General features: G+C 44.8%; 6 protein-coding genes and 1 long non-coding RNA gene across 11 annotated transcripts; 5 read left to right on the forward strand and 2 right to left on the reverse strand.

Annotated features, from left to right (window-relative positions):
• Positions 1-3,825: 3,825 nt before the first annotated feature.
• FAM83C (family with sequence similarity 83 member C) lies at positions 3,826-10,755 on the forward strand. 2 transcript variants are annotated; one of them, XM_072736030.1, is made up of 5 exons: positions 3,847-4,578; positions 6,940-7,107; positions 7,324-7,448; positions 7,995-8,125; positions 8,288-10,755. In XM_072736030.1, exons 1-5 carry the CDS (start codon positions 4,066-4,068, stop codon positions 9,433-9,435), a joined length of 2,085 nt encoding a protein of 694 aa, XP_072592131.1. In that variant the 5' UTR covers positions 3,847-4,065; the 3' UTR covers positions 9,436-10,755. The 2 variants fall into 2 exon arrangements, with proteins under 2 accessions (XP_025865611.2, XP_072592131.1); XM_026009826.2 differs by having other exon boundaries at positions 3,826-4,578; positions 7,995-10,755.
• A 1,033-nt stretch (positions 10,756-11,788) lies between these two features.
• EIF6 (eukaryotic translation initiation factor 6) lies at positions 11,789-18,405 on the forward strand. Its single transcript, XM_026009827.2, has 7 exons — positions 11,789-11,981; positions 12,155-12,274; positions 12,410-12,495; positions 14,638-14,813; positions 15,365-15,541; positions 15,741-15,922; positions 18,124-18,405. The coding sequence occupies exons 2-7, from the start codon at positions 12,168-12,170 to the stop codon at positions 18,131-18,133; spliced, it is 738 nt and encodes a 245-aa protein (XP_025865612.1). The 5' UTR covers positions 11,789-11,981; positions 12,155-12,167; the 3' UTR covers positions 18,134-18,405.
• A 482-nt stretch (positions 18,406-18,887) lies between these two features.
• Positions 18,888-20,010, forward strand: MMP24OS (MMP24 opposite strand). The gene is made up of 2 exons (XM_072736037.1): positions 18,888-18,995; positions 19,073-20,010. The coding sequence occupies exon 2, from the start codon at positions 19,076-19,078 to the stop codon at positions 19,265-19,267; it is 192 nt and encodes a 63-aa protein (XP_072592138.1). The 5' UTR covers positions 18,888-18,995; positions 19,073-19,075; the 3' UTR covers positions 19,268-20,010.
• On the reverse strand, positions 19,941-62,980 carry MMP24 (matrix metallopeptidase 24). The gene is made up of 9 exons (XM_072736036.1): positions 62,780-62,980; positions 44,547-44,695; positions 40,469-40,585; positions 38,045-38,349; positions 30,400-30,561; positions 28,459-28,673; positions 26,261-26,399; positions 24,581-24,847; positions 19,941-22,635 (listed from the first exon to the last, which is right to left on the reverse strand). Exons 1-9 carry the CDS (start codon positions 62,978-62,980, stop codon positions 22,298-22,300), a joined length of 1,893 nt encoding a protein of 630 aa, XP_072592137.1. The 3' UTR covers positions 19,941-22,297.
• On the forward strand, positions 34,031-36,769 carry LOC140595369 (uncharacterized). The gene is made up of 2 exons (XR_011996937.1): positions 34,031-34,142; positions 35,514-36,769. It is a non-coding gene; the product is annotated as an uncharacterized lncRNA (long non-coding RNA).
• A 27,250-nt stretch (positions 62,981-90,230) lies between the features above and the next one.
• PROCR (protein C receptor) lies at positions 90,231-94,569 on the reverse strand. Of its 2 annotated transcripts, none has more exons than XM_072736038.1 (5): positions 94,537-94,569; positions 94,187-94,335; positions 91,838-92,089; positions 91,137-91,415; positions 90,231-90,888 (listed from the first exon to the last, which is right to left on the reverse strand). In XM_072736038.1, exons 2-5 carry the CDS (start codon positions 94,263-94,265, stop codon positions 90,773-90,775), a joined length of 726 nt encoding a protein of 241 aa, XP_072592139.1. In that variant the 5' UTR covers positions 94,266-94,335; positions 94,537-94,569; the 3' UTR covers positions 90,231-90,772. The 2 variants fall into 2 exon arrangements, with proteins under 2 accessions (XP_072592139.1, XP_025865615.1); XM_026009830.2 differs by lacking the exon at positions 94,537-94,569 and adding an exon at positions 94,456-94,524.
• Positions 94,570-109,147: 14,578 nt separating this feature from the next.
• Positions 109,148-140,294, forward strand: EDEM2 (ER degradation enhancing alpha-mannosidase like protein 2). 3 transcript variants are annotated; one of them, XM_026009831.2, is made up of 11 exons: positions 109,148-109,394; positions 109,590-109,700; positions 111,523-111,562; positions 115,350-115,455; positions 121,561-121,686; positions 124,200-124,411; positions 126,376-126,517; positions 127,808-127,932; positions 132,302-132,446; positions 135,443-135,564; positions 137,419-137,980. In XM_026009831.2, exons 1-11 carry the CDS (start codon positions 109,288-109,290, stop codon positions 137,917-137,919), a joined length of 1,737 nt encoding a protein of 578 aa, XP_025865616.1. In that variant the 5' UTR covers positions 109,148-109,287; the 3' UTR covers positions 137,920-137,980. The 3 variants fall into 3 exon arrangements, with proteins under 3 accessions (XP_025865616.1, XP_025865617.1, XP_072592142.1); XM_026009832.2 differs by lacking the exons at positions 135,443-135,564; positions 137,419-137,980 and adding an exon at positions 138,083-140,294; XM_072736041.1 differs by lacking the exon at positions 121,561-121,686 and having other exon boundaries at positions 109,198-109,394.
• The last annotated feature ends 675 nt before the right edge of the window (positions 140,295-140,969 follow it).

Genomic DNA, 140,969 nt, shown 5'->3' on the forward strand with positions numbered 1-140,969 from the left:
CATCCTTTGATCGCCAGCCCTGGGAACATTCACTGCTTCTTCCAGTGTCTCTAGCTCATATGTCACTTCACCTTGATTTAAAGGATTGGGTATACCCTGGCTCTCCTACTACCCCTGGCTGCTCCTCCCAGGAGTATTGTCTCCCCTGACCCAGAAGTGCCACATAAAAGGTGCGTGGCAGTGTTGGCATCAGAGCAGCCTGCAACTGAAGGGCTGCAGCTCAACCTTTGCTCCTACTGTCCCCACATGACAGTCACCTGCCCAGGTACCACTTGGCTTATAAGAGACAACAGACAGGGCTAAGTGCCCCCCAGGATGGCAGAATGATGCCCAGCAGGCGCTGACACATCTCCTGAACATGACATCTTTCTTCCTTTTAATAACAGTTATTAAGGGGCCTGTGCCAACACACTGCAGTGAGGGGCTGGGCTTTGCTATCTGTACGGCTCGGCTCGTATCGCATTGGGTCTCCACCCCTAGGCCCAGCCCCAAGGCCAGGATACATCGGTTGTTTGTATTGGCCTTGCATTGCCCTTTACCCGTTCAGCCCATAGAAGCGCAGCCAGTCTTGCAACCTGGGGAATTTGATTTGATTTACACACTTTCGTGATCAGGACATCAGGGATACCTTAGAGCCTTTTCCACTTCAGTTCAGTCTGCCCATCCCTGCTTCCTCAGTTGATCTCCTTGTATACACACCCAGTACTGCACTCCAGAGTTAAGGTCAGAGACTTCCGAGGCTGCCCAGACACTCATGCACACAAATAGATCTGTACCCAGACATGCACACAAGTACACCTAGACACATGCATACTTTGGTAAGCATACACTGATACATGATTATTTAGACAGCCAGGCAGACATACAAACATCACACATAGTATGTTCATGTACATACATGCACAGGTAGTTCTGCATGGGCATGTGTAGGTACATTGAGTTGAGCCATATGAAATTAACTAGTATTCAGTGTTGTTTTCTTCCAAAAATAGAATCTAGAAGTGCCTGGCTAACTCAATTGGTAGAGCATGTGATTCCTGATCTCAGGGTTGTGAGTTCAAGTCCCACACTGGTGTAGAACTTATTTAAAAAAGGGGGCACCTGGGTAGCTCAGTTGGTTAAGTGTCTGCCCTCAGCTCAGGTCATGATCCTGGGGTCCTAGGATCAAGCCCTGCATCAGGCTCTCTGCTCAGTGAGGCGTCTGCTTGTCCCTCTCTCTCTGTCCTTTCCCCCTATGTGTGCTCTCTCTCAAATAAAATCTTAGAGAATCTGGGCAGCCCCAGTGGTACAGCAGTTTAGCACCACCTGCAGCCCAGGGTGTGATCCTGGAGACCGACCCGGGATCGAGTCCCACATCAGGCTCCTGGCATGGAGCCTGCTTCTCCCTCTGCCTGTGTCTCTGCCTCTCTCTCTCTCTGTGTGTGGTTCTCATGAATAAATAAATAAATAAATAAATCTTTAAAAAAAATCTTAGAGAATCTAATACAAAGTGGGCATGGAGAGAAATATAAAAAAAATCTAGAGCCAAATTTGTACACTCCTGTTTAAGCAGCATTATTCACAATAGCCAAAAAGTGGAAACCACCCAAGTGTCCATCAGTGGAAGAATGGATAAGCAATGGGGTATATACACACAATAGAATATTCAGCCTTAAAAAGGAAGGAAATTCTGACTCATGCTCCCACATGGATGAACCTGGAGGACACTGTGCTAAGTAAAATATGCTAGTCATTAAAAGACGAATACTGTTTGATTCCACTTACATGAGATGCTTAGAGTGGTCATATTTATAGAGTCAGAAAGTAGAGTGGTGGTTACAAGAGGCTGGGGGAGAGCTGTTGTTTAATTAAGGGTACAGAGTTTCGACTGAGGAAGATAAAAAAGTTCTGGAGATGGATGGTGGTGATTGTTGCACAACAATATGAATGTACTTAATTATACTGAACTGTATACTTAAAAATGGTTAAGATGATAAACTTTATATGTATTTTGCCACAATTAAAAATGATTTTTAAAAAGATAGCCAAAAATATGTATCATCAGTTAGATGTGTAAATACTGAGGGATAAACAGGAACACAACAACACAGGAAACATGCTGCCTCCCCTCCCAGGAGCACATCTCCAACCCAGATAAGGCCCTGGTTCTCCCGCTAAACAAATCTGGAGATAAGGCCCTAATGAAGGCCCTGCCTCCTTGGATATCCCCACAGCTCATTACCCTCCCACAGTCTGGCTCTGCTTATTCAACCTCCTGCCCCTCATGCAGCCTCCCCTCCCCTAGGGAAGGGCCTCTTTAGAGTACCCAGTGTTCTAATTTCTGCCCCTGCCCCTGGAATGCAATAGAATGGCCCAGCATTTCACCTTTTGGCCTTACCCTGACCCCTGGACTCCTCATTTCTAGGCTCCTCAAAGACAAAGCACCAGCCCATTCATCTTTGGTCCCAGGACCCAGCTCAACATGGGAACCCCTAAATCCCTCTGCCCCCTGCCATGAATGTGTTAGGCCCTGTGTGAAGCTCTGTGGACATAGGACCTGTGTTTGGTCTGAACATGATCACAGACCGGATAAAGCAAGTGCAATCAGTATGATACAAGGTTGTGAGACATGGTCTTTGGTCTCCTGCTCTCCAGGCCATCCTCATCAGAGCTCGTTTCTCCTTAGAAGGGGGACATCTTGAGCTGGCACTGTGCACCATTGTGACCACTTCCACCTGGCCTGCCTCCCTAACTAACTGCCATCCGCTGACCTCTCTTCTCCAGAACAAATGCTTTTACTTATGCTACTGAGTACTCTGCAACTGTGGCCTTTCTTGGGGGCAAAGAACAGAAACCTGCCTGCTCTTTTTGCCTTCTGACCTTGCAGTGTGGCCCCTACATCCTCTGAAACCTTTCTTACTAACATTTAATACTCAGCCCCTGAGTTGGGGAAGAAGGCTGCGGTGTGGCCCACACAAGGCCAAGAGCTTCCCTGGAGTTGAAGGTGTTGGAAACATAGCCATCTGGAACAGCATTTCTCCGGGGTGGGCCTTGGCCCACTGCCCCCTGTGCACTGGGGTATGTATAAAAAGCAGGGTCCCGAAACCTACTCAGACTTTCTGGATTTGAATCTCAGATGCGTGGAGCCTGGAGATCTGCATTTTAACTCTTCCCGGCTATTCTCGGGGCCTAGGGTGAAAGCCACTGCTCTAGATCCTTGGAGGATGGGCTCAGAGCCAGGGTGGGGCTTGGGCAGGGAACTGTGTCACAGTTATGGAGGTAGAGAGTGGCAGAGCCACTATGGGAGCAGAGGCCCAGATGGGGTCAGATAGGTGATGATGTCCTTGACAGTTCTGTGTGACACTCTGTTGAGTTCTTACTTAGGGCCTGTGTGCAGGTTGTGCCAAGGTTTGTGATATCCACCATGGTTTGGGGTTATGGTTAGTCTCTGAATTAGCATTTGAATCTGCTTACATGAATTTAATAAAAATGTGTGGTCTGCATATGTCAGCCTATGCTCTATGTCTATATGTCAACTGTCAGTATGTCAGCCTGTCTGCTTGTGTTTTCACATCTTTATCTCCCATGTCTTGAGTCATTTATCCACTCTGGTGTGTATGTGTGTGCATACTTGTGTGTCTGTGTGTGTGTGTGTGCATTTGTGTCCCTGAGCAGGCCTGGGTCCCTCTGGACCATAACCCAACCTCCATGGGGGCTCTGGAAGGTCAGGGTTTGGAGGGAACTTGTTCTAAGCCTGGTGGGGATGGGGCAGGTGATGCTGGGGTGGGGCAGGGTAAGGGGTGGGGGCAAGAGTGTGTGCTAAGGGCCTAGCACCACCATTTCCCTGGGCGGGCGAGTCTCAACAGCAGGCAGACAGGTGAGGCTGACCTGACAAGTTCTAGAGGCCAGGGGCAATGGGGCGGAGCATGGCTCTGACTTAGGGTGGCAACAGGTCGGGGGCCCTGGCACATTCAGGGCCGGTAGGCAGGCAGACGGTGGTTCTACTGGTGTCTCTCCTACTGCAGCCAACCCTAGGGTGCAGGCCATGGAGCCTGCGGGAGGGTGAGGACAGCCAGGTGGGCAGGCATGTTTGGAAGCCTAGGGCCGGGGGACTTGGGAGCCCAGGGCATGGCAGGACCCCTGAGGGGCCGGGTAGAGGAGCTAAAGAGGCCATGGTGGCGGGAGGCCTCACCATTGGTACTCCAGCACAGTGAGGCTGCTAGGCTGGCAGCTGATGCCCTCCTGGAGCGGGGCAAAGCTGCCTACCTGCAGGTCATCTCTGAGGAGCGGGAGCTGCCCTTCCTGAGTGCTCTGGATGTGGACTACATGACCAGCCATGTGCATGGGAGCCCTGAGCTCAATGAGGCCCAGGGATTGGACGCCTCAGGGCCTGACCGCCTCAGCCTGCTCTCTGAAGTCACTTCAGGCACTTACTTTCCCATGGCCTCCGACATAGAGCCCCCAGACCTGGACTTGGGCTGGCCTGAGGTTCCACAGGCCACGGGCTTCAGCCCCACCCAGGCTGTTGTCCACTTCCAGCGGGACAAGGCCAAGAACATCAAGGACCTTCTGCGTTTTCTCTTCAGCCAGGCCCGCACGGTAAGGACTTTATCTCTTCAGGCATTCATTTCACAGATGTGGAAACTGAAGCCCATGGAGGGAAGGGGACCAACCCAAGGCCATACAGCAGTTTAGGGGCAGCATTGGGAGTAGAACCTCTGCCCTGGAGGGTAGGTGTGTGTTTTATTTACCTTGGTAACCCCTTGACACTCAAGAACATTAGTCTACAAACACCACAGAAATGCATGCAAAATTGTGCATATGGCAGGGAAGGATCTTCAGCATCTTTCTTGGGAGAGGGTCCATGGCCTTCATCAGATTCTCAAAAAGGTTTATGATCCCAGACTAAGAACTCCAACCTTGGTGAACATTTGAGTCACTTCCTTGACTTGCAGGGGAGGAAACTGAGGCCAGAGAGAGGCTAGAACTTGCTCAGGTATGTCCAGTCAGTAGGTGAAATAGAGCTCAGGGGGAGAGAAAAGGGGCCCTGACTCAGGGCTGGGTGCATGTTCGGCCCTGCCTCCTGGTGCATGTTCCCAGCCGCACCTCACCCCTTGCCTACTACATCTCCAGCTGGGCCTGAAGCAGGAAAAGGGCACTGGTGCCTGGGCTCAGCATGGCATTTGAGGGCTGGGCTTTTAGTTTTGCACCAAAAGGGAAGGGGAATGGAGGCTTCTGGGCTCAAGGATGGGGAGCAGGGGCTCAGGAGAAAGAGACGCAGGAGAGCTGGTACAGGTGGTCAGTACCTGGGAAGTCTCCAGCCACAGACTAACACAGCTCTGTTCCTGAACCCTGATCTCTGACTCAAGAGGCAGGGTATGGATCAGATGACCCCAGGAAGGATTTGAGGTGAGTTAGACTCAGTGTCTTTGTCTGGAAGAGCAACCCAGAGGGTGCCTGCTGCAGAGATCAGGAGCCAGCATGCTGCGATCTCACGGGTACCTCCAGAGCCTCCCTGGTAAACCTGCCTGTGCCCCAGGCAGGGGAGGGCCAGGCCTGATTGGCACTGGGAATGGGGTTATTAGTGAGGTGGCTGCTGTCATCACTCCTGCCCCTTTGATGTTTCCTGCCTGACCTTGTTCCCCCTGTTCCTGGCCAGGCCTGTGCCAAGGAATAGGGCATCCTCCGCTATACTATACCTGCACTTTGCCTCCTTATTCCCATCTAGACCCCACCCCCACCCCCTGGGCCAGGAGCCATGCTTCCACTCCGGGCTGCCACTGACTCTCAGAGTGACCTTGGGAAGTGCTTCCTTTTCCTGTGAGCCAATATCCTTGTTTGTTAAGCAGGCAGGAGGAAAGGAACATTTATTGAGTGCCTGTCGTGTGTTAAGTGTCCTCATTTAACAGATGAAGAGATTGAGGCCCGAAGAGGTAAAGCCACTCACCCTGGGCCACATCACTAGGAAGTAGCAGAGTGCAGATTCGAACCCCATTCTGTCTGGCTCCAGAACTGGAATGCTTTGCCTTGTACCTCTTGCCTCTCAGCCTGGATAAGGAGAGGCAGTTCTTACAGCACATATATGCAATGGAAAGAAGGAGCAGGGGATCCCTGGGTGGCGCAGCGGTTTGGCGCCTGCCTTTGGCTCAGGGCGCGATCCTGGAGACCTGGGATCGAATCCCACATCGGGCTCCCGGTGCATGGAGCCTGCTTCTCCCTCTGCCTGTGTCTCTGCCTCTCTCTCTCTCTCTCTCTCTCTCTCTCTCTGTGACTCTCGTAAATTAATAATAATAAAAAAAAGAAAGAAAGAAGGAGCAGTTGGGGGCTTGACGGTGGAAGGAGTTTTTCAGGGCTTCTCTGAGGCAGCCCATTATATGAGGAGACCACAAGCCCCAGCCCCACAACTGAGCAGAAAACTGGGTTCCACCTGTCGTGGATGGAAGTGAGGGAGTCTGTGGGTATAAGATACCACACCAGACCTCTGCAGCTTCACAGGGAAACTGAGGCAGGTCTAGCAGAGGGTTTGAGGATCCCAATAACTGGCTTGTAGCTCCAATTCTTGAGGAAGGAACCTCTGACAGAGTAGGACTGGAGCTAGTGGGAGAGTATGAGGGCCTGCGCTGGGAATCGGGGTCTGGCTTCTGCTCTGACTCCCTTCCCACCCTGGGCCTCAGTCTATCCACAGATATCTTTGAGAAGCTCGTGACAGATAAACACTCTGTCCTCAAAAATATGCACACTGAAACTTTCAAACATATTCTGGGTGTTCAAGACAGTGGAATCTCCCTGTGTCTAAATTAAGAACCCCTGAGCTAGGTTATTGCTAAAAGCCCTTCCAGTCCAGATGTTCTCATAGGCTCCAGCCTTCTGATTTTAAGCCCAGGTCTCTTTTCCTGGGACCCCAGCTCCTACCCCTGGGCAATGTCCCGGGCAGGGCTGAGTTTCCCCTACGTCCCCCAGGTGGTAGCTGTGGTGATGGATGTATTCACTGACATGGAGCTTCTGTGTGACCTCATGGAGGCCTCAAGCCGGCGTGGTGTCCCCGTCTACCTGCTTCTGGCTCAGGAGCACCTAAGGCACTTCCTGGAGATGTGCTACAAGATGGACCTCAATGGGGGACATCTGCCGGTTAGTGAGGGACGGGGCAGTAACAAGGGAGTGGGGCGAGGATCAGGGAGGGCAGAAGAGTCAGTTAGGTGCCCAGGAAGCATTGGGGGTCGATGGGAGTGGGCAGCTGAGTTCCCTTAGCTGTTAAACAAAGTTAGAGACTGCATGGGATTTGGACATGGCTTGAGCCCCATTCTCTCAAGGTCACCACCCAACTTCCCTTTCTCCTTGGCCCAGAATATGCGTGTGCGGAGCACGTGTGGGGACACGTACTGCAGCAAGGCAGGCCGCCGCTTCACAGGGCAAGCCCTGGAGAAGTTTGTTGTCATCGACTGCGAGCAGGTGGTGGCAGGCAACTACAGGTGAGCATGTGGTGGCAGGCAACTACAGGTGAGCATGTGGGACAGGGGGCTGCCACCAGCTGGTGAAGGCACCTGGGATCTGGCAGCTTGAACTTGCCTCCATCCACCCATCCCTTCCAACAGGTACTGAGCACCTGCCACGTGCCAGGCACTGTGCAGGGCTCAAGGGATAGTGTGGGAAACAAGACAGCCCCAGGCAGGGCCCTGGAGGAGTTCTGTGGAAGGATTGCTTTAATGCCTTTGGCATAGAAAATGCCTGTGGCACCTGAGAACTTGAGGGACTTTGGGGAATCTTGCCCCCAGTCCACTTTATAGATGGGCAAGTTGAAGCCCTGAGATGGGAAACCATGGACCCAAGTCCTCTGAGCTGAGCTTGGACAAGCACAGACTCTGAAGTCAGGGCTCTCCACTGCCCCCCCGCCCCGCACCCCCCTCACTTGGGTCCTCATGGTGGTGGAGTTGTCTTGGTATGCTCCCGTGGTTGTGACCTCTGAATAGCCCCAGGGTCCTGCACTTTGCCTTCTGACCCTGACCCTCTGCCCCCAGCTTCACCTGGCTTTGCAGCCAGGCCCACACTAGCATGGTGCTGCAGCTAAGAGGCCGCATCGTGGAAGACTTTGACCGGGAGTTCCGCTGTCTATATGCCGAGTCTCGGCCTGTGGAGGGCTTCTGTGGTGGTGAGGATTTTGTATCTCCTAGGGTACTGTGTCCTCCTCCAGTGGCCTTGGGATTTGGGCCCGGTGTGCCAAGCCCCCCCTCATCCTCACCCTCCAGCATCAGCCTCAGCAGCATCAAACGCTCACCTCTAATGGGCCACTCTTCTTATCTCGCTCCACCAGGTGGTAGTGGCCTCAGTGATACGGGTAGGGGGTCCTCATCCCTGAACCCTGCTCGCCTTGAGGCCAGTGGCCAGACCTCTCTGCAACGCCAGCTGTCAGACCCGAAGCATGCCTCCCTACTGGGGCCCTACAGGTCCAATCTAGGCAAGCTGGGGGCATCCCCATGGTCACAGTCCTCTCCTGCCCTCAACCACAATGGTCACAGCCCCTTGACCCTAGCAGTGGGGTCACCTCTGCTTGCTCGCCAACGCCCTTTCCTCCCCTTCCCCCAGGGTGTTGCCACCCTGTCCCGGGTCCCAGAGAATGGGCTCCTGGGAAGCCAGGAGTCTAACCCCCAACGAGGTCGCTGGGTACCTAGCACAACCCTGGAGACAGTGCAGGAGAAGAAGGTGTCTCTGAGTCAGAGCCATAGCCAATTGGATCTCCTTGTCCCCTTCTCCAGAGCCAGAGAAGCTGGAGACCCTGATTCTGGGGTTAACCCCAACTCAGACTCCCTCTGGCCTAGAGAGCAGGCCCCAGAGGACAGGAGGTTGTCCCCAAACCAGAGACACAACCAGCTGGATCTCCTGCCCCAGTCCCAGGGTGCTGGGAGTATCCCTGAGTCAGGTTCCCCCAGACCTGGCAATCAAACTCCAGAGGATAAGAGGCTGTCCTCAAATCACGGTCATGGCCAAATGGACCTCCTGGTACAGTACCCCAAGGCTGGGGGCTCCAGAGCATCCCCTGGAGCCAACTCCTCAGCTAGGGCTGGCAAGCAGGGTCAAGATGAGCAACGACGGACCCTGGGCCACAGCCAGCTGGACCTCATCACAAAGTTTGGCCCATTCCGAGGCGAGGGGCCTGGGCCCAGTGGTCTCCCCATACCAAGTCCTGCTCGAAAGGCTGGAGTAGGCTCTGGGGATGAGAAGTGGCTGACCTTGGGCCACAGCAAGCTGGACCTCATCACCAAGTATCATCAGCTGCAGGGCACTAGGCAAAGACCTGAGCCTGGCCTCCCTGAGGGCCCCACAGGTGGACATCACAATGGCAGTAACAATGGCCCATTTGGGGATGAGAAGCGGCTGACCCTGGGCCACAGCAAACTGGACCTCATCACTAAGTACAACAAATCCAAGTTCAAGCTGCTCCGAAGCCGCTTTGAGTCCTAGTCCTGCTCCCAGCAGGGACATATCCTTCTTCCATCTACTTGGACTCTAGGTTTACCGAGGTTCCAGACTCTAGGGTGTTCAAACAGGGGCTGCATGGGGGAGCATTTAGTGTCTAGAAGCCCATATTAGACATTCATGGGGCTCAGGAGTCTTGCTTATGAACACACCTGCACACACACACACACACACACACACACACACACAGATGGAACCCACAGTATTTGCCATTTGCCACTGTGCTGGGCACTTCACACTGGCTAATTCTCATCCTTCATCCTCACAACATCTTACAAGATAGACCTCTATTAGGTAGACATTTCTAAGGTCACAGGTATTATATTTTCTATTTTATAAATGTGGAAGCTGAGGCCCAGAGAGTTTGATGACTTGCTTGGGATCAAATGCAAGTCAATGGCAGAGCCAGGGCCCAAACCCATGTCTTTGACTCTTAAGATTGTGTTTTTGCACACCATTATCAACAGTTCACATGTCCCCATGTACACAAAATACACCACAGAGATGCCCCAAATGCCTACACAATACACTGACAGGGTTCACACTCAAAGACACACACACTAAGTACACAAAGGTCCATGTGATAAACCCAAACACTCAGAATTCTAGTTATACTCAATAAATGTTATATGACTAAATGAATGGCTACACAACATATATGCATTCAGTGCACACTGTAGACCCCTCAGGATCCACAAACAATAAATATGTATATAACCACACACATACAGAGGCATGCACACACCAACCAGCGTCTTCTTTGATCTTAGCTGTGTACCTGGCCCTGTACTGAGCACACCACAGGACTGATAAGTGAATCAGGCGCAGTCCCTGGGAGACAAGGATTAAAAGCATAAACCATTGGCAGTCAAGATAGAACTGTATCTAAATAGAGGCTAATAGTGACAGGGTGGTAGAGAAGGGCAGAGAGTGGTGGTGGTGGTGGAGTGGTGAGCAGTTTCAAAGTGGTGAGCAGCTTTTGAGGCAGGCCTTGAAGGATGGGGAGGATTGGACAGATGGAGAAGAGGAATTCCTGGCATATGGAAGCAGATGAAGAGAGGCCAGGGAGAGGACTGGAGGAGGGGATCTGAGGTGAACTGGGGATGATGTAGAGGGCATGGATACTCAGACTCTGACACGTGCACATGCATGCGTGCACACGCACACACACTCATCATCATCATTTTGCTGAGTGTCCCTAGAAGCAGAGGCTCTGACAGGTTGTATGTTCTTTTCCTGAGCTCATCACCTGCCTGGGACAATCTACACGGTACAAATCAATAAAGGCAGACATGCTGTGACCTAGCAGCAGCCTGGTGTGTGCTGAAAAAGGTGGAGTTTTGAAGCTGCATGTTGAGGGCGGGGAAAAGGCACCATTTGGTCCAATTATGGAGGGCTCCCTGAGGGAGAGTGGATGGCTGCCGAAGGGCTAGGGGGAGGACAAGGGCTCCAGGACCCCTCTGTCTTCATTGTGACTTTTTAAAAAAGTTTTTTAAAAATTTATTTATTAATGAGAGACACACACACACACAGAGACAGGCAGAGACACAGGCAGAAGGAGAAGCAGGCTCCATGCAGGGACTCCATCCGGGGTCTCTGGGATTACACCCCCGGCTGAAGGCGGCGCTAAACCGCTAAACCACAGGGGCTGCCCCATTGTGACTTTCTAAGAGGCCCTGGGGCATTTTGTGGATACGAATTGTAGAATCAAGTTCATCTCGTCGATGAGAGCAGGTCCCTTGACTGCCACCATTTATCTTGGGGGCAGAACGTGCTGCATGTGATCAAGCACATGCAAGGGGCAACACACCATTGTCCATCTGGCCTCTCCCTAAGACCCGGTTTCATCCGTCCTCCCCTCTCTTCAATACCTTCTTCAGCCTGGTTTCTTCTACTTCACTGGCCACGCCTCCTTCTCCAGCCTTTGTCCTGCTCTCATTTCTCCCCACTAGACACCTCCACGGGTGACCTCATCCACCCCAGGCTCGGCCCCAAATATCAGCCCTTTACTGTCCCCTGGGCTCTAGATCTGGCCTCGTCTGTCTCGCACCTCACACTAGGCACGTCACCGTCCTCACCCCTGCCTTTCCTCTTAGCCTTTACTTCAACAGATACCTCCATCATCCACTCGTCAGGTATCTGCCAGACATCCCTGGCTCCTCCTCTCTTACGCCTCGCATCCAACCAGCCACAGGTCTCGGTCAGTTGTATCTCCGAAAAAGCTCCCGAATGAATGAACGAATGAACCGAGGGAGGGATGAATGAAGAGCGTGCTTGGGGCGGGGCCGAGGTGGGGTCCCGACCCGACCACTCGAGACCTTCGAGTCCTCCTAGGGGGTGGGGCTACGGTGGCCGCCTGCGTGGCCGGGTGCGCCGAGCCCTCCCGGAAGTCTCCCCGGGCGGAGGCGGAAACGGAAGCCTGCTCAGGACCGAGCCGAGGCTGTAGCCGCGTGCGGGGGTAGCGGTCGACTGGCGAGCTGGTGTGGAGGGACGCCGGAAGGGACGGGTCCCGGCTCCCCGCGTCGCGAGTGGTAGGGGCCGGAGGATTCGGGGCTACAGAGCCCAGAAGGGCCCAGTGGGCGGGACCCGAGGTTTGAGGGGCCCAGAGGGGCGTGGTCGCAGCGGGGCCGAAGGGGCCGAGGCCGGGGAACCCGGATCCGGGGCCGGGAGAGGATCCGCGGGCCCTGAACTCCCGGTCCCGCAGCCCCTTAGGCCTCATGGCGGTCCGAGCGTCTTTCGAGAACAACTGTGAGATCGGTTGCTTTGCCAAACTCACCAACACCTACTGCCTAGTGGCCATCGGAGGGTCAGAGAACTTCTACAGGTGCGACGGGAGCGCCGGGACCCGCGGGCCGGCGGGGTGGCTGGATGGGAGGGAGGTTGCTGGGAGTCGGGGGCTCTGGCAGAGAGCGGGCTCACGCCCCCCAGCCCCGTGACCGCTGAGTCCATGTCCCTACAGTGTGTTCGAGGGTGAGCTCGCCGATACCATCCCCGTGGTGCACGCGTCCATTGCCGGCTGCCGCATCATCGGGCGCATGTGTGTGGGTAAGCCGAGTGGAGCCTACGAGAGTCTTTATTGTAGCCTCGGAGGGGACCCGAGTGACCCTTTGATTTCCAGGTTTTCATTCACTATCTCCAGAGACTAGAGAATCCCCCAGACCTGGGCCAGACGCAGTTTAAGTGTTAGCAGATGAGGGACCATCACTGGAGATGGCTTCTGGATCATAGAATAACAACATTAAGTGCTTTCACTCTTACACTTGATTTCTCTCCTTCTTCACGAAGACCCTGGCAGGTAGGCATTATTGCCTAATCTGACTAATGATGAAGCTAAGATTCAAAGAACCCAAATGACTCACCAGGTTCCACACCTAGTTTGAGGGAACACTGAAATGTCATTTCTCCCTTGCCATTGACTCTGGGCAAGTTGCTTCCTCTTTCTGAGGATCCAGTTCTGCAACTACAAAATGACAAGCTAAAATTCTGGGTCATCCTAGAATTTCAGCTATCCATTTAAATCCATTTAAATCTTAAATTCTCATTACCGTTTCTCTGAGTGGCATCCCTATCCTATTCCCCACCGTCTCATCACTGTTGACTCTGGCCATTGGTCCTTTCTTTGAGCTGGATCAGTCTCACTGTCACTCCTTATTTCCTTATTGTCACCTGTCACTCCTTCTGGCTAGTTCTGCTCATTGTGGGGTCATATAAGAGTTTTTATTTTTTATCAAAGCCTGATGACCTTTGCCTCTGAGTAACACTCTGGTCCCTTATCATGACCTTTGGACTTTCTGCTTGGTGGTTTGTTTTTGTTTTTTGTTTTTTTTTAATGATGTGTGTAACTGAGAGTTCAAAAGTTCAGAGTTATGTTCTTGCAGAGGTAGGCAGAGGTTTAGTTATTGTCACAATATAACTGTAGTTCTTTTTTTTTTTAAGATTTTATTTGAGAGAAAGAGCACAGGAGTGCGGAGGGTCAGAAGGAGAAGCAGACTCCTTGCTGAGCCAGGAGCCCAATGTGGGGCTCCATCCCAGGATTCCGAGATCATGACCCAAGCCAAAGGCATTTGCCTAACTTCCTGAGCCACCGAGGCACCCCTGTTGTTCATTCTTCTTCTTCTTCTTGTTCATTCTTCTTCTTCTTGTTCATTCTTCTTCTTCTTCTTCTTTTTTTTTTTTTTTTTAATAAATTCCTGAGAGAGAGAGAGAGAGAGAGGCAGAGACAAAGGCAGAGGGAGAAGCAGGCTCCATGCAGTGAGCCCGACACGGGACTCGATCCCGGGTCTCCAGGATCAGGCCCTGGGCCGAAGGCAGCGCTAAATCGCTGAGCCACCTGGGCTGCCCAGTTTGTTCATTCTTCTTGCACTTTGTAGAAGTATACCACAGTTATTCGTCCATTGTGTTGACAGTTGGCATTTGGGTAGTTTTCAGTTCTATCCTGAATAGTGTTGCCATATCTTTCAGTGACACATGGACATGTTTCCATTGGATATATAATACCTAGGAGAGGAATGGTTTGGTCACAGGGTATGTGAATATTCTGTATGGTAGGTGATATCAGATAATTATCTGAAGTAGTCGACCAATTTATACTCCTGTTGGTTGTTTGTATGGTTTTACCAACACTCAGTATTGGCATTCTTTTTAAAATTTTAGCCATTCTGGGAGGTATGTAGTGTTACTTGAATTTTTTTTTTTTTTTTTTAAGATTTTATTTATTTATTCATGAGAGATACAGAGAGAGAGAGAGGCAGAGACATAGGCAGATGGAGAAGCAGGCTCCCTCCGGGAAGCCTGATACGGACTCAGTCCCGGAACCCTGGGATCACACCCTGAGCTAAAGGCAGACGCTCAACCACTGAGCCACCCAGGTGTCCCTCAGTTTTTAAGTAGCAAAGTATACAACCAATGCCAAGAATTTTTCTTGCTGGTCCTCCTTCCCCCTGGTTGATGATGGCAAAGTGGGTGGGGTATGGTGGGATAGATTCTTGGGGTATCTCTGGCCTGCCCAGTGAAACTCCTGGTCCCCCTGGGTGTTGCATGGATCAATAGGTTGGTGGGCCGGGGTCTGGGCCTAAAGCTCCCGGGAAAGCTAACTGGGCTGGATTGTATCTTCAGCCCCCAGAGTTCAGCAGGCATCATGTGTTTTTGTGTCCATCCTTGCCCCACCCCTAATTCGGATCTCTGTAGGGAATAGACATGGCCTTCTGGTGCCCAACAATACCACCGACCAGGAACTGCAGCACATTCGCAACTGCCTCCCAGACTCAGTGCAGATCCGGCGGGTGGAGGAGCGGCTCTCAGCCCTAGGCAATGTTACCACGTGCAACGACTATGTGGCCTTGGTCCACCCAGACCTGGACAGGGTAAGGTAGCCCGATTTGGCCCAGGATTCAGAGGTCCAGCCTAGTCAATGGTTAGTCACTGTTCTTGCCTATCAGGCAGGACTTAGGGGTGTCTCTTGTGGTTTGTCTTTATACTTGGGTTCTCGCATTTCAGGCACTCATTGGATAGTGATAATAGAGGCCTTCCATGGTGTGGTCAGTGCCAGAAAGAAGCTGAGGAGGGTATTAATCCTTCAGAATCAGGAAGATGGACCCATCCTGTCCTGCAACCAATGCCAGAGAGATAATTGACAGTTGAACTCTTGAGTGTGGGTTGAAGGGAAGAGAGTGATGTAGAGACCAGCCCCTGTGTACTCAAGGCATGCACAGATATTAGGGGGGCTCTGTAGCTGGTCTCTACTCTGCTCCAAGCTATATTCCCTCCTTTTTCTGTGAGAAACTTCCATATGCAGCTACATAGCAGAGGAGTGAGGGGCTTAGGAAGCCAGGCCATGGGTGCTTCTGGGCATGGAGGGCCCTGGTTCCTTGACCTGCAAGTTCCGGGTCCTGAGTACCGTGCCTTTGGCTAACAGGAAACAGAAGAAATCCTGGCTGACGTGCTCAAGGTGGAAGTCTTTAGACAGACCGTGGCTGACCAGGTGCTAGTAGGCAGCTACTCTGTGTTCAGCAATCAGGGAGGGCTGGTACATCCCAAAACTTCAATTGAAGACCAAGATGAGCTGTCCTCTCTTCTTCAGGTTCCCCTTGTGGTAAGCATTCCTTTCTCTGACCTCTGTCTCCTGTTGAGATAGCTCCTTTGCCCAAGTGTTAAGGATCTGAGTAATTACCTGTCACAATTTGCAGTTGGGGCTGCAGGTCAGGGAGCAGGTTTTGGGGAGAGTCCTCATGAGAGAGTGGCAAGACATTGGTTTTTGGTGCCATGATCCACACTGAGCCATCCCTTGGCAGGCAGGCACTGTGAACCGAGGCAGCGAGGTGATTGCCGCTGGGATGGTGGTGAATGACTGGTGTGCCTTCTGTGGCCTGGACACAACCAGCACAGAGCTGTCAGTGGTGGAGAGTGTCTTCAAGCTGAACGAAGCCCAGCCAAGCACCATCGCTACCAGCATGCGGGATTCCCTCATTGACAGGTGCGTGGGCCTCTCTTCTGCCTTTTGAGGGTAGGGAAAGGAGATGCCACCCGGAATGGGAGCCACAGTGCATTCATACTTGTAGGTTTTCCTCCTATGGGAGGGCCCACCCACACACTGCTGAGCAGTCACGGGGTATGGTCAGCAAGCACCGCCAGCAAATCTGGTCATCCCCAGCTTTGAAGATTCAGCTTAATGTCCCCTCTCTGGGCAGAGCTTCCCTTTGGGCCATCTTATTTTCTCACCACATTGTTTTGTAGTTTGTGTCTACTTGTGTGTCTTGTCCCCAGCCGGCAGCCCAGATCCTGTGACAGAAAGGGGCTGTTTACAGAGGGAAGGAGGGGACCCCGAGGGACTTGTTGGGGGTGGGGATTGCATCAAAATCACAATCATCTGGATTTTTGTGGGTTAAAGAAAAGTGGGTTCTTCAGCCCTAACCCTGGAGAGTCAGGTGTGAGGCTCTGGAATCCCTTTCTCCTTTGGAGGAGCAGCAGGTGTGGATATTCACCCTTCCCATTGAAGATTCTATTCTTGTCAAGGCATGCCACACCTGAGGATCAAGGGAGTCTTTATGAGGATAGAAACCCCATAGTAGAGCAAGTACCCAGTAACAGACCCTGTACTTACCACGGGCAAAATTACTGTTCTTCATTCATTTATTTACCTAATGTGCACTGAGCCCTGTTCCCTAAGTGGCTCAGGAAGCTCCAGTGAGACACTCTGGTATCCTGGAAGGTTTTGTGGAGGACAGATCATTTAGTCTGGGCCTTGGGGGAATGAGTAAGTATTTGAATATGCAGAGATGCAGTGGGGAGGCCCTTCAGACAGACCCTGAGATGGGAAAGTCTAGGGAGTTTGAAGGGGAAAGGTTGTACTGTTGTAGTGGCAAAGACCCTGAATGCCCACATCAAGAAGTTTTGACTGTAGGGCTGTGATTTTGACCTTTAGACTATGTTGCAATACTTGTTAATGTAGATTCCTGGCATCTCTCCTCACTTAGTGATTGCCTGGGTCTGGAGTGAGACCCAGCCATGTGTGGTTTATTTTAATAAGTTTCTCTGGGTGATTCTGATGGGGAATCAGAATTGGGAGAGCAGTTGAAAGGGTCTGAATACAAAAGCGGTACCAGTAGTTTTTTCATTTGTTCAGTAACTTTGTTTTGAACATCTATACCAGGCATGATGTTATGATAAGTAAAATATACCCTCCCTGTCCTTGTGGAATATAGCTTGCAATGAAGACAGTTTGTACATAGTCATTTAATTAAATAACAAACAAAAAACCTCTTAGGCTAAGGCTAAGAACAGAAAAATTTCTGCAACATATTTGGTACCTCCTAAAAAACTATAGCAAATGTCATATTTAATGGTGAAGCTTCAGAAACTGCTCTTAAAGTCAGGCAGAACTGCCCACAGTCCCCAGCACAGGTCAGCATTCTGGTGTCCTAGCTCATGCAGTTAGATAAGGTAAAGAACTGCTTACTGGAAAAGAAGAGCCAAAACTCACTGGCCTCCTTTGGTTTTGAACCCATTGATTTGAGAGCTCACAATGACTGGGTCGGATAGGTGATTAGAAATACATACTCTTTTATAATCGTACACATAATTACTGCCTCCAGGAAGAATGTCCTGGTCCCATTCCTGCCACTGGGGGATTTGTGGTCTGGGCATGTCCCTTCTCTTTTGAATCCCCTTACTGCCTTCTCTGATGTTTGTTGGACTTGACCTGAGGTTCTGGTTTATGATCAGTAAGTTTGATTAAATTACTGAATTGAGGGATCCCTGGGTGGCGCAGTGGTTTGGCGCCTGCCTTTGGCCCAGGGCTCGATCCTCGAGACCCAGGATCGAATCCCACGTCAGGCTCCCGGTGCATGGAGCCTGCTTCTCCCTCTGCCTGTGTCTCTGCCTCTCTCTCTCTCTCTCTCTCTGTGTGTGACTATCATAAATAAATAAATAAAAAAAAAAAATTAAAAAAAAAAATTACTGAATTGAGTGGGGAAGGAGTTACTTTTAGTTTTTAAGTACTGAGAGCTCTACACTGGATTGTAACTCAAGGAAGCAGCGTAATCTGGGGCTCTGAGTGTGGCTCTTTGGGGCTGAGCTGGAACAAAGGGGTAAGTGTGGAGGCAAGCATCTTAAGAATAAAGGGTGAGGTGTGCTCTGAGAAGCACCTACTGACAATGTTCCTTCTTCTCTCTCTAGCCTCACCTGAGTCACCTTCCATGCTGTTCTGTGGGCTCCTGGCGCTGGATTTGGAATCCCTCTGTGCCCCACCCAATCTGTTTTGGATGCTGGCAGGGAGTTGGCAGAGAGCTCACTGTGACTGAGTGGCTGGATGCCCAGCTCTTCACCTGTGCCCATCTCCTGAACCTACAGTTACTGTAAAAATCTGCCATATTGTGCTGTCAGGCCTTAAAGGCTCCTGACTGCTCTGTTTCCTGCACTACCCCCATTAAAGGGCAGCTGCCTCTGGCTATTCTTGAATGTGTTGTTTGGTCAACCCTCCTTCCCTAGCATTGTTCTGGGGGAAAGTAGGTAGGATGCACACACACCCTTCAGTTTCAGTCGCCCACCCTCCTTCCCCCATGATCAGGATGGGTGGCTCCCTCCCAGGGCAAGAAGAAGCACTCTCCACTGGAGTTCGCTCATTTTCCACAGAACTTCAACCTCATACTTCTGGGCTTCAAGGGATGGGGATCTGTTCCAGCTCTCCTCCGGGCGGTATGAGGAACTGTAGGGAGTCTGGGGCACCTGGCTACACGGCAGTCTTGTCTTCTTGGGCCGAGATGGACGGAGGTTGCCGGCCTGGCCGCCCGGTGCCCTGGACGTCCTCTGAACAACTTAACTTCAGTAGCTCCAGTGGGTCTGGAGCCGGAAGCGCCCGGATGAGTCATTTGTGTCTCGGGGCGGGGCCCCGGGACGGAGGAGCAGTGTCGCTGGGTTGCTGGTGGGCGGGGCCGGTGCGTGGTGAGGTCACACGTCAGGCGTTCCCGGCGTCGGCGGCGGGTTAGCGCAACACGGACGCCGGGCGCGGCGCTGGGATACCTGGAGACCCGCGGCCCGGGCGACGCGAGGTGAGGGACCGGACGGGGTGGGGCGGGGCGGATGGGTGGTGTGCGGCTGACCTGCGCCTGACGACCTCTCTTTACAGACCATGGGCGCTCGGCTGAGCGGCGGCAAGGGCGCCCCGGAGCCGGTGCAGCCCCAGCCCCAGCCCCAGCCCCAGCCCCAGCCCCAGCCCCAGCCCGGGGCGCCCGAGGCTCCTGAGCGGCCTCAGCCTGAGCCCGGTCCCTGGGGGCCGCTGGACGATGTGCGCTTCCTCATCGCCTGCACCTCCTGGTATTGACGAGCCGCCCTCCGCAATTCCTGCCTGCCGTCAACTGTCGTTCTGTCCGCCTCACCTGGCTCATCTCTGTGTCTCTTTCCACCCCCGGCGCCCAGGAGACCCTCGGAGAGTCGAGGAGGTCACGGAGAACCATAGGCCACTGGCTTGCCTCTAGCTCCCCCCAAATTTGTTCACTTCCCGGCCTGCACCCAAACCTTCGTGTTCACCCCCACTCCACAGCTTCTTCAGCGGTCTGGGTCCTGGGGCAGCCCTCCCTGGCCCTGGCTTCGAGAACCAGGCCAGGACTCCTGGTAAGACCTCAAGACTGCTGACCTGACCTCCTCTGGTCTGTCCCTTATTGCTGAGAATGAAGCTTTTCCTTTTGTCTTTAATTATGGCACTATGTGCCTTGGCTTCAGAGAACACCTAGTTACAGTGACCCTCCCCATACTCCTAGGAGATGTTGCTCTGTCATCCTGGATCCCAGTGAGGCATTATCACGCTGTGTTCCAGGAACCCCAGTAACTCTGGGGTCAGCCTTTTAGAGAGAGGAAATACCTGATCACTGGCCTGGCAGATGAGAAGTGTGGGACAGAGTGTGTCCCAAAGCACCCTGTTCCCCTTTTCCCAGAAGCTTCTTAAGGCCACTCCCAGAACCTGATCCTTGTTTCCACATCCCAGAGAAACAACACACTCTGTATTTTTGTTTTATTTAGAAATGATTTAAAAAACATTATACAAAGGCTGATCAGTTTAAAATGTGACTGACACTGAAATGCTGTGATGTTCCCCAGGCCGAGGGGAAGCTGGACTCTGGGGTCCCCAGTGCTGTGCCCCTCTGTCTGTCTGCCCTGTCCTGGGGTGATGGACAAACAGATGACCACAAGACAGGAGAATCCGAGATTGGAAACCTCCAGGCTGAGCCCTCTCCGGGCCTGGCCCTGCATCCCTCACATCTGCAGCCTGCGCTGCCTGCCTCCATCTCCTGCTCTTTCTCAGCTGGCCTTGGTAGTACCAGGAGCCAGTGGGGAGCCTGGGGAGCCTAGAGCTTTCAAGAAGTGAGAGCACCAACCTGAGGAGTGGAGAGGGACTTAAAAGGGAAGAAGGGAGGCCAGGAAGAGATGGATAAAAGAGACCCTTCTGATCTCATCTTGGACCCTAGAGGCGTCCATAGGTGGGGACCCAAGGCCCAACCAGCCCACCCGATGGCCTGGGCGAGAAATAACCTCTCTGTGCTTTATTTGAGGGCACGGTGAGAGTTACCCTAGGCTTCCCAGGGCCTGCACGAGTTTCATGTGAGTGGACAGGTATGAGCTAATAAAGTGCTTTGCAAAGTATAAAACACTATACAAACCTATGAATCACTAATATCTCTGCAGTTGTTCCCCACCCGCCCCAGGGAGCCCGCCCTTGGCCAAAATGAGAAAAAACAGAAAGATGATGACAGGGAACACAGTGGACCCACAGAGGTGCCTCTGGGACAAGAGAGATTTTGCTCAAGACAGCTCCCAGGGCAACAGTAGTCCCTGTCTGCTACAGGTTAAGCCAACCCAAAACCCAGAGGCCACAGGGTAGGAGCAAGGTCCATGCAGGCTCAGAGGGCCAGGATGGCATCTGAGGCTCCGCCAGCACCCTGAGGATTGATTCCTCCTTTTGGCTTTGGCAGAGGGCCAGTGGGCACCACTGAACCCATTGGTCTTGCCTAGGGCTTTTCAGAGGCAAAAGGGCTGCCTCCACCAGGTTGGAGAGAGGCAAGCTGAGCCCTAGGAATTTCTGCCAGAGACGGTGAAGGGTGGGCCCCAAGCACTGGGACTGCTACCAGTTGGGGTGCCCTTTGCAAAGAGCAGTGCAGGATGGGCCCAGTGAGCTAGGTCAAGCAAGGGCCGAGCTTGTATAAACATTGCTTCCAGGCTGAGATATTGAGTTGGCCTCAGGGTACCTGGGAGTTTGGGCTCTGAACACTTGAGAAGGCTGCCCTGGGCCCATTACCCCAAAGCCATGAGAATGTTGGCCTGGAGCCATTTCTGCCTAACCTACCTAGTCAGGTTGAGCCCCAGGCCATAAGCAACAGAGCTGTGGACTGGGAGAGTGGGGAGAGGGACAGGGGAGTGGAGGATGGTCACAACTCAAATCAGCCTCCAGAAATGGGGTCAGCTCTTGCCCCAGCCCTTCAGCCTCATGAGCAGAATCCAGCTCCTGGGGTGTCTGGGCACTAGAGTGGCCTTAGCAGCACCTTGGTCCTTATCTCCTGGGGGAGGGCCAGCCATGCTGGCCTCATCACCAAGATAGTCACCTCTAATTCACCTAACGCCTCAAGCAGCCTTTGCAGAATGGGACTTTTAAAACAGTAGTGACAGGACATTTAAATATTCACGATGTGACAGCTGGGTCCTTGTCAGACCCAGCTGGGCCACAGCACTGCCTGCAACATGTGACCCTAAATCCTAGGTCTCAGAGGAGACCCTGATGTGTGGAGCAGGTTTCCTGAGGGATCTGCTGAATGCCAGCAGGGGAAACCCAGGCTTGTTGCCCACCATGTTGGCAGCAGGAGTCTTATAGCCTTGGAGGACAGTGGGGTGGGGGTGGGGGGACATCTGACCAGCAGGTGTTGGCAAAAGGGGACCAGGATTGGTGGCATCTCCCAGATGGGGCTGAGAGTGCTAGTGCTGGCTTCCACAGAAGGTGCTGGGTCCAGCCAGGAACGGAGCCGTGGTGCCTCATTGATACACCACAGGATTCAGTGACCACAGGGCCTCCTCCTGGCATGGTCCCTGCCTCCTGATGGGGCCTGGCCTATTCCCTCGGGTAGGGAGCAGTTTACCCAGGACAGAAGGCTGGCAGCTGGGTGCCAGACACCCACCCTGGGGCACAGCCACCATCACTCCCTGCCCCATGCTCAGCCTAGGCCAACGTACCTACCACTTCAGCTGCATGACCCCTGGCCTAGGGCCCTGCTGGCCCAGGTGGGCAGTGGCCAGAGCTGCGCCTCAGACCCTGATGAAGAAGGGTCTGGCTGGCCAGACCGAGTGGACAGAGAGGGCTCTGGGCTGCTCACACCCACTCCTGGACTGGCCGCTTATAGTAGGTGACAGGCTGAGGGCCTGCCTTGTTCTTGAACTGGAAAATGGTGTAGACCAGCACCAGGATGCAGAGGGACAGGATGCAGGGGATGACCACAGCCACGGCATTCACAGAGCCTGGTACGTCGTTGATGGTCACCATGATGTCCACATCGTCCTGGGGCAGCCGCCGCTCCTTCCGCCGCTCCACCTCCTTCTGGTTGCAGCCCATCCAATCACGAAGGATGTTGCGTGGGTAACCAGGCTCCACACTCAGTTTCTGGTTGTCAAACTTCCAGTAGTCCCGGCCCTTGTAGAAGTAGGTGTAATCTGCAGAAACATGGCCAGCATCACCACTCCCAGACACTTCCCTGCACCTGCTCTGACCCATTGTGAGAGGGCTTAGGGTGCTATAGCAGCATGGAAGAAGAGCATCTCTCCTGCCCTGGAGTCACAAGAGGAACTCTGAAGGAAGGTGGCCATATCAAGGGGTGGGAGCAGCATGTTGGAAGGCTTGAAGTTGGGAGGAGGACAGTGCTTGGCACACTCTGCAAAAGTGTGGCAGGGTCACAGAATTGCAGAGAGGTGTGCCCAGGACCTGGAGCAGCCTAGCCTGTCATCTCAAAGGTGCTAAGAGGCCACTGAGGGCTTTATGTAGAATTGATAAGTCCCAATTTGTGCCTCCCTGCCTTAGCTTGGGATCACACTGTGCCTATACCATCCCCCACTGCTGCCCACACATGCAGGGGTGAGAGCAGCTCCCAAACTATGGCTTGGACAGCACTGCCTTCATAGCTCTAGGGCCTCAGTCCAGCTTCTGCTTGAGGCAAGGGAGGCAGGGAGCAAGGTTTCTCCTTTTGCTGACAGCGGACACCACCTTGTCACAGTTATCATGGATTTTCTTTGGTTTGTCACACATTACAACACAGATGCAGGGTGTCTGGGACCCTGCTGGGGAAGGGCCTAGAAAGAAAAGAGGTGGAGAGGCTGGGCAGGCTCCCAGCAACAGCCTTCAGGGCCCAGCCAGTCTACAGATAGCAAAGCAACTCACTCAGACTCTCCTATTGGACAGCTCCCCACCCTGGGACTTTGATTGGCCAAAGTCCTTGATGTCACCTGTCTCTGAGGCTCCCAGAAAGTGAGAACACATGTGTAAAGCATCAGGTACACAGAAGACCCACCAAGTAGCAGCTCTGCCCCTGAGACTTCTGGGTTTCTTACCAGTGACATCTCCTTGGAAAGCCCTTCCCAACAATGCTCTCTAACACGCCCTCTCACCGTCCCGCCCCAACAAGCTCTTCCACTGCACTCCGTTCCCTTAGAGCGTTTGTTGCCACCTTAGTTGTTTTCTGCCTTTAGACTAGGAGCCAGGGATGTAATGCAAGTGTTGTTCTCTGCTCCTTCCCCAGCTCTCCCACACAAGCCTGCTCTCAGTAATTACTGTGCAGTGAGTGAATGATTCCTGTTGTTCTACATAAAATAAAACACACCAACAAGATGATGTCAATGATAATAGCAGCTAAAACTCACGTGGCAGGGACCATGTACTAGGTGTTTGTCTAAGTGCTCTACTTAATTTATCTTATTTAATTCTTATAAATGCTGTCGAGATAGGTACTATTATTACCCCCCATCTGATAGATGAGGATGCTGAGAAAACTTAAGTGGTTTGCCCAAACTCCTAGTGAGTGGTGGAGGCGGGACATGAAACCAGCCAGGCTCCAGAGTCTGTGCTTTTGACCAGATCAGGGAAAATGTATTTAACAAACATTCATGAACTCCCACTCTGCACCTGGCAACACCCAGCCCCTCTTCTGGAGAAGCTTGTAGTCTGGTGGAAGCTCCCAGCCTAGCCTCCAGGAGGAACTTAGGAAATGTCTCATAAATAAAAAAGGCTTCTCTCTCCATCTGCCTTCCCTAAAGCCTTATAAACAAGCACCTTTGAAAGCACCCATATCCATCATTGCTTTTCAGATTTGATAATTCAAGGAACCCCTAGAGTACATCTGAGCACCACTACTTGAGAAACGCTGTCTGAAGGGGTGAAGTCAGTCTGTGAAAACATCTCTCAAATGTGAGTCATCCCTGCAGCTGAGAAGTGTGACTTGGTAGCTGGTAAGAGAATGAATTGACTGTGTGAACCTGGGTAGATATGAGGCAGTTGTCTTTAACATCAGGCACCTTTCTCAAAGATGCCCTGAGAGTATGCCCATGGGCCCTGTTGAGACCCACATAAAATCACACCACCCCCCAACACAGCCAGGTCCTTACGTACATCCTTCCTTGCTGATGAAAGCCCCTTGGGGAGCCTGTGGGATGCCCTTCCAAACAGTGATGGGCTTGGGGTAGCCAGGGTCTGTGGCCCGCCGCTCCTCGCTGTAGCGCCAGTACCGTTCACCTTTGAAAAAGTAGGTCTTCCCCACAGGTTCCCAGCGCAGAGCCGTATCAATGCCTTCTCGGGGCAGACAGCTCCCCAGTTCTCCCAGGCTGTGGGGATACCCCGGCTCCACTGTCACCTCCTTAAACACCCAGTACTTGTCACCTGTAGCCAAGAGAAGCCCAGGATCAGCTTTCCCTGGTCACCTAGCACCAGAGGTTGTGGTTAGTGCCACATGTCCATTTTCTAGGACTGAAATCATTCATAGCCAGAGTGTCGGGGGAAACAACTGAGGCCTGCTCCACAGCCTCCGTCTCCCACAGAGCAAGGAGGCAAGAAGCCAGAAGCCAGCCACCACAGATGCTGGGCAACTGGCCTCCTGCTGCCCAGCCTCCGTGCCCCACCCCACTGCTCGCTCATGTGACTTGTCCTCTCTGGGGTGTCCTCAGCCACTGCGGTGGCTTCACACATATTAGTACTCCCCAACCTTCCATCAGTGACACCCAGCTCTGAGGGCTCACAGACACTTCCACCAGACCTGAGCCCCACACCCAGGAACCCTGATCCCATGCACACCAGCCTCTGAGCATTTCCACATTGGCTTCCTAGAATTCCTCATCACCTCCACAGGGGGCTACTTCCCTCATTACCTTTCTGCCTCCCGGTCCCCAATGAGAAGCCCTGGCCTCACCTTTGACTCTCTCTTTCCTTCTCTTCTCAGTGTTCAGCCTCTCATGAGGTCTTTTGCATCTTAACTGTCCCCACTCTGGCCTCACTGGTCTTCCCCAGTGTGGGCCTTGTCGACTTGCTCCCCTCCTGTGCAGCAGCTGACTCAGAAATGGCCTCCCCACCTCTGCCCTCTGGCTCTCCACTGCTCAGAAACATCTAGTTGGTCAAGACTGCATTCTGGCCTGGAAACCAAGACTCCTCAGGATGCTCCCCAACTTTCCTTTCCAGTCCACTGCTCACCACTCTCCAATATGGGGCTCCATGGCTGGTCAGTGGAACTTCTAAGCTCTTCCAATGTACATGCACATTCCCACACTACTCTGTTACCCAAGCTGTCCCTTCCCCTTGGATTGCTTTCTTCACATCTCAGTATCTGTATCTTACCCTTCTGAGGCTGGGCCCACCTCAAGATAATCAAAATGAAGCAACCTAGCACCAGATGGACATGCCATACAAGCTAGCTCCTCAACCCCCTTCCCTGACCCCTTCAGCCTGTGACCTCCTCCCAACCAACTCTTACATAACTGCGGAGATGGCCTCCGATGGAGTACTGCATGGTCTTTAGGTGCCTGGACCATCCTCTGCTTCATGTGGGTGAGCCTCATTATCCCACCAACTGGGCACACACAGACCCTTAGCAATCACTTTGTGACTCGATTCCCCCCAGACTGTGCTTCACCTGCCTGCACCTTCATCTGTCCTGTCAGAAGCCAGTGTCTCTGTTAGGGCTAAAGGGGTCCTTGGAGAGCATCTGCTTCTGACCCCACCCCTTCCAGTGTACAGATGGGGCATGGAGGTCCCAAAAAAATCAGGGAACTGTCCCAGGTCTCTCAGCACAGGCTGTATTACCTTTGAAGAAGACAAATCTTCCATCAGCCCTTTCATAGGCTGCATCTATCCGAGCAGGCAGGCCCTTCCAGAACTGCTCTATCTGCATCGGGTAGCCTTCTTGTACCCGGTTATTGCGCAGGCGCCAGAACCATCGATCCTGGGGATTAACAGGAGGAGAAAAAGGCATAGCAGGCCCTGCCTCAACCTAGTGATCTCTGCCCTGGGGCTCAGGCCCCAATAACCCCAAAGCTTCTCGTGGGCCCAGCCTTGGAACCCTCTGTGATGTCTGTCCATCTACTACTAGCTTCCAGTCCCCTGAGGAAGACAGGATGCCCATTAACTCTTTTCATATAAGCCTCCTGATGGCTCTGATGCCTGAGGGGCCATGAGACAGACGGCAGGCCTGGTACAGGGATGAGGTGTGGAGGAGCTGGAAGGGATGATGCCCAGGCCTGGAGTGGCCACATGAGGGCAGCAGAGAGTCACTGACATCAGCCAGCCCCTCCCCAGGCTGGCCACTCCTCACCAGCGGGCTCCACCCAGCAGTGCGGGGACCCTGGGAAGCAAGCTGTGGGAATCCCTCAAGACCTGGGTGTGAATTTGGATTCCTCCACTCAGAGCCACATGACCGTGAGCACAGGACTTCAAGCGCCTCACCTTCAAATGGGGGTAATGATGGGGATCAGATGAGAGATTATGGATCAAGTGCCTAGAACAGCACAGGGTACATAGCTGATGTTGAATAAATGGCAGCTCAGTAGGCCGAGAGTCTCATAAAGCCCTCTTCTTGCAACTAGTGTCTTGTGTGTGTGCAGCACAGTAGGCAGTCTGGGAAAGGCCTTTTATCACCTACCAGGACCTCAGTTTTCACGTTTGTAAATAGGGATGATAAAACCCAGACTTGCCTAGGAACAGTTCAGTGCAGGGGATCAGAATGCAGAATAATGAATGTGATTCGTAAAAGCTGGCATAAAACCTAGGAAAGTTTATTTTTTAAGGTGTTTTACAGAGCGTTCACACTGAGTTTTTTAAATCTTAGTTTGACTTTCACAAATCTGCTAGTAGATCTGAAATATACAGCATATTAAGGAAAGCCAAATGACTTTCCTAGAGCTATGCTGTGAAAGGCAGGATTGACGTTGGCCCAGGTTGCTTGATTCTTGCTCATCACTCAAAGCTTGCTTGGAAAACTTGAGAGGAGTGGGGCAGCCCCCCACAGCCACGCAGTGTGATGGAGACACACTGGCCAGAGCCTCTTCAGTGGAGGGTTCATTGTCCTTGTGGCCAGCGTGTGGTCACCAGGCTGTTTTCAATTGCCAGCCTCTCTGGGGATGGCCTCGACCTCACAGAGCTCTCCCAAGGTCATACCCTTTCTCATCCAATGACTGAATGAAACAGGGGGTACCAAGCCTCAGCTATTTGGGGCTGGATGTGGGAAGACTCTGATGGGCCATTCCAGCTCCAGAACTCTCTGTGGGAGCAGCCAACTCTGCAGTGAACCTAGTTGCTGCTTATTTTCTCCTTCTGCCCAATTTGCTTTCTTCCCTCCTTCCCACAAATGTTGATCCCAAAGGTACTTCCTTCTTTTTTTTTTTTTTTCCAAAGGTACTTCCTAATCAAAATCCTGCATTCCAAATACGGTCTCAGAATCTGCAACACACCAACCAAACAGGCTGCCACCTGGTCTGTCCATGACTGAAGTGACAGGAATAGGACAAGTGACAAGACATAGCCTGGTCAGCTTTCTATCAGGTATCCCTCAGTACTGGCCTCTCAGCCCTGCCAGGATCCAGAGACAGACTCAGTCACCCCGTGCCAGCCCCTACACCAAGCTGCTATCTTCACCGTCATGTGCTCCTTCGATCTTCATACATCCTTCATTACAGAAATGACTCCCAGCTTTCAGATGGAGAAACTGAAGTCCCTAAAGGAGGTGACTTGCTGAAAGTCACAAACCAAAAGCAGGTCTCTAGCACTTACTTTCCCCCAGCATTACCCCTGGGAAGGTGTAGGATTATCAGTTGACCTGCCTCCCTCTTAGAAACAAGTCAATTCACCTGGCAGCACCAGAAAGGGACCCCATGTCCTGGCCACTGGGCCAGCTGCCATCCAGGCCCCAAATGGGCCTAATCCCAGAGCGTCCACCTTCTCCTGCTCTGCAAAAGGGGAAGGAGTGGGAGGGGACCATCCAGGTGTTGCCAGTCAACTGGCCTTACCTTAAACACAAACATCTCACCACGGAAGAGTGCCACCGTGTTGAAGTTGCCATCACAGATGTTGGGTTTGGCACCCGGTGTGGATGGCCGGTCCCCCAGGGGCGGCCGAGGGGGCCTGGGCTGGCGCTCATGCTTCCTCTCACTCGGTGAGTGGATCCTGCGGACGGGGAGTGTGGGGAGTGGTCTTGTGGGCTCCAAGGGCTCGGCTGGAGGTCCTGGAGAGAGGGGCTGCATTTTAGACAGAGCTGGCCATTCCCTGCCTCCCCTGTCAGGGCCTTGTCACCACCCAGGCAGCTTTGGGATCTGTCACCCTCCAGCCCCCTGTTCCTTCTCCCATTTTTTTTTACTCTCCCCCAATCTTTGAGAAAATAGATGAAAATCACCATTAAATGGAACTCTCATCTTTCCACCTCTAAATCTCGTGTCTTCTATTATATGAGAGAGCATGTCCTTTCTTAGGTTCTGTGTCCCATACCATCTTCCTCTGCCCTCTTCACACATGCCAGCCTCACTCTCTCTCCCCTTCTTCCTTATGCTGCTCCAAGACACCTTCTGCCCTGTCAAGATCTCCAGTGACCTCCATGTTGCCAGATCCAAGGGTTACTGACTCAAACTCTGATATGCATCTGAATTATTCAGGGATCTTGATAAAATTCAGATTATGACTCAGAGGGTCTGGGGGTGGCTTGCAATTCTGCATTTCTTCAGGCTCTCAGGTGATGCCAGTGTTCCTGGTCTGAGGCCCACACTTGGAGTAGCAAGATCATAGAAGCACTTTTCCAGGAGCCTGTACTGACTTGGGTTTCTTTCTACTTCATGGGCTGTTCCTTCTCTACCTCCTTTGCTGGTAGCCTTTCCTCACCCACCCTACTCTAAAGGTGAGAGTGCTTCTGGGTCCTCTTCTCTCTGTATTTGTCCTAGGTCAATGTTCTCACTTGGGCGGCAAAATAAGATCACCAGGAGAGCTTTTAAAACCCTTGATGCTTAGGAGGCACTCCAGACCAATTAGAACCTGGTCTCTGAGAATGTGGGCACTTTTTACTGAAATTCCAAGGTAATTCCAACAAGTCCCCTAGTTAAGAATCACCACCCTGAGTGATGTCACCTAGGTTCATGGCTCCTCTATGTTGGAGCTGTCCAATGGGACATTCAATGATGGTAGAAATATTCTATATCTGTACAGCCCAATACAGTACCCTCCAGCCATACATGGCTGTTGAGCACTTGCAATGACTAGTTGTTAGTGTGACAGAGGAACTGAATTGTTATTTAATTCTAACTAATATAAATTTAGTTAATATAAGTTTAAACTTCAGTAGTCACATGTGGCTAGTGGTTAAAAATTGGACACCAAAGATTCCAAATCAATATCCCAGCCCAGATCTCTGAGCAACAGACTAGTAAATCCTTTCACCCTCACAATTAGAAAAGCCAGAAATCTTGGTGTTGTCCTTGACCCTTACCCCCATGTTTGATCTATCAGCAAATCCTGTCCAGTCTACTTTCAAAATCCCTCCAGTCCCTACCTCCCCTGTTTGGTCCTCCACTGCTTCACTTAGAAGGTGAAGTGAACCACGGTTCTGTTTGGGGCCATCTGTTCTGTGAGGTTCTCAGGGCCTCCAGAGGGAGCCTGGGGGCTGAGGCGGCTGTGCTAGGCTGCAGTGCATTTGCTCAAGTAAACTGGTCTTCCCATTCAACTGACTTGATAAGAACAAGACCTTCATATACCAGTGTGAACAAAGAGCTAGGAGGGAGGCATAATAGCAGGACTTTCATATCTTATCAAGATACCAGTCTATCTTCTAGTTCTGTCTTGTTTATGACAAAAACTCTTGTGGTGTGCTGATGGATGTCTGTGCCCCCCACACCCCACCCCTCAGGCAGGTCATCACAGTCCATCCCCAAAGAAGGAGCCATGGCCCCCTCTCCCCTGCCACGCACCATAGATCTTCTGGATGCCCTGGAGATCATCCTGAGGCAGTTTGAAGTTGTGTGTCTCCATGTACTGGTAGAAGGGCGCCATGATGGCGCTGGGGTCATTGGAGTGCTCCAGTCCCAGCGCGTGGCCCAGCTCATGCACAGCTACCAGGAAGAGGTCATTCCCTGTGGAGAGGGGGGTGGAGAGGTGCCCAGAGCACCCACTCGTATCAGTCAATCCATTGCTTCAGCAAACACTAAGCAAAAAGGCTTTGTGCCAGGTCTGTGCCAGACACTGGGATCTAACAGAAATCATACACAGTCCTGCCTTTTGGAACTCTCCATATAGGGGGTGGATTTGGAGAGAGAAACAAAATAAGTGCGATTCGTGTTCCAGGTACTTTAATAGTAAGGGTCAAGAGAGGATTCTGAAAAGGGAGGAGTGACTTAAAGATATTCAGGGAAAGCTTCAAAAGGGTGAAGTTTAAGTCGAGTCTTAGAAGGTAAAAAGTTAGTCAGGAGAATGCATTCAGAGTAGGAGAGGGAGGGGTGGGGGTGGCATTCCTGGCAGAGGGAACGCTATAAACAAGATCCAGGGACAAGGAGGCTCATTCCACTTGGCTCTGGAACAAAGCACAAGGGGAGGGCAGAGAGAGATGAGGTCAGCCAGGCTGGCAAGTGAGGCTCTGTGATGCCACGCAAAGGAATTTGGACTGGCTTCTTAGCCAGTGGGGGGTTTAAGCAAGAGTGGGGGTGGCAACATGATGAGTCATTCTGGCTGCTCTGTGGCTGGAGGAGGAATGAGAGGAGAGGGAGACCAGAGGTAGGGCGTCGGTGGGGCTGGTTTGGAAGCTGGTGAAAAGGTCTGGGTGAGAGATGAAGAGAGCCAAGCCAGGGGAGGGAGTAGGACAAGCAGAGGGGAGGTCTGGGGGTGGCAGGCTGACAGTCTGCATCAGGAGGTCCAGGGGCAGGAAGGCCTGAGCGCGGGGCCCTTGGCCCAGTCCAGCAAGACCTCAGTCCTGAAAGAACTGAACCATGGCCAAGATCAAGGCAGGGACTCAAATGTGAGTGAAAACAACAAGATCCAGGTGCTGAAAGTGGGACACGGGATCCTGAGCACAAAGCTGAAGTGGCAACATGGCACAGTGGTAGTGAGCGTGGGCCCCTGAGCCAGATGGACTCCTTCATTCCCAACTCTATCTACCCCCACTAGCTCTGTGAGCTTGGCCAGAAGGTCTACCCTCTGAGCCTCAATGTCTTCATTTGTAAAACGAAGAGATTATACCTACTTCATAGGGTTTTTTGAGGATTGGATAAGATAATATGTATAAAGGGCATGGTGCTGCATAGTAGCTGTTGTTAGCATACATAAGATGGAAGCTTGGTGCCTGGAATAAGCCCATTGACCAGAAAGGAAGCACAAGGCCAGTGGGGTTCCAGCTACCAGATATTTATTCTTAGGCCAACTCCTCGGAGCCTCTGGATCGGGCTTGGGACAGAACAAGTCCTGATATTGGGGAAGGAGATTAAGTAACTCCAACTTTGGGGAAGGAACAAGGAACAGGAAGTTGGGTGGGCTGTTATACCAATAGTCCTGATCCATGTCTGTCTAGTTACAAACTCTTGCTTGCCTTGACCTCTGGTATTTGAGCTCTGACTCTCATTGCCCAGCCCTAAAGCAGGTTGCAGCTCATTCCTGCCACCTTAAAGTCCAGGGGAGGTTGCCAAGAGCCCAGGAGGTGGTCAGGAGTTCTGGTGCCTACTTTGGCTCCAGTGTCACTGGCAAAGTTGCCCAGTCCAGCCCAGTTGAGGGCCCTGTAAGGGTCAGATGGGGCTGGGAATTGTCTCTGGCCTTTCTGGTTAAGGTCTTGGGAAGAGAGAAGGGTTTTATGGGGCAGAACCAGACGTGTGCATGCCTGCCTCTCTGCTGACACCACTAGTGTCTTCAGTGAAGTTGGGATGGGCAAGATCAGTGCAAGGTTGGCCAAGAGCCTGGGGCTGGCCTTCTGCTGGGGAAGGGCAAGCTGGCAGGAGGAGACCAGGCCGCCCCCAGTTCCTTCCTCAGGTCCTGATTCCTCTGGCAGCGGGGAAGGGTGAGCTCATCTCTCAGCTCCATCCCAAACAAAGGCAGCTACTAGAGCCAGCGGAAGGCAGCTCTGCTTCCTGGGGGCTGGTCCTGCCTGGCTCAGCTCCTGGCCTGTTCTTTGACCTGGGACAAGCTGTTCGGGCCTCTTGTCTCCTGACCAGTCTCTTTCTCAGGGGGCATCCACAGGGATCTCCGCTGGGAACCAGGGAGCAGGGCTCTGAGAAATTGGCAAGACTCTAAACCTTTGTCCTCAGCCTGTGTCTATTACTCTGGTAGCCTCTGTGCCTGGGTCTCTGCAGAGAACAGGTGGAAGCCCTTGAAGGGAAGAGGATTGTCGGTTTATTCCAGGGACCAAAAGGCAGAGAGGAGCTGGGGAACTGGCATCCCAGTGTACCTGTTCTGTGGGGGCTACTCTGGGGAGATGGAAAGAAAGGAGAGAGAGGCAGGGAAAAAAAAAACCAAAAAACCCTGGAGCTTGTGAGGGGAAGAGCATAGGGATGGAGAAGATCCCAGTACTTAGTGGGCAGGAGACTGTTAGGGTCTTCGCCCTCCAAGAGGGTGAGAAGCAAAGAAGCAGAGTCATCAGAAGTGCAGTCTGAGGGAGCCAGACTGACGTGAATCCTAGCACCATCGTGTCGCGGCAGTGGGACATTTTAAATCTCTTCCTCTGTGAAATGCAGGGAATATCTGTAGCTTCATCCTAAGAATGGGGGTAAAGTCAGTGAGGCAAGGTGTGTAAAACACTCAGAACTACAGGTCACTATTAACTAGCAGGGTCACATTGAACTGTGTGTAAGGATCACCATCCCCAATAGGGAGTGCTTCTATGGGTTGGAAGCTCAAGTCCTAGGGCCTCCTAGCAAGTACCCAAAACTCCTACTCAGCTACTCAAGCATACCTTGTCTTTGCTTCACTTCCTTTGCTTGGATCTCCATATTTGGTAAGCCCTATCTCATTGACCCCTCCAATGCTGAGGGGCCTCTATTTCCCTTGGCCTCTATTCTTTTGCCAATGCTGTCCCCTCCACCCAGAATAACCTTACTTTTCCTTCAAAGTTCAGCTTATTGCCACATCTTCCGGGAAGACTTCCTTGATCTCCCCCACTGGCAGTGCGTGCATCCTCCTCTACTCTCTCAGTAGTTTATCTGAACCACCTTTATGGCACTGACCCTTTTCCACTGTACGTTACAGCCACTAGCACACACTCTCTTCTGCCCCAGGACTGTGAGCTCCTTGAGGGCAAGTTTTGTGCTTGACAGGGCTAGGTGACAGCAGCCAGATGGAACAGTGCCAAATGGTCAGTAATTTTCCACATGTGGTCCTTGGACCACCTGCAGCAGAATCACATGGGGCAATTATTAAAAATTCAGACTCCTGGGTTCATACCTGGCTCTGCCACTTACTGTGTGAATTTTTATGACCACTTTGAACTTTACTTTCCTCATCTGTTAAAGGGAGATTATGGTCCCTCCCTGGTCTAATTCCGGGTGGGAAGAGTCATAGAGGTCACTGCAGACGGACTCTACTCTGTGAAGGGCTGGTTTCAATGACTCTTCCTATCTTCCTCAGGGCTGGGCTCCCTTTTCACCAGAGCTTAGTGAACTCAGATATCAGTGCTTGACTCAATGAAGCAGATGAGGACTGAAGGTGCCTGGAAGCAGCCCCTGAGATCAGCTAGAAGGTACAGTAGGCCAGACTTTGCCAGACATTGCCCTTCACACAGACTCCAATGACATGGAAAATTAGAATCACCCTTCTACCCTTACAATCCAGTGGTTCTCCAGGAGAGCCTTTTAAACATAGATGGAGGAGCTTCTGATTCAGAAGTTTGGGGTCAGGACTTAGGCAACATTTTTTTTTTTTTTAATAAAGTACCGCAGAGGATCCCTGGGTGGCTCAGCGGTTTAGCTCCTGCCTTTGGCCCAGGGCGCGATCCTGGAGTCCCGGGATCGAGTCCCACGTTGGGCTCCTGGCGTGGAGTCTGCTTCTCCCTCTGCCTGTGTCTCTGCCTCTCTCTCTCTCTCATAAATAAACAAATAAATACATCTTAAAAAAAAAAAAAAGTCCCGCAGGTGAATATTATAGTGATTGGATCAGGCTGACCCATCTGGAGCAGCTGCTCAACCTTAGAGCCTCTAACAGTGGGACAGCCTGCATCATCTGTACCTCCTGATGGCAGTGCAAGAGGGAGGACACGGACCTCTTAGGAAGCTCTTGCCAAAAAGTGAGTCTAGTCAGGCCTGTAGGTCTATTGGCCAATATTCAGGATATAGGAGGAAGGGAGATGTGTTAAAAGTGAATCCGAATCTCATCGAGCCAAATGACTACTCAGGACAAGTGACCTGGTTTCTTCAGCAAATATTGGCAGAGTCGGGGGTGGGGAAGCAAGCTGACTGCTGTAAATGAAAATGGCTTAAGAGACATGTCAACCATGTGTGACATGTGGATATTGTCTGGATCTGCATGCAAGCAATCAGCTTAAGGACATTTTTGAGGTAATTTTTGGAAATAGACCCAAACTGGGAATTGGATTTTAAGAAATTATTGATAATTTTGTTGGGTTTGATAATAGTTTTGTGGTTGTGTTAAAAATAACCCATTAGATGTATATCCTAGAGTATTTACAGGTGAAATGATATTGTGCCACAGATTTTCTTTAAAATATATCAGCCAGGAAATAACAGTGGCCGGGGGAGGGTAAGGTGAGATGGTAGTGACATCATATGGGTAATTGCCAAAGCAAGGCAATCGGTGCCTGGGGGTTCATATTATCATTCTCCCTTCTTTTGTGAGTTTGAAGTTTTCCATATGGAAATTTAGAAGAGAGAAGCAAACCAATAAACACAAAGTTCCCAGGAGGCTCCACTTACTCCCTGGCTGAATTTATGTGGAAATTAAATGAGATAATATTCAGGTGCTCCATAAATCTTGATTCCTTTCATCTCCTTCCAGAAACTGTCCTAGGGCAACCCTCTGCATTCCATTTTACCTGTCAGGGGCCCAATCCTGTGGTCAGGAGCTGCATCTGAACAGTTCATGTTTGGCTTTCCAGGGCATGGAAAAGTCCTGACCCTTGTCCAAAGAAGACATGGGCCATCTTGGATGATCTATCGGAATTGGCAGCTGTCCATCAGGATGTGGTGGGACAGACAAGAGGATGCTGGGATAGCGTCCATCTACAGGTCCCAGCTCCTTTCCACATAGACCACCAGAAGTTCTTAGGATTTTGAGACTGGGCCCAAGGTCTTCAACAGCAAGGAAGCCTTGCAGGCTGTACAAACCTCAGAGCTGGGAAGGGGACAGGGTTGTTAGGAGTGTCTTTCCAGTGCCTTCTCCGGCCAATATCCCTTCAAGAAAGAAGTCATTTGCCTCTATAAGGGATATAACTAAAGTCCTGTCAGCTGATGGTGCCTGGCACATAACAGGACTCAAAAAGGTTAGTTTCTTCTCCTTGCACTTTATCAGCACAGACAGCCATTCATTGACACTGATTCAAGAATCAAAAAGGGGAGAAAGAATAGCTGTTCAGAAAGCCAAGAAGCACACAAGGAAAGAGATAACCAGACCGAGGAAATGGTCCTGGATAGGAAAGAGGACCAGCATTTGAAGAGGACAAGGGACAAAGAGAAATTTAGCAGTTTCATATCTTTGCTGAGGCTGAGCCTTGGTCAAACCACAGATAAGCCAAGAGCTGCCGATCCCTGATCTACACAATGGTCTAAAATGTTCTCAAGGAGGCTGTCCCCATCCACAGACACCAGACTCAGCCTCTGAAGAAATGCGCCTGTAAGTGTCTGCTCTCACCCCGAAGCACAGCCAAGGAAAAAGAACTCCTTGTATTTCCCAAACGTGCCTAAGTTTAAAAATCAGAACGCTCAGGGGAAGGGCCTAGGAATCTGTTTATAACAAGAACCCCAGATGATTCTTATGATCAGGCAAGTTAGAGAGATTCTGGGAACCAAGACAGTGTTGCTCAAGGTGATGGGACACTTATATCAGAAGTCCCTGGGGAATTTATTACACCAAGTGCAAATTCTCCAGCCTGACCCCAGAATCATAGAATCTGAATAGCAAGAGGTTAGGGGCCTGGAACCTGGAATGTGCATTCTTTAAAGTTCTGGGTGATTCTGGTGTGCCCTGCAGTTTGAGAACCATGGAAACTTAGCTTGGTAGCTAAGAGTGTGCTCCAGAGGCGCCTGGCTGGCTTAGTCAGTAGAACATGCAATTCTTGATCTTAGGATCATGAGTTTGAGCCCCACGTTGGGTGTAGAGGTTACTTTTAAAAATAAAATAAATAAAAATTAAGAAGTGCTCTGGAGTCATAATGCCTGGGTTCAAAGCCTTATTTCACCATTCACAGACTATGGGACTATAGGAAGACTATTTAATGTTTCTACATACCTTGGTTTACCTATATGTAAAATGCGGTTGATAATAATAATATATACATATTACATAGTATGTGGAAAGCACTTGACATGGGCCTTAGAATATAACTTGCTAATCGTTATCTCTTTCATCTAAAAGCCAGAATCCTCTATCCCTTTCTCCTCCAGCCTCCCTCTGCATTTTCTTATTTTCTTGTTATCTCTGCCACATCCTTCAGTAGTCCGCTTTGTGACAAAGTTACTTATGTACACATTGTTTCCCCCACTCAACTGTGGACTATCAGAGGGTAGAGATTATGTCTTTTTTATTTAAATGTTTGGATACCCACCTCCACCCGAGCCCCAGGCTGTGTATCATGTTACACTAGTGTTGGAGGGGGTCTTAGAGATCACCTAATCCAATCCCTCACTTTATATACAAGGAGACTGAGAGTGAATCATTTGCCCCTTAGTCACACAGCCAAGTAGTTGAGCTGTGGTATGAGACCTAGTGCTGTCTGCTACCAGCTATGCCATTTCAGTCCCAAGCCCTTTATCTTAAAAATGGGCGTAATCATGTACACTTGCCTCCTTACTGATGTACTAATGATGTACACTTGCCTCCAAGTGCCTTAGGAGGAAATACTGATGAGGAACTCTTTTGCAAGCTGAAGAGTATTATTACTAGTACTGTACAATAGGACTCTGGCTCCATATAACATTCATTGAGTTACAGTGGTGAATAGCAAGTTATTCAAGAATACTAGAGTGATTATGGGGCCCGTTATTCAACCAAGAAGTTGACATAAAGGAGAGAGAGTCATGTCATCTTGTAAGATGGTCTTTGAAGCTGTTACCAGTCAGGCCAGAGCCTACCACTTTGAGACCCTCACTTTCAGCTTTAATGATATTTTTACCTTTTTTCTCCAGCTTCTGATCCATTACTTCTTCTTATTCATGGCCTAACCCCTCCCTCTTAACTCACCCCCCCCCCCCTTTAGATCATTTACTAAGTGATCTGACCCATCTCCATGGATGGATCAGTGTTGAATATTATCAGAGAGTTTAGTTCCCACCCTCTTAGGTTCTTAGTTCTTGAACATGAATCTCCAGAGCAGGAAACTCATCTATGGCATCCCCAGCTCTTCCTCAGGGCTTCCTTCCCTGGCAACTGAATAATCCAGGACTGACCCCCTGTCCCCAGTCATGGCCTTACCATCATGGTTGGCATTTCCTAGTGTCCACGGCTCATCTGAGTCAAAGTGAGTGTCTCCTCCAATCCCTGGGCCAGGAAAGTAAGCATGGGCTAGGAATCCCCCTTCTCCATCAAACGGGGAGCTGTCACCATGGAAACCAGAAGCAAAGAAGATCATGATGTCTGCCTCCTTCCGGTCACTTTTGATCTCATGGTACGGCACTTCTTCAAAGGTCAGCGGGGTCACCTTCTGCCACACATCGAAAGCCTGGCGAATCGCTTTCCGTGTGTCTAGCTCACCCACTTTTGGAGTGTAGTTGTGAATGCTGGTGAGAGAGGGGAGGGTCATTAGGGAGGAACAGTCAGAATCAGAGGCTTGTAGAGTTAAAAGGGACACCAGGGACCATATGGCCTACTCATCTATAAATTTTGAACCCTAGGATTCTGCTGAAGTACCCCTGGGGTTGAAGAAGACGCTGGGTGGGCAAGGCTCTGGGTCTCTACTCCTGCCTCAGTCAGAGCAGCTTCGCTCTAATTGATGTTTTATATGTGATCTCTCACAAAATTTGTGTTAAACACAGAATTCCTTTCCAATGTGCAGAAAAAAGTTAAGTTGGTGGGTAGCGTTTTCTGAATTTTAAGTTTTTCTCCAAATACATAAAATATATTTATAAAACACTTATAAAAGTTATAGAAATATTTAAACCTAGTCCCAGTCTAAAAGTTCTAGAGTTTGAGTGAAACATCCCTTTAAAAAATATTTGGTACCAATTACTTTGCTTGTCTACTGCTTGTATAAGCTACTGTTTGTCTATCTGGGAAGTTGGTATAGGTGGTATCTGATTTAGTTAGTTATAGACTTAGTGATTTAAGTTTACAATAAGTGTATTGAATGGTTCTCCATAACAGAGCATCACTACTGGATGCTCTGCCCCATGAGCACCTGGGTAGGGATTATTCACCCATTCTATAGGTAAGGAAACTGAGGCTCAGAGAGGTCAAGTGATAGAAGCTAAGGTTTGAAGCCAGTTTCTCTCTTAATTCATTCTGTGTCTTCAGGAGAACTTAAGAGTCTATCCAGTTTCATATATATATATATATATATATATATATATATATATATATATATATTTTTTTTTTTTTTTAAATTGGAGTTCGATTTGCCAACATATAGTATAACACCCACTGCTCATCCTGTCAAGTGCCCCGCCTTGGTGCCTGTCACCCAGTCTCCGCAACCCCCCCGCCCACCTCCCCTTTCACTATCCCTTGTTCATTTCCCAGAGTTAGGAGTCTCTCATGGTCTGTCACCCTGTCTGATATTTCCCACTCGTTTTCTCTCCTTTCCCCTTTATTCCCTTTCACTATTTTTTATATTCCCTGAATGAATGAAACCATATAATGTTTGTCCTTCTCCAATTGACTTATGTCACTCAGTATAATACCCTCCAGTTCTATCCACGTTGAGGAAAATGGTGGGTATTTGTGGTTTCTAATGGCTGAGTAATATTCCATTGTATATAAGTCTATCCAGTTTCTAATTCAGATTTTTCTTATGTTTCTTTCTCTTGTCAGATTTCTGAAAAAAACTCCAGTTCTGGTCTCTATAGCTCATCAGCAGAAGAGCCTTTCATCTTCAGCTTTCAGAATTTCTGTCTTAGATCCTACCCCTGAGTCAAGGGCATCTACCTGAGATGGAATCAGAGCCTTAAGATGTGTCAAGAAGAGCCCACCTGAGCCTGCTCTATGCCTGGCCTTTGCCAGGCACACACACATACTGTGGTCACTGAACACTCTAGGAAGGCATTGCAGAGTTCCCAGTCCCAGCCCCACTCTGAATCCTGATGTCTGAATCTGCTGTGTGGGACTCTATCATCCCTGTCCTTGGTCGCTGGTCTGACTTGGAGACTAATCCTCCTCCACCCTTGGTTTCCCCAGATAGTTCAGGAGTTACACTGTTATAATTCAGTTCCCAGTTCTTTATATTCCTTAGGAAACAATGGGAACTCAGCTGGGAAGTTCAGGTGAAGTCCATCAGGCTAAGTGGAGAAGGGATCCAGGTCAAAGGAAGTGAGGTTTGGGAAGCAGTCATCGGGAGAGTAAGTTCAGTCCCGTTTTTTTTTTTTTTTTTTTTTTTTTTTCTTTTTAAATCACAGCTGAAAGTTGCTGAACAATCCCTACCCCACTTTCTAAAAACTGTAGGAAACAAGACACAACTAATAAGCCACCAAAGGACCAAATAAACCTAAGTTGGAGACACAGCATCCTCTGGAAACCACAAGGGTACAAAGTCCTGGGCTCTCAGCCCCTGGTCCTGATGCCCACATACCTGGCTCTCACCCTGATCTCAGACCCACTGACAGTGTGAGCCTCTGAAACTCAGGCGGGACAAAACTGAGTGTGGGTGGGGCCAAAGCCAGAGAGGAGGAGAGGGAGTCTAAGCACCTGTAGGTGATGTGTTTTTGCCTCCACTTCTGTCCAGTCAGGGCATAGCGCTTGTTCCTCCGCCTACGGCTTAAGTGGGGGTGATCAGGGACACCACATCGGGGCTTCTTCATCCACCTGGGCAGAGAGAGGACACACACACACACATACTGTGGTCACTGAACACTCTAGGAAGGCATTGCAGAGTTCCCAGTCCCAGGCTAAATGGTAGTGTGCAGCTGCATCCTGGATTCTGGGGCCCTGGCTCCAATGGGTTCCCCCATGGGAGCACAATCAGCTGATTACTTAATTCATTCACTTACAACTGACTATGAAAGCACAGGGCTGCATTCAAGCCTGGGGTTTGGAGACTTACACTTGATAGTTACAGTCCCACCATTCATCATAGGAACCCAGGCAAAGGAATCCTTGTGAACCTCAGTTTCCCCATCTACAACATGAGAATTCTAGCTCTCACGATTAGGTTGTAGTGAGCCTTAAGGGAGGGAGTATATGTGCAAATACCCTGTAAATGGGATTAGATCACCTGAGTCCCTGGTTTAAAAGTTTCCAATGATTTCCCCGAAACCCTAGAATATTTTATTGCAAGCTCCTCACATTGGCCCCCAGCAATCCACATGATCAAGCTCCTGTCTCTGGGTGGACATCTATATTCCCCCTCCCCCCATACAGTCAGCCCCAGCATTCCTGCTGTGCCTTGCACACGCTAAGATTATTCCCACTTCAGGATCTTTGTTCTCTTTGCTTGCAGTGCTCTTCTTCACATGGTCTGTTCCCTTACTTCTTTAAAGTCTCGCTCTGATGTTACCCCTTCAGAGAGGACTTCCCACCCTACCTGAAATAGCTTCTCCCTCCCATCCTATCACTATCTGTTTATCCTGCTTAATGTTTCCTCATAGCATTGATCATTGCCTGAAATAGTATCACATATTAGCTTTTTTGCTTATTCTTTGTCTCTTTTAAGAGATTCTAAGTTCCATGAAGCTAGGAACCTTGCCTGTACAAGTGCCTCATGCAGATGTTCAATAATGATTTGCTGAATGAATGAGTGAATGAATCAGAACTGCTCAACAGTAGAATGGCATAGCTCATAAGACAGCAAATTCCCTTTCACTAGAGTTGTTCAGAAAGTGACTAAACAACTGTAGGACTTGGAATGGAATTCTCTGTAGCGCTCAGTACTCTGTGTTGTGATTTTAAATCTATTTCGTCTATTGCCTCTAACAAATGGCAAATTCTTTGAGGACTCGGATGGCATCCTATTCATCTTTGCGTCCCCAGAAGCTAGCCCAATGCCTGGAACTAAGTAAATCCTGATAACTGTTTGTTGTCAGGTTAAGTTCACATGAGGGAACGGTAAGCCTGAGACATTACTGGGGATATATAAAAGGGGCAGGGTAGGAGATTTTAAAAGATCATGGCTGATGGGGTCCAGGCCATCCTTGCATTTTATGTTGGGCTGGCCTAATGACCAACTCACTAAACTACCGCTGGAGATTACTGCAAGGGGAAACAGTCTGTCTCTATGCAATTGTTGAAAGCAGTGGCCATTGGCAACATAGACAAAAGGAGACAAACTATTTTAACCAAATATTAAAAGCCCCTTGAGGGACTTAACCAGGTCTTACTCATCTTTGCAGGTTTCATATTGCCTCAAGTGCCTCTACTCAGAAATCAATACTAAAAAACATAATAATAACAATATCATGTATGGTATAAACATTTCTAATTTTTAGTGTTTGGGGTTCTTTTAAAGAAATTTTTTGATCCTCAAAGCAACTCTGTGAGGTGACCAGAAATGATTTATCCTAGTTTTTGCAGGTGAGGGCAAAGATATACAGATAAATGGAGTAACTTGAGGAATATAGCAATGAGGCAGGACTGGGACTTAGTTGAATGAATAAAATAGTAATTAATGCAACTTAAACAAAACAAGCAAACAGAAGCTGGGGCTTTTCTTTTCTCATGCTTAGTCCAAGTTTGGGCTCAAGGATTTGTTGAATGAAGGAATGTGTGGCATTTCCCAAGGTAGGCACTCAAAATGTAGTACTTTAAATAGTTGCTCTGGCTTTCTTTCCTTGGCAGTCCTTGGGAAGAACTAGGAGCCACCCCTGCTACAGCAGCTAGGCCTGGAAGGGCCCCCAGAGAGGAAACAGGCCCAGAGCAAGACAGTGGCTGCCGAAGGTCACAGAGCTGGAACAGAAACGAGTCTCTAAATTCTACCCCCAAACAGCCTCTCCACTCAGGTCTGGGTTTAAGTGTGAGTGACTTCTCCCTTCTCGTGCCTCTGAGACAGCATTCCCTGCCTTCCTACAAAAAAGTGGGAGCAGAACTGCAAGTGGGAAATGCCATCCTCCTCCCTCAGATCATTCCCTCTGCCTCCTCCTCTCTCCGTCCACCTGCTACTCTCTGAACCCTGTCCAACAGGCCTGGGGCTTTCTGGAACAGAGTAAAACCCAAGGCCAGGTGGTGCCTCAGCAGAGACACCAGTGCTCCTGCCCCAGGATGCACTGCCATGAGGCCTGCACAAAGCCCTCAAAATAACCTCTGTTTTGAATATGGCTGGGATCTTTGCAACCAGCTCACTCCTGAGACCACAGAGCCATGGCATCCACTGTCCTCATGCCATCAGAGCAGCAGTCGAACATACTGTCTCAGAAGTTCACAATCTTGCAATCAGAGAATCCAAGGAATAGAAAATGTTCATATACAATTATAAGATCCTAAAACCTCAGACTCAAGTCAATTTTAACAGCTTAGAATAATGGGATCTAGAATTTGAGAGTTGTAATCCAGCACTCCCCTTCATAACTGAACAAGTTAAGGCCCAGAGGGATAATTCTCTCAAGGAGTGACTCACCCACAGGGTGGATCTGTCCTGAATCCACAATCCCCTACTACCTCCCAGCACCCCACCTTGGGGCCCTGCTCCCTGCTTTCACCTGGGCTCAGGACCCCAGCCCTCACTGCCTCCTTGAGACCCTTCCCCAGCTTACTGCCATGCCTTCTGGGCAATGGCAATGGCTTTCCTTGTGTAGCTTTAATGACTTTTATGGCTACTTCACAAACAAAAGTAAAGATGCTTAATTCTCTCCCATCTTCAAACAAGTAAAAATCTATCCACTTCTAGCTACCCTCTATTCCTCCTTCACTGTTAAGCTTCTAGAAAGTGTTGCCTCCACTTGCCATCTCTACTCTTCATCTCCCCTCCTCCCCACTGCAGTCTGACATTGTCTCCACTGTTTCAGAGAGCCTGCAATGGTCCCCTCGCTGCCAAACTTGGCCGACACTTTTCGGTCTCCTAACTGATCACTCTGCAGCAGCTGGCCCATTGGCCATCCCCAACTTCTGTACCATGACACAGAACCCCTGGTTTCCTCCACCACTCTGGCTGCTCCTTTTCAGCCTGCATCCTGGGTTCCATTCCCAGAGCTCATCTCTTCCTCCTCTTTGTACTCTCCCCAAGGAAACCTGACAGCCTCATGGCCTGGCTTCTTTGTTCACCTCCTGAGCATCTCCCTGAAAATTAGTGTTTCCTTCTGAGTTCTAGACTTCTGCAACCAGATGGTTGTATCTTTCACAACATGGTGAGCCTCTGGAGAGCAGAAATCATAGGATCAAGTCCAATGCCCGGCACAAGTAGATATTTGGCAATATTTGATAAATGGAAAAAGTAGAATGAGTTGCCAACTCATTATCATTCAGGAGCTCTTTGTATCAAGTGAGATGTGTACATCTCAGAGAAAGCCAGAGGGGTGACTTGAAGAGCCAAACGCTATTAGAGTCAGAGGAGATTTAAGACCATCTCTAACTAAACCCTCTCATTGTGCTGACAAGGAAACTGAGGTCCAGAAGGATTAAGAGACTTGTTCAAGGTCACACAGCAAATTTAGGGCCGAGTAACCTCTGCAGCTCACCCAGGAAAAGGAGCTTTGGGGTATTCCCTCCCAGGATGATACTGCTGGAGTGAAAGATAGGAGGGCAGGATGGCCATGGTATATCCACGGGGCCGTGACAAATATAAACCCAAATGTAAGTCTGGAAAATTCAAAGGCACAATGCCCTATGCAGTTCTTACTCGATTGTTGTCTGATCCAATACACCGGTGACTGGGATCCCGTAAAACTGCTGCATAGTGGAGACTGCTGACTGTAAGGCCTTCCCTGAGTGCAGCGCGGATGCCCGTGAGTCATAGGGAAGCAGATAGCCATATGACTTTAACCAGTTCTGAAAGACACATGAAAGAGAAGGACGCATTATACTGGGGAAGGCTCTGTTCTACCTGGGCAGAGATTTGCCCTTGAAACTAGGGATCATTTTACTGAGGGGACCTATGGACTCATGCTCTGATTGCTTCCTCCTGCATTCCCTCCTGCACACACTGATAAATTAATCTCCAGAAAACCCAGCTCTTGTTGGCTTTCTCCCTCGCTGTAAAGCTTTCATCGGATCTCTACTGGCTACAGAATAGAGATTAAATTTGCATTCAAGGCTTTCCAGTACCCTGCCTCTTTATTCATTCATTTATTTATTTATTTATTTTTTTCTCTTTACTCATTTATGTAGTAGTTTCCACTGATATGGGACTAGACATGTAAGAAGACAAGAATGCTTCCTTCTCTGAAGCAGAGTGGCCTGTTAAAAATATGTCATCCAAAAAAAAAAAAAAAATGTCATCCAGAAACCATTGTGTCTAAAGTCAGAGTCTGTTGAAGAATCATATTGTAGAATACTTACTGGCATGAGATTATATACAGTCTTTATTGTTAACCCCTCCAAAAGAGCAAAGCATCATAAGTATAAACAAAACAATGCATTATTTAATTTAAATGTAAATACATAAATGTATACATAGAAAAAAGCAGAGAAGGGCATACATAAAAAATAAAAAATAATAATAGCATGGTTATGTAAGAGAATTTCTTGTTTTTAGGAAATATCCACTGAAGTTTTTTGGCTTATAAAATGGTGCACGTCTGCCACTTTTTCTTAAACAGATTCAGAAAAGAGAGGAGGGAGGGAGAGAGAGAGGAAACAAATGTAGTAAAATGTTAAGAATTGGGGAATCCAGGTGAAGGGTGTTCAGGAATTCTTTGTCCTATCCTGGAAACTTTTATGAAAGTCTGAAATGATGTCCAAAAAAAATTTTTTTAATAAAAAAAGAATTCACTATGAACATCCTCTGTTACAGTATCATGGGAGAGCATTTTTGTTTTCTAAGTTTTATGCATGGAGTCATTTCAAAAGGGGAGGAACACTTTAAAAATGCAAGAGCATCTGAAAGTAGCTTGAATGAAGAAGCTCAAACAGACAATGACTCTAAAAGATAGCAGAGTAGAGATAATTATTCCCACTGACATGTGGGGGATGGAAGAAACCAGAGCACCGGGAAATATCTGTGACATCAGTTGGAAAATGAGGCAAGCATCCATGGATCTCCTGAACCCATAAGCACTTACAGGAGTACCCCTCTATGCTGGTCTTGGAGCCAGATAGAAGCTACAGTCCATCCTCAGAGGATTATCCTAAACACCAAGTGATTTAATGAGGGAGAAAGAACTTAGGAAACAGTATTATTCCCTTTGTAATTTTTGCTTCTGGTTCTATATGAAGTCTTCTTGTGGATGTGCCTGTTATTACAAGTCAAAGCAAACCGTTTGGGGGAGGAAGCAGACCAGAAACTATAAATAAGTTATTATTTATTTCATCTAAGGTGACTATAACATCTTTACTGCCTTGTGATAAAATGCACCTGACCAATTAAAAACAAAACAGAATAAAGTCTTAACAACAACAGCAGCACGACAACCTTACCTCTTTCATGCTGATACCTAGAATGGGTTTTTCACTACAAATTATGGGACAGGATATCAATACTTCTTGTACTTTTCCAAACATTGAATCTCTTTGATGCTTTTGTATGTTTTTCTCTGGCCCTGGCATACTGCTTAGTTAGGCAAAAATCTTTCATCATTTTAAGGTTCAGCTCATAAATTACTATCTCCGGAAGACTTCCCTCACTCCCCAAACTAAGTTATTTTCTTCCTCTTTTGTGCTTCTCAAATTCTCTATTATAGATAGTACAGATCTTACAATATTGGGCTCTAATCATTACCTGATGTGTCAGACTCTGAGTGCCTTGAGGGAAGGGTCTGTGTTCTACTCATTTCTTTATATCCAGTGCCCAGAAGTGCCTGACACACAGTGCCGCTCATCATGTCTGCTCAACAAACATTATTGTGCACTTACTACATGCCAGGCACCGTGCAAGGCTCTGGGGATGCAAAGATGCATAGGGAACTCACAGACCAAGAAGTAAACCCACCATGAAAACACAGCCCTCAGAGTCGGTGTGTACAGGGTTCTATGGGAGAACAAAAGAGAGATATCTTCTCCCCATGGGGGTGGGGATGAGGAGAGAAGGGAACTCAGGGGAGACTTCCAGGTGGAGAGCGATGGGGGCAGTATTGAGGGACACTGCATGTGCAGTTGTGGGAGGGGAGTACAGCACATTCTGAGAAGTGTTTCAAATGACAATTGGGAGAGAGGAGTATAGTGATGGGGGGGGCTGGAAGTAGGGAGTGGAAGGAGAGGATATGTAATTATTTATTCACAAAGTAGGCAAATTACACAGAATCACTTGTGACTTGACTATGGCCTAGGATCAGCCAAAAAGCTCAAGTAAATCATTTAGAAATGGACATGACAGGGCAGCTAAGTTACTCATTGTTCATCCAGGTGCTCCAGCTTCTACTCCCAGGTTAAATTATGTCATCAAAGCATTACACCCATGCACCATATCCTCTCAGCCAGAATGGCACATTATGTTCCTTTTTTAAAAAAATATATATTTTATTTATTTATTCATGAGAGACAGAGAGACAGAAAGAGACAGGCAGAGGGAGAAGCAGGCTCCATGCAGGGAGCCCCACATGGGGCTCGATCCTCAGGTCTCCAGGATCACTCCCTAGGCCGAAGGCAGCGCTAAACCACTGAACCACCCAGGCTGCCCTTATGTTCCCTTTTTTAATGAAAAATTTTAATGACGAATTATTGGGTTGAATAAACAGGGCATATAGTGGGAAAGAAGCACCCAGTCCTGAGACCGAATCTTGACTTCACTGCAGCTGGATGATACCGGCTAAACTGAATTGCACTTTCCTTGTCTGTAAAATGTAAACAATAATTTCTCCTCCACAGGATTGTTGTTAAAATAAAATGAACAAATGCACTCGACCTATGATCACTCAAAGGTGTTTGCTATTTCTTGGGATGGCGTCCTTGTTATGTTTTGTAAACTCAAGGTGGAAAACTTGGTCTTTGACTCCTTTGCCTTGAATTCTAGTCATCCCAACCTCCCACATTCTCCCTGGACCAAGGGCCAGTCTTGATGGGTCCCATGGTGGGCAGTATGTGTTATAGTCAAGTCTGCTTGCCACTAGTAGGCCTGTGGCCACGACCATCTCTCATACCACACAGGGAGCACTGCTGTCAGAGAACTGACAGCTGACTTGACTTGTGTACTCTTCACTCTCAACTTTCTTAGGCCCAAACACAATTGCTTTCTGTCAAGTTTTAGCTTGAGGAAAATGTTTTCCCTATAGGAGATTTGGTATGTTTTCTGGATTCAGAAAGTGGACATTGGGTGAGCCAATGTCCAAGGTCCTCTTGGCCTTTTCCCCAAGAATCCATCAGCCAATTGTATGGCTTCAATATGGATTGCAGTGATACTGGGAAGTAACACTTTTTTCATCTTTCCTACCACCAAGTTATGTCTCATCCTTAAAAGTCTTACTTAAAAACTTTGTTTCAACCTATAAGCTATCTCAGACCCTTCCAGAAAGGGGGGTGGTACAAATTTAAACTAAATCGACTTCCTCCTTATCTATGGAGTCTATCCTCTAGAAACGCAATGAAGATGAATTAAGGCATTTGGGAAATGGCTGAGGATCCTTGGACAGATCCCACTGACAAACCAGGCAGCCAACTGAGGAATTTTTTGAGCACCTACTTCTGAACTAGCACAGGAATTAAGAACCTTCTCCACTCTTGCCCTCATTACTGTTTATGGTAAAAGATAAGAAACAGGGAACTCTGAGTATAAACCTACTCCAGCCTTTGAACACTTTGGGGAATTGAAAGTAGATCCTCTTCAGTGAAGGGCAACCTGGTTTACCCAGCTCCTTTTCTGGGATACACAAGCAAGGAGGCACTCAGGGCTGAATAGGATGTGCTCTGAAGGTCACAGAGTCCAGCTCAGCAGCATCAGGAGTTAGGCTCTAAGGATTCAGGTCCTAGGCAGATGTCTGGGTCAGGACTAAACACTAAAATGGATCAGCCTTCTTTAAGCTCTGCTTCCCTCCCAGGTTCACTAGAAACAGTCCTCAGAGCTCAGGGGTAGACCTCTAAGAAGGGAAATGAGGTTGGGAGGGGCTGGTCAAAGGTCCAGGCCAGGGAATAGGGCATTGAGATTGGATCTGTACATGCGTGCATGAGAGGCTAAGAAGCTAGGGACCAGATAATTCCAACTTCTGCTGCTTAAGCCAGTCTCTGCCACTCACTTGCTTCTGCCACTGTGTGACCCAGGCAGTCCCTCTGACTTCTCTGGGCAGAAGCCCCTGGTATTGGTACAAGTCTTATATACTCCAGCCATACCAATTCCAAAATATTCCCTGCCGTTGCATACTTGCAGGCTGTTCCTGCTGCCTACAAAGCCCATTCTCTGTATGCGTGTTAGCAAATTCATCCTTCAAGGTCTAGCTGAAATGTTGCCTCCTTTGGTAAATCTCCCTGAACTCTCCCTAAAGAACTAGTGGGTAACCTCATTACTCCTGCAGTGCTTTGCTTCTCTACCACTCTGAACACAGCTACCACAGTGTATCCAACCTGTTGGATGATATGTTCTCCCCACTAGATTGAGTTCTTGAGAAGCAGACTGTTATGTTTATTTTTGTATCTGCTGCAACACTTAGAACAGTGCCTGGCACAACAAATCATCACTGGATGAACGAATGAATGAACGAACAAACAAACGAACAAACAGTTGGTCCAGGAGGCATTGCCTGGGTACCAAGGAAGGGATTTCATCTTGGGAAGGCTTCCTAAGTAATACATATGAAAACAACAAGCACAGTTCTTAGTATCTGTTAGAGGTTGAAAAAAACATTTGCTGAAATTCAGTCTATTGTGGTTTGAACTTCTTTGTTTGATGAGGCAATAGGCTCCATTGTCCCATCTGAAAAAAAAGATAAAATTCACTAAAGGAAAAAAGCCTCATTCAGTTTTAAACACAATGACCTACCTTCCGTCTTTTTACACCTGGATCCATTAACCTATCACCAGCCATGTCATAAGTCTGACCTTTATAGCTCAGTTAACCAACTCTAAGATGTCTGTCACCCTTTAAGTGCTGAAAAAGGTGTAAACCCAGAGAAGAGTGAGAAAAATCTCAGAGTGTGAGCAGGGACCAAAATAGCTGGGCTGAACCAAAGATTTAGAGATGGCAGACAATACGTGTGATTGATTTGCTGGCCAGAAGGCGGGATTTCAGTTCCTGAGAAGCCAAAGCTGAGATATTCGGTAGTGGCAGGCAAAGGAGAGAGCAGAAAATAACAAGGAGAAAAAACATAGCCCGAAGAGGAAAGAGAGCGGCAGACAGCAGAGGCGGTGGTGACATTAGAAGTGGCATTGGGGGCAGCAAGAAGCAGATCAGCTGGCGGTGCTGCTGTTCACTCTTGGGAAACAGAGAAAGTGGTGGAGGAGGAGAGAAAGATGGATCTATTAAACCAGCATGGCCTCTGGGGGCTATTCAGGAGCAATGCACCTGTATAGGTGTGATGCCAATTCAGACTGCACAGATCTGGAGAAGGAGCAGGAGAATGATTAGGATCAGATGTTTGGTCAGGATCACAGCAGGCTGGAAGGTATTATCAGAAAGGCCAGAGAGGAAGTCCACAAAGAAGGACCAGACAAGAAGCGTTAAATTTGGAAGCATGAGCAAGAATGAGGAAGAAAGAATAAAAGACCCTGATCAAAGAATCTGGGTAGCTGAGGTCATAATCTAAGATGATGACTGAGTAACAGGAACAAGGCATGACCTCAACACTCATAGGAGGTCCAAGTCCCATCCTAGAGGCTGTATATGCAGAAGGACAGTGACAAACAGGAGTGTGACTAAGGGAGAGTGGCTGGGAGAATGAAGGAACCACTCATGTGAACCCTGTCCTAGGAGGGAAGAATGAGGGATGTTAAGGCTGGAGAAGGAGGAACGGCAGGGGACATGCCAGTCTTCGTAAAGCCAACTGACTATGGATGAAGGAGATTTATTCTGGTTGACACAGAGGGCAAACCAGCACAGGAGATTATAGGACATAGATCTTGACTCATGATAGGAAACAACTTTTAAACAAGTGTTATAATTATAGCAGCAATGATTATAGCAGCTATTACCATTGCTGCTATAATTATAATGCCAACTATATACCTGTATTAGAATGCCAACTATATACCTAGCATTGCACTGGAACTCTACAATGTAATGACCCCACAAGATAGGAATCCCCCCAATTTGCAGATGAGGAAACAAGTTCAGGGAAGTAATCATTCAGAGTCACAAAGCTAATAAGTTGCAGGATTCAAACCCAGATGTGTTTGAAACCAGGCATTCCATATTGTCGGACAACTTAGACAGGCACCTCTTTCCCCTCCCAGGACATCCTACACCTCACAGAGTGAGGTCTTATCTCACGTCGTAGTGAGCTCCATACCCTTCTGCCATGACCCAGGTGCCAGAGCACCACCACGTACTCAGTTATCCAACCAGAAGCCTCATATGACCCATGACTCTACCCTTTCCTTCACAGCCCACATCCATCTTTTACCAAAGAACTATTGGTTCTACTTCCTAAACATCAGATGGGCTCCGTTCATTCGTTCATTCATTCATTCATTCATTCATTCAAATATTCAAGGACCTACTACTATGTACACAGTGCCTGGTACACAGTGCTTGTGTGTTGGCTCTGGGATAGAACAGCAAACAAAAACATTCTTGTTAATTTCTAGTTACAGTCTAGTGGAAGAGCCATGGGGCAATAAGTGCTATGAAAAATAAAAGAGGTTGAGGAGCTAAGAAGGATGAGACAACCATTTTATAAAGGATGGTCAGGGAAGGTGGCCCAGTGAATAGAAAGTGTCATTACCCACAAGTCTTCAAGGGCTTTTCATCAAGAGCTTTCCAGGGAGAGGGAACCAGAGGTATAGTGAAAGGGTACAATGTTTCACAAGATTAATAAGTTCTAGAGATCTACTACTATACAGCGTAGTGCCTATAGTTAATGATATACTTTAAAAATTTGCTAAGAGGGCAGATCTTAAGTGTTCTTAGCACAAAATAATAATAACAAATAATGAGGACAGGAGGAAATCTCTGGAGGGGATGGATTTGTTTATGGCATAGATTGTGGTGATGGTTTCATGGGTGTTTATCTTCAAACTTGTTAAGCTGCCTACATTAAATATGTACAGCTTTTTGGGTGTCAATTATACCTCAGTAAAGTGATTTTTAAGAAACAAGAGCCTTAGTGACTTGGTCCCTGACTACTCCTGCCACCTCTTTTACCATTCCCCACCTGGCATTCTGTGTTCCAGTGTGTTCCAATCTTCCAGATACTTCCATACATTGTTCTATCTGAATCACACTCCTCTCCCTGGGGAGGCCTTCTTTGACCCCTTACTTATCACAGTTCTTATCATGCAATGTTGTCATCACATGCTGTTAACTGGTCTCCTTTTATTGACTACACAGTGCCTGAGGGCAGGGCCCATAGTCTGTCTTCACTACAGTACCCCTACACCTAGCACAAGGCCTGGCTTGGATACATATTTATTGAATGAAAATGAGTGGAAGTGTTCAAGGAGAGGGGAAACACTACTATAAAAAGATTTCCATATAGAGCTGCCTTGACTATTCTCTAAGGGTCCGTTCAACGCTATATTTTGTTTTAGACAAAGCACAAGGCACCAGTCAGTATTCTTCCAGGTTGAGGATCAGAGTGAGCTGGTTTCCTCTTCTGGGCAGGTAGACAGAAATGGACTGCTGAGCAGTGAGGAGTAAGGCAGCTCGAGAGGACATGTAGGATCATGGTTAAGAATGTATGCTTTCGGGACAAACTCTACTCGGTTCAAATCCTAATTCTTCCATTTTCTTGTTACATGACCTTAGGCAAATTATTCAACCTCCCTTCTGCTTACTTTTTCCATCTGCATCATATCATTAGCATGTGCCTCATGGAGTGGTAGACAAAATAACAATATGTGGTATTAAGTCCTCCGTAAAAGATAGCAATAATAATTACTATTATCTTCCTAGTAGATGACAAGCAACTCTAAACACCTCACTGTATGTAGCCCCATCACCAAGGCTGTGTCCCTCAGTGTACAGTTCTTGTGTGTCATGGGCTGTCAGCATTGCAGGATTCAGGGAGCTTGTTAAAAGTGCATATTCCTAAAAAAAAAAAAAAAAATAGTGAAAGGGAATAAAGGGGAAAGGAGAAAAAATGAGTGGGAAATATCAGAAAGGGAGACAGAACATGAAAGACTCCTAACTCTGGGAAACGAACTAGGGGTGGTGGAAGTGGAGGTGGGTGGGGGGTGGGGGTGACTGGGTTACGGGCATTGAGGTGGGCACTTGATGGGATGAGCACTGGGTGTTATTCTATATGTTGGCAAATTGAACACCAATAAAAAATAAATTTATAAAAATAAAAAAAAATAAAAGTGCATATTCCCAGCTCCGAATGTAGACCCTACAAAACTAGTGTGAGGCTGGAAACTGGGAATCTGCATTTTTAAAACATGAACACCTAAGGTGACTCAGTTGCCTGCTAAAGTGTAGAACCACTGCAGTAAGGACCCATCATTGTCAGGAGTGATGACCTTGTGCCAGGAAGGAATGGGCGTGCTGTGTGCACTATCATCTCTAATGTACCAAGGCAGGAAGCATGTCACCCATTTATAAAAGCCTTCTATTAAAATTAGCTCAATAGCCAGGACCTGCTCTCTGTGACTTGGCTCTGCCATCATCTCTGGGTTCTTCACCTGACATCTCCAGGCTAATCCTAACTTCAGGGTTCATCAGCACCCCAACATTGAGATTCCATTGTGTTGTTGTATATTGACATCAAGAGTGGTCTAAGATAATCCTTCCCCATCCATTGCTGTTAGTTCAGTCCTCACATCTGGGTTTTTGCCTTGGTTTCCCTGTCTACCAGACAGGGTAGATCCCAAGCTGAGATTGCTAGGACCCTAATCTGTTTCTCAAGGTCTCAGATTCCTTGCCTGGTTCTCAGTCTTCTCCAGAGAGTGAGAATCTAGTACCTGTACACCTGGAAGTTAGGTAGAATCCTATCTGAAAAGATAGGTCACTTGGGGCCAAGATATCACTACATGCCAAGTATTACCTAACTTTGCTCTTTCCAGCTGAGCGTCCTTGACAAATGACCTCACTTCTTTAAGGTTCATTTTCTTCATTTGTTAAACAGAGGATGATAAGAGAAGGCTTGTAAGGAGGATCCAGTGAGATAATGCACTGTGGTAGGTAAAATAATGGCCCTCCAGAGATGGCTACATCCTCATCCCTGGACCCCATGACTATGTAACCTCACATGGCAAAGGAGTCTTTACAGATGTGATGAAGGTAAGGATCTTTAAGTGGGGACAGTATCCTAGATTATCCAAGTGGGCTCGATGTAATCACAAGCTTCCTTGTAAGAGGGAGCTTAGAGGGTCGTGGTCAGAGAAGGAGAGGTGCCGACAGAAGCAAGAGTCAGAGTGGTATCGTGCTGGAAGGGGCCGCCAGCGGAGGAATATGGGCAGCCTCAAAAAGCTGAGAAAGGCCTGGTACAAGTTCCCTCTTGAGCCTCCAGAAGGAAGCCAGCCCTCCAGAGACCTTGCTTTTAGTTCTGGTAAGTCCTGTTTCAGACTTCTCACCTCCAGAAGATGAGAAATCTCTGTTACAAGCCACCAAGTTTGTGGGAATTTGTTTCAGCAGCAATAGGAAATGAAAACACGAATGCGAAGCATTTAGCAAATTCTGGCTGGTAGCAGGCATTCTCATAATATTGTTGTCTGTCTTCTGGCTCCCATACTCTCTGGCCAGAGATGGACCACCATCCTTGGCACTGCTGCTAGCCCAGTCATGGAGTGGTGATGCCTCAGAGATCAGCCCCTACCATCAAGTCAATCCCCCAGCTCCTATCTCACCAGAGCCCTGTTTCCTTCTCCACCCATACAACTGAGGTCCTAGCCTGGCCTCTGAGCTGATCTTGGTTACAACTAATTTTTTAAAATTTCAAACTTGAAGGTTTAACCATTCAGGTATCTAGAAAATGCACTGGTCAACATACTTTGAAACCATCTGATTTAATACACTTGTTTTGCAGAAGAGCAAGATAAAACATGAAGGGAGAAATGACTTTTATCCAAAAACCACAGAGCAAGTTGATGGAGGAAATGGAGCTAGCATCCCTGCCTCCTAGGGAGGGTTCTCTCTGTCATGCTACACCCTCCACGCTGGCTCTGATTTGCCTCCAAGCACTGTCTGTTTTTTGGGTTTTGTTGTTGTTGTTGTTTTTGCACTTACAGCCAGTCTAAAAAGGGCGCTCAGGATCGCCCACAATGCCCAGCTTAGCTTCTTGACAAACACCTTAATGGTGCAGCGTTGCCTCTTGGCTGCCACCAGCTCTTGAGTGGGTGGTAAGTGCACTAGCGGGAACTCCCTGGCGCTCTGCTCCATGTCCTTGGCCCATTCCCAGGAGGCCACCACAAGCCAGACAATCACCATACCCAAGGAGATGGCACATTTGGGGTTTTGGGTCAGCACTGGGTTGTCCAAGTTTTCCAATTCTGAGGAGGCCTCCTCCCAAGGCCAGGAGAGGGGCCCTGCTCTTATTCACTCTCTGAGGAAGGAGGAGGCCTCACCTTCCTCACCCGTTCCAGGGCCTTCCTGACAATCTGCCAGAGTTTTCTGTCCCTTGGGGTTTGACATACTGATGAGTTGAGAAAAGGGAAGAGGGAAAAGAAAGATCATGGTCAGGCCTCAGTTTTTCAACTGTAGCAGGCAGATGCTGAAGTAGATAACCCCTAAATAATTATATGGAGTATAAAATATATAGTAATTTCAGCTTGATTGGATTGACTATGGAGACTGTCTCTGGTTCCTTGCTGTCAGTTTTAAATCCAGGCTCCTTAGCACAGAACTCAACAAGCTTCACAGTCTGACCCAACAACAACAGTATGTACCTTTCTAGCCTTATCTTCTGTCATGTATGCCCTACCCTTTGAGTGCCCACCCTAAAGACTCCCCCTGTAGCTGCTGATGATCTACTTGTGTTGACTACACACATTCTGTGCCTCTTTCTGTCCTTCTCCATAGAATGCCTTTCCCACATGCCCTCTCCAAGATGAACTATTAAATATCCTTCAAAATGCAACTTGCCACTTCATCTGGGAGGACTATCCAGGGCATGTGAGGTCTTCCTCTGGGCTCCCAGTGGCATTCTAGGCACCCCTCACTCACACTGTCTTTCACATTACATTGTAAATACTGTTTTACCTGCCTGGGGGCCCCACTAACTCTGTGACTTACAGCCTGGTGAGGGAGACAGACCCTGAAAGACTCAGTGTTTCACTGAGTGGAATGAAGGAGAAAGAGAAGACATTGTGGGTGCATTTGACAGGAGATCCAGGCTGTGATGTCAGGGACAGCCTCCCTGAGGATGTCACACCTCAGTGGAGAACATGTGTTTGAGCAGAAGAGAACTAGGTGAAGGTAGAAGAACGAGCACCCCAGGAGAAAGAATGTCTTATTGAATTCCTGAGATGGGAAGGAGCCTGCCCATTAGAAAAAGAGGAAGAAGGCCAAGGTGGCCAGACTTGAGTCAGAAGGTGCCATATGTAGAAAGAAGCTAGCAAAATGGGAAGGATTCGGTCATGTAGGCCCTCACGGGCATTTTTAGGCAGCTTGGTGGGTGCCAGATATAAGGGGGTTCATAATACCGTTCATTCTACTTTCATGGGTGTTTGAGATTTCCCATAATAAGAATCAAAAGGAGGAAGTGGTAGTAGAGGAGCAATAGTAGCTAGTCTTCATCCTAAAAGCCATTTTAAGCGAGGTGAGTGTGAGAGTAGCATGATCAGATTTAAAAAAAAATTTTTTTATTATTAAATACTTCCAGCACTCGGAAAGGCATAAAAATAATAAAACATATCTTAGATAATCCACTAGCTTTGTTAAATCTTAGCTCTGGCCACATTTGCTTCGGAGATAACTGACCCCTGGGTGGATTTATTTTTAAAAGGTCACTCTGGCTGCCATTTGAGGAAGGATTAGAGGCAGGCAAGAGAGGCTGAGCAGGTGGGAAATTTCTGAAGTCTAGATGGGATAAAATAGAAGTTCAGACTACGAAGGAGGACGTGGAGGTAGAGAGAAGTGGATGCACAGAAGATCTGTGCAGGAGGAGGGACCGCTGGGGCTTGGTCATTGATTCTGTTGAGGCAGGTGAGATGAGGAAGGGCTGGCAGATGACCCCTATCTCTCTGGCCCAGAGCTTTTGGGGCACAGAGAACAGTGTGCCCATGAGTGTGTATGGTACAGAATTGAGTTTTAAAATTATTATGGCTAACAAAGATTATTAATAACAGTGCCTGTTTTTCTCTATCTACTTTGTTATAACAGCCCATATGATCTTTGAGAAAATGTTGCCTTTTATATATATGGCTTTGCCGTTTTGTATATGTCATTAAAGCGTAGTTCAAAGTTGCCTTTTAAAATGAATGCATGGAATAATGATGAAGGAAAACTAGCAAAGGATGTGGATGGAATCAATCCTGAGGTCCAGAGAAACCAAAAGCTTTGTTCCAAAATCTCTCAGTTGGGGAGGGAGCTGGAGCTGAGGTTTGCAACTTCTATACATACAGACACTATTCCCTAAGACAGGTACGCAGATCTAAGTTATGCTCGGAAAAAGCTAAAGGCATGTGGGCAGGAGCCAGCACCCAGCTGGCTCAGGAACGGGCCTCAGTCCCTCCACCTCTCTACTCGGCTCCGAGCAGGTCACTTTTCTGCTCAGAAACCTTTAATGACTCCCCTCAGCCTCTGGACAAAAGCCAGTTTCACAATCTGCTCTCAGCCTCCCTGTCCAGCCTCTTCTCATACACTCTTACTGGAAATAGCAAGTAACGCGATGCCTCGGGCACATCAAGTTATCTGCTGTTTCCTGAACATGCCCTGCACTTTTGTGCAGCTTTGGTTCGTGGTTTTCCTCCTGTCTGGACTGTTCCCTCACCATTGTCTGTCCTTCTCTTCCCTCAACGGTTCATCTTTAATACCAGCCTTCTTCCTACAACATTCTCTGAGAGCTTCATCTCCTCCTCACATGGTGCTCCCCAGCCCTCATTTACGCCTCTAGCATGCATTCATTTGTTCTTCAAAAAAAGGCACTGACTTTTGTGTATGAAGCATGATTGAGAGAAGCGGGTGGGGGCACAGACAATAAAATCAATTTAAAAATATTTAGAATGTGCCAAGGGCTGTTCCAGATACTGAGGAGATACTGGCTGCAGTCTATTAAGAACCGGTTCCTTTCATTTTGAGTTCAAACTATACATATGATAAGGCTAGGCATGTCCGAAGACCAGTCTCTTTAGTACAGTTATAATTAGTTTTCTTTGCCCTGAAACTACCCCTTTCAAGGACAAGTGGGACAACCCTGAAAGTGGGAAAGATTGGCAACAAAGATATTGCAGTAATCTAGAACAAGCATGCAGACTAAGGACAGAAAATCCAGCTTCTAGTCCTAGCCTCTTTATTAGCTACATGTGGGTCCCTGGGCAAGATGTGGATAGGTCACATAATTTCACTGAGTCTCTATTTGCTCATGTATAAAATGAGGACAATATTTTCCCTATCTTACTCGTGGTGTTGCCAGGATCAAGTGGGGCCACACATATGATAGCATCTGCAAAGTGCAAAGCACCTTTCAGATTCAGTTAGGAGACTGTTAAAGTAATAGGAAAAACCACAATAATAATAAGAGAAATGAATTTAAAAAGCAGCAGATGAGATTCAGGTTAGGTAAAAGGGAGAACTTCCTAAAAGTGAGAATTTTGGTTTTTTTTCCAGACAAGAATGAACCTATCCTGGGAGGCCATGGTCATATTGAAAGAAATGTTTGGTGTAGGAATCTGTTAGTGTTTCTTAATGGACCTGCTCCACTGCTAGACACATCGGGGCTCTAACTTGTCTTGACTATAGGTACAAACCAAAGAATGCTCTCCACCTACAGCAGATCCCTCAAAACTGGTCTAGAGGGTAGGAGTCCATGATGCCTTCGATCCAGGCGTCACACTACAATACTTGTGTGACCCATGCTGATCAGCTTGTCTCTTTCTCTCTGTACTGACCTTCCTCAGAATCGCATTGGAAAAAAGGAGGACCAAAACACTATTTGTGAGATATTCTACTCAGCTAATAATAAGAGAAAGGGATGCTTTAAATAAACCAAACACAGAAAGCCAATTAGAGAATCAGTGGGATCCCCTAATGTGCAAAATACAAAAGAAAGACTCAAGAATGCAAAGGAGAAAACAGACTGAATGAGGTGGGGATTTTTTTTCATTTTGTCTTTTGGTAATGTTAGATCAGAGATATAAAATCAAAAGCCAAAGATAGTGAAAATGCTTTCAACTAAGAAGTCAGGAGACCAGGAAAAGTTTCAAGTTCTGAATCATCTACTATTAGATTTAGAGTCCTTGGGTAACTCATGGTAATTCAAGAAATGTCTATTAAGTACTAGTACGTGCTTATTTGGTGACCTCTAAGATCATGGCCACACTTGGTTCCTCCTTTTAGTATGTCACTACCACTAGATGACAACCTACTGAGCAGGTTTTCAAGGGTGAAATTGTGGGATCACTGCCACCTCTATTTTCCTTTTTTTTTTTTTTTGCCACCTCTATTTCCAATGAAGGAAGGACAGGTGGGCAATGAGTCCTATCCCTAAGAAGCTTTTTAGAAGGGACCTTAAGACCCACCTGTCCATAAGCATCTATTTCAGATTCATGTAACTTTTTGGCACAAGGGATAAAGAGTAGAATCACCAGATGCTCATTGAATAATCGACGATGAGAATTGGGGATTGTGTTATATGTAAAAACATAAGATGTTTTTAGGCCCTGCCTAAGAACTGCAACTTTTCCTCCCAAATAATGTTTACGTATTAAAAAAAAAATTAAATGGCAAACTGGCTGGGGCTGCTTCAAAGTGTTGCCCTAAAGAGAGAGGAATAAATAACTAGAGAAGTCAGGGAGTTTCCTAAAGAAGTGGGATTGGGATGAAACTGTAAGGAAAGGTCACAGATGGATGTGTGGAGGTACAGGTACAAATGGCATGTGGATGTGCAGAGAACCATGGGTAATTTGTCTTAGGATAAAGGAGAGACAAACTTGTCTGGAGTAAGAATGTGTACCTATGAGCAGTGGGAAAGGCAGCCTTCTAGAGAGGAGGTTGTGTGGGTTCAGGCTCCAGAGGATTTAAAAAAAAAACAGCAAGAGGAGTTAAACATTATCTGCTGGCTGAAAAGCAACCATATTTCTGTAAGGTTTCAATCATGTGAGTGAGCCATTAGTATTCAATGAAGGGATAATTAGGTGCAAATTGTTGAGAGAAGCAGTGGATATATTCTTCTATCTTTTAGAAATTTTTGGACAATATATTAGACATTGAAAATGGAGTCATCATGGAATTAAGGGTTGTTTTTTTTTTTTTTTTTTTTTTAAATCAGGTCACTTGGAGATAGGAAACAATAGAAATAAAAGGTCACTTCTCGGAATGAAAGGAAATTAAGAGTTCAGGGGGCCCCAGGAGACCATACTGGGACTTGTCTGATTTAAATTTTTTATAAGTGATCCAGAAGTAGAGCAAAGTGAAAATTTCAAAACTGCAGATCATCTTAAACCTTTTCAGGTAGAGAAATGCTCTGCCAAAGGAGAGAGAATCGAAGGAAGATACTGAGTGGGATGCAAAATGGTAGATAAACATCAATGTGAGGAAATGTAAGGTAATGCACTCTGATAAAAATAATCCACGTACAGGGTGTTGGGTTCCAGGCTATCAGTTTTGACACAGGAAAGGGATCGGAGAGCTACTGCAGATTGTTTCCTAAAGGCAGTGTCCTAACGTGTCCGGGTCAGGAAGGCTGACAAAGATATAGACAGAAGCGGGAATGGACCTCAAAACCAAAGAAGAAATCATCCTTCCTTTGTGCAAGACTACAGAGTCCCACATCTGGGACAGTGGTCAGGTTTACATCTATTGAAAACTAGGGCCCAAGGATATCTAAAAAAAGGCAACTACAATGACCCAGAGGATGAATGTGGCTTTTCTATGGGTGGCTGGTCATAGGGGGGAAGCTCAAGCATGAAAAGACAAAGGCTAAGAGAGGTGGAATAATCAAAGCCTGTAAAGCTGATAAGGATAAGGTGTGGGTCTACATAACCTTTCCTCCACATCCTGACATACTTAAGCAAATAGCCTCCTCTTAATGCTTGAAATATCACAGGAATAAAAGGGTTTCAGAGTTAAGATCAACTAGCCCTATCTCTTTACATCAGAGATGATAGAATTCAAGCCTAGAGAGGGCAAGGAAATGGCCGAAGGTCAAGAAGCCACCAGGGGGCAAGGTCAGATTAAAGCCCAGGCCTCCTAAAGTCCAGGCCTTCCTACCCAGTCTTCCTACCTCACCCGTTGCACTCAGGAAGACTAAGGGAATCTGGCATTTTATAGGGTATAAACTTATGAAACACATTACTTTGAGATATAATAAAGCTGAAAACACAAACAGGCGAGAGAAAGTTTCCACTAAAAGTCAACCAGCAATGATAAGATCTTTGAAAGACAACTACCAACTGGGGCAAAAGAGACTTTTGACACCCCCTAATTTTTTGGGATCATGTACCCGTTTGACAATCTGAAGAAATATAGGTATTCTCTCCTAGAAATATACATATGCATGCATAAACACAATCTTGCACAAAATTTCAGGCCCCCTGAGTCCCATGCCCAGTTAAGAATCCCTGTTCTGGCATATTCTTCTGAACAGACTGCCTGCTTCAACAAATGCACTCCATCTCTCAGGATAACTGAGGCAATCGCTAATTTTCCTCAGCAAAGAACTCTGTCCTAACTTACTACTTATCATGTATTAGAATTGCAGACCTCCAGGTTGGAAGAGACCAAAAAAATGATCTAGTCCTACTGCCCCCCAAGCCCCTCCTCTGTGATATAGAATAGCGTCATGGTTAAATATGTGGTGACTAGAGTAAGCCTGTCTAGGCTAGAATTCCAACTCCATGGCTCCATAGCTGTGTGACCTTGGGCAAGTTACTGAAGTTCTCTGAGTGCGTATCCTCACCTGTAAAGGGGGATCATAGAGTAGTCATGAGGATGAAATGAAATTATTAACATAAATCATAGCACCAGACCTGGCTCATAGTGAGTGCTCTGTAAATGCTAGCTGGCATTGTTGTTGTTATTATGCGTGTAACCATGCAGGTATTATGCATGTATCCATCCAAGCCCCTCCCGGAGGTTTTGCTTGCACATGTCAGTGATGAGCAGCTCACCGCCTCCTAAGCTGGTTGAGCAGCTCTGATGGTTACAAACTTCTAATATTCAGCTGACATTTGTCTTCTTGCAACCCCTACCCCCACCCCCGTTGACCCTAATTCTGCCCTGTGGGGCCACTCGGAGCGAGTCTATCCTTCCTCCACGTGACAGCCCTTCAGATACAAGACGGTGATCGCGGCGATCGAGTCCTTCCCCCGCCCTCCCGGCCCCCACCCCCCGTCCTCTCCTCTCCAGCTTGAACATCCTTGGTTTCTTCTCCCAGCCCACAACATACTGGCTGCGCTTACTATTTACTCCGAGGCGTCGTACGGCTTCCCTCACACATAGTCATGCAGGCCACACACCCCACCGCCACCACAACAATCCCGACCCTCCTGCTCCGCCCCCGCCCGCCGCCCCTGTCCGTGGTGCTGAAGCAGCTCCCGGCCCCGCGGCCCTCCCCGGCCCCTGCCGCGGGCAACCCCCGGCCCGGCCCCCGGCGGGACCCCCGCGCGCCACCTCCGCGCCCCCGGCTGCAGGCGCGGCCCGGCCCGGCCCAGGCCCGGCCCCGGCGCCGCCCCCCGCCCTGCCCGGAGGCCCCGCGCCCGCGCCCGCGCCCGCGCCCCGGCCCGGCGCGCCAGCCCCACCTGCCCGGCGAAGGGCGCCTCCGCCTCGGCCGCCCGCGCCGCCGCCGCCGCCGCCGCCGCCGCCCGCGCGGCGCCCGGGAGGCAGCAGAGCGCGGGCAGCAGCAGCAGCAGCCGCCCGGGGACCCGCCAGCGGCTCCAGCGCGGGGCACGGCCCGGCGGCGGCGGCCCCGGCGCGGCGCGGCCGCCCCGGCTCCTCGGCATCCCCGCGGCGGGGCCCGGCCGCCCGGCTGCGATGGCGGCGGCGGCGGCGGCGGCGGCGGCGGCGGCGGCGGCGGCTCCGGCCGGGTCCTCCCGCTGCAGCCGCTGCGGAGCCGCCGAGTCACGGCGCCGCGGACACGCGCCCGGCCCGCCTGTCTTCGCCGCCGCCGCCGCCTCGGCCGCCAGCGCGCCCCCGCCTCCGCGCGCCCCGCCCCGGCGGGGGGCGGCCAGGGGCACCGGGGCAGCGCCCGGGCCGGACCGCGGGGGCGGCGGCTCCAGGCGGGCCCTGGGGCACCGGCCGGGGAGCGGCGCGGGAGGGGGCTCAGCGGCCAGAAGCGCAGCTCGGGAGGAGGGTCCGAAGGGGTGGGAGCGGCGCGGGGGTCTGGAGGCAGCCCTGCGGGAGGGGGAGGAGGCTGAGAAGCAGTCCCGGGGCGAGAACTACGCGGTGGCTCCGAGGGAGATGCACTGGGTTGGGGGTCCCAGGCCAAAAGACTAGCCCTGGGGGACAGTGAGGGGGGGCCCGGGAGGAGGGGGGTCTGGGAGACAGCCCTGGGGGAGGGGACTGAGGAGACGCCCTGGGTAACCGAGGCGGGGGAGGGCGGTGGCCCCGGAGGAGAGAGTCTGGGAGGGTGGTCTTGAAAGGAGGGCAGGGGTGGGGGGTTGGGATTGAGGAATAGATTTGAGGGGTGTTTGGGGGGAGCAGCCCGGGGAGACATTAGGTGAAATTAAGGAGAAGCTCAATCTCTCACCGCCCCCCTCAGTTGGAGAGAGATCAACTAGTTGGGAAGATCATCTTTCATCCAAAACAACCCATATGTATTGAACACTTTCTATATATACGTAGGGCTCTGGGCTACTTGGGACTTAAAAAAAAAAGGCTGATTTCCTGAAGTGTAGAGGTTTATAGCTTGGTGAGAAAACATAAGTGCAAAGAAACACAAGGGCAGCAAACACCAAGTGTCTAAAAGGATACAAGCAGGTGCTCCAGGGGTCAGGAGACATGTGATGGGGGACAGGGAAGTCAGGACAGGTGTTACCAATGGGGTGGAGGGACTCTAAGAAGGCCTTGAGGAAAGGCTGGATTTAAATAAGTAAAAGGGAATGGTGAGGGCCTGTCATGTCAGGTAGATGACCCTGTTCGGGATGTATCTGGGGCAGTAGATAATTTCCCTGGAGCACAGGGATCCTATAGGAAAGTGCTAGGGAAGTCAAGGAAGTAGAAGACTATAAATTCTAGGATAATAAATTTGGGAAGAGGGATCCCTGGGTGGCGCAGCGGTTTGGCGCCTGCCTTTGGCCCGGGGCGCGATCCTGGAGACCCGGGATCGAATCCCACGTCGGGCTCCCGGTGCATGGAGCCTGCTTCTCCCTCTGCCTGTCTCTGCCTCTCTCTCTCTCTCTGTGTGACTATCATGAATAAATAAATAAAATCTTTAAAAAAATAAATAAATAAATTTGGGAAGAAAAATGGGGCTGGCGGTGGTTGAAGGCTTTTTAAAGCAGGATGGTGGGGATCCCTCCGTGGCTCAGTGGTTTAGCGCCTGCCTTCCACCCAGGGTGTGATCCTGGAGTCTCCGGATCGAGTCCTACATCAGGATCCCTGCATGGAGCCTGCTTTTCCCTCTGCCTGTGTCTCTGCCTCTCTCTGTGTTTTTCATGCATAAATAAATTAACATCTTTAAAAGAAAGAAAGCAGGATGGTGTGTGGAAAATAGTGCTTTGTGGTTACCTGGTCATTTGGAGATGTGGAAAGGGAAGAAGCTTTAGAATCAGACCTATGTTCAAATATTGGCTCTGTTCCATTTTTACAAAGTGATGCTGATATTACTCCATAAGGTTGCTCTAAAGATGATGTGCTTGGTATTTAATAAATGTCCCTAAATATTAGTGCCCTTTCCGGTGTACAGAATAATGACCAGAAGAAGCAGAGAAATAAGTTGGGGATGACTACAATAGTTTAGATATAAAGAAATAATGATGACAGTAATAATTAACGTTTATTAAATGCCTAGTATATACTAAACATTGGGCTAAGCCCTTTACTGTGTTATAGCTCACTTAATCCTCATAAACAAACCCTATGAAACAAATACTATTATTACCTCCAATCTAGAATAAGGAGGTAGAGGCTCTGAATAAGTGCCAAATTTGCATAATTCATAAGTGGGAGAGCGGAAAGCAATCTGACCTCAGAACACATTTTTTCTAGGATAGAATGGGGGAAGAGATTTAAGAGATACTGGACCAAAAAGGAGGAAAGGAGTTTGGAGTGATGACAAGTCCAGGAAGATGGGAGTGTCTTCACAGAAATGGAAGTATCATAAGGAGGAAGATGGCAAAGAGTTTTAGGCTTGCTGAGACTGAGGCGACCATAAGATCCCTGAGATGGGTATAGGAATGAGTTCAGATGAGAGTGGAGAATGGATATTTTAGAAACCTCAAAGTCAATATGATAGTTGAAACTGAAAGATTGGAGAAAAAAAAAGCAAAAGGCTGCAGACCCTGTGTTGAGACATATATATTCAGTCTAAAGAGTGCTCAAGACTGAACAACTGGGGTTGTGGAGTATAAGGGAACAGGGAGGAGCATTTCAAGGAGATGAAGAGGGCTTGGCGGTATCAGGGAAATCACAGAGATTGAAGACTGCATACACATCATTGACTTTCCTGCTCGCAGTCTAGCAGGGAGATAGGGACATAACTAGGCATGTGATTTCATGCTAAATTATGACAGAGATGGGAAGGAAGTGTTATGGAAACATTAAAGAAAGAGCAACAAATTACTCAACGTTGGAATCTTTGGGAAAGGGTACATTTCAGGAGGAAATACTACATTCATACTGGATATCAAGGATGGTAGACATGGGTGGCAGTAGGTAATTAATGATAAAGAAGGAAGAGATTGGTATAAGCAAATGGATGCTTATAGAATGTAATCCTAAAATAGCCTAAGATAGGTCTCTAGTAGAAAAGGTCTAGAGACCATTGTGAAACCAGCCCAAGAGGAGGTTTAGAGGCTTCAGAGTAACACTGTAAGATGGACTCACTTGGGCACTGACTGCTCTTTTTCCTTTTCTCATGGAAAAGGCACAGGACTTAGAGTCAGATACCGGGATTCAGTATTGGCTGTCAGCAGTTTGTAGTGCACCTTTGGGCAAGTCATTTAATCTCTTTAAGCCTCAGTTTCCTCATTTGTAAAGTAAAACTAGTGACCCTTCCCTCTCCGCTTTATTAGGAGGACTCCACAAATGGTCGGGATTCACTTTGTAAACTATATAGTTAACTGAGCAGATGTTAGGAGAAACTTAGATTTTGATCATTTTGTCAGGATGCATTATACCAGTACCAGAGCTTGCCATAGGGAAACTAGGTCCCTTCTCCCTTCACCTCCCATCTTATTTCTTTATTCAACTTATATTTATTAAGTATCTTTTGGGTGCTAGCTGAGCTGGGGATATAAAGATTAGGTTACAGTTGCCTTTTTTAGAAAGATAGTCAACTGGGGAGATAGACACTTATATAGATAGCAAGAAGATAGCATTATATGTGTATAAGAGAAAAGAAAAGTATTATGAAAATAAAGAGGAGGGAACAGCTAGTTGTCTAGAGATGGCAGGAGGTGAGATGGGCCTTGGATGACCAGAAATTTGCTATTATAGAGTGCAAAAGGAACTGTATATCCAAAGGCACAGAGATCTATATCTATATATCTATATCTACATCTATAAGCCATGCTAAGGAGTTTGGGCTTTATGTTCTAGGCTAGCAATTCTCAGAGTGTGGTTGAAAGCTTTTCAGGGGGTCTGTGAGATCGAAACTATTTTCCTAACAATACTAAGCATTGTTTGTCTTTTTAACTCTCATTCCCTCATGAGTGGACTGTGTGGTTTTCCTGAGGCTACAGAACAAATTGCAGAGGTAGACATGAGATTAAAACTACCTTCTAGTAAGTCAGATGGTAAGCAGCTTTTCAAAAATATAAAGAACTACCACTCTTGGGACACCTGGGTGGCTCAATGGTTTGAGTGTCTGCCTTTAGCTCAGGGCATGATCCCAGGATCTGGGATGGAGTCCCACATCGGGCTCCCTGCATGGAGCCTGCTTCTCCCTCTGCCTGTGTCTGTGTCTGCCTCTCTCTCTCTCTCTCTCTGTGTCTCTCATGAATAAATAAACCTTTTTTTAAAAAAGAACTACCACTCTTCTCATGAAATTTTTTTTTGTTTTGGAAATCAGCTATTTTTCATAAAAGTGTTATTTATGTCAACTATTTGTTACTGTTATTGTTATTTTATTTTTAAGATTTTATTTATTTACTCATAGAGACAGAGAGAGAGAGGCAGAGACACAGGCAGAGGGAGAAGCAGGCTCCACGCAAAGAGCCTGACATGGGACTCGATCCAGGGTCTCCAGGATCACGCCCTGGGCTGCAGGCAGCGCTAAAACGCTGCGCCACCGGGGCTACCCCTGTTATTGTTGTTTTAAATGAATTAATATGTATATTTAAACATTTCTCAACTTTGATTCCTAGTGTGGTAATGATCAATAGATTTAATTCACATAAACACAAGCTCTTTGGAGTCCTCAATAATTTTTAAGAGTGTAAAGGGAATCCTGAGACTAAAAGGTTTGAAAACTCTGTTCTGGGCACCTGGACCTCACCAAAGGGTTTTTTGTTTGTTTGTTTGTTTTGTTTTGTTTTTTTGGACCAAAGGGTTTTGAATATAGGAGTGATATGATAACATTTCACCAAATTGTCCAACAGGTATTTATTAAACACCCTGATGTGCCCGGAATGATTTGAGGTGCCAGGATAGAGCAGTAAATAAATCAAATCAAGCTCTCTGCTTTCACAGAACTACATTATACTAGTGTGACAGACAACAAACAAAATAATTAATATATAGTATATTAGATAGTAGTAACTGTTGAGAAAAGCAGGGAACTAAGATATGAAAGCTGACAGGTGTGTGTGTGTGTGTGTGCGTGTGTGTGATTTTTGGATAGAGTGGCCAGGGAAAGTCTCAGTAAGTAAGAGGGTTTTCAATAAAGGCCCGAGGAATAAGAGAGTGGACTATGCAGGTAACGGGAAGAAATGAATTCAGGCAGAGAGAACAGCAAGGGGAAAAGTTCTGAAGCAAGAGCATGGAACATGGAACAGCAAGTTTGAGGAACAACATGGAGACCAGTGTGGTTGGAGTGGAAGAAGGATGAGAGTATTAGGAGATGAAGGTTATGAAGGGGAGGGTACATTACTTGAAATTAAAAAAAAAAAAAAACAGTGGAAGGCTTTGAGAACAGAAGAGACATCTTCTGACTTACCTTTAAGAGAATCACTTTGGTTGCTGCACTGAGAGTGGGTTGAAAGGCCACAAGTAGAAAAGCTAACTGGCAGTCATTGCAATAGTCTTGATGCGGGATGATGGTGGCTTGGACCAGGGAAATGTAGCTGGATTCTCGATAGATTTTGAAAGTTGAGTTGACAGAATGTGGCAACGGATGGATATGAGGTATGAGGAAAAAATGACACCAAACATTTGAGTAACTGGAAGAGAGGAGTTGCTATTATTTGACACAAAGAAGACTGCAGGAGGGACAGGTTTGAAGAGAACTATCAAGAGCTTGGTTTTGGACACATGAAATGGGACATTTCTATTATACACTCAAGCGGATGTGGCAAGTAGGGGGTCATATGTGGGTCTGACTTCAGGAAAGAGGTCTAGACTAGAATATGGACTTGAGGGTTCTCAGAATAAAGATAGTATTTTTTTTGTATATTTTTTATTGGAGTTCAATATGCCAACATATAGCATAACCCCAGTGCTCATCCCATCAAGTGCCCCCCTCAGTGCTCATCACCTAGTCACCCCATCCCCCCGCCCACCTCCCCTTCCACTATCCCTTGTTCGTTTCCCAGAGTTAGGTGTCTCTCATGGTCTGTCACCCTCACTGATATTTTCACTCATTTTCTCTCCTTTCCCCCTTTATTCCCTTTCACTATTTTTTATATTCCCCAAATGAAGGAGGCCATATAATGTTTGTCCTTCTCTGATTGACTGACGTCACTCAGCATAATACCCTCCAGTTTTACTCACGTTGAAGCAAATGGTGGGTATTTGTCATTTCTAATGACTGAGTAATATTCCATTGTATATATGGACCACATCTTCTTTATCCATTCATCTTTTGTTGGACACCGAGGCTCCTTCCACAGTTTGGTTTTTATGGACATTACTGCTATGAACATTGGGGTGCAGGTGTCCTGCCATTTCACTGCATCTGTATCTTTGGGGTAAATCCCCAGCAGTGCAATTGCTGGGTCGTAAGGCAGACTTATTTTTAACTCTTTGAGGAACCTCCACACAGTTTTCCAGAGTGGCTGCACCATTTCACATTCCCACCAACAGTGTAAGAGGGTTTCCTTTTCTCCGCATCCTCTCCAACATTTGTGGTTTCCTACCTTGTTAATTTTCCCCATTCTCACTGGTGTGAGGTGGTATCTCATTGTGGTTTTGATTTGTATTTCCCTGATGGCAAGTGATGTGGAGCATTTTCTCATGTGCTTGTTGGCCATGTCTATGATGGAAAAATATTCCATACTCATGGATTGGAAGAATTAATATTGTGAAAATGTCAATGCTACCCAGGGCAATTTACACTTTAATGCAATCCCTATCAAAATACCATGGACTTTCTTTCTTTCTTTCTTTTTTTTTACCATGGACTTTCTTCAGAAGTTGGAACAAATAATCTTAAGATTTGTGTGGAATCAGAAAAGATCCCAAATAGCCAGGGGAATATTGAAAAAGAAAACCAGAGCTGGGGGCATCACAATGCTGGATTTCAAGTTGTACTACAAAGCTGTGATCATCAAGACAGTATGGTACTGGCACAAAAACAGACACATAGATCAATGGAACAGAATAGAAACCCAGAAATGGGCCCTCAGCTCAGGTTCAACTACTATTTGACAAAGCAGGAAAGACTATCCACTGGAAAAAAGACAGTCTCTTCAATAAATGGTGCTGGGAAAATTGGACAGCCACATGCAAAAGAATGAAACTAGACCATTCTCTTACACCATACACAAAGATAAACTCAAAATGGATGAAAGATCTAAATGTGAGACAAGAATCCATCAAAATCCTAGAGGAGAACACAGGCAACATCCTTTTTGAACTTGGCCACGGCAACTTCTTGCAAGATACATATATGAAGGCAAGGGAAACAAAAGCAAAAATGAATTAGTGGGACTTAATCAAGATAAAAGCTTCTGCACAGCAAAAGAAACAGTCAACAAAACCAAAAGACAACCTACAGAATGGGAGAAGATATTTGCAAATGACATGTCAGGTAAAGGGCTAGTATCCATGATCTATAAAGAACTTATTAAACTCAACAGCAAAGAAACAATCCAACCATGAAATGGGCAAAAGACATGAACAGAAATTTCACTAAAGATAGTATTTAAAAGCTGAGGGATCAGAAGCAATTACCCAGGAAATGAGTGTTCTGGTGACTCCATCCTGGGGGCAATTCTAATATGTAGAGGTTGGGAAAATGAAGAGGAATCAAAAATACACTGAGAAGGAACAGGCAAAAAAAGAAAACCAGAATTGTGAAAAATCTTGGAGACCAAGAGAAGAAAGTGTTTTAAGGAGAAGAGAGTAATCAACTGTACTAAATGCTGCTTACAGATTGAAACATGAAGATTAAGAAATGGTAATTGGATTGACCAATGGTGAGCTATTGGCAATTTTGAGATGAGCAATTTCAGTGACTTGTAGGGGTCAAAAATCTGGAGTAAATTCAAGGGGTAAATTCACAGTAAAGGAATTGAAAATGTTGAGTACAAACATCCTTCGCAAGGAATTTTGCTACAAAGGGAAGGAGAACATGTGGCAGCTGGAGGAGGAGTAGAGTCAGAAGAGGGTTGTTTTTGTTTGTTTTTGTGATGGCTGAGAAACTGGCTGAGAAAGATCCAGGAGAGAGGGGGAATCACTGCTGCAGGAGAGACAGGAGAATTGCAGAAGCGAAGTCCATGAGTATGCAAGTGTACAAGTGGAGAGGTTGACTATAAGTTAGGAGAATTCATCCACAGTAAGAGGGGTGGAAGAGGGCCTTTAGGAGTATAAATTTGATACCAGTGTGGAGTAGGGATTAGAGGGGAACTTGCATTTGTTGGTTACTTACTTTTTATCCAGCATGTGGGGGATATTTTCCTCACAACAGTCCTCATGTATGAGGGAGGTGAATTATAAAGCTGTTGCAACAAGGCAAGAAAAGTTGAGGCTTGATCTAAAGTTCCTGAAGTCCAAGACACCGTGTTCTTTATGGTCCAGTGGAACTCTGTTTCTAGATCACATTAGTGATATCAGAATGCCTTCTATTCAATGACAAAGATTCTTTGCTTGACCAAGCTTTCGTCAGGCTTCTAAACCTCCTAGGCCCATCTGTGCACTTGTAAAAATATAGTCTTAGTAAGAACTTTGCTAACTCAATTTATCCAGAACCCCTCCCCCTTCAATATTCTGGTCACCTTGATATCTGATCAGGTCCCTCATCCTCTACCATCTCCCAGATGATGTCTGATCACCCTGGCCTATCTTCAGCAAGAATCCTGTTAGGTCTGCTTAGCAGAATCCTCCTTATCCCTGATGTTTCTTCTTAGTAATTTTCCATCACCTGATCCCCACCCTGCTTCTTGACTATAAATCCCCCCTTTGCTCATGCTATATTCATATTTGAGCCTAATTTCTCTCCCCCACTGCAAAATTCTATTGCAGTGGACCCTATACCTATGATGATACTCCCTCTCCCACAAATAAATTCTTCCCTAAGTGTCATTGAATTTTTTTTCTTTAACACTGGGTATGAAGAAACTAAACTGCTAGCCCAACCATAGGGTAGAGATTGTTGCTTCTCATAAGGCAGGAAACAGTTGAGCAGTCACAAGAGTCTGCAGCACTGGGCAACCCTTGGTGTTGGAGTGCCCTACACGTGAAGCCAGACAAATTTCCCCAAGAGATAAAGACAAAAAGAAAATACAGGAATAAAAAAAAAAGTGAACTTCTCATTTGGGATATGAAAGGAAATACAGACATGAGGGTGGAAAGCACTATCCAGCTCAAGCAGTCTCCTTGGCTTCTCTCCTTCCTCTGAATTCCCACTAAGGCAGCTAATATGTAATGAAGGCCCATTACTCACAACACAATTTATCTACGTTACATCACTTAATCCTCACAACTGTCCTATGACGTGGATTCTAAGGAAGAGGTGAAAAGAAAACTGGTTAACCCAATGACACACCCAGAAAACAGGAAAACTAAGGAAAAATCCCAAATGTCTGACACAAGAGTTTATGTCTGTAACTCCTTGTACATTTGCTTATTCATTAATTATGTCAAAGATTCTATAAACATTACTAAGCCGCCATTCTGGAAGGTACTGGGGTGAGTAAGACAGTGTTCAGGTAAAAGAGCTAAGACTTGAGCCATATAAGATGTGACAAATAACCACAACACATTACAAATGTCATACAGGATTTCAGAATAGGGTGAAGTTGCTCTGGCTGGGGAAAATCACAGAACTCAAAGAAGGCTTCACAAAGGAAGTATCACTTGAGATGAGCTTATATAAGCAGATAATGTTTTAAAACTATTTTTTTTGAAATATTTATTTATTTGAGAGAGAGAGGGAGCTTGCGAACAGGAGTGGGGGGATGGGCAGAAGGACAGAGAAAATCAGCAGACTCCATGCCCAGCATGGAGCCTGACTCCGGTCTTGATCTCACAACCCTGAGATCACTACCTGAGTCAAAACCGACAGTCAGACCCTTAACCACCTGAGCCACCCAGGCACCCCTAAACTAATTGTTTTGTCTGCAATATACACCGCACATTACCACGCATAAATAATGGAAGACCGTGTAAAGTTTCAGCTGTCAGAGATGGGAAGGTAAAGGCACAGAGGAAGGAAAGAGTCTGATTGTTCAGGATGCAAGAAGGCCCAGTTCAATTCCCCACCTCTGTCTCAAAATCCAGTCTCAAGTCCAATGACTTAGGGGTATTTTCCCCTTACAAATGTATTCAGAATGATACACATTCAGTGAAACGCTGTGAGGCCATTTTTTTAAAAATGAATTACTTTATGAACTGATGGGAAATTATTTCCAAAATGTAATATTAAATGAAAAAAAAAAAAAAAAAGCCAGGTGCAGAATCCAGTGTAGAGTATGCCATTATTTGTGTGATAATGGGGAGCAAATGTGTGTATGTGCACCCTTGCCTGTTTACATGTAAAATATGGAAGGGTACCCAAGGGCACTGATCACGGTAATTGCCTTCCTGGAGGGGAACTATGTGTCTGGAGGGCAAGATAATAGGGAAATTTGTCGCTGTCTACATTCTTGTGTCCTTTGACTTTTTAACCATGTGGATGTTTTACTTATTGAAAAATCAACAAATATGAGTTGAACTTTTTAAAAAGTAAGTGTAATAGGGGCACCTAGGTGGCTCAGTGATTAAGTGTCTGCCTTTGGCTCAGATTGCGATCCCAAGGTCCTGGGATCGAGTCCTGTATCCGGCTCCCCGAAGGGAGGCTGCTTCTCCCTCTGCCTATGTCTCTGCCTCTCTCTGTGACTCTCATGAAGAAATAAATAAAATCTTAAAAAAAAAAAAAGTAAGTGTAATAGTCTCTAAAGGCCATTCTCTGAAAAGAGGGCATATATTATAATATGAAGGTAGAAGTTAAAGCGATTCACTTAGGTGAGCAGTTTCAAGACTTCAGGACCTGATCTGCATGGCAAAAATTTCATATATATATAAACATATATATAAACTTATATATATATATATCTCAAATAAACAAACAACAAAATAAGTCATATATTTACTATTAATTTTCTTAACATAAGACAGCTCTTAGAAACCAGTAAGAGAAGAGCCTATAGCCCAGTTAAAAAATGGCAAAGCGGGATCCCTGGGTGGTGCAGCAGTTTGGCGCCTGCCTTTGGCCCGGGGCGCGATCCTGGAGACCCGGGATCAAATCCCACGTCAGGCTCCCGGTGCATGGAGCCTGCTTCTCCCTCTGCCTATGTCTCTGCTTCTCTCTCTCACTGTGTGCCTATCATAAATAAATAAAATTAAAAAAAAATGGCAAAGGATAAAAATGTGCTTGATGTTAACAAAATATAAACGGAGTTATAATCTATTTTTTTAATGACCAACCTCATTTGTAATTAAAGAAAGGCAAATGAGAACAATGAGCTCTCGCTTTCTCACCAACAAGACTGCAAATATCAAAAAGTTGGATGTTACAAAGTGTTAATGAGGGTATAATAAAAGTACCTTTGGAAGGGATATAAATTGGTACGTTTTCTTTGGAGTACAAATTAGTAATGCCTGACGACCTTGAAAATGAGCATACCTTTTGGCCCATCAATTCTAATTTTGAGAATTGATCCCAGATAGATAATCCTCATACATATACAAGGACAAATGTACAAAATTATTCATTGCATCGGTCTTTGTAATCACAAGAGATCAAAATCATCCTAAATATTTTCCAATTGGAGAACCTGCTGCATCTAAACAGAGGATACTAGGTAGGTGTTGAAAAGAACAATGTGGATCCGTATTGCTGTTGTGACAAGATGATCTTAATTTAGCCCCTCATTATCTCTTATTTGGATGACAGGAATAGCTTCTCCACAGGTCTCCCCGCTTTCATCTTGTCCCCTTGCAGGACCTGCTACATAATTGGCGAGGCCCAGTGCAAAATGAAAACGCAGGGCCCTTGATTAACCAAAATGCTAAGAATTCCAGGAGAGTGACAGCAGAGCATTGGAACAAGGATGGGGGCCCTTCTAAGAGTGAGCCCCTGGCTGACTGCCGAGGTCAAGCACCACTTCAACACTGGCCACAAACATGCATGCTGCTCTTTCTGCCTAAACCAACTTTCCACTACCCTCTCTTTTTCTAACTGATGCACTGTCTGCTTGTCAAGAAATAATTCAAATGTGACCTGCTTTGAGGTTTCCTTGACCCCTCTTACCCAAGACTCTCTTTCTTCATTGCTCCCCCAGCTCTTGCACAGAGCCTTATTCACTCTTCCTTAACAATGAATCACCACCATTTGTTTAAAAGTCTCTCCCCAAGCTTCTCCAGAGCTTGGCCTGTGGCTTACGATTTTGTGGTAACCCCAGCCCCTCACCCATTAGCACATGGGGTTTGAGAGAATGAATGAATGGGAGTGGATAAATTTTGGTGGGTGCACTAAAAAATCAGTCACATTGCTTCCCAGTTACACCTTACCTGCATGTTGCTAAATCTGTCTGGACTCTGATCTCACTGAGGGCAGCAGGCCCTGATGGCTGGCTCTTGCTTCTAAGAGTCATAATATAGTTTAAAGATGGTCCTCTGGAGTGATGGCAGTTGCCTGAGGCTGAAAGCCCTTGGAGGATCCCCCAAAGCGCCCACACCTACCTCTGAATCTCCTTATACAAGTTCAGGTATTTAAAATGGGGATCTATAAATAGAAAAAATAAAATAAAATAAATAAAATAAAATAAAATAAAATAAAATAAATAAAATAAAATAAAATAAAATAAAATCGGGGTCTGATTTCATCAGGGCCAGCTGGCTCCATTAGTCAGTTCCAGATTCCAAGAAACTGATAGTTTTAGATTGTCCCTAATCCTTTGCAAATCTGGCTTTCAAATGGAGGGATGCAATATCCCTATGATACATGAAGATTTTCCAAGAGGTAGTCATGCACTGGTACTTTTTTTTTTTTTAAAAGATTTTATTTATTTATTCATGAGAGTCACAGAGAGAGAGGCAGAGGCATAAGCAGGAGAAGCAGGCTCCCTGTGGGGAGCTTGATGCAGGACTCTATCCCAGGTGCCCCTGCACTGGTACTTTCAAGAGAATTAATTTCCATATCTTCAACTTCCATATGTACGCTACCTGAGGAAGTTCCTTGGAATGAGGCTCAAAGCTGGCTTCTCCCCACCCCCCACTTTTTTTTTAAAGATTTAATTTATTTATTTAAGAGAAAGATTGTGTGTGACCATGAGTAGGGGAAGAGGCAGAGTGAGAAGTGGGCTCCCTGATGAGTGGGGAGCTCACTGGCTACTGTGGAGCTCGATCCCAGGACCTGGGATCTGACCTGAGCCGAACCAGATGCTTAACTAACTCAGCCACTCAGGTGCCTCACAGGCTTTTCCTTCCTAACTGTAGTTCTACTAGTTTTCACAAGAAAGGTATATTCCTAGCCCATCCTGAATCTTAATACAGTACATTGCCTGAGGCAATAAAAAAATCCTGGAGGTAACAAAGGGACTTTTAAAAATATCAGTTTCAGGGTACCTGAGTGGCTTAGTAAGTTAAGCGTCTGCCTTCAGCTCAGATGAGGAGTCGGCCTCTCCCTCTGCCACTCCCTCAGTTTGTGTGTGTAAGCTCTATCTCTTTCAAATAAATAAATAAATAAATAAATAAATAAATAAATAAATAAATAAAATCTTAAAAAATATATCAGTTTCAGGAAAACATCTTGTAATTATAGGGTGACATCATTTATCAAAATTATTTTGGGTGGTATGTGAAAAAAAGAGTGTGAGGATTACTTGTCCAAGGCAACACTACAGTGGCCTCTGGAGTGTTTTCTAGGAGATCCTGAAACTCCAGGCCTCTGAAACTGGGCCTCAGTCTCACCAGGCCAGCCAGGTAAATAACTCCTACTTGATTTGATCATAACTTTCACCACAGAGTTGGTAGTCTACCTCTTGAAACACACTCTCCTCTTGGCTTTGGCATTATCACACTCTCCTCATCTTCCTCCCTGCCTCTCTGGCTCCTCATCCCAAGCTTCCTGGTCTCATTCCATCCCCTCCAACTGAACTTTTAAATCTAGGAGTTCCTCATGGCAGTGATAAGACTTCTTACCTCCTGTTCTTTTCTTCCTAAGAGATTTCACCCATTACTACATTTTTTTAAAGATTTATTTATTTATTCATGAGAGACACATACAGAGAGAGAGAGGCAGAAACACAGGCAGAGGGAGAAGCGGGCTCCATGCAGGGATCCCGACGTGGGACTCGATCTCGAAGGCAGGTGCTAAACCGCGGAGCCACCCAGGGATCCCCCATTACCACAGTTTTAAATACCATTTGCTTATTCCACATCTATATCTGAATGTCTCACAGGGTTTCCAAACTGAAAAAGGCCAAAGGCAAGCTCATGTTCTCCCCCCTGCCCTTTTTAAAAGATTTTATTTATTTATTTATTTATTTATTTATTTGAGAGAGAGAGAGCGCGCATGAGTGGGAGGAGGGGCAGAGGGAGAGGGAGAAGACTCTCGTTGAGGAAGGAGCCCAATGCAGGGCTGGATCCTAGGACCCTGGGATCATGACCTGAGCTGAGGGCAGATACTTAACCAACTGAGCCACCCAGGCATCCCCCCCAAGCTCATGTCTTCCCATGCAAAATCCCATCTGCCCAGTTGGTGCCAAAGGCCTGAGAGGCATCCCAGATACCTCCAAGCCAATGAATAATCTACTCCTATGGATTACACTTCATGCTAGATTTCCCTGATCCTCCAGACGAGGCTACACACCCCTAGTCTACACTCCACTACAGCACCTCCTATTTCATGGTGCTTATCCAAATTGTAATTACATAATTATTTGTGTAATTATATCTCCCCCCTACATCATAAGCTCCATATGCATAAGGACCATGTCTGTCTTTTTTCTTTTTCTGGCACATGATAAGATCTCAATAAATATTTTAAATTAACAAATGTAAACAAACTCTCAGATTGGGACACAACTGTGTGATTGTCCTGGCAGTTTAGCACCTAATGCTGTGTGCACTGTAGGGGGCAGCAGAGTATAGGTAATGGAGAAAGTTCAGGCCTCCATAGGAAAAAAAGTAACTGGATACATCACTTAACCTTTCTGAGACTTTATTTCCTTCTCGGAAATCAGAGTTAATTATCTTTTTCTTGGACCAAAAGAGATAAGTAGATATCAAAGGGCTTTAGTGCTGTTCAAAGAGAAGGGAATGTTATTAGACTCAGTTATAAATATTTGTTGAGTAAATGGAGGCAAAGAAAGAGGATCTTATTTACACTGTGGAACAGATGTGAGCAGAGACTTGACAGGTTCAGAAGGGAGAAAATGAAAGCTCAAGAAGACACTGGCTTACATCCAGAGCCAGCCGGAGGCAAAGCTGTGAAGTCAGCACAGTGTGTTCTTGGCGCGCTCTCAGCTCTGCTGCCGGATCGCTGTCCTCCCGCTGCCCGCTTCAGCCTGTCGTGCCCGGTGGCTGTGCTGGCCTGCAGGACTTTCTTTCCCTTCCCTCCTATCAGAGCACATCTGTCCTGAGTCCTGACCCCTCAGAGGCCTGCTCACTGCCATCCGCAATGACAGCTAGGTAACACAGTGAGTAGATCCTACTAAAGTGCTAACGGCAGGTAGTATGTTATTTTACCACTCCCAGTAATAGGAGGTGGATGTTCCTGAGACAGAAACAATAAAGAATAAGTGGCTGATGATAAAACTTCAAGTTCTATGGAATCAGATGAAATAAAAGGTTAACAGGGATTATGGCAGGACTTAATCTTGGGCTCAAGAAAAATAATTCTACAAATACAGAACCTGTTAGATGTGACTTGATAGTAATAGGAGGAGAAAAACTTTAAAAATTCATATATATTTATATATATATATAAATATATATACATTTATATAAATTAATTGTGATTTACATTAGCAAAACTTACTTTTTGGTGTAGAATTCTGTGAGTTTTGACAAATACAGTCATATAACCACCACAACCAAAATACAAGATAGTCCATCATTCCCTAAAGATGTCCATGTGGTACCCTTGGGAGTCAAGACCTTCTCCTGCCCTGAAGTCCTGCAACACTAATGTGTTCCCTATCCCTATGGTCCAATTTATCAGGTGTTCCTTGTATGAATTTCACTTTAATGTTGCATTTAAAAATTCTGTCTAACCTAAGGTGACAAGGATTTTTCTCTTTTGCTATCTTCTAAAAGTTTCATAGGTTCATGTGGAGGTCTATGATCCATTTCAACTGAATTTTTATGTTTTATTTATGTTTAAATATTTTATTTAAATTCAATTTGCCAACATGTAGTATACCAACTGAATTTTTATTTTTTTTTATTTTTTTCCCAACTGAATTTTTAAAATAGAAAATATGAGGACAAAAATGTCAAGGTTTACATTTTTGCATAAGAATGTCCAGTTACTCCAGCATCATTTATTGAAAAGACAATAATTCCCCATTGCACTTTTGTAAAAAAATCAATTGACCGTATTTGTGCCAATCTATTTCTGGACTCTATTCTGTTCTATTGATCCATGTGTCTACCCTTTTGCCAATACCGCACTCTCTTTATTAGTGTATGTGTAGTAAGTCTTGAAATCAGATAGGGTGAGTTCTCTACTTTTCCAAAACTGTTTTAGCTTTCTAGTTCTTTTGCCTTTCCGTATACATTTTAGAATCAACTTATTGATATCTATTAAAAAACTCTGCTGGGATTTCATCTGGGGTTGTTTTGAATCTGTATTCCAATTTGGAGAGAATTGACATCCTAACAAAAACTGAACCATGTTCAATTAATAGAATAAATTGAGTAATAGAACAATTAATTATGTTCTATTACTCCATTTATTTAGGTCTTCCTTGATTTCCTTCATTGGTATTTTATAGTTATCAGCATAAAGATCCATCATATATTTTGTTATATTTATCCCTACGTATTTCATTACTTTGGTGCAGTTATAAATTATATTGTTTATTGCTTATTTTTTTAATTTATTTTTTAAAAGATTTTATTTACTTATTCATGAGAGACAGAGAGGAGGCAGAGACATAGGCAGAGGGAGAGGCAGGCTCCCCACCGGGAGCCTGATGCCTGATGTGGGACCTGATTCTGAGACGCCAGGATCACACCCTGGGCCAAAGGCAGGCGCTAAACCACTGAACCACCCAGGCATCCCTATATTGTTTATTTAACTGGTTTTTCAATTGCTTGTTGCCAGTATGTAGACATACAATTGATTTTTATATTATGACTTTGTATAATATACAAAGTGACTTTGCCAAACACATTAATTAGTTGTAAAAGTTTTTTTGTAGATTGAGTAGAATTTTCTACAATCATTTTTTTTAAATTTTTATTTATTATTTATGATAGTCACACAGAGAGAGAGAGAGGCAGAGACACAGGCAGAGGGAGAAGCAGGCTCCATGCACCGGGAGCCTGATGTGGGATTCGATCCTGGGTCTCCAGGATCACGCCCTGGGCCAAAGGCAGGCGCCAAACCACTGCACCACCCAGGGATCCCTCTACAATCATTTTTGACTACTAGTAGAGATACTTTTGTTCCTTCCTTTCCCGTCCATATGTCTTTTTATTCCCTGGCTTTGTTGCATTAGTTAGAATTTTCTGGATAATATTCTGAGGTTACTTCGAGAAGAAGAACGGCATTTCTAGGACACTTACAGTTTGCCCAAGTGCAAGCAGAGTGGCAAGAGTGAACATCTTTTTGTGTTTCCAATTTTAGGGAGAAAACACAGGCTTTCACTGTTCGGTATGATGTCTTTTTGCAGGTGCTTTTTTTTTTTTAAGGTTAGAGAAGTTTCCTTCTGTTCCTAATTTGTTGAGAAATTTTTATCACAAACAAATGTTGAATTCTGTTACAACATTTTCTGCATCAATTGAGGTTATCATGTGTTTTCTTTTTCTTCTTTAGCTTGTCAGTGTGGTGAATTACATTCACTGATTTTTTTAAAGATTTTATTTATTTATTCATGATAGACAGAGAGAGAGAGAGAGAGAGAGAGAGAGAGATAGGCAGAGACAGGCAGTGGGAGAGAAGCAGTCTCCATGCCTGGAGCCCGCCGCGGGACTTGATCCTAGGACTCCAGGATCACACCCTAGGCCAAAGGCAGGCGCTGAACTGCTGAGCCACCCAGGGATCCCACATTCACTGATTTTTGATTGTTGCAATTTGGGACCAGCAAAGTAGGGTGAAACCATAGGCAAGTCAGGAGAACAAAGGAGAGGAATGGTACTTTACAGAGAAAGAGGAGGAAGTTGGGAGGGATTACTTTGAAGGAAAGTCCATTTGAGCAAAGTGGGAGCTCAGGGTGGTGATGGCTTCTCACTGGGGGAGTTGTGGCAGTTTCTTATTGGCCTGGCTATTCTTGGGCCAGGAGAAAATCTTCCGGCCTCTTGCCTGGAGCAGTAAAGCAGGCTTTCTCTTGCTGGGAATGCAAGATCTGTCTCTTCACGTTAGGATCTGCAATGGACAGTGTTGGTAAGGGGTGAGTGCTCCCCCTGCTGGCCTCCCGGTCCATTTTTAAAAATAAATAAATTTGGGCAGCACGGGTGGCTCAGCGGTTTAGCACCGCCTTCCGCCCAGAGTGTGATCCTGGAGACCCAGGATTGAGTCCCATGTCAGGCTCCCTGCATGGAGCCTGCTTCTCCCTCTGCCTCGTGTCTCTGCCTCTCTCTCTGTCTCTCATGAATAAATAAATAGGATCTTTAAAAATAAATAAATATTTATTTATTATTTACTATAAATTTATTTATTTATTTATTCATTTATTTTTAAAATATTTTATTTATTTATTCATGAGAAACACACAGAGAGAGGCAGACATAGGCAGAGTGAGAAGTAGGATCCCCGCCGGGAGGCCGATACAGGACTCCATCTGGGACCCTGGGATCAGGCCCAGAACCGAAGGCAGTAGCTCAACCGCTAAACCACTCAGGCATCTCTATTTACTTATTTTTAAAGACTCTTTTTTTTTTTTTTTTTTAAATTTTAGAGAGAGAAAGTGAATGAGCAGGGGAGAGAGGCAGGGGGGGTTGGAGAGAATCCTAAGCAGACTTCGCACTGAGCATAGAGCCCTACCTGGGGATGGATCTCATAACCCAGAGATCAGGGCCTGAGCCAGAACCAAGAGTAAGAACCCGTTAGCCCACAGAATCACCCAGGTGACCCCCCTCATCCCCTCCCATCATTTTGAATGAGATTTCCTTCATTCAGTTTCACAAGATTGGCCAGGAAATGAGAATAACATCTGCCCTTCTTTCCCAATGAACTTGTTGGGTGGATCAGCCAAATTTTTAACGAGATAATAGAATAAAAATATTTCTATAACTTTTCTAAACTTTTCTAAAACTGCATATAAAACTTTTTCTAAAAACCTTTTCTAAAATTGCAAGTGAAGGATTAGTAGTAAGAACCTGAAATAGGATGAAATAACTTCCTTTCTCAAAAATCTTTAGTTCATTCATTAATCGAGCCATTTGTTGTCTATCTTCTAAATCCCTGTGGCTGTTCTAGATATTAAGAATATGAAGTTGAACAAAGGTATTATTTCCCTATACAAAGAAATGGATAACCTATAGTTAGCCTATATAATTAAGTATAACTTCTTAGCCTGCCATTTTTTAAAAGATTTTATTTATTTATTAATGAGAGACAGCGTTAAACCGCTGAGCCACCAGGGCTGCCCTCAGCCTGCGATTCTTAATCTGATACCCAAGTGTTTCATCTCATCTCCCACATTTTCTTCCATAAAATTATTTCAGAGCAGCCCCATCAGACCATTTACCATTCCCCAAATATACAGTGCACTTTCACCCCTTGGACTTTGTGCTGTTATATTGGTCCAGAACCCACTCATTATTCACTTACTGAACAAAGATGTACTGGGCTCTTTCCTTGAGTTAGGTATTATGCTCAGTGTCAGGAACATGTTAATAAATAAGATATTATTCTTCCCTCAAAGATCTTAGCCTAAGAGGGGGAAACCATCTTTCTCCTTTCCACCTAGTAAAATTCTCTTTCTTCAAGGCCCAAATGAAATATATGACCTCTCTGCAGCTTTCCCTGATCCTTTCCCTCAATACATAGCTCATAATTACTTTGTACCTTTTTCATTTCTTGTACATATCTTCCTCTAGACCATGAGCTCCTGGGCAGGGATCATGTTTTACCCCTTTCTGCATCCCTGAGAGCAGTTAGAACGCTTTGCATCAAATTAAGCCCCAGCAACAGTTAGCTGTATTGGGTACAAGACTCTAAACCTCAGGCTGCCTGGCAGGAGGCATAAAATCGAAAGATAAACACTAAACTGAATTACAAGGTAGAGGAACACAGAAATACAAGCCACACAGAAGGAAATTTTTAGAATACACTGCAGAGCCACTTGTTTATATTTATTCCAGATTTGTTTAATTCTTGTGTAAACTCCAACATGACCTCCAGGAGTCTGTCAGGGGACAGGCCTAAGCCAAATATTCTGAGGTTATTCCGAGAACAAGGACGCTTTTAGGGCACTTCTAGTTGCCCAAGCGCCAGCAGTCTGGACTTAGGGACTTAGAATCCTGGTTATCAGAGCAGGAAGGTATCTTAGAAATTACAAATTCCCTTTCAGAAAGGAGCACTAACTTATCAACCAAGGTCGCACAGCTATGAACAAACATTCACATGGATAAGCATGAGCACATGAGCTTTCTATGCACTCTCTACCCTGTTGTAGAATATCCTGGATATGAGGATCATACCTCTGGCCCTAAAGGGTCAAGAGATACTCAGCCTACTGTTCTCCTGACTCTACCTCTCCTGCTTTTGGATATGGATATGAGCTTTCCAGAGAATCCCGTTACTCCTCCTTCAACTTGGGCCTCCTGCCCCCTCCCAGGGCATGGGGTCACAGGAATAGTTCAGGAACATGTTAGAAGTCCCAGGCTCTAGTTCCAGCTCTTGTTCTTGGGTATGCTACTTGGTCCTTCCCAGCTTCAATTTTGCCACCAGGACAAGGGTGTTCAGGTCTAATATTTGATCATTTTACCTCCTATTCCTCCCTGTGGACACAGTGGAAGGTCCATCAGACTGTGGACTAACCTAACTCCAGAGGCTCTCTCACTCTTTCTAATAATTATTAGCATTTTTACATGGCTGCTGATCTAAGCAGGTATTGTTTTCTTTCTTCATATTCAAGATTGTTTTCTTGTTACCCCTTTGTAATATTTTTATTGAAATGTAATTCATATGTTATAAAGTTCATTCAAAGTATACAATTCAGTGGGGTTTTTAAAAAGATTTATTTATTTATTTGTGTGAGAGAAAGGAGGGCCAAAGGGAGAGGGAGAGAGAATCCCAAGCATACTCCCCACTGAGCATGGAACTCAAGATGTGGGGCTCGATTCCATGACCCTGAGATCATGACCGGGAGTCATGACACTCAACTGACTGAGCCACCCAGGTGCCCCTCAATTCAGTGTGTGTTTTTTTAAACTATATTCAGAACTGTGCATCCATCACCACAATGTAAGTTTAGGATATTCTCATCACTCCAAAAAAGAAATTGTGTACCCTTTAGTCATGACTCTCATTCACCACTCCATTCCCCCAGCATTAGGCACTGCTAATCTACTTTCTGTATCTATGGATTGCCTCTTGTGGAAATTTTCATGTAAATGAAACATACAAGACAAGGTTCTTTGTGGTTGCTTTCTTCTTTGGTTTATAATGTTTTCAAGGTTCATTCATATTGTAACATATATTAGTATTTCATTCATTTTCAGGCAACATAATATTCTGTTGTACACACATACCATACCATTTTGTTTATCCATCCATCAATTAATAGACACTTGGATTGTTTTCACATTTTTCTGTTATGAATAATGCTGCTGTGAACATTCACATACAAGTATATTTATAGACATGTGTGTCCTATTCTCTTGAGTATGAGAGTGGAATTGTTGAGTCTTATGGTAACTCTCTGATGAATTTTTAGGAATTGTCAAATGTATTCCAAAATGGCTACACCATTTGTTCATTCCCACCAGCACTGTATAAGGGTTCTACTTTTTCCACATCCTTGTCAACACTTGTTACTATTGTCTGTCTTTTTTATTATAGCCATTCTTGATGGTGTGAATTAGTATCTCATTGCAATTTTGATTTGCATTTCCTTAATGATTAATAATGTTGAGCATCTTTTCATGTGCTTATTGCCCACTAGTATATCTTTGAGAAGTGTCAATTCAAATCCTTTGCCTATTTGTAATTGGGTTATTTGTCTTTTCATTGCTGTGTTGTAAGAGTCCTTTCTATATTTTGGATACTAGATCCTTATCAGATATGTAATTTACAAATATTTTCTTCTATTTTGTGGAGTGCCTTTTCACTTTATTAATAGTGCCCTGGGAAGCACAAAAGTATTTTTATTTTGGGGAAGTCCAATTCATCTATTTTTCTTTCTTTTGTTGTTTGTGCTTTTTGTAACACAGCTAAGAAACTATTGCTTAATCTAAGACAAATATTTACATTTATGGCTTTTTTACAGATTTTATTTTTAAGCAATCTCTACATCAAATGTGGAAGTTGAAGTCACAAACCGAAGAACAAGGGTTGCATGCTCTACCAACTGAGCCAGCTGGGTGTCCCAAGAATTTTATAGCTTTGGATCATATATTTAGGTCTTTGATCCATTTTTTAAAAGATTTCATTTATTCATGAGAGACACACACAGAGAGAGAGGCAGAGACATAGGCAGAGGGAGAAGCAGGCTCCATGCAGGGAGCCCAATGTGGGACTTGATCCCAGGACTCTGGGATCACACCCTGAGCCAAAGGCAGCACTGAGCCACGTAGGCATCCCATTTTTTTCTTTGATCCATTTTTTAAAAAATATTTTATTTATTTATTCATAGGGACACAGAAAGAGAATGAGAGTCAGAGACACAGGCAGAGGGAGAAGCAGGCTCCATGCAGAGAGCCCGACGTGGGACTCAATTCAGGGTCTCCAGGATCACGCCCTGAGCTGCAGGCGGCGCTAAACCGCTGCGCCACCGGGGCTGCCCTCTTTGATCCATTTTTTAAAAAAGATTTTATTTATTTGAGAGAAACAGGGAGAGTGAGAGAGTGAGCATAAACAGAGGAGGGGCAGAGGGAGAAGCAGGCTCTCCTCTCTTTTATTTTTTAAAGTAGGCCCCAGGGGTGTCTGGGTGGCTCAGTCAGTTAAGTGTCTGACTTTGGCTCAGGTCATGATCCTGGAGTCCTGGGATGTAGCCCTGCACTGGGCTCCCCACTCAGCGAGGGCCCTGCTTTTCCCTCTGTCCCTGATGCTCGCCCTGCCTGTGTTCACTCTCAATCTCTCTAATAAATAAGTAAAATCTTTGAAAAAAAAATAGGCTTCCATACCTAGTGTAGAACCCAACATGGGGCTTGAACTCATGATCCTAAGATGAAGGATCAGATGCTTAATTAACTGAGCCACTCAGGTGCCCCTAGAATTCTCTTTTAAATTTCATTATTGGATTGTCCATTGCTAGTGCATAGAAATACAGTTGATTTTTTAGATTTTATTTATTTATTTATTCATGAGAGAGACAGAGAGAGAGAGAGAGGCAGAGACACAGGCAGAAGGAGAGAGGCAGGCTCCATGCAGGGAGCCTGACATGGGACTCAATCCTGGATCTCCAGGATCACGGCCTGGGCCGAAGGTGGCGCTAAACTGCTGAGCCACCCAGGCTGCCCTACAGTTGATTTTTATATATTGATACTGATTCCTGCAACCTTACTAAACTGGTCTATTAGATCTAATAAACAAGGTTTTTTCTTGTGTAGATTCTTTAGGATTTTCTATATACAAGATCATGTCATTTCTGAATAGGTATACCTTCACTTTCTTCTTTCCAATCCAGATGCCTTTTATTTCTTCTCCTTGCCTGAGTCATCAGGCTAGAGTCTCAAATATAATACATGTTGAAATTAAGTAGAAAAAGGAGAAATCCTTGTCTTGTTTCTGATTCTAGGGAGGAAAGTTTCAATATTTCATCAAGTATGATGTTAGCTGTGGGTTTTTATTTTATTTTACTTTAAAGATTTTATTTATTTATTCATGAGAGACAGAGAAAGAGGCAGAAACATAGGCAGAGGGAGAAGCAGGCTCCCTGTGGGAAGCCTGGTGCAGTACTCAATCCCTGGACCCCAGGACCATGACCTGAGCCAAAGGCAGACACTGAACCACTGAGCCACCCAGGTGCCCCAGCTATGGGATTTTAGATAACTTTTATCAGGTTGAACAAGTTCCTCTATATTCCTAGTTTGTTGAGTGCTGTTATCATGATAGAGTATTGGATTTTATCAAATGCTTGTTCTGCATCTATTGAGATGATTGTATGGCTTTTGCCATTATTTTATTTATATGGTGTATTATACTAATTAACTTTCATATGTTGAACTAACTTGGCATCCCTGAGATAAATCTCACTTGATCAGTGTATAATCATTTTTATGTATTGCTAGGATTTAGTTAAGGATTTGTCTTCTGAGGTCTCTTTGTGGTTTTAGTGTCAAGATAAAACTGACTTCATAGAATGGCCTGGAAAGTATTTCTTCCTCTTTTATTTTTTGGAAGAGTTTATCAAGGATCGATGTTAATTCTCCTTTAAATGTAGTGGAATTCCCTAGTGAAGTAATTTGGGCCTGGGCTTTTCTTTGTAGGAAGTTCTAAAATGACTAATTCAATTTCTTTACTTATTACATATTTATTGAGAGTTTCTATTTCTTCTGCATCTGTGTCAAGCACTGTCTAGGAACTTGTCCATTTCATCCCAGTTATCTAATTTGCTAGGCATATAGTTATTTGTAGTATTCCTTATAACCATTTTTATTTTTCTAATGTAATTTCTGTAACATTTTTGTAATTTGATCTCATTTTTTTAATCAGCAAGTCTACCTAAAGTCTTGTTAATTTTATTGATCTTTTCAACAAAAAGGGTTTTATTGATTTTCTTTATTGTTTTTCTAGTCTCTATTTTATTTATTTTCTCTAATACTTATTATTTCCCTTTCTCTGCTTGATTAAGGTTTGGATTACTCCTCTTTTCCTACCTTCTTTAGGTGGAAAGTAAGATTATTGACTTGAGATACTTCTTCTTTTTAATATAGGCACTTACAGCTATACATTGCCCCCTAATCTTGCTACATCTCATAAAGTTTCCCTTTTCCCCTCTTGCAGCTAAGGCAAGGGCAACATGATTTAGGCTTGGTCATTTGGATGCTCCCACCAAGACTTTGAATCTTGAACAAATAGTATAAAAACACAGGGGACAGAGTAGAATTCATTTAGGATAGCAGCGGTGAGGGAGGTAGTGGTTCCAGCTGTGGTCTCCTTATCTAAACCATTCCTGTGTTGTGACTTTGGCTGAGATTCCTGGTTCTATTTTCTGAGCTTGATTAGCTAGCCTTCCTATCAAACTGAGGATTACTTGATAACCTCCGATATGTTTATTTCTTTTTTAAGTTGGCAGAATTGGTTTTCATTGATGGAAACTAAGAATCTTGGCATATTGTTGTGATAAGGGTTGGGGAGAAGGAGAAAGCATAGGTCTTTCACTTTTCTCTTTGTAAAACTTTCTTTGTAAATTTCTGTGTTGTATTGCTTCTGTTATTTAAAAAGATGCTTTTTAAAATTGATAATCTAAAGCACAAGTGGGTGAAGGAAAGTGGTAGGATATAAAATTTGAAATTTTGGATGAGGCCAGATTGTACAAAGCCTTGAGTATCATTTTGCGGATTCTTAATTTAGCTCAATAAGTATTGTGGAATTCACAAGGCAGAACAATGATGACATGATCAAATCTATGTTTGTTTGTTTATTGCCATGTAGATGAATAAGAACTCAGAGAAGTTAGAGACCAGGAGAATAGTTAGGAGGAGGCCACTGCCATAGTCCACGTACAAGATTGAGAAATTTTCTCAATCGAGAGAGAGAGAAAAAGAAAGGAAGAAAGAAGGAAAGATTGTCAGTCACAGGTTGGGTTTTCCAGAAGCAGATAGACAGTTTGAGGTAGAAGATACTAACTAGGAAAAGGAAGTAGGATTGAATAGAGGGAGAAGTCAAACTGAAATGTACATCTGACAGAGATCCAGCTCGCCTGACAAGGAGCTCTGGAGTGAACACTGCTTATCAGAATTGTCCTGCAGTGGGACAGAATGGCTGAACCTCTACACCCTTGCTTTCCTCAGTCACCAGATGAGGACAGCCCCAGGAGGAACATGACCTCCCGCAGGACTGTTCCCTGCAGGTGAGGCAGACACTGAAGGAAATGAAGCAGCTGGAGGCTATCTGCTGCCTCAACTCCCTGTAGTAAAATGGCTAGTCTTTCTTTGAAGGTAGAACCTCATGGTACACCCTCATGCCTGCCACAGAGAAAGAGACGAGTGACCATATCTTGAAATAAAGCAAGACTGTGGAAATAGAGTATTCTAAAGATACTATATTTTGTAGGTGGGGATGAAGAAGGAGTAAATACGGGTTAACACTGAGGTCTCTACACTAATACGATTTGATAGTAATTCTGTTTAACTGATAGTAAACATAGAGGAGAGAGAATAGGTTTGGGGAGAAAGATAAGGAATTTAATTTAGAACATGTTGACTCAGAAATGTCTGCAAAATATTAAGGTGGAGATGATTTTCAAGAATCAATGCAAATGGGGCGGTCTGGAGGTCAGCAGCAGGTGCTATATTTATTGAGCATACATATGTTATATTATTTGTGTATTTTTATTTCATACTCATAATGTCTCTATGAGGTAGGTGCTATTTTTATTATACCATTTTTGTATATTTTATTATACCCTTTGTTTATGAGGAAACTGAGACTTGAGGAAGTTAAATGCCTGACTCAAAGACGTAAAACTCATGTCAGATGACAAAACGCCTGCTTTCAAAGACAGGATTATACTGCTTCCCCAGGAAAAACACAGATAGATGGCATATGAAACCATGGGAATTAGTAGGTCATCCACAAAGGGTACAATTTAAATGGGAACAAGAAAAGCCAAAAAATGGAATTCTAAGGAAGCCACATTTCCAAGGTGAATTGAGTAAGATGACAAAGGCAAAAGGATCTACTGAGTGGCCAGAACAGTTTCTAAAAATTAGAAATATGGTATCTCAGAAGTTAGGGTAAGAAGAGAGTTCTAGTCCACAAAGGGAAATGTTGCATATATCATGTGGGATGAAGAGTTTACAATTGGAGGTCATTGATGATCTTAGAGCAATTTATAGGGAAGTCAGGCTGTAGTGGTTTAGGAGTGAGCTGGAGCTGAGGAAGTAGAAGCAAAAGGTATAGGCTACTTTTCCAGAAGTTTTGCAAAGTAGAGGGGGAAAAATAATGCCATATACATAAGTAAGGAATTTATTAATAATATTATTAAGTAATTGATAATTCTCTGCTCCCATATTATTTCTATTTTACACATTCACCATTTCTCTGGATATCTCTGTCTATCTCTATTATACCAGCATCCCTTTCGAAGTCTGCCATGCCTGGAAGCATTCAATGTTGTTTATTTTGGTTGTGGATGGACTTCTTGTATTTATTAGGTGCGTTGAATGCCTCAGGTGATTCTGCCTTTGAAAGATGGGCCATAGACCTCCTCCACCCCCACCCAACTCCATCGTCTGTTTTCCACAAAGATAAGAATTCGCTTCTCAGACCAATTCAGCAAAGCATGCAACTTCAACTCTGTCTTCCTAGCTTCCTCCCTCTCCTTCCCCGCCCCCAAATTCTTGGTGGGCAGATCAGGGAGAGGAGCTGCCACTCCAAACCTTCTGGGATATAACGTCCCAGATGGGGAATCTCTTTGGTTTTGCAGTAAGCTGAGATCTTTCTTTGACAGCCTCATCAGTCCAGCTCTTTCTCAGAGGGGGCTGGAGAGTGATCAACACCGCCGTCCACCTGTGCACAGGAAGATGCCTACAGCCACACCAACGATGATGAAACTGCCCACCAGGACACCCAGGACCAGAGAGGTGTAGGAGCGTCCTGTTTGGCTCCCTGCAGAACATGCACAGAGTTAGCCTGAAGAAATACCCCTGAGATTCTTGTCCATGGTTTGAGTCAAACCCTAAAGGATTTCTACCCCAGAGGAAGAGGGCTAGTTCTCTTAAGTGACATAAGCTGTATATACTCTGTCTCAAACCCCCAGCCTTGGGCCTCCTGTTGCTCAAGGTATCCATCCTTTAGGTCTATCCATTTGCATGGAACCCACTCAATACACAGGCCCATTCCTGATCCCGTCATACCTTTTGAGTTTTTTGAAGCATTGTGTTCCTGCACGTACTGGACACAGGTGTCTTGCAGGAATTCTCGCAGTTCGTACCGAGTACGATTGTAGGAGTTGAGCTGATGCAGAGTGTAGGTGACCACTTTGGAGGGTACCTGGGGCCCTGCCACCCATAAGGCTTTCTCTGGCTGGAAACTCACAAAGGAGCTCTCATTCACAGCCACTTCAAAGAAGACGTGGGCTGGAGAGCCCTCAGAAGGCAGCTCACAGCCCAGGGAGCAGCGAATGGTCAGAGGAACTGTGGATGGGGGATTCAGGGTGAGAGTGCTGCGTAGGAAGGGCGCCAGGTGTGGGAGGATGTCCACCAGGGGGAACATGAACTTTTGGGGTTTAGGGTGCATCAGGGACAGGGCCTAGCAACAGGTCAACCCCGAGGCCATGCAAGAAGAGGGCCTGACAGAGGGCCCGCAACTAGGACACTCACTCCTCTTCAGGCTCCCACCCTGCGATCAGCGAAGGCAGGTGCCTGACACCTGGGCTCCTCAGAGCGGGCCATCCCACGAGGCACCAAGCTATCCAAGAGACCCTCCTGGAACCCCGCCCCTTACATAAGGCCCCGCCCCGTTTCCCCAAGGCCCGCCCCCATCGAGTCCCTCCCACAGGCCTCCCCGCCCCCTGCCCGGGCCGCCCCCACCCCCTCCGCGCGCGAGCGCCGCTCACAGTTCACGCGCCGCTCCTGGTGCACCAGCCGCACGAGCAGGTTGAACTCGTCCAGGTAGGTCTTCAGGCGGCGCTCTCTGCGCGCCCAGCTCTCGGGCTCCTCCAAGGGCTGCAGCTGGAGGATCGTGACGTTGCTGCCTTGGCCCTCCAGCACGTGCGTCGTTAGTCCCCCCAGCGACGCGTTGCCCCGGTGCCACACTTGATGGGGGTCGCGGAAGTAGGAGATCTGCAGCATGTGGAGGTTCCGAGGGCCTGAGGATAGGTGTCAGCGCGTCAGGCCTTGGGCTGGCGTGAAGCTGAGATAATAAACCCCTACCGAAGGCGGGCCGCCCACCTCCTCGGCCATTCATAAACTATAAAGTGTTCTTCCACCCATCCTCCCATAACCCTGTCAGGAGAGCAGGACAGGGATTATTATCTCCGTTTTACAGATAAGGAAACTGAGGCTGGAAAGAGCAGAAGCCATTTGCCCCAGGGTAATCCAGTCAGTGGAAGAGCCACTCCGATCTTTCTCACCCCTAACTACCCCCATTTCCGGTTGGTCAGCAAATCCTGACCTACAATAAAATCCCATTCCATCTCCTGTTCTCTCCTGTCCTCCGCCACTGCCTTACTCCAGGCCTCATGGGTTCTCATCTGGACTGGGGTAGTAACGTCCTTCCTCATCCCTCTGCCCTCATTGTCAGTTTCACTCCTTCCAATCTGACCTCCATCTTCTCCCAGAAATAAGATTATGCCCTTCTCCTACTTAAAATGCTCCAGTGACACACTCCCCTATCACTAGTAATAGTAATAATAGCTACTAAGTACTTATTATGAGCCAAGCACTGTACCTACACACATTATTATCTTATTTGTGCTTTCCTCCCATTAGCTTAATGCAGTGGCTACTGTTATTAACCTCAGTCCGTAAGGGAGCAGGCTAAAATGTTCAGCAGAACCAAGGTTTGAGCACAGGCTGTGTGAGTCCAGCACTTTTAACCGCTCAGCCATATTGTCTCCGCAAAGGAGAGCTGTCCGCAGAATGACATCCAAAGTCTTTAGCTTGGCATTTGAGGCTGCAGGAGACCAGGTCCCATCCGCCTTCTCTGGCCTCTTCCTGTACTTCGATATAGTAAACTACTTGGAGTTCCTCATGCTGCCTTTTGGTTAAAATCAATAGCACGTCAGGGTTGCTCTGCCTCCAGGCAAACTTCTATTCGTGCTTTAAGACCCCATTCTGTTGCCCTCTCCTTGGAGAAGTTTTCCTAATGCCTCTCCTCTTTACCTTCCCAGATACAGTGGGTCTGTTTCAATGATTCCAGATTCCACATAACTGTCTCGAAATACACAGACTATTCCAGGCTCCCCTAGGCTATAGAATCATGTCTGATTATCGCTGCCTTCTACCCCTATTAAAGGCCTGGCACAGGATTGATGCCTCGAGAATCCATGAGGGAATGAGTCTGGCGTTGTCAGTCTGTGTGTGCATGTGTGTGTGTGTGTGTGTGTGTGCCTTGTCCTTTGTTTGCATATGAAAAGTTATGCTCTGTGTCTGCAGATGTGAATAAGCAGATCTGCGTGGCTAACCCTACATAAGGTTCTTAACTGCCCTGTGCCCAATTTCCTCACCTCTAAAATGGAGAGAATCATGCTGCCCACCGCAGTAGAGATATCTTGGGGGTTAGATGAGTCAGTGCATGTATTAATGGTAGTGAGCGCTCCCAGAATACTGGTGAATTGCTCCCTTTCTGAGGGGAAGACTGGAGCTCTGGAGATTGCAGGAAGGGGAAGAGGAGGTGGGTCCCTGTGCCATCACAATACAGGGCAATAATTCCTTTCTTTGCTTATACAGCTACCTGTGAGTTCTCCCATGGACCATGGCTTCTCTTCCCCAGACTTTCCCCCGCTGCCTGCCACCCGTCTTCCACCTTCTCTGATCTATTTTGCCTTGCTTCCCTCAGCCCTAGCCTCTCCGTTGGCTTCCCATTCCTTCCACCTGTCATCTCTTCCCAGAGTCTCTTCCCGTCTTCCCTGGACTCACGCAAATCCACATCACCCTCAGCACTCCCTCTCCAGACTCATCCCCTCTCCGCAGAGCTAATCCTCTTGCCCTTTTTACCTGTCCCTTCCCATTTCTCCAGTCCTGTTTCCCCAGCCTCTTCCATCACCCCCCTCCCCGAGCCAAACTGTATCTCCTCACCTTGGCTTTGGGACACAAATCAGTCCCCAGGACCCTTCCTGCCCTATAGAGAGATCAGGCTGGCTGCAGGCACCAGCACTGCAGAAATATTCCTCTGGTCCTCCCCCTGTACCCAGGCTGCGAGTCTCCAGAACCATCCTGAGGAAGGAGATGTGCCCCTGACTCACCATCTGAGGCTTCCTGGCTACAAAAGGCCCAGCTGGGCAGGAGCAGCAGACACAGCAGTGGCAGCAATGTTGTCAACATCCTGGCGCTGAGGTTCTTACCCCACCTGGGATCCTGACTCGGCAGGCAGGGGGCTCAGGCTGGCTGCAGCCTAGAGGGGAAAGAAGTAAGGACTGTCTGGAAGGGGAGGAGGCTGAAAGGAGGAGGCTGGAAGGTGGCCAGGGGATAGGAGGAGGAAGAGGGCGGCAGGCTTATAAAGTGTTATTCCTACCCTGTCTCATTTCCTACTAGGGGGCTGGCCTCCCTCTTGCCCTTCCCCTGCCCCACCCTGCATCGGCCCTCATGCCCAGACCTGCTTTTCCCTTTTCTCTGGGCCTCTTCCAACAGGGAGCGGAAAAAGGGGGAGTCAAGTTCAGAGAGAAGTTCTGCCCTCGCTGAGTCAGGGGGGTGGGGCATCTGCTTTCAACTTAGAGTGGACTCTGGGGTGTAGATAGAGATCAGCAGGTTACTGATGGGGAAACTGAGGCCCAGAGAGGTGCAGAGACTTTCCCAAAGGAAGTTTATATGTCATGGTGGTAACAGATGGGGATTAGAGTTTAGTTTACCAGCATGCTGGCTACATTTTATCAGGATTTTAAGTAAATAGTAATTACACAATCAGGGATCTTACTCTCAGAAATACATAGTTACAAAATGAGTATAAAACAGCTCACTACAGTGCTGTTTGTAGTAGGAGAGAATTATGAACAATCTAAATCTCATCAGTGGATTTGTCACTTAAAGCAATATTTTTCAAACTGAGGTCACAATCTACTACTGGATAATGAAAACAGTTTAGCGGGGGTTTAGTTTTTGTTTTTATGAAATAGAACAATAAGGATTTTCAGTACCTCGTCTTGGATCAGAGTAAGCATTATTTCATGAAATATTTGTTCAATTGTATACATGTGTGTTTCAGTTTTGTGCTTGTATGTTTCTGTGATGGATTTTGAACAGCAGTTTAAAATGTATTTCTTACTCTGGGAAGCAAGTGGAAAAATTTGGAAGTCACCCCCTGAAACTATGGTAATCCATATTGTGGAATACTATAAAGTAGTTTTAAAAAAAAACCTCCCCTCCCTAATCTCCACTCTATTTTCATATTAATATTACCTGAAATTATATTATTTATTCATGTACATGTTTATTATCTGAATGTCCCAGCAGAATATGAGCCCCAAGAGGTTGTCCATCTTGTTTGCTACTGTGCTTAGAATAGATCACATAATAAATAATAATAAATATAAATAATAATATCAGCTAACAGGTGACTGAATGAGATAGTTAAGATATGCATAAATCTCTAAGAGTAAGTTGCAGGATATTAGGTACATTATGTTTAGAACCATTTATTTGTCAACCACATACATGACAACTAAACAACCTATTTCTTTATGAGAGTAAAAGAATCTGAAAGGATGAACTTCAAATATAGCAGTGATTTATCTCTGGTGATTTATTATCAGAGAGGAGCCTGAGGTTAAAAGTATATATGTGTATATGTGTAGGGGGTGTTTGTGTGTGTGCACATCTGTATATGTGTGTATATGAGTGTGTGTATGCATGTGTATGTGCAAGTATGCATGTATATATGTGCAGTGTGTAAACATGTGTGTGCATACATGCCTAAATGTGTATGTGGGCGCTGTGTGTATGTGTTAGGGATGGCAATTCTGTGGAAGGCCTTTTCAGTCTATTTTGTGAAGGGTTTTATCACTCTATCTGTATTGTTTGAAAATTTTGCACCTAAAATGTGATGATATAGCTTATGTTGAATTAAAAATAAAAGTTTAAGTAATAAATTATGGTGGAAGAAGGTGGCATATCATCTGAGTTGATGTACTGACATGAGACATTGATAAGTGAGAAAGGGAAGTGTGGAATGATGCACAAGTATAATTCCATCTAGTTTTGGCTTAAAAGCTTACTTCTGTCCAAGTAATACATATAATTCCATTTTCATATTTAAAAAAAAATCTATGTGTATATCTGTGTATTGGTATTTACATAGGAAAAATACCGGGGGTGGGGGTGCTCTCAATAGAGATTAGCTTTGGGAAATGGGATTGGATAAAGGGCTGAGGTGGGAGTTTTAACTTCTTTGTTTTATACACTGTTCCTTGGGGGGAGAGTTGATGTCATAGTGGAATCAGGGCAAACCCTAGTCACATATCAGGCTCCCATTCTCTGAACCGAATATATGCAATTGTCCCTGCTCACCTCTCGATCATTTTCGACAAGCTTAGAAATAACCAAGTCAGCTTGCCAAAATGGTCTAGTCAAAAGAAGCATGGTGGGCCTTGTTTCCCTGGACTGGGACTCAGGAAAAGTAGACAGCCTTAAAATCACTGCCAGTTATACTGTCTTGGCTTTTACTAAAACAATTATTATAAAACATTCCATATTTGAAGAAGTTTTTTCATGCCTAAAGAATTTTATCACAAACATATTTGTCCTCACTACCCAACAGAAGAAATAAAATATTACCAATATAATTGGAGACCCTTATACTCCTCCCTGGTTGTGCCTTTCTCTCACTGCCCCATCACCAAAGAAACCATTAATCAGAATTCACTAATTCTCATTTCCTTATTTCTGGATACTATATTACATGTGCATATATCCTTATACAATATGTAATGGTGGTTTGCGTATTTTGAGCTTTGTATAAATAACATTGAAGTGCACTTATTCCTCCGCAACTTTTTTTCACCTAATATATTAATACAATTCATCCAAGTTGTTATATGTAGGTCCATTAATTTTCCCTGCTTTATGATGCCATCTTATGAATATACCACCGTGTATTTATCCATTCTCCTGTTACAGTTTTTTCCCCATTTTTTGCTATTACAAATTGTTGGTAATGACTTTCTTGTACGTTTTTTCTTTTCTTTTCTTTTAAAGATTTTATTTATTCATGAAAGACACAGAGAGAGAGAGGCAGAGACATAAGCAGAGAGAGAAGCAAGCTCCCTGCAGGGAGCCCAATGTGGGACTTGATCTCAGGACTCCAGGATCATGCCCTGGGCTGAAGGCAGGCGCTCAACCGCTGAGCCACCCAGGTGTCCCTTGTGCATGTCTTCTTGTGCATATATGGGAGAGTTTTTGTAGGTGCAAACATGGGAGTAGAATTGCTGAGTCATAGGTATATTCATATTTAATTTTACTAAAAATTGCCAAAATGTTTTACAAAATGGTTGGGCCAATTTACATTCCCAAGAGCGCACAAGGATTTCCCTCACTCCATATCCTTGCCAACCCTTGGTATTGTCATATGGTTGGCTGTAAAATGGCACTTCATTTTGGTTTTACTGTGCTTTATCTGATTCCTAGTGAGTTTGCATATTTTTGCTTCCTTGAGACCCTGGAGGATGCCTTGGGATGGAGAGTAATAAAGTATATGATTGAACCTATTTATTTATTTATTTATTTATTTATTTGAACCAATTTAGAATTGAGTGCTGTCCCTCTGATCTATGCAGGTATGGCCTGCATCACTGGGGTTAACGTGGTCCACACCACCATCCACAGAGCTAATCACAGACAGGTCTTTCCCACCAAGCTCAGATCTGTCACAGACAGAGATGACAACAAAATAGTTACATCCCAAGCACCCTCCATACATACCAGTACCCCAAAAATCAAAGAGCAGAGGTAACGATTATTATTATAGCCAACATTTATAGTGGGCCAGGAACTGTGTTAAGCTCTTTACATAAATAATGTCACTTTATCTATATGCCAGCCCTTCGAAGTGGGTTTCATTAATATCACCATTTTACTAATAAACTGAGGCTCTAAGAGTGTGACTTACCTAAGGTCACGCAGCAAAAACTAAAATATGAACTCATGTTTCTCTGATGCCAAAGTTTGTGAATTCAACCACCACATTAGTGTCTCAAAATTTTGGGGGAATCACTCTCCATCAATACATTTTTTGGGGGGATCCCTGGGTGGCTCAGTGGTTTAGCGTCAGCCTTCGGCCCAGGGAGTGATCCTGGAGTCCCGGGATTGAGTCCCACATCAGGCTCCCTGCATGGAGCCTGCTTCTCCCTCTGCCTGTGTCTCTGCCTCTCTCTCTGTGTTTCTCTCATGAATAAATAAATAAAATCTTTACAAAAATACATTTTAACACGTACTTCCAACACTCCTGAATATTTATGTTATATACAATATAAAACATGCTAAAAATTCATACTGGGTGCTAGGCCTTTATCGTTTTTTCTGGGGCAGATAGCACCAGGTTCATTGTCTCCATGTTGCAGAGGAGATAACTCACGTCCAGAAAGGCTAAGTAACTTGCCCACGGTCACACATCATGAAAGCGCAGAGCAGGGATTTGAACTCCAAAACAAAGAGGTACGGGTTTGGGTACAGGGAATGTGAAGAGAGTGTTGGGGGTGCAGAAGCTGGTGAGTGGGGCCAGCTTGAGGGCGTCCCCCTTTCCCCTTCGACACTCAGGGTTGGGATGGGGAAGGGAAAAGACAGGTTGTAGAGTCAGAGCCTATGCTAGGCAAGGCCTGGGTAGGCAAGGGGCAGAAAATCACAAAGCAGAGTGGGCATAGGGCCAGCAGCTGGATTTGACTGAGATCTAAAGAATGAAGGTCCTACTGAACAGAGAGAAGTGAAGGAAGCCAGTGGTAGCATTTCCCACTCCGGAGAGTACATGCCACGGGAAGATAAGGGAGACAGGAAACTGAGTGGGGGCCACTGCGGGTGCAGCCCCAGTGGGTGACGAAAGGCTGGGTTGAGCCAGGGACTGGCGGTGTGCCCAGCTTGACCTCAGAAGCCCAGACCTCTCCCTCCCCTGTTAGCTACTGGACACAGGCAGTTTAACCAACCAGACCCAACTGATAACAACAGATCCTTTCAGAGATCACCACCTGCTTAGGATTGGAATAGTAACATGTATTGAGAGCTTACAAATATGCTAGGTGCTGTATGAAGTAAGCAGAATATATATGTTTTGTTTTCACTAGGGCTCTGTGAAAAGTATAAAGAAATAGCCATTATTCGCATGCATTTTATAGATGAGGATACAGAGGCAATGAACGGACCTGTCTGTTAGTTAAAGAAAGCATGTTTGGCTCATGACCCAAACATGCTTTCTTAACTAGTAGACCATCCTATAAGGATAAATGAAGTGACTCATTACCAAGTGCCAGAACACAGTATGTATTCAGTAGGTGGGAGAGATTTGGAAAGGGCTTGGCTTGGGTGGGGCAGCAAGCAGAAGTGACCCTGCAGCAGGAAGTGACCCTGAAGCAGGGTAGTTGACGTTAGGTATAATTCTGAAGGAGAGACAAGGAATAGATATGAATCTTCCTTAAAATTTTCCCCTGTAGACACTGACACACCCCAATTTAGGGAAGATGAAAAGAAGCCTGTAACGTCAGAGTGATTCTAGCTCTTGCTGCCCCAGCAAGTGGTGGGAGCCTGGTATTCCTGGCTCAGCTCCTGTCTATCTTTCCAGCCTTATCTTTCCATGTACTCCAGTCTCAGCCAAATCTGCTCCTCCTGATTTCCTGAACAGAGAGCACACAAATATTTTTTCACTTTTTAAATCTCCTTTTTAGATAAACAGAAGTTCCTAATTTTTAAGATGGTCAATGTTATAAATCTTTTCCATTAGTTCATTTTTTTTTCTGCCTTGTTTAAGAAATCCTTCTCTAAGGAGGATTTGGGTACAGGGAGTGTGAAGATATTTGAGATATATATATACAAGCAATAATAATACAGTAGGATAAGTACTAAGGGAGGTAGATACTGGGGGCTGAGAAGTATTGGCATCATCTAAGTTATGAGAGTAGGGTCCTCTGATTTAGTCTGGGGGTCAGAGATGACTTCTCAGAGGAGACAATACCTAAGCTGGTCCTACAAAACAAGTGAGTGGTGGGAGTGGGGAAAGGGCAGAAAGTATGGGGAAAAGTTGTTTCAGAGAGAGGGAGAATAAGGTGCAAATAATATAATATGAAAGGAGAAATAATATGATAGGCTTGAGACACTGATGGCCAAAACAGAACAAGTGTTGAGGAGGCAGATGTGATGTGAAGAGGTAGGCTAGAGTCTGATGAAGGTCTTTCCTGCTATATTGAGGAACTGAGACTTTAACTTGAGGTGATTCTCATCCCCTTCTTTGTCCCCCCAACACCTATTAGAGTAGGTGCTACATACTTCCCTAACTTCTGCTCTTCATTGCCCTTAATTATTTCCATAATAATTGTCTGTTTAAGCATCTGTCCTCCACATCAAAACCTGTAGGAGGGCAGGAAATGTGTTTTAACATTACTGCATCACCAGGCTAGCAGAGTAGTTGGCACATAATAAGTCCTCAATAGATGTTTATTGGATAAATGAACAAATAAATAAGACATCCAGGGAAGGAGAGAAAATTGTAACTCGCAAAATGCCTGGCACATAATTGGCCCTTAGAAAATTATCTAATCAGGATCCCTGGGTGGCGTAGCGGTTTAGCGCTTGCCTTTGGCCCAGGGCGTGATACGGAAGACCTGGGATCGAATCCGCGTCGGGCTCCCGGCGCATGGAGCCTGCTTCTCCCTCTGCCCGTGTCTCTGCCTCTCTCTCTTACTGTGTGCCTATCATAAAAAAATTAAAAAAAAGAAAATTATCTGATCTTTTTTGGGGGTGCCTGGGTGGTTCAGTTAGTTGAGTGTCCGACTCTTGATTTCATCTCAGGTCATGATCTCAGGGTCAAGAATCAAGCCCAGCATTAGCTCCCTGACTAGCAGGGAGTCTGCTTGAGGTTCTCTCCCTCTCCCTCTGCCACTCCCCACCCCCATCTTTTTCAAATAAATAAATCTTTAAAAAATGAATAAATATTTTTAAAAAGAAAATTATCTAACCTTTTTTGTGCCTCAGATTTCTCATCTGGAAAATGGGGATAAAATAGAAATTATCTCAAAGGGGTATCATGGGTCTGTGAATTGCTTAATCGCAGATCTTATATTTAGAGTTAAGGATAATTCTCAGTATGTTAAAAATATCATTCTCATACAAATAGTGAGCATGGGTCAAAGTTTCATTTAGCTTATTAATAAAGTGACTAGCAGGTTGACAAACCCAGTTCAAAAGAGAATATAAAAGCTGAAGGTTTTATAGTCAATGAAAAAGAAAAACATTGAAAAAATGAGGTTGCTAAATTATATACAAAATGGATTAATGTCTTATAGGATACTAAAACCATAGCCTATAGGATTGTCTTCACTATAGACAGAAAAGGAAATCATCACAACTTATTGCTTTACAGAATTGTAAAATGTCTGGGCTCTAATCAATTGTGTAAATAATGTTAAACTTCTCTTTAGGAGTGTCTCTAAGTAGACTTCCCAGTCAGTGCTTTATTATGACATTAAAAGGTGACACAAGGCTGCTAGCTGGCCAAGTGGGTAGAGCATGCAACTCTTGAACTCCAGGTTGTGAGTTCAAGCCCCATGTTGGGTATAGAGATTACTTAAAAATAAAATCTTCAGGAATGCTCAGTTGGCTCAGCAGTTGAGCATCTGCCTTTGGCTCAGGGTGTGATCCCGGGTCCCGGGTCCCAAGCCTGCATCAGGCTCCCTGTGAGGAGCCTACTTCTTCCTCTATCTATGTCTCTGTGTCTCTCATGAATACATAAATAAAATCTTAAAAAAATAAAATATTTTTTAAAAGTCACACAGTCATCTTTTTATTTCAGTAACATGTTTAAGATAGTTTTTCTTAACACTAATAAGTTCAATTTAATAAATACTATTGTCATTAAGATTCTCAATAAATGTTTGCTGAAAAGATTTTCATTTGATTAGACTTTTCCCTTCTCTCCAGAAGCAGAGTTTGGGGCCTATAGAGAAGGTTGGCTGAGGGTGGGAACACTGCAGGATACTTATGCTCTTCCCTCCCTCAACCTGGGGTAGTATCTGAGTAATTCTGTATCATCAAAGGGCAGAGAGAAGTGCCTGCTTTGGACATCAGTAGAGGAGATACCTCCCCCCATAAGGACATATTTTATTTGAAAGAACTGGATATTTCCAAAAGGCAGTGAAGTAGACACCATGGAAAAATCAGAAATGTGTTGAACCACTATCCATTTATTTTTCCCATTTTTTTTTAGTTTAAAAAATTGTGGTAAAATACATATAACATAAAATCTACTCTTTAACCATTTTAAGGGTACAGTTCAGGAACGTTAAGTGCAGTCACATTGTGCAACCATTACCACCATCCATCTCCAGAACTCTTCATCTTGCAGAACTGAAACCTATTAAACCATAATCCATTCTCCTCGTCCCAAGCCCCTGGCAACTACCCTTCTACTTTCTGTCTATGCATTTGACTACTCTAGGTGCCTCATATAGGTGGTATCATGCTATATTTGTTCTTTTGTAGTTGCTTATTTAACTTAGCATAGTGTCCTCAAAGTTCATCCATGTTGTAGCATCTGTCAGATTTTCCTTCCTTTTAAAGGGTGAATAACATTCCATTGTATTTATATCACATGTTGTTTATCCATTTGTGGATCAGAGGACACTTGCACCACTTTCACCTTTTGCCTATTGCCTCCGTTAATTTTACAGTGTAGGATTATTTTTGTTTTAAATTGCACATGAAGGATGGATACCATTTTCAAGGCTTGGGATATCGAAGATTATAATCTGGCCCAGGACCTGGGGCTGACCAGATTATGAGACCATCTGCGGTCACTTCTTGATTCTAAACTTTTGTCTAAATACACCCAGGATGGCAAAGTTTCTGTAGGCAAATTTAGCCATAAGCCTGAGTTTACTTGGAACCTGAGCACTGTAAAACATGTTCTGGGGCTCTGACCAAGGAAACACTGTTTTAAATGCATGGGCATGCTGGATAGAGTGGAAATTCAAACATTTCTAAAAAGCAACAGATGGAAAATTTCCCAGGGATAAACCAGTTATTTCTTGGCAGTCCCAAAGTATGTAGTATACAAGCTCTTCCCTGGGAGTCAGGAGAATCTGCTTGAACCGCATGGCCCCCAGATGCTAGAAAATGAATTCCCAGATGTTTCCTTGCTAAAAGTAGTCAAGAGAACTGGGTGCCTTGACTTCCAGCTTCAGGGAATTGAATTTTTTACTCTGACTTTTCAGCAGAAAGAAAGGGAATGTTGAATGTAGAATTATATGAAGCTAAAGCCAGAGGACATTGCAGAAGTCAATCAAATCTCTGTTTTTTATTCTGAATTGGCCTTTTATCTATACATCTGTCATTAATTTCATCATAGACTGGGGCCAAATCTTAGTTCTTCCATTCATTCAATTTTTAAAACCTGTTTCCATTTTTTAAAAACCTGTAAATTATAATAATACCACTGTCTCAGAGGATTGCAGTGAGGATTCATGGTATTAATACATGCACAGTACTAAGAACAGTGCCTGGAAGATAGTAAATTGCTATATGAAATAATTCGCCAGAGAACTACTTGCTATTGTCAATATATTTTGGCCATTTTCTTATTAGCATTCTTATGGTTATTATTCAGTTGGAAAATAGTCAAATTTCATTTAGAGTGTTGTCCTATAGTTTTATTCTGCTATGATTATTTCTGGGGGGCAATTCTGCAGTTGATATGTGTGGAATTTTGTCTTCCAATTTGTTTTTGCAATAACTCTGCATGAATCTGTTAATATTTTCCTTGTGTTGAGAGGCAGTTTCATTCTCTCACTTTCCAGATATGGAAACTGAATTGCCACAGGGGAAAACAACTTACCCAAGATCACATAGGAATGTGATCACATATGGATCACATAGGATCACATATGTCTCCTGACATAGGAATAATGGCTAAACCAGTAATAGAACTAAGGGCTTCTGACCACTAATCAAAAGCTCATTCTGCTTGGCACAGAGACCAAGAACATTCACCTTGGGGATTGATACAATCTGAGCATCCTCAAACTCATTCACCCACAGGAAGACTTGAACACTCTATGATTCCAGATATTTTCCAATTGGCATTTTTCCTTTTTATCAAAATTGCAAGCACTTCAAGAGAAAGGACTGTGACCTGACTACTTTGGAATTTTCATTGTATGTCATGCACTGTCCTTCAAACTCCTGAGGACAGAAACTATTGCCTATAATATCTTGGATTAATAAGGGCAGATGCTCTGATACTATATATAGAATACCTGGAAGACTCCAACAAAAGACTGCTAAAACTGATAAATTCAGTAAAGTCGCAGGATACAAAATCAATGTACAGAAATCTGTTGCATTTCTGTCACCAATAATGAAGCAGCAGAAAGAAACATTAAGAAATCAAACCCACTTAAAATTGCACCAAAGACAATAAGATACGTAAGAATAAACCTAACCAAAAAGGTGAAGGACCTGTACTCTGAAAACTATAAAACACTGATGAAAGAAATTGAAGATAACACAAAGAAATGGAAAGACATTTCATGCTTATGGGTTGGAAGAACAAATATTGTTAAACTGTCTATATTACCCAAAGCAATCTACACATTAATGCAATCCCTATCAAAATACCATCAGCATTTTTCACAGAACTAGAACAAACAACCCTAAAATTTGTATGGAACCAGAAAAGACCCTGAATAGCCAAAGCAATCTTGAAAAAGAAATGCAAAGCTGGAGGCATCACAATTCTAGACTTCAAGCTATACTACAAAGCTGTAATAATCAAAACAGTATGGTTCTGGCACAAAAACAGACATGTAGATCAATGGAACAGAATGGAAAACCCAGAAATGGACCTAAAACTATATGGTCAATTAATCTTCAAAAAAGTAGGAGACAATATCCAATGGGTAAAAGAATGTCTCCTTAAGAAACTGGACAGTGACATGCAAAAGAATGAAACTGGACCACTTTCTTATACCTACAGTGTAAGAAATTAAGAGTAAAAAAAATTAAAAGTAAATCAAAATGGATTACAGGCAATAATTCTTTTTTAAGTAGACTGTATGGGAAAACTGGACAACAATATGCAAAAGAATGAAACTGGACGACATTCTTACTTCTATGGTATAAGAAATTAAGATTATATTCAAAATGGAATACAGGCAATAACTTTTTTTTTTTTTTAAGTAGACTGTATGCCCAGTGTAGGGCTTGAACTCATGACTCCCAGAACAATAAGAATCACATGCTCTACTGACTGAGCCAACCAGGTGCCCCAGGCAGTGACTTCTTTGACATCAGCCATAGATATGTCTCCTGAGGTAAGGGAAACAAAAATAAACAATTGGGACTACATCAAAATAAAAGGCTTCTGTACAGTGTATACATATATATACTATCATATAATATATATGGTATAATATAATAATAAAATGGGATATTACTCAGCTATAATAAAGAATCTTTGTTCTTTGTGAAATCTTGCCACTTGCAACAACATGGATGCAGCTAGAGTATTCTGCTAAGTGAAATAAGGCAGAGAAAGACAAATACCATATGATTTCACTCATATGTAGGATATAAGAAGCAAAACAAATGAGCAAAGGGGGGGAAAGAGAGAGAGGGGGGTTGGTAAACCTAAAAACAGATTCTGAAATATAAAGAACAAACTGATGGTTCCCTTAAGAGAAGTGGGTGAGGGGTTGAATGAAATAGGTGATGGCGATTAAGAAGAGCACTAGTGATAAGCATCAGGTGTTGTATAGAAGTGTTGAATCACGGGGATCCCATCCCTGGGTGGCGCGGCGGTTTGGCGCCTGCCTTTGGCCCAGGGCGTGATCCTGGAGACCCAGGATCGAATCCCACGCCGGGCTCCCGGGGCCTGCTTCTCCTGCCTCTCTCTCCATGTGACTATCATAAATAAATTTAAAAAAATAGAAGTGTTGAATCACTATACTGTACAGCCAAAGCTAATATTAAACTGTACATTAACTGTAATTTAAACAGAAACTTAAAAAGAAACACATGGGAAAAATAGGGGCAGTGTTCAATAAATGGAACTAATAAAGATATCCCTCCTCGTTTTTAAAGAGAAATAGAGAGGCAGGGAAGAAATTAATATGTGCCAGTCACTGTCCTGATAAATTTCACTTCTATCCCATTTAATCCCCAAAATCTTTTAAGGCATTGTCAATTTCCATTTTTTGATCAGGAAATTAAGGTTCAGACAAGTTAGGCAACTTACTCTGAATCTCTTCACAATAAATGTTCAAGTTTGACACTTCTCTGGTGGACTACAACCTTCTAGAATCCAGTAGGATGATCACAGAGTAATAGGTAAAGTCAGGAAGGAAGAGTCCTAATGCTTTCCAGAGACGTTTTTTCTCATGAGGGAGAAAATCAGCCACATAAATTGTGATAATATAAGTCATGGTTGTATTTTTCTGTATTTTTCTACAGTGTAGAAAATGCATATTTCATCAAGCTAGAAAAAGAAAGGAAAATTATGAGTAGTTCAAACTTGCTCATAAAAATAAGAACTAGCATTACCAAATCCAGCAACCTGCCCCCTGCAAAAGAAAAAAAACCCCATCTTATCCACACTAGAATTTTGAATAAGAAACAGAAAGATCAGCTATAGGATGTATATGGGGAAGGATGATGAGGCCTGGGTAACTTTTATAGCACGGAAAAGCTCAGACCTAGAAAATGCTTAGTATGTGTGCTAGCCTGGAAAATAACCCCTAAAGATAATTCATTAGGTCCTAATCCCTGGAATTTGTACATGTCATACCATTCGGAAAAGGGGTTTTTGCAGATGTGATTGAGTTAAGGATCTTGAGATGGGGGGCAGTTATCTTGTATTACTCAGGTGGCGCCTAAAGGCAATCACAAGTGTCCTTATAAGAGACAAAGGGAGGGCATAGTGAGACACATCTACAGAGGAGAAGGCAGTGAGTGATGTGAAGGTGGAGGCAGAGATGGGAGTGCTATGGCTGCAGGCTAAAGAATACAGCAACTTTCTCTTCTCTAGGAGAAGCTGGAGAGAAAAGAAACATTCTCCCCTTGAGCCTCCAGAGGGAATGTAGCCCTGCCAACATCTTGATTTTGGCCCAGTGAAACTGATTTCAGACTTCTGGCCTCCAGAACTGAGAGAAAATCAATTTCTGTTGCTTTAAGCCACCAAGTTTGTGGTAATTTGTTACAGTAGTCACAAGAAATTAACGCAGCGCTCCTGTGCTGTTATCCAAGTCTTAGTTTACTATTGTCTCCTTTCCCTACCATCTGGCACTTCCAAGAAGAGTTTCCAAAAACATCTTTTTTTTTTTTTTAAATGTTTCCTCTGCCAGGCCCTATGACAAGCAATTTATATACAATAGCTCACTAAATCCTTATAATCCTATTAAGGAGGTACTAATATTATTCCTATTTTGCAGATGAGTAAAATGACACTCAGAAGAAAAACTGGTGGGACCATATTCTTAATAGGTTATGGAGCTAGTATTCCAACACAGGTTTGCTCAATATAAAGCCTGCACTTTATTTTTTAAAAAGATTTATTTGTGGGGGATCCCTGGGTGGCTCAGCGGTTTAACACCTACCTTCAGCCCAGGGTGTAGTCCTGGAGTCCGGGGATTGAGTCCCACATAAGGCTCCCTGCATGGAGCCTGCTTCTCCCTCTGCCTGTGTCTCTGCCTCTCTCTCTCTCTGTGTCTCTCATGAATAAATAAATAAATAATTTTTTTTAAAAAAAGATTTATTTGTTTGAGAGACAGAGAGACTGTGAAAGAATGGGGAGAGGCAGAGGGAGAGACTGAATCGTCAAGCAGACTCCACACTGAGCACAGAGACTGACGCTCAATCTCAGGACTTGATTGTGACCTGACCCACAACCAGGAGTCCGATGCTTAACAGCTGAGCCACCCAGTGCCCCTAAAGCCCGCACTTTAAATATCTATGCTGTACTACCTCAAACTAAGGTTAAGTCAGAGTTTTAATTTTCATATCAATTGATGGTATTTTGGAACGTCTATCTGAGGGATATTTTCACCAAAGGAGATTAAACTCACCTTCATTCCAGTCTGAGGAACTTAGCTGCCATTTCTATCTGACTTTCCAGCAAAAAGGATGGCTAATCCTATATAGAAAGCTCTAGTTAAAATGATCTCAGATATCCATTTGCCCAAACTCCTCGTTTTTTAGATGAGGAACTCTGGTCCAGATAAGGAGAGGGTCTTGCCCATGGTTACACAGAGAGGCTTAAGTGGTAAAGTTGAAATTAAAGTCCAGATCTCACTTCAAACCCAGGATTGATTCTACTGCACATCACACTGCCCGCAAACTCATGGGTGTTTCTATGAGCTAAAGTGTTGACCAAACTTTGGGAACTTGACAAAAGGAAAATGGAAACATGGGTTTCAAACTTTCCCAAAGCTATAGTGCTCCAGGGTCTTCATTCTCATCTGGGATACTCTACAGGGCTGCAACCACTGTGATGGTCAAGGGGATTGGGAGGGGGAAACTTCTGCGCTTGGATGGAGACTAAAGGCACCATTATGAGGTGTCCTTATCCCCAATGCGAGGACAGGAAGGGCAAGAATTCATTAATTCCTAGAACTGAAAGGGATTTCTGGAAATCTTTGAGGTAGTAGCTTTGGACAAATAAATGGAAATAAGTTGTACCTCACAGAATCATCAGGGAACTTGCCTTGGGAAATTTCATATGCCTAATAATGGTGAAGTTGGAACATTATTTCATCCAGTTTTTACATAGGGGCACTCAACAAATACTGAGTCCCTGCTGTCCTCTGTCTTTATGCTTACACGGAAAAAAAAATAATGCGTTTAAAGTGTTCAATACAGTCTTAGTACACAATAAGTGCTCAACAAATGCGGTTACTAAAACATTAATTAATAATAGTATCTGTAGTAGCCACTATCTTTCAGCCACGTTAATTTTCCACTTCAGAGACTGTAAGTCCCAAGATGCTCTTTGCCTGGCTTCTGCCTCCCATTATATTCTGGGACTTGTAGTCCGGAAGTGGGTGACTGATTCATCAGCGCGCAGGCGCAGTGGCTCGGATTCCCGGAACAGCCGGCAGAGGCTCCCAGGATGAGCGGGTGGCGGTGGCTGCTGCTGCAGCGGCGGCGCTGACAGGACACGAGCTCTATGCCTTTCCGGCTGCTGGTCCCGCTCGGCCTCCTGTGCGCGCTGCTGCCCCTGCACTATGGTGCACCAGGCCCGGATGGCACCGCGCCCGACCCCGCTCACTACAGGTGAAGGGGGTCAGGCTCCTCGCCCTTGCAGAGTTGGGGAAGGGGAAGCGCAGACCCGGTTCCTTTCCTTACTCTCGGTCCCAGGACCCCCACCCTGGTTTGCTCGGACCCCGCCACTGGGCTCAGGTGGTGCTTCCCACTTTCCGCCCTATTTCTTGTCCTTTCCCTTGCCTTATTTCTTGTACCCCGCACCAGGGAGCGAGTCAAGGCCATGTTCTACCACGCCTACGACAGCTACCTGGAGAATGCCTTTCCCTACGACGAGCTGCGACCTCTCACCTGTGACGGGCACGACACCTGGGGCAGGTAGTGCGAGTGGAGGAGCAAGGGGGCGGCTGGGGTGTGGCAGTCCGGTGCTAGGCGGGCGGGTCTGATGGGGCTGGTGGCTTCACGGTCTCCTCGCCAGTTCCGGAAAAGCTCCCAGCGGGGGTGAGGCCGCGTTCCTTCCAATTCAGGCCAGCACCGCCAGGATCCACCCAGCCTCCTGGAAAGTTGGATCCCACCGAGGAAAAAGCCTGGGTTAGGCTGGTGGACTGGACCTCTGGGCTCCAACCACGACAATAACAGGCGCCAGCAGTGGGGACTTGGACAAATGGACAAATCTCTGGAGCCCTAGGCTATCGAGGAAGGGCTCCAAGAAGTCAGAAGACCCAACCCCTTCATTTTATAATTGGGCAGACAGGCCCAGGAGGGGGTGTAACTCTTCCAAAATTGAAACCTAGGAGCATTTGTTGTTAGTGTAACTGAAACACACTCACATTATTGACTGCTTCTTGAGTTTTCAGCTCAAAATGTCACCTGAGCATCAGCTTCCTTAACTACCCACCCCCTACAGGTCACTGTCACAAATCACCTTATTTACTTACTTGCTTATTTATTTTCACTTCGCACTCTATCATTTTCACTTGAGTGCTAGTTTGTCTTTCTCACCTCCCCTAGAATAAAAATTTATGAGATGGAATTCTCTGTCTTGTTCCTTGCTGAGCAAAGAATCATTGCATTTAGCTGAGGCTGACATTGATTAAACACTGTGGCAAACATTTTACTTGTGTCTTCTCATTGAATTCTCTTATCACCCCTAGGAGTTAAGTGCTTAAGTGCTGTTTTTCCCATATAACAAATGCGTATGCTGAGGACTGGAGAAGTTAAAATTTGTGTTGGTTTTCTTTTTTTTAAGCCAAAAAAAAAAAAAAAAAAAAAAGCAAATAGCTAGTTGAAGCAGTACAAAATCATATGCAATAAAGTCTCTCCCATGCTTTAGAATTCTAACCACTGTTGACTTTCTTGTGTATCCTCCCCAAAATATTTTCAGTTTATGCCATCATATAAGTAGGTATATGTGTATTATTTAAATTAACTTTTTAAAGGCATAATTTACATATAATAAAATGAACCCATTTAAAGCATATTGTAACCAGTGTCACAGTCAAGATAGAGTACATTTCTATCATGCTAAAAAGTTCTCTTGTGCCTTTTTACAATTAATCCTTCCGCTACCACTGGCCCAAACTGCTTGTCTGCTCTCTATATGACTCTTTGAAAATGCATTTAGAAACATACCCCAATGCCTATTCTATTTCTTGTCTTTTTCATTTAACTATATAATTTGAATATTTTAACATTAGCCTGTAGAACTCTTGATAACAACTTTTTTGACAACTTCATGGTTTTGTACTGTTTAAGTGTACTATAATTTAGATAATCATTCTTCAAAACTGATGTATGTTTGGGTTATTTCTAGCTTTTTGCTATTCTGCACAATACAGCCATGAGGATTCTCAAACATACGGCTCTGTACACATTGTGATAAATTCTTAGATGTGGAAAAACTTGTGTCCTTGGCTATACTCTTATACTGCCTCCCTATGGCAGAGAAGAATGTTAGTGGATATAGGAGATGTGGTTTACCACAGAAGAGGTAGATCAGCCAATCCTCCCAGGTGCATTAAACGGGTCAAAACTTCTTGGCAATTTTCACTATGGCTTCTCTGTTGTGACTGGAAGCTGGGATGGACAGAGGTATCACTGTGCCTCACTTAACTAGTTTTGGGGTACCTGATCTGGGGCAGCCTTAATATCTTGTGTTTGGTTTTCTTACTAAGCAGCTGGGATTTCTGTCCTTTTACAGTTTTTCTCTGACGCTAATTGATGCCCTCGACACTTTGCTGGTAAGTGTCTTGATGATTCCTTTTCCTCATCACCATTGTGTAATCAAGATCCTTCCTCTTTTGGCAGCTTGACTGTGGGTGAAAGACAAATTCTTCACCTAGTCCTTTTATTTTCATCTCAGGATTCTGAACCATGAGTTTCTGGTTGCCCAGACAGACAGAGGAAAAGGATGAGTACATTCCAAATGTACTCAGGGTCATTTACTCAGCAGACATTTATAGAGGACCTGTTATGAACACAGCACTGTGATAGGCCTTTATAACTTGTGGGCAATACAGAGACTTTGAGACCCTCCTTGTTTTCAGAGGCTTATATTCTTTATTTTATTTTTAAACTTTATTTATTTATTCGTGACTGACACACACACACACAGACATAGGCAAAGGGAGGAGCAGACTCCATGCAGAGCCCAATGTGGGACTCGATCCCAGGACCCTGGGATCACACTCTGGGCTGAAGAGGCACTAAAGGTCTGAGCCACCCCGGCATCCCAGAGGCTTACATTCTAATTGGATATGTTCAGTGAAAAAAAATAGTAGCAGCAATTAGTATGTTATGTGGAGGCTTGCGATAAGCACTTTATAAATGTAATCTAGTTTAATCCTTCCAACAATTCCATGAAGTATGTTCCTTTACTCCTTAGCATGGGGAAATCTGATGCTTAGAAATGTAAAATGGGTTGGCCGGGATCCACAGCTATGAAATGGCAGGGCTAAGACTTGAGCTTAATTCTGTATGACTCCAAGTCTTAACTCTCCTCCTTAAAAAGGCCACAAGAGAGAATTGAACAACTTTCTTCCTACTTTACTCTTTTTGGTTGTTTGTCACCCCTTCTCACTTTTATATATTAATAGCACTTACATGATTGTGATCACCTTTGTAGATACAGTTTTGCTTTTTTAAAAAATGTTAATTTGTATGTACTTGTCCATCAGATATTTATTAAGGGCCCCCTGTATGCCAAGCACAGCGCTCAGCCCTGGAGTTATAATGACAAGTTAAAATAGACATGGTCCCTGCTTTCCTGGAGTCTATGACTTTAGTGAGGGATACAAAGAATCAAAGAATAACCCTTAAGGACATACAATTACAAACTGAGGTGAGTGCTCCAAGGGAAGGGAACTCTGTAAGTGGACGTATAACAAAAGAAGCAGACCTAGACTGAGGAGGTCAGGGAAGACTTCCCTAAGGCTGTGAAATGACACTTCAAGTTGAGATCCGAAGGAGAAGCCAGTGTCGACTAGGGAGGTGGGAGAGGACAGAGGGTTCCAGGCAGAGAGAACAGCCGGCCTGCACGAGGGCCTCCTGGCAGGAGAGAGTGCATGGCAGACGCAGTGAATTGAAGGAGGGCCAGTGTGTCTGGGATGTGGAGAAGGAAATGCAGGAAGCAAAGTGGAGCTGGGGGCTTTGTGGGGTGCCAGATGATGGAAGCCCTTGTTCACTATGTTAAGGGTTTTGATTTCTAATTTGAGAGCAATGGAAAGCCACTGAAACATTTTAAGCAGAGGGCAGGAAATGCGGAGATTTCTATGTTGAGAAGATCACCAAGTGCGGCATTGAGAGATTTGTGTAATCATTCAGTGAGCGTTCAGTTGAGTAATCGCTTCATAGACTGTGCTTGGCACCCTGGGGGAAGGCAGGAATGAGTGAGGCTCCTTCCCAGGCAAAGATTCTCTGAACATGGCAAGCAATTGATGCCCTAAGAGTTGTGGGGGTAAAATTACTGGAGTCTTTTATTTTTATTTTTTTTTTAAACATTTTTTTTAATCTTTATTTATTTATGATAGTCACAGAGAGAGAGAGAGAGAGGCAGAGACATAGGCAGAGGGAGAAGCAGGCTCCATGCACCGGGAGCCCGATGTGGGATTCGATCCCGAGTCTCCAGGATCGCGCCCTGGGCCAAAGGCAGGCGCCAAACCGCTGTGCCGCCCAGGGATCCCTACTGGAGTCTTTTAAAGGATGAAGAGATTCATTTTAGCTGGAGGGACCAAAGGGTTCCTTCCTAGAGAAGTGACATTCGGACAACCAAAGCCAGGTTGGATTTGGAATGGGAAGACATAGGATGGAGGGCTTTCTGGGAGAGGGAGCAGCATGTCTGAAGGCAAGAAATTGGAGAATCATGGTACAGTTTTCCTAAAGTAGATGAGGATAGCTTAGATGAAGATGAACAGTGAGAAACATGGTCAGAAAGGTAGGTTGAGGGGCATCTGAGTGGCTCTGTTGGTTCAGCATCTGCCTTCAGCTCAGGTCATGATCCCAGGGTCCTGGGATCTAGCCCTGTGTCAGGCTCCCTGCTCAGCAGGGAGTCTACTGCTTTCTCTCCCTCTGCCCCTCCCCCTGCTTGTGCTTTCTCTCTCTCTCTCTCAAATAAATAAATAAATAAATAAAATCTTTAAAAAAGGAGAAAAAAGAAAAGTAGATTGAGTCCAAATCACTGAGTGGCTTGACTGCTGAGATAGTCAGGATTGTTTGGATCCAAGTGACAGAGACCCAGTTCAAACTGATAGAGACAAGAAGGGAATTTACTGAGTCAGATAACTAAAAAGTCCAGGTAAGGGCTGGCCTCAGACTCAGCTGGATCCAGGCATACCAACAATGTATTCAGGAATTTCTGTCTCTTATCTCTGCCTTCTTTGTTGGCTGTGTTCTCGGGCTCTCCTTATGTTGGCAGAGTAGCCAACTGTAGCTCCAGATTTACTTCCCACTCAGTAACCTATGTATGTGGGTAGAATCAGCCCTTTTGCATTAATTCCAGGAACTGAGTCTCACTGATCTGTCTTGGGTCGCACACTTATTCCTGAACCAGTCACAGGCCGACGGGTATAGTACAGTGGTCCAGATCAATTGCCTATTCTCGCAGCTTGAGGGGGTAGGATCAGCCTCTGCCAAATTGCAGGAGCGACTGTGGAAGAAGAGTGATTCCTCAAGGGAGAATTAGGGTGCTATATCAGAGTAAAAGGTGTCAGAATCGCATCTGGCTGATGGTTTAAATGAAAAGAGTTTAGTTTCCTCAAGTGAAAGCAAGTCTAGAGGTAATTTATAGTGTGGGGTTGGCTGTTCAACTGTGCCATCAGAGACCCGAGCTCTTTGTATGTTTCCATTTTACCATCAGTAGAGTATTGGCTTTCATTTTCATGCTTAATACCTCAAGCCCTAAAGTGGCTGCCACAGCTCCAGAAATCAAGTTTGCTTTCAATGTAGAAAGAAGAGTAAACACCATGCCAGCAGTGTCTGTCCCTTTTTATTAGGAAAATAGAAGCTTTCCCAGAAGTGCCCCCACTAGACTTATCAAGGCTTAGCATTGGCTAGTAACACAGTCACCTCTAGCAGCAAAGAAGGCTGAGAAAGCAAGTATTTGGATTTCTAGCCTCTAGAGTGGTAGGCTACCAGGGTAAAGGAGATTGGAAATCAGTGTTGGGCCAACCAACCTGCAGTGTTTTCCACAAGGATGAATGTCATCGGAGAAGTTTAAAAACAACAGATACTACTGCATGTTGAGCTAGGATTTCTTCATGTGGTCTGCAGTCTATATTGTTTCCATTAAATAGGTACATAGTGACTCTTGAATTGGTACCTAAGAATTTAACCAATCTCTTGGTATAGGGTCTCGTGATTTCTAGATCTTAGTGTTTCCTTCTCCTGTCACCGGTTCTAGGACAGAAACTGTAGGTCTTAAGTTGATTAAGTGAGGGCCACACCAGTATAGGATCTCAGACTCTTGGTCCAACATCTTTGGTGCCTTCAAGCCTGAGAAAACCTCACTGTCAACTCTCTCTTCCCTTCCAGATTTTGGGGAATGTCTCAGAATTCCAAAGAGTGGTTGAAGTGCTCCAGGACAATGTAGACTTTGATATTGATGTGAATGCCTCTGTGTTTGAAACCAACATCCGAGGTAAGTGTCTTTGGAAGAAGAGAGAGTGTAGAGTTTTGCCTCTTTGTAAATGAAGAGGTGGTAAGTAGGATCTCAAGGGTTGACCCAGCCAGGGCATTTGGCCCAACCTGGTGACTGACAGAGATCTTCTTTCCCCCTGCACAGTGGGGTATAGAGGTCTCAGGATCCCCCATCAGTTTTGTACATTGAGCAGGGGACAGAGAATAGACTAGAAAGAAATTTACCAAAGAGACTCCCATATTTAACATATATTGGTGCGAGGCTTATAGCCATTAAAACAAGAAGGATGTAACCCTTGCCTTCTTGGAACTTATTGTTTAAGAAGTGCTATCCAGGGGATCCCTGGGTGGCTCAATGGTTGAGTGCCTGCCTTCCGCCCAGGGCGTGATCCTGGAGTCCCAGGATCAAGTGCCACATCGGGCTCCCTGCATGGAGCCTGCTTCTCCCTCTGCCTGTGTCTCTGCCTCTCTCTCCCTCTCTTTCTCTGTGTCTCTCATGAATAAATAAATAAAATCTAAAAAAACTTAAAAAAAAAAAAAAAAAGGAAGTGCTATCCAACAGAACTTTCTATGATTCTGGAAATATTTTGTATTCATGTTGTCCAGTGTTGTATCCACTAGCCACAGATGGCTATTGGACGTTTAAAATGTGTATACTGCAACTAAAGAACTGAATTAAAAAAATATATATTTCATTTATTTATTCACAAGAGGCACAGAGAGGAAAGCAGAGACATAGGCAGAGGGAGAAGCAGGCTCCCTGCGGGGAGCCTAATGTGGGACTTGATCCTAGCACTCCAGGATCATGCCCTAAGCTGAAGGCACTCAACCACTGAGCCACCCAGGCATCCCAAGAATTGAATTTTTAATTTCATTTAATCTTAATGAATTTAAATTTAAATAGTGACAAGTGGGGGCTCCTGTGTTAAGCAGTCAGTTAAGCATCTGGCTCAGGTCATATTCTCAAGGTCATGAGATTGAGCCCTACATCATGCTTTGCACTCAGCAGGGAGTCTACCTAAGGCTCGCCCTCTTCCCCTCCCCCACTCTTAAAATAAATAAATCTTTTACAAAAAGAAATAGTGACATGTGGTTCATAATTAGTACATTACACAGTGCAAGTCTCAGGCATTAGTTTCCAAAGCTGGCTGTCCATCAGAACCACTTGTGACCTTTTAAAAAGTTGAAATGTCTAGGTTCCACTCTAAACCTAATGAGTTGGGATTTCTGGGTTGGGTCCTAGCATCAATATTTTTAGCAGGTTTCCAGTGACTCTTATGAAGCTAGTACAACCCTTATTTTCAGTGAACCCTGAGACCACCAGTGGCTTAACAAACTGTCACTTCTGGAAGCCAAGTCATATTTTTCTCCTTTATTCTGCATGTGTTTTGCAATGAAACTTGTATTGCAGATATGTGCTAACATTTTTACAAAGATTAGGGAGCAGAAGGACAGCATGATATAAAATCCTGGTTTTAGGATCAGACCTGAGTTCGAGGCTTTGCTCAGTGCTGTGTTTCACAGCTTCTGAGCCCAGTTTATCATCTGTGGGTTAAGATTCCCTTACACCTTTATTGCTGATATGAATAAAATTATACCAGCTTTCTTTTGGTTGGCATTTGACCAGGATCTTTTTCTACTCTTCTGCTTCCAATCTTTCTGTATTTTTATGATCAGATAAATCTTTTGTAAATTGCGTATTATATTTGTCTATCCATTCTGACAATCTTTTAACTGAAGTATTTAATCCATTTATATTTATTATAATTAGGTATTTGCATTCATTTCTGTGGTATTGTTTTGTGCTATTTGTCCCATCTTCTCTGTGTTCTTTTTCACTCTCCATTTTTTTTGTACCTTCTTCAGATTGATTTTTTTTAATTCCATTTTTCTTTGATTAATGTAGAAATTATGCTCAGTATCTATCTTTTTAAGTAGTTTTCCTGGAAAAATTGACAAACATAACAAAGTCTAGAGTTAATGAAAATTCTTTATTGTCCTGAATAATACCAAATCTGGCTCTGAGGATATTCTGACCTGTATGCTATAGTTATGTATTTTAGTTTTTTGTTTTAAGCCCTTCATACATTATTGCTTTCTATATACAGTTGAGGTTTTGGATTTACTCATGTATTTGCCACTTCTTTGACCATCTTTCCTTCCTGTGTCTCAGACTTTACATCTATGATCCCTTTCCTTCTACCTGAAGTAGTTTCTTTAGAATGTCCTCTAGTGCAGGTGTGCTCTTGGCAGATTTTCTCAGCATTTGTTTGTATGAAATGTCTTTATCTCACTGTCTTTTTGGGGTTTGTATGATTCTAAGTTGATGGGATTTTCTCTTAGCACACCAAAGAAATCTTTCCATTGTCTTCTCATTTTGTTGTCATTTTTAAGAAGTAATCTGTCAATCTGTTACTATCTTGCAGATGACCAGTTTTTTTCCTCTTTTTTAAAATTTAAATTCAATTTGCCAACATATAGTGTAACACCCAGTGCTCATCCCATCAAGTGGCCTCCTTAGTGCTTATCACCCAGTTACCCCAACCCGCCATCCACCTCCCCTTCCACAACCCTTTGTTTGTTTCCCACAGTTAGGAGTCTTTCATTGTTTGTCTCCCTCTCAAATTTTTCCCACTCAGTTCTCCTCCTTTCCCTTATAATACATTTCACTATTTCTTATATTCCATGTATGAATGAAACCACATGATGATTGTCCTTCTCCAATTGACTTATTTCACTCAGCATAATACCCTCCAGTTCCATCCATGTCAAAGCAAATGGTGGGTATTCATCTTTTCTGATGGCTGAGTAATATTCCATTGTTTATATATACCACATCTTCTTTATCCATTCATCTGTTGAAGGACATCTTGGCTCCTTCCACAGTTTGACTATTTTGGACATTGCCACCACAAACGTTGGGGTGCAGGTGTCCCGGCGTTTCACTACATCAGTATCTTTGGGGTAAATATACAGTAGTGCAATTGCTGGGTCATAGGGTAGCTCTATTTTTAACTCCTTGAGGAACCTCTACACTGTTTTCCAGAGTGGCTATACCAGTTCACATTTCTACCAACAGTGCAAGAGGGTTCCCCTTTCTCCACATCATCTCCAACATTTGTTGTTTCCTGTCTTGTTAATTTTAGCCATTCTCACTGGTGTGAGTTGGTATCTCATTGTGGTTTTGATCTGTATTTCCCTGATGGCAAGTGATGTGGAGCATTTTTTTATGTACTTGTTGGCTATGTATATGTCTTCTTTGGAGAAATGTCTGTTTATGTCTTTTGCCCATTTCGTGACTGGATTGTTTGTTTCTGGGGTGTTGAGTTTGATAAGTTCTTTATAGATCTTGGATACTAGCTCTTTATCTGATATGTCATTTGCAAATATCTTCTCCCATTCTGTAGGTTGTCTTTTAGTTTTGTTGACTGTTTATTGTTTTTTGTTTTTGTTTTTGTTTGCTGTGCAGAAGCTTTTTATCTTGATTAAGTCCCAATAGTTCATTTTTGTTTTTGTTTCCTTGCCTTCGTAGATGTATCTTGCAAGAAGTTGGTGTGGCCAAGTTCAAAAAGGGTGTTGCCTGTGTTCTCCTCTAGTATTTTGATGGAATCTTGTCTCACATTTAGATCTTTCAACCATTTTGAGTTATCTTTATGTGTAGTGTAAGAGAATGATCCAGTTTCATTCTTTTGCATGTGGCTTCCCAATTTTCCCAACACCATTTATTGAAGAGACTGTCCTTTTTCCAGTGGATATTCTTTCCTTCTTTGTTGAATATTAGTTGACCATAGAGTTGAGGGTCCATTTCTGGGTCCTCTATTCTGTTCCATTGATCTATGTGTCTGTTTTTGTGCCACAACCATACTGTTTTGATCACAGCTTTGTAATACAGTTTGAAATCAGACATTATAATGCCCCCAGCATTGGTTTTCTTTTTCAATATTCATCTGGCTATTCGGGGTATTTTCTGATTCCATACAAATTTTAAGATTATTTGTTTCAACTCTGTGAAGAAAGTCCATGGTATTTTGATAGGGATTTAATTGAACATGTAAATTTCCCTGGATAGCATAGACATTTTCACAATATTTATTCTTCCAATCCATGAGCATGGAATGCTCGCTGCCCCCTCCTTTTAAAAACTTTTCGTTATGGAAGTTTTCAAAAATATATAAAAATAGAGAAAATAATATAATAAACTAGATATACTCATCACCCAGTTTCAACAATCATTATTATGTGGACTCTGCTCTTTTTTTTTTTTTAATTATTTATTTATTTATTTATTATAGTCAGAGAGAGAGAGAGAGAGAGAGGCAGAGACACAGGCAGAGGGAGAAGCAGGCTCCATGCACCGGGAGCCCAATGTGGGATTCGATCCCGGGTCTCCAGGATCGCGCCCTGGGCCAAAGGCAGGCACCAAACCGCTGCGCCACCCAGGGATCCCTGGACTCTGCTCTTAAGCTCTTTTTTTTACCCTTGGTGTTCTGCAGTTTTACTGTGGTATGCACAGATGTGGATTTATTTTTATTATCTTCTTGGGATTCCTGGATCTGAGAATCTGTGTCATTCACTAGTTTTTGAAAGTTCATAGCTATTTTCTTTTTAAGTATTGCCTCCCCCACATTTTCTCCCTCTTCTCTTTTTAGAACTCCTGCCAGATAGATGTTGCACCTTCTTACTGTATCCTTCAAATCTCTTTGGTATATTTTAAAAATAATTTTGTCTCTTTATGTTGCATTTTGAGTAATTGTTTATGGACTCTGTCTTCAAATCCACTAATACTCTCTTCAGATACGTCTTATTTGCTATTAAACTTATCTATGTAATTTTTAATTCCAGTTATTATATTTTTCACTTTTAGAAATTCCATTTGGTTCTTTTATAAATAGGCTTGGTCATTTTTATAATTTCTTGCTACTGACTCATCTATTCCAAGTCTTTTATTTCTTTACATTTCCACATAATTATTTTGTAATCTCTGTCTGATGGTTCCAATATTTGATGTATTGATAAGTCTTGTTCTGCTATCATTTCTGCTGGTTTGTACTCCTAATGCTTTGTTTTTTTCATATGTTTTGTGATTTATGTAGATTTTAATGTACACTCATTACCCAGGCTTTATCTCTGGGCTCCTTTGAGGTCTAGATTGAAGGTGGGTTCTTCCAGGTAGAGTTTTGGCTTACTTTTGCCATTTGGCTAGAGGCACTACTTACCAAAAACTGCTTTATGCTAAAGGTTTGAGTTTTCCTAGACTACTCAGTGTGAATTCAGGCATAAAACTTAGTATCATCCTATAGTTACTAATTCTTAAGGAAATTTGTTCCCCCCTCCCCCTTCTTTTTACTTGTCATCAGGATTTGAGGCATGTGACTTTCCTTGCTATATGCCAGAGGAGGTGTATAGGGTTTATTTTGAATCCTCTTTACACAGATTATATGATTCCTTCAGATCCCAACTTAATGGAGGTATCTTTTATCAGACTTTCCACTTTGGGCCGGTTCTGCCTTTGTTTCTTATTCCCCCTCTGACAGGAGGAAGGAGAAACTGAGGCTCAAGGTCACCAGTTTTTTTCAGTGAGAGGACCCTTCAGGATACCTGTATAGCCATGTTTCCAGATACAGAATATTTATGTCTTTTATAAGTTTTCAATATTGTGTCATATATTCAAAAAGATGCATTAATATAATGAAGAAAATAACTACTCTTCCCTCCAGCCCCCAGGTCTTGGAGGGATTGGGTGACCAAGTGGAGTAACACGGGCTTTGGACTCAGACAGACCTGGCTCTACCACCTACTTAATAGATGACCCAGGGAAAGTCACTTGGCATCTCTGAACCTCAGTATCTTCACTTGAAGAGGGGACAGTAGTACCTAGTGCTTACAATAGGAATGAAAATCAAATGATAGCCATTGTTCTCATGACCCACCAAGAGAAAAAAGTTTTGTAAACTTAACACTGTACCAATATATGGGATTAAGGGACTCTTTCACTAGGTGGCTCTGGCCCCTTCCCAGCAGCCACCCAACAGAGTATGGAGGTTTAATATACACCAGGGAGACTGGTCTTTGGGACTCTGACACTTGTGTTTTGTACTCTCTGTAGTGGTAGGAGGACTTCTGTCGGCCCACTTGCTATCAAAGAGGGCTGGGGTAGAAGTGGAAGCCGGATGGCCCTGCTCTGGACCTCTCCTGAGGATGGCAGAGGAGGCAGCCCGAAAACTCCTCCCAGGTAAAACCCACTCTGACATAGGGGAGAAAGGAAGTGTAGTAGGTTCTGCTTCTCTTGCTGGAGACAAGAGTGGCAATGCTGAGTTATTTTCAGCTGTTCCTTAGCCAAGCATTCGCTATTTCCACCTCTGGCCACCCACCATAGAAATTAGGAGAGTTCTGGGCATTTTGAAGGCTTGCTGGGACCCTGGCCCAAGATGGATGAGCTGACCTCATTACTGTTGGCAGGGTGCCATTGAAGGCCAGCCTGGTGAGTGGAAGGCTCTTAATCTTACTTGAATAAGCCATTTTGCATCCTCCCAGGCCCACACACTGCTGGAATAAAAGGGTTCCAGAGAAGAGCCTCAATCTGTGCGTTATTAGGAGCCCCTGTTCTGGACTAGCCAATGTCTTGACCAAGCCACTCTTCTCTCCCTGGTTCAATTTCCCTATCTATCAAAAGGGGAATCATGATTCCTGTTTGCCTTGCACATTGGCTTTTGGAGAGGCATAAAATGAGGTCAGAAAGAAGAAAGTGCTTTGGAGAACCTCAAACACAACTGAAAAGCAAGGGACTTGTTTTGTAGCTAAGCAGTGTCCAAGGCTGCAGGCCAAGCCTCAGTGGGTCTGGTGGGGCAGTAGCTGAGCTCAGCTGCATCAGCTGGACGCTGCATTCTCTTCAGGGCGTGGTGGAGACTCTGGGGCTGTTCACACCCAAACACATCACCCTAGGCTTTTTTTTTTTTTTTTTTTTTTTTAAATTCATGAGAGACACAGAGAGAAAGGCAGAGACACAGGCAGAGGGAGAAGCAGGCCACCCACAGGGAGCCTGATATGGGACTCGATCCCAGGACTCTGGGATCACGCGCAGCCACTGAGCTACCCAGGTGCCCTTCACCTGAAGCTTTTACCAACATCTCAGCCATCACAGTTCTCCTTTTCTGGAGGAGAGTGGAGGAAAATGAGTGAGCCAGGTTCAGATCCACTCATGGCTTACGGCTCATAGCCTGAGTATCTCCTTACAAACATCATATCCTGTGTGATTCATCTGTATAGCACACTGCTTGGTTGCTTCCCCCCCTCTTTTTTTTGGTTATTAAAAATCATTTTGTATTGAGAAATATACATATTAGAAAGTACATAATGGAGCAAGCCCCAGTGTGTCTGCCACTCAGGTGAAGAAATAGAGTTTTGTCACTCTCTGTCCTTTTAACACTGTCTGACTTTTCTGAAATATTTCTTTAAGCCCTGTGGTTATGATTTGTATTCTCCTTGCTTGTCACTTGTGCCTGCCACATAGCAAGTTTGTCACTGACAATCAAGTGGCTGGACCTTGCAGTTCTTGGAAGTTTTGATAACTTTGTTCACAGTTTGGTGACGCACAGGCTGCTCTGGGGTTATTTGACCTTTTGGCCTAGAGAGGAAATCTCTGCCTCTGGCTATTTGTCTAATTCCTTGCCTTGAATCAGAAGGCACCAGCGTGGAATGGGCAGAGCATAACAGAGTGGGCGCGTGGCAGGCATTCCCGTCCTTGCTCTGTTTGGCTCTCTCTGTATGACCTTTGAGTCACTTCCTTACAGACATGACTTTTCCTACCTATAAATTGGGGATTGGACCACTTCAGTAGTTTAGCGATTTATATCCTTTAAAAATATTATAATAGTTTACCCCCTAAACTATTTAAAGCAGGGATCTCAAACTACCTCTTTTGGGACTGCTTAGGGTCTGCAGATAAGTTTCATTTGGTCATAATTGTGTTTGGAAAAGTGTATGAGGGGGATTGGACAAAGGTGGTCAAAGACACAAACTTCCAGTTATAAATAAGTACTGGGGCTGTAACATACAACGTGATGACCATGGCTAACACTGCTATATGATATATTTGAAAGTTGCTGAGAGAGTAGATCCTAAAAGTTCCCATCACAAGGAAAAAAACAATTTTTTTCTCATTCTATCTATATGAGTTTGACGGGTGTTAACTTACCGTGTTCATCATCTCACCATGTAGGTAAGTCAGGTCCTTATGCTATACACCTTAAATTCATGCTGTGCTGTATGTCAGCGATATCTCAGTAAAACTCAAATTAAAAATAGTCACATGTATGAATGGCTTCTAACAGGGCATGCTCTTCGGTGTACTACAAGCCCCACCACTTCCTATGGCTTAAATCCTGTGTGCTTCACACTATTACCTGCCTGGCCTCCGAAGGCATTGTGTAAAATACATAAAAGTGGAGCTTCTGTAGCTAAGGTGGACATGTTAGGTGTGGCAGCCTAGAGCATAGCCCACTGCTTTCCTCCTCATCATGGGCAGGAGCCCGAGGGTCACATTTTGACCAGTGCTTGACAACATCTGGGTTAGTTGTCCACTAAGGACCTATAGTCATGGCATCTATCCTTCCCTGGCTCAGTGTCTAGCAGATCACCTAGGAGATAAAGAGGAGAGTGCTAGCTAAGGCCTCAGGTTTGGGCCTGTGTTGAACTATCCCTATATCCCTACTCCTGTGTGTGGGTCATTATTTTATGATTATTCAGCATTTCAGACTCCCACTGGCATGCCATATGGAACGGTGAACTTGTTGCATGGTGTGAACCCAGGAGAAACCCCTGTCACCTGTACAGCAGGCATCGGGACCTTCATTGTGGAATTTGCTACCCTGAGCAGCCTCACGGGTGACCCCGTGTTCGAAGATGTGGCTAGAGTGGCCCTCATGCGCCTCTGGGAGAGCCGGTCGGATATTGGGCTGGTAGGTTGGCTGCCTCCCTTTCTGTCTGAGTCAAGTCAGTTAGCCCCTGCTTGTAAGACTCATGGCTCCTAGCAAGAAGTTGCAGTCCAGCCAAAGGATATTTAGGATGACCTCAGCAGTGGTCCAGGACTTAGCAGCAGGACACTGAAAGTCAACCAAGCCTCCAATTCAAGTTTTGGTACAGGGGAAGAAAGCATGAGAGAGAGCATATTCTCTAGCAGGGAAAGGGGACTCTGGTGAGGTTTGATTCCTTGAGCTTCTCTGATTTCTAGGAAGTAGGTCAAATACTTTTTGCCCATGACTCAACATGGCAACCTTAGATCACCAGCCCGTCTGGCCCTCACTTTTACTATTTATGTTTGTTAAATTGTGTTTCTTAGAATCCTAATGCTGAGAGGTGTTGAATGGCTGGCTGTTCTATTAAAAAAGTAATTCCTAGTCAATGAAGTTTGAGGAATACTGCATATTGCAGTTGACCCTTGAGAAATGTGGTTTTGAACTGCATGGGTTCACTATACACAAATTTTTTACAATGCAGTAGTATAAACATATTTTCTCTTCTATATGATCTTCATAATAACATTTTCTTTTCTGTGACTTACTTTATTGTAAGAATATACTACATAATACATATAACATACAAATATGTGTTGACTGTTTATGTCATCAATAAAGCTTCCACTCAAGAACAGGCTATTAGTAATTAAGTTTTTGGACAGTCAAAAGTTATCTACAGATTTTCGACTGTGTGGGGCTCAGCATCCCAGTCCGTCCATTGTGCAAGGGTCAACTGTAGTGTCTTTTTTTGGAGAGTCATAATGAACTTGGATAGGTTAAATGTTATGAAATCCAGTGGTAAATAAATCTATTCAACTTTGCTTGACTCAACATTTTCCAAACTTATTTGACCCCAGAGTTTCCCTTTCTTCTCCAATACTTATTATCCCATGGAAATTGAACACACTTTGAGCCAGATGATCTCAAAGGTTGGTTTCAGCTCTTAAATCAGATAATCCAGTGAAACTAACAATAATTGAGCCAAAGCTGTCCAGGAAATAGCACTAGATTTAGTCAGAATTGGATTTGACCCCTGGCCTTGCTATATCGAAACTGTGTGACCTTGGACAAGTCACTCAACCTCTCTGATCCTCAGCTACTGGAGCAATGATGTTGATGTATTAATAGTTCCTTTGGTGAGTCATTATGACTTGGAAAGACTGAGTTGTCTGAAAGTGATTCAGGCAGGGACATATTTTATGCAAGTCTGCTTCTAAGCTTGAAGAGTAAAACTTGTATGAGGAATCCTTGAAAATCTCTCAATAAGATACCACTCTGGAGATCTATAGTAACTCCCTTGGTAGGTCTAACACAAGTAGATTTTTCTCACTGGAACCGCAGTAGACTCCATATTTTCTCAGCCCTTACCATTTCACTGGCCTGTCTTCTGACAGTGTCTCCTTCCCTCTGGGCCTTCTCTGGTATCTGGAGCCTGCTCTGCTTGCCTTAAGCTGGAAGTTCTAGGACTTTTTTAATATTTTTTTTAATTTTTATTTATTTATGATAGTCATCAGAGAGAGAGAGAGGCAGAGACATAGGCAGAGGGAGAAGCAGGCTCCATGCACCGGGAGCCCGATGTGGGATTCGATCCTGGGTCTCCAGGATCGCGCCCTGGGCCAAAGGCAGGCGCCAAACCACTGCGCCACCCAGGGATCCCAGTTCTAGGACTTAATGCTACTTGGAGCAGTTCTCAATCAGTGACTGATACTGATGAGAATTTGTGGCCTCCCAACCCCACACCCGATAGCTTACATGTCTCCCTTGAGCACTAGGGTGCCTGCCTTGTATTTGACTGGCTAGTCAGGGGTATGAGGAGATCCCTATTTGGTCTTGAGCCCTCTTTTCGGACTGTCTCTCTCTCTCTCTCTCTCTCTCTCTCTCTCTCTCTCTCTCCTTCTCCCTCCCAGGTTGGCAATCATATTGATGTACTCACTGGAAAGTGGGTGGCACAGGACTCAGGCATCGGGGCTGGTGTGGACTCCTACTTTGAGTACCTGGTGAAAGGAGCCATTTTGCTTCAGGATAAGAAACTCATGGCCATGTTCCTAGGTAAAAAGGGTGGGGTAAGGAGGCTTTCGCCAAGACTTTTTCTCATTGACATGTGGTTTATTTATAAACTTTCAATTGCTCCCAAGTGCCTACAGAATCAGTTCTGAGTACCTCAGTCTTCATTCAGAGCCAGCATGGACTTGCACTGCCTACTTGATGTTCATTATACCTCTTAAGGCCTTCCTGCAATAACCAAATGAACTATGCTGTGCTCTCTGTGTGTGGCCCTGTATTTCTTATTTCCTGGCCATTGCACATGTGTTTCCTTTGCCTAGAAAACCTCTTTTCCTGTCTTCACGTCTCCGAATTTTATTCACCCTTTATGGCCCAGTAGAATTGTCACCTTGACCACAAAGTAGCTTGATGCCTCCTTAGAATTTAGGGCCTCTGCACCTTTTGTCAGTCAGCTAACATCCACAGTTAACAGCTCTTCTTACTGAATACAGTGTCCATGCCTTATTCATTTTATTCTTCCCATAGTGCTTTGCATGAAGTAGGTAGTTGATTAATGCCTATTGAATAAAAGCATTTTACCCTTCAGGCCCTTGGACACTAACAGTAATGAAATTGAGGAATTTCTGCGTACTTAATAATAGTTATTATTATAGATACCATGCATTTATTCAGCAGATGTTTATTGAGTATGTTGATATGTCAAGTGCCATGCCAAGTGCCAAACATGGACTATTTTATTTAATCCTTACAACACTGTTTGAGATTGTCTTATTTATTTCCATGTGTATTTGGTACTTCACTTAGATGATAATTTATTGTGCATGTTTGTTATGCACTATCCTAGTGTTAAGGACTCTGCAATGAACAAAACAAAGTCTTGGCCTTCATGGATTTATAATCTAGGGAGAGGTATAAGTCCAAGTTCCCACTTGAATGGAAGTGCCCTGGGACCTACATTTTGTCTTGTTTGCCACCCTCTAGGTACCTTGTCCCTAGCAGATGTGCAGTGAATATTGTTGAGTGAATGGATGAGTGAATAATCCCATGAGGTGTATACCATTACTTTCCCCACTTTAGAGATAATAAGACTGAGGCTTAAAAAGGAAAACCTTACTCAAGGTCACAGCTAGCAAGTGGTAAAGCTGGAGTTGGGATTTGAGTCTGGAAGTTTGGCTCTAGAACCCATGCCCCTTCTTCTGTGCCTTGTTTCTTCCTAGTCTCTTTGAAGCTATACCGTCATATGGTCTTTCAAAAGTTTAAGTCCGTGCTTCTCTTGTCAAGACCTGCCTTTCGTCTTCATAATCACTGATGTGTCTTATTGCATCTCCTCTACAGAATATAACAAAGCCATTCGGAATTACACTCGCTTCGATGACTGGTACCTGTGGGTGCAGATGTACAAGGGAACTGTGTCCATGCCAGTCTTCCAGTCCCTAGAGGCCTACTGGCCTGGTCTTCAGGTAGGAATGATCAGAGGGGTAGACATTCTTCTCTGGAACTGACAAAGCAGGCTCATTCTGATATATAAGTCAAATAAGGTATTTCAATTGCTTGAGTACTTGGGTTGGAGACAAAAGAGAGACAGAGTGAATCAGACAGACTTAAGATTCTGCCAAGCTGAATTTTCCAAAGGGAACTTTAAGGTGTCAGGAACTGAGCTTCCAGTTTGCTGTGAAATGTGATACCAGTTAAAATAAACTAGGAAGTGTCTTTCAAGGCTGGGCAGTAACAGCCATTGGCAACAACTGTTTGTCCACTGGACATTTCTGTCAAATCTCCTCATTCTTGACAGTAGGCCTGAGAAAGGGCCTGAAAGCAGCTGGGGCCACTCTGCAGGCTGTCATTATTGTTTTCCATTACATGATCAGATGGAGTCACAGCTGGGAGGGCGGGATCTTGGAGCCCATCTAACCAGCCCCCTATGTATACCACAATATTTTTATAAGCCAGTTTCTTTTGTTTTTTTATTTTAAGAAAAGGTAATATCATATAGATGGTGGTAAGTTTTAAAAGCACACAAAGGAATACAGTAAAAAAATAAATCTTGGGCCCCCATCCTGAGACACCCCCACCCAGTCCAGCTCCTATTATCATTTTTCTGTATATTTTCTAGAAATCCATGTGCATAAACATATGCATATTTATATCTACATTTTTTTCTTTATGTAGATAGGAATATGTCATGTACTTTTTCACTAAATATAAATACTTTTCACTTTCATTCTTTATTGATACATATAGGTCAGTTTTACTTTTTTAACAGATGCATATATTCCATTAAATTGATATACTGCAATTCATGTAACTAGTCCTACATTGTGTATTTTTAGCCAGCCTACTTATCTTACAGATGGGGAAACAGGCTCAGAGAAAACTTGTTGACAATATTTAAATATTGGTCCAGCTCTTCTAAGATATTCAAGTTTTATTGGTTGAATGCCCACTAAAAGAATTGAAGAACTATGGAGTCCCTTGTGTGTTTTTAATCTTATGAGTTTAAATAGTTGTATACCATTCCTTTTTCTCCTCAAACTCATATTTTCATTCTCCTCCTCCAATAGGATTTTATCCTAATTGTTATATTTTATGCTGGATAAATTTTATTGACACCCTCTTATGTCTGTGTAATAAAATTCCTGTGTACCTAGAAATTTAAAATAACTTTAAATTTTCCTGTGACCGTATGCTCTGAGTATTAAATTTGTTTTCTCCTTGGTTATCATTAGTATGTAAATGATTAAAGCAACATTAATAGCTTATAGTTTTCAATAAATAAGAAACATAAAGGCAATTTAATCAGAAATACATTTCTTAATGAGATTTGGGGAACTTTTTTTTTTAATATTTTGTAGATTTTATTTTTTTTAATATTTATTTATTTATGATAGTCACACAGAGAGAGAGAGAGAGGCAGAGACACAGGCAGAGGGAGAAGCAGGCTCCATGCACCGGGAGCCCGACGTGGGATTCGATCCGGGGTCTCCAGGATCGCGCCCTGGGCCAAAGGCAGGCGCCAAACCGCTGCGCCACCCAGGGATCCCCTAGATTTGGGGAACTTTTTTATTTTTAAGTTGTTTGTATATTTGTGTGTGAATAATACATATTGCTAAAATGGGACATGGTTATGTATCAAAAGTTTTATTCTTGTTTTGATTTTTTAGATGTCAGTGCTGAGGAGACTTATGCACATAAATATGTAGATTTTGATTATTACAGTGTCATTAAGTTTTTTTGTTTTTTTTTAAGAGCATGAGGAAAGGAGAGGGAAGGGAGTAGGGAGAGGGAGAGAGAATCTTAAACAGGCTCCATGCCTAATGTGGAGCTGGCGGGGTTCCATATCATGACCTGAGCCAAAATCAAGAGTTGGACACTTAACTGACTGAGCTATCCAGGTACCCGTTATTTGGTTCTTTATAATCATTGACTTAATAGATTGAACTATATAAAACTGCCAGTATTCCACTCTTTGACCTACAAAAATGGCAATACTATACATACAGTTCATTCTTTATGTAATGAAAATCTTGTAATCTGTCATCAGAAATCATTTGTAATGATCCCTTTGCTGGCAATTTATCCAGTTCCTCTTCCAGTTTTTTGAAGGCATAGTATTAGAAACCATCTGATATGCAAAAGAATTTATTATGCAGTGGTTAGAGTCATTCCTTTTTTCCAATAACTACACCTAAATGTAGTTAATTTAAATGTAACCTAGTTAGGTGCTCAGGAAGTCCTTATTCCCCAGAACAGTGTTCCACAGGAAGGTTAGAGATTGCTGGTGGGTACACTTTGCAGGCAATAAAATGGCAGAAGGATAACTGTGAAGGAAACAATGAAAATAGATAGCTTGCCTTTGTGTTACAAGCATTTTTTTCGGGCAGATCCAGTTCAGGAAAGTAGAGGATCTGGAAATCTATTGCCTTGAAACTATTTGTGACTACATTCCTCTTGGGAAACTTTGTACAACTCAGACATATCACTGATCACACCCTTTGACCCTGTGAAATTCCATGTCTGTGCATGTTCCCCAAGAAAATAATTCAAGAGGGAAAGATGTGTCATGTATACAGATATTCCTAGCAGCAAAGTTCTTGACAAAGAAAACCTAGAAATGATCCAAATGCCCACTAACAGAGGAAAAAATGAATGATTATATTTTAATAGAATTGGTCACTATACAACTTTAATAAAAAAATATGTAAACTCCTGTTACATGAAGAGGTAGTGAATAAGAATTAAGAAAATATGAGTGAATGAAACATACCATTGAACCATAGTGAGAAATTAGAAATGATACTTATTTTTTTTAAGTTTGATTCTTTAAGTAGATTTAACAATAACAAAAATACACATGAAGACATTTTGTGTAAACTGATTACAACTGTATTGAGTTTGTACATTAAGGAATAGAAGAAGACAAAGAGTTTGGTTTTGTACATCAAGGAATAGAAGACAAAAATGTAAATGGCTGATACTGTAAGATTAAGAAAGAGATTGTCTTCTTATTCCTGAGACAGGAAAGATTTGGGTGTTTCTCAGAAACAGAGAAGAGTGGTATGGCTGCAGTCTAAAGGAGGGAAGCCCCTGAGAAGCCCTGAGGTCTGGAGTATGTAGTAAGGCAGTCACTCTGGCTGCATCGGGGAGAGTACACTGGAGAGGGACAGGAGGGATAACAAGTGGTTAGAGCAGCGAGAAGACTGTGGGGATGATCCTAACATGAGATGCTGGTGACCAGACCAGGTAATGGTGCTGGAGGTACAGAGAAAGAAATCTTGCTGTTTTAGAAATGGAATTGACAGGAGTTGCTGATGGAACGGATGGGGGTGGGGGAAGGGAGCAGTCAAAGATGACCACCATTTGCTAAGTGCCATTTACAAAGAAGGGTGAGGTGACACTAGGGAGGCAACTTTGTGGGAAAGTGAGGGAGCCAAGAGCTTTGTTTGGGAAATGTTAAGTTTGTCCTATCCACGAGGCACCTGAAGGAGATGTCAATAAGGTCAGCTATTTCTCTGCAAGCTTATGTTACTATTAATAGCTGTTTAGCAACAGCTGGTAAAATGACAAATGCATATACTTTCCAACCCAGCAATCCTAATTCTGGACATTTGTCTAATAGGTAAATTTTGCACATATCTGAGGTGACATGTGTACAACGTTATTTACTACACTGTTGATCTAACGAATAGCAAAACATCAGAACCCATCCAGCTGGCTGTTACTAAGGAACTAGTTAAATTGTGGTCCAAGCAGTGGAATACTGTGCAACTGTATAAATAGGAGGGGGAGCTTTTTATGTACTTACATGGAAAAATCAAAATCTACTGTTTAATGCATAAAAGAAAGTATAGAACCACATATTTAATAAGCTATTTTTTATGTGGGGAAAATAATATAGTCTCATACATATTTCTGTTTACAAACAAATACAAATTGATTCAGGATATAGGGTAGGAGTGAGACTTAGTAAAATCAACCTTTTTCCTATTCTTAAAATTTTGAACCAGATAGCTGACTTACCTGTTTACCGGTTTAGTAGCCGGTCTTGACTGAGCAGGGACTTTGAATACAAACGAAACTCTGCCCCTCACAGTAACTTAGATGCTTTGTGTTTTGCATTGGAGAGATGAGGTTCAGAGAAGGTAAGTGTCTGGCGCAAGGCCACACAATGAATAAATGGCTGACTCAGTTTGATCGCAGGCTTTTGTGATGCCAAAGCCTTTGCTGTCTCTTCCCTGAATTGTATGTGGGGTTTGGTAGGTGGAGTTTTTTTTTGTATGTGGGTTTTTATGCCTGGTAACTGCCTGCTTGACAACCACTTCTGTCCTCCAGAGCCTCATTGGGGACATTGACAATGCTATGAGGACCTTCCTCAACTACTACACTGTATGGAAGCAGTTTGGGGGGCTCCCAGAATTCTACAACATTCCTCAGGGATACACAGTAGAGAAGCGAGAGGGCTACCCTCTTCGGCCAGGTAAGCCACATCTCTGGCCCATCACAGCACCTGCAGTCTCTGGTTCTTGGAACCCCAAACCCTCATGTGTCTGTGAGGCTCCATAAATTACAAGTGTTCACAAGCTAATGCTTTTCCCCATCTGATGCTTTCAGTGGCTCTGGATGATTTTATTTATCCATATATTTTCAGATAAGGAAACTGAACCCTGGTGGGTTGAACTGGCTTGTCCAAGACTAAGTATAGGAGGTAGGACGGGAACCTGGGCCTCTTAACTAAATCTTAGGCTCCTTCAAACTCGGGCAACTGAGTGCAAAGGGAAGAGCCAGGTTGACTCCTTTTGGGTTCTTGCCATCAGAATTTCAGAAATGTAGACAAACTTCCTAAGTCACTGGGTCAGGTGAGTTAGGCTTTTGGGGTACAGAGTTTTAGAACTCGGGAATAGGCCTTAGGAATGAATCATCTGGTCTCATCCACCTCCCCAAGTGCAGCTCAGAAATCAAAGCACAGAGTAGGAAGGTATTCCACATTTGATAACTGTCTTAAAGTTCCCTTCCAGCTCTGACCCTCTGATTCACTACAGGGAAGGTAAACACTGCAAGGAGAAGGGGAAGGGGATGGGGAGCAGAGGAAGGAAGCTTAGTCAGCACACATAGTCATCCCCCACTCTGAAATGGGTTGCATTCCTATTGTTGGACTCTTCCCCCCTTCCCACCTGAATGCCTCTGAGCTGTGGGACAGGCCTTCTGGCGCCTTCTGCACATTCTGCCCTCCTCTACCCCACTTCCTTCCTCCTCTAGCTCAAGAGATTGTCGTGGGAGTTTTGGAGGGGGATCAGAAGAGGAAGTAAAACAGCAGCTACAAAGAGCGTTAGTCACTTTGATTCCTCAAGGCTACTGTTCTCAGTATTTCTCATGCATTTATTCTCACAGCTTTTTCTTCTCTTTTAAGAGAAAACTCTCAGAGGTGCCATACCCAGTATTACCAATAGATAAAATGAAGACGGTTTGGGACTAAATGTGGGATGTAGGCTTGTACATTCTCAGAGTTAGAGGGAACCTGAGAGGCCTTCTAATTGCAATTCCTGTCATTGCCCTGGCAAGCAGTTATCTGCTCTTGTTCACTTAGCACCAGTGACAGGGAGCTCACTGCTTCCAGAGCACCCTGTTCCATTTGCAGGATAGGCTGGCAGGAGGGCACGAGTGGAAAGTAAGGCAGCACAGCCAGGAATCCAGTAATGCCCTAGTCCAGTCATCCTTCCTACCCCACAGAAATAGTGATTGGGAGGTAAGGTACTGCTCTTTCATTAGATTGGCCAGTGTCCTCCTCTGTATGCTCGCTCTGGTATGTGTATCTGATCAGCAGTATTGAGGCACAGTACTTGGCCAAAGGTCTCTGAGGGCCTTTACCTCCCCACCTAAGTCCAAATCTAAGCCTTGGGCTGCCTCCCTGTTCTAGAGAGTTGGCTGATATACAAGAAATTAAAGCAATGACAGCAGACATAGGCCCATATCTGAGGAAGAGAAAACAAGATGGCTGGCCCTGGGTGCACTGAGCCAGCCAGGTGCTAGCAGCAGAACAGGAGGCTTCCCCGGAGGACTCTTTTCTTTCTTTGAACATACACAGTGTTCACTTATCAGTAAATGTGCCCCATTCTGTATCTTTGAATATGAGCAGTTAAATTAGCAATTGTCCAGAGACCCATGAGATAAAGGGAGGGAAAGCTTGGAGAGAACTGGGAGACAGCCATAGATCTTTTTTTCCAAAAGTAAGAAATGGAGTTTGCAGTAATAAATCAACAGGAGAAAAGTGCTGATCGAGGTCCAGGAGGAAGCAGGGGAGGAGATTGGGAGGAAAGATTGGTCTAGGGAGGGGAACGTTCTCTCCTCTCTGAGAAAGACAGATGAAGAAATAGAAAAGTCTGTTGAGCTGTACCCTCCCACCAGTGAGGCCACCCTGGAAGTTATATCATTCTTTTCCATACTAGCTCTTCAGATATTTGAAAGCAATTAACACATATTTCTGTGTTTTCTTTTCTCCAGAATAAATTTTCTCAGCAGATAGACTCCTGTTGGCTAATATTCATCCAAAAGTGGGCCCCATGTCTGAATGCCAGATTCCAATTGTGGTTGTAGAATCGAACAGGGCTGTCACTGTGTTCCGGGCCCAGTGAACTGGTGGCTTTTTCTTTGTTAGATTGAAGATTGACTCTTGAATATCTTAACCGTCTTTTTGTCCATCCCATCTCAGAAAGGGCCTCATAATGACAAGCTCTTACTCTTAAGTTTTAGGATTAGGTTAGGCTGTGAGTGACAGAAAGTGAGTAGTAGCTTAATTAAGACAGACATTATGGGCGCCTGGGTGGCTCAGTCAGTCAAGTATCTGCCTTTGACTCAGGTCATGATCCCGGAGTCCTGGGATCAAGCCTTATGCAGGGGTCCCTGTTCAAGGAGGAGTCTGTTTCTCCCTTTCCCTCTCCCCCTCCCTTCTGCTTATGCATGCTCTCTCCTTCTCTTTCTTTCTCTCTCAAATAAATAAATAAATAACATCTTTTAAAGAAAAAAGATAGACATTTATTTTTCCTTCACCTCTGGCCATATATGGCTCTTTATGGTGTCAGGGACCTTAATCCCACACCTGGCTGCTGGGAAAAGTTGTCAGTCTGAACAGTTGTGTGCTTGGCTATAGTTAAGGATTCTGTTACTAAGGAAGAAGGGGGGCACAAATATTGGGAGACAGGGAGTAGCCTTTGCTACCTCCCTGTCCCAGAACCTGACTGCCTCTCTCTCCATTAGGATGGGAGTCCATAGACAGTTTTAATGCTGATCTCCACTAAGCTTCAGGCTTTGGGGATATTGGCTCTGGAAACTCAGCATTGAGGAAGCTGTCCCATATTCCTCCTTGTTGGGGCCTGATGGATAAGGTATGGAGGGGAGGAGTCTCTCACTGCCCGAAGTGGGCCTTGGGCCTTCCCTGCTCAGCTCCTGGATGAGAAGGGTCTGCCTCGGACTTTACAGAACTCATTGAGAGCGCAATGTACCTCTACCGTGCCACGGGGGATCCCACCCTCTTAGAACTCGGAAGAGATGCTGTGGAATCCATTGAAAAAATCAGCAAGGTGGAGTGTGGATTTGCTACAGTAAGTGTTTCCATGGGCGCAAGAGCTGAGAAATGTCTCCCCCTGCTGCTAAAGAGCCTCTGGAATGTTAGTACTGAAGGGACCTCCGAGATGGACACATGACTTTATTTGACAAGGGTAAATTTTGTGAAAAGTTTTGTGGAAAGGCCTATAAGTTGAATTCTGGAAGGGAAACAGAGTCCCATAGCCGTATATTCAAACCTGGAGGTCCTTAATGAAATAGTCCTAGTAGTTTCACAGATGCTTACTGAATGTCTTTTGTGTGCCAGGTACTATGCTAGACTGAGGGTCCTAGCAATGAAAAAGACCAAGCCCCTGAGCTGACAATTTAGTAGGAAAAACAACGAACGTGTATCTGAGAGACAGAGAGAAGGCCAGTATGGTTGGAGTGGAGTGAGCAAGGAGGGAAAGGAAGAGAGAAGTCCCAGAGGGAGGCAAGGGGTAAATCATATAGGTATTGCATTTTGTTCTGCTGAAAATGAGAAGCCTTGGTAGGATTGACTGCAGAGCAGTGACATGATCTGCCTTGTGTTTTAGAAAGATCACTCTAGCTGCTCTGTGGAAAAGGGATTGAGAGGGTCAAGGATAAGAGCCATGTCACATCCTTAGAGGGACCCAAGCAGGCAAGCTATAAATAAATCACCATTACAGACATGTAAAAACCAGATGTGTAAGAAAATTGTCTGGAAGAAAATTCACCAAAAAGTGAATTTTTAGGGTATGGTATTAAAAACAGGTCCCCCCCCCCCAAAAAAAAAATCCTTTTTCAAAATTTTATAAAGTGGTTATATTCTGTAAGTAGAATATATATACATCTATTTAAAGAAAAGACCTACTTATGTAGAGGAAAAATAAAGCAATGATATGTTTTAGTGTCTAATATGTTGTATTTTGTGAAAAGCCAAAGTGGATAAGTCCACTGGGGACTTCGTAAGAACACTTGACTTATTTCCATGAAAATGAAAGCCCTCTGGAGCTCTTCCAAGGAAAATGATGGGAATAGGCGTCAGACTCCTTAGCCTTTGACAAATAATCACTCTTGGTACATCAAGTCCATATTTTAGTCACATTTTTTGGTGAAAAATAGATGTCCACTGAGTATTCATTTTAAGACCATGTATTTCTAATTCTGAGATGAGAAAATAAGTGTAAGAAGTAAACTTATTCATCCATGACTATAAACTTAACATGAATTTTTCTTCATAAAGACTTCTAATTAGTTGTTACAGTGGCAAAAACTTGGTAACCACCTCAATGCCCATCAAGGGGGAGTAGTGAAGTAAATGATGCTACATTTTTTACAATGTCATTAAAGGGGATGAACACATCTGTGTATGTCACAACAAAGGTAGGATAAAGGGGAGAGAAATTGTCATGTGGCCTCGGGAGGTTAGGGAGGACCCTGTGATGAGATAGTATCTGAGCAGAGACCTCAAAGCAGTGAGGGAGCAAGCTGTCTGAAGGACAGAGTGCTCCAGGCCCAAAGAACAAGCAACGTGGAGCACCTGGGGTGGGAGTGCGCAGGCTTGCCGACGAGGGAACAGCAAGGCCATTGGCTGGACTCTCCAGAACAAGGGAGAGAGCATGGAAGAGGGCAGAGAGAGAGCAAGGGACAGGACACGAGGACCTGTAAGGACTTTGATTTTTAGTCTGCATTAAGTGGGATGTCCGCAGAGGGTTTTCACTGGAGGAGTGATAGCTGAGACTTAGTCTGTGACTGTACTTTAGGGTTCCAAGCCCTGGGGTTGGTGCTCAGCTGCTAAGTAGCAGGGCAGGAGTTCCTAACGGAGCCCCCTGGCCCTCCCCTTCCTGGGTGATGCTGGTTCTGACCCGCTTCCCTCTTCCTCGCGGCAGATCAAAGATCTGCGAGACCACAAACTGGACAACCGCATGGAGTCTTTCTTCCTGGCCGAGACTGTGAAATACCTCTACCTTCTGTTTGACCCCACCAACTTCATCCACAATAACGGCTCCACCTTCGATACGGTGATAACCCCCTATGGGGAGTGCATCCTGGGCGCAGGGGGTTACATCTTCAACACAGAGGCACACCCCATTGACCCCGCAGCTCTGCACTGCTGCCAGAGGCTGAAGGAAGAGCAGTGGGAAGTGGAAGACTTGATGAGGGAATTCTACTCTCTCAAGCGGAACAGGTCGAAGTTTCAGAAAAAAACGATGAGCTCGGGGCCATGGCAACCTCCAACAGGGGCAGGCACGTTCTCCTCACCTGAAAGCCAAGACCAGATGAGGGAGAAGAAGCCTGCCAAGCAGAAGGTCCCGCTGCTCAGCTGCCCGAGTCAGCCCTTTACCTCCAAGTTGGCATTACTGGGACAGGTTTTCCTGGACTCCTCATAACCACTGGACGATTTTTTTTTCTTTTGTGTTTGAACTATGACAATAAATCTGCTTTTGACAATTGTGCCTTTTTATTTTACATATCAGATTGTCTCAAGAGATTTTGTTAAAAGATTCATGGCTTTAAAAAAAAATGTGAATCTAATTTCTTTTTCTCATACAGGTGGAGAAACAGCTGAACCCAAAGTCAGTCCACTCCACAGATACCAGGGGTTGATGGTTGGATCTCTCTTCCTTTCAAGGCTCCCCTCTTCCAGTATTTCAAGGGAGGGCCTTGTTATGAATGTGTTTATCATACTCTTACCCCAGCTGGTGTTTCTGCCCTTTACCAAGAACCAGTCTTGTACACACTCACCAGCCCTCGCGCCAGCACAGGCATCCAGTGTGGAGGAGGCGAGGTTTTTATTCTTGGGAAAACTAAATTCTAGCAGAAAGAAATAAATTAGTAGATAGTGTAAAATCACATTGTGGCAAGTGCCATAAAGATAAAGGATATATGCTAGAAAATAATGGGGAGAGGTAGTCTCCGTTAGGGTAGGCAAGGATGGCCTCTGTAGAAGTGAGTTTTCAAACATTTAATTATGAAAAATTGACAATAAACAAGTGTGGAGAACAGAATAACCCCTAATCCATGCTAGACCATCTCATCCATAAGTATTTCAGAATGAACCTCCAAAACACACCATAAAAATCAACAATTGTTTCTTAATAATCTCCGAGTCTCTATGTTCAATTTTTTTTATTGTTTTACAGTTTGTTTGAATCAGGATCCAAACAGGATACATGTATTTGCAATCAGATGATCCATTTCTGAATTTTCTTCTGGTCTATAGGTGTTCTCTTATTTTTTAAAAAATGAGTTTTGTTGAGACATAATTTACACATAATAGATTGCACCCAGTTCATACATTTTCATGTTTTGGCAAACTTAGACACCCATGTAATCACGACCACAATCAAGATACAGAGGAGGGCTCTCCCACAGACTTTTCTGGGATGATGGAATGTTCTAAAAGAACAATTAGAATTATTGTACTATCCCATAGAGTAGGCACTTTGTGTGCCTGTTGAACTCTAGAAATGTGGCTCTATGACTGAGGAACTGAATTTATTAATTTTTAGCAAACTTTATGTTTTAGAAGTTATAGGCTCACATCAGTCTTAAGCAGAATGTATAGAGATTTCCTATGTACCCATTGCCCCCATGCCTGCATAGCCTCCCCCATTAGGGACATCTCCTACCAGAATGGAAAATTGTTACAATCAATGATCCCACACTGGCACATCATTATCATCCAGAGTCCATAGTTTACCTTAAAGTTCACTCTTGGTGGTGTACATTACTGGGTTTTGACAAATGTGTAATGACATGTATTCACCATTATAGTATACAGAGTAGTTTCCCAACACTAATTTTCTCTGTGCTTTTCCCCTATTCACTCCTTTCTCCCCCCAACTCCTCGCAACCACTGATCTTTTTACTGTCTCCGTAGTTTTGCCTTTTCCAAAATATCCTGTAGTAGTATGTAGCCTTTTCAGATTGGCTTCTTTCACTTAGTAATACGCATTTAGGTTTCTTCCATGTCTCTTAGTGGTTTGATAGCTTGTTTCTTTTTAGAACATTGTCTGGATGTACCAGTTTATTAAACCATTCACCTACTGAAGCATCCTGGATACTTCCAAGGTTTGGCAAATTATGAATAAGCTGCTGTAAACGTCTGTGTGTAGGTTTTGCATGGATGTAAGTTTTCAACCCCTGTAGATAATTATCAAGGAGCATAATTGTTGGATCATATGGTAAGAGTATGTTTAGTTTTGTAAGAAACCACCAGACTCTCTTCCAAAGGGGCTGTGCTATTTTGCATTCCCTCCAGTAATGTATGACAGCATTTCTGTTTCTCCACATTCATACCAGAATTTGGCATTGTTAGTATTTTGAATTTGATTGAATTCAAATTCATTTGAATTTGATTCTGATTGGTATGTGGTAGTATCTCGTTGTTCTAGTTTGCATTTGCCTGATAACACATGATGTGGAGCTTGTTTTCATATGCTTTTTTTTTTTTTTTTTTTTTTTTTTTTTTTGCCAACTATGCATCTTCTTTGATGAGGTATCTGTTAAGGTCTTTGGCCTGTCTTTTAATCAAGTTTATTATTATTATTCAGCTTTAAGAGTTCTTTGCATATTTTGGATAAAAGTTCTTTATCATATATGTCTTGCAAATACTTTGTCTATGGCTTCTCCTTTCATTCTCTTGAACTACCTCTTATTTTCATTGAAATTCATTTGTTGAAGGAACTACATTGTTAGTCCTACAGAATTTCTTTCTTTTTTTTTTCCAGAATTTCTGAAATAAAGAGTTTTGCTAATTGCATCCCTGTGGTGGTGTCTGATATGTATCTCTGGGTTTTGTTTTTGTCTTCTTTTTCTTTTTTCTTGGTAAATTGATATTAAGACCTAGAGGCTTCATCAGATTCAGATTTTTAAAATTTTGTTTTTATTTTGCAAGAATGGTTCATAAGTGGTGTTGTATACTTCAGTCAGGGGCACATATGTTTGATTGTCTTTATAACAGTTTTTGTTTTTTTTTACTTTTTTCTGTTCAAGTATAATTACTATAGAGTGTTATATTAGTTTCATGTGTACAATATGATTCAACAATTCTATACATTTCTCAGTGTTCATCAAAATAAGCATACTCCTATATATTTTTTATAAAGTTTTTTTTTATTTTTTTATTTTTTATAAAGTTTTTAATCTTAATAACAGTATAGTTAACAGACAGTGTCATGTTAGTTTCAGGTATACAATATAGCAATTCAACCATTCTATATATTAGTCAGTGCTTATTAAAGTGCACTCCTTAATTCCCCTCAGCTATTTCACCCATCACCCCACCCACCTCCTCTCTCGTAACCATCAGTTTGTTCTCTATAGTTAAGAGTCTGTTTCCTGGTTTGTCTTTGCCTCTTTCTCTTTCTTTTTTCCTTTGTTCATTTGTTTTGTTTCTTAAATTCCACACATGAGTGAAATCATAATGGTCTTTATC

Source organism: Vulpes vulpes, chromosome 14 (assembly GCF_048418805.1).
Source record: "Vulpes vulpes isolate BD-2025 chromosome 14, VulVul3, whole genome shotgun sequence".
Classification (NCBI taxonomy): Eukaryota; Metazoa; Chordata; class Mammalia; order Carnivora; family Canidae; genus Vulpes; species Vulpes vulpes.

Bases quoted from the DNA above. Each gene is read 5' to 3' on its own strand.
- FAM83C (XM_026009826.2), top strand. From the start codon at position 4,066: ATGTTTGGAAGCCTAGGGCCGGGGGACTTGGGAGCCCAGGGCATGGCA. The intron at 4,579-6,939 runs GTAAGGACTTTA...TACGTCCCCCAG, and splicing joins TCTTCAGCCAGGCCCGCACG to GTGGTAGCTGTGGTGATGGA. The intron at 7,449-7,994 runs GTGAGCATGTGG...CTCTGCCCCCAG, and splicing joins GTGGTGGCAGGCAACTACAG to CTTCACCTGGCTTTGCAGCC.
- EIF6 (XM_026009827.2), top strand. From the start codon at position 12,168: ATGGCGGTCCGAGCGTCTTTCGAGAACAACTGTGAGATCGGTTGCTTT. The intron at 12,275-12,409 runs GTGCGACGGGAG...ATGTCCCTACAG, and splicing joins GGGTCAGAGAACTTCTACAG to TGTGTTCGAGGGTGAGCTCG. The intron at 12,496-14,637 runs GTAAGCCGAGTG...GGATCTCTGTAG, and splicing joins CATCGGGCGCATGTGTGTGG to GGAATAGACATGGCCTTCTG.
- MMP24OS (XM_072736037.1), top strand. From the start codon at position 19,076: ATGGGCGCTCGGCTGAGCGGCGGCAAGGGCGCCCCGGAGCCGGTGCAG.
- MMP24 (XM_072736036.1), bottom strand. From the start codon at position 62,980: ATGCCGAGGAGCCGGGGCGGCCGCGCCGCGCCGGGGCCGCCGCCGCCG. The intron at 44,696-62,779 runs GTGGGGCTGGCG...TGTGTCTTTCAG, and splicing joins AGGCGCCCTTCGCCGGGCAG to AACTGGTTAAAGTCATATGG. The intron at 22,636-24,580 runs GTACGTAAGGAC...ATGTTTCTGCAG, and splicing joins TTTCATCAGCAAGGAAGGAT to ATTACACCTACTTCTACAAG.
- PROCR (XM_072736038.1), bottom strand. From the start codon at position 94,265: ATGTTGACAACATTGCTGCCACTGCTGTGTCTGCTGCTCCTGCCCAGC. The intron at 92,090-94,186 runs GTGAGTCAGGGG...ACCTATCCTCAG, and splicing joins TAGCCAGGAAGCCTCAGATG to GCCCTCGGAACCTCCACATG. The intron at 91,416-91,837 runs GTGAGCGGCGCT...CCCCATCCACAG, and splicing joins CCAGGAGCGGCGCGTGAACT to TTCCTCTGACCATTCGCTGC.
- EDEM2 (XM_026009831.2), top strand. From the start codon at position 109,288: ATGCCTTTCCGGCTGCTGGTCCCGCTCGGCCTCCTGTGCGCGCTGCTG. The intron at 109,395-109,589 runs GTGAAGGGGGTC...ACCCCGCACCAG, and splicing joins CCCGACCCCGCTCACTACAG to GGAGCGAGTCAAGGCCATGT. The intron at 132,447-135,442 runs GTAAGCCACATC...CGGACTTTACAG, and splicing joins GGGCTACCCTCTTCGGCCAG to AACTCATTGAGAGCGCAATG.